The 139,333-nt window shown below is 30.2% G+C and overlaps 5 protein-coding genes and 1 long non-coding RNA gene across 7 annotated transcripts; 3 read left to right on the top strand and 3 right to left on the bottom strand.

The window, feature by feature from the left end:
* Window positions 1-5,884: 5,884 nt before the first annotated feature.
* Window positions 5,885-11,677, bottom strand: LOC132936705 (uncharacterized). Its single transcript, XM_061003466.1, has 2 exons — window positions 11,518-11,677; window positions 5,885-6,718 (listed from the first exon to the last, which is right to left on the bottom strand). The coding sequence occupies exons 1-2, from the start codon at window positions 11,578-11,580 to the stop codon at window positions 6,182-6,184; spliced, it is 600 nt and encodes a 199-aa protein (XP_060859449.1). The 5' UTR covers window positions 11,581-11,677; the 3' UTR covers window positions 5,885-6,181.
* Window positions 11,678-12,335: 658 nt separating this feature from the next.
* LOC132936119 (sporozoite surface protein 2-like) lies at window positions 12,336-24,525 on the top strand. The gene is made up of 3 exons (XM_061002806.1): window positions 12,336-13,037; window positions 18,761-19,766; window positions 21,082-24,525. Exons 1-3 carry the CDS (start codon window positions 12,954-12,956, stop codon window positions 21,645-21,647), a joined length of 1,656 nt encoding a protein of 551 aa, XP_060858789.1. The 5' UTR covers window positions 12,336-12,953; the 3' UTR covers window positions 21,648-24,525.
* An 8-nt stretch (window positions 24,526-24,533) lies between these two features.
* On the bottom strand, window positions 24,534-29,301 carry LOC132936118 (neurochondrin homolog). Its single transcript, XM_061002804.1, has 2 exons — window positions 27,553-29,301; window positions 24,534-26,397 (listed from the first exon to the last, which is right to left on the bottom strand). Exons 1-2 carry the CDS (start codon window positions 28,495-28,497, stop codon window positions 25,114-25,116), a joined length of 2,229 nt encoding a protein of 742 aa, XP_060858787.1. The 5' UTR covers window positions 28,498-29,301; the 3' UTR covers window positions 24,534-25,113.
* An 11,751-nt stretch (window positions 29,302-41,052) lies between these two features.
* On the top strand, window positions 41,053-51,793 carry LOC132936120 (probable tubulin polyglutamylase ttll-15). The gene is made up of 9 exons (XM_061002807.1): window positions 41,053-42,073; window positions 42,999-43,166; window positions 44,983-45,102; window positions 45,804-46,033; window positions 49,448-49,611; window positions 49,690-49,865; window positions 49,936-50,045; window positions 51,057-51,261; window positions 51,522-51,793. The coding sequence occupies exons 1-9, from the start codon at window positions 41,714-41,716 to the stop codon at window positions 51,630-51,632; spliced, it is 1,644 nt and encodes a 547-aa protein (XP_060858790.1). The 5' UTR covers window positions 41,053-41,713; the 3' UTR covers window positions 51,633-51,793.
* Window positions 48,165-128,719, bottom strand: LOC132936117 (lutropin-choriogonadotropic hormone receptor-like). 2 transcript variants are annotated; one of them, XM_061002803.1, is made up of 16 exons: window positions 127,957-128,717; window positions 106,355-106,567; window positions 103,087-103,161; window positions 102,928-103,002; window positions 102,781-102,858; window positions 99,980-100,054; window positions 99,836-99,901; window positions 96,515-96,583; window positions 96,320-96,391; window positions 95,641-95,758; window positions 94,854-94,946; window positions 93,929-94,122; window positions 92,529-92,824; window positions 90,294-90,519; window positions 83,509-83,892; window positions 48,165-48,763 (listed from the first exon to the last, which is right to left on the bottom strand). In XM_061002803.1, exons 1-16 carry the CDS (start codon window positions 128,082-128,084, stop codon window positions 48,742-48,744), a joined length of 2,184 nt encoding a protein of 727 aa, XP_060858786.1. In that variant the 5' UTR covers window positions 128,085-128,717; the 3' UTR covers window positions 48,165-48,741. The 2 variants fall into 2 exon arrangements, with proteins under 2 accessions (XP_060858786.1, XP_060858785.1); XM_061002802.1 differs by lacking the exon at window positions 48,165-48,763 and adding an exon at window positions 54,055-54,582 and having other exon boundaries at window positions 127,957-128,719.
* Window positions 53,956-55,102, top strand: LOC132936121 (uncharacterized). Its single transcript, XR_009663399.1, has 3 exons — window positions 53,956-54,064; window positions 54,180-54,298; window positions 54,463-55,102. It is a non-coding gene; the product is annotated as an uncharacterized LOC132936121 (long non-coding RNA).
* Window positions 128,720-139,333: the final 10,614 nt, after the last annotated feature.

Below are 139,333 nucleotides of genomic sequence, written 5' to 3'. Positions count from 1 at the left end.
TACGTTGCTGCAACGTTATGTGATCACTATTGTCTCAGTTGTCCGGATTTGGGCATGATTCATTGTTGCCGGTAGAATTATATAAATATCAGTTTTTTGACACACACGCGCTTCGAAGTTATTTTCGTTTCGGGTTAGCTACGCGAGTTACATAATATATATTTATATTTTCCATCAATTATGTTCTCACTATTAGTGTACAATGGGTACATAAAAACACACGATAACTTTGACGAGGCGCGTGTCAGTAACAATAATATTATATTATTACCGTCGGCAAATAAAATATTATATTTTGTTCTTCACAATAATAATAATAAGGCGCCAAAAATTGAGTTTTGCAGTATTATTACGTAACTTTATAATATACCTATAGGAACTCGAGAAATTTCGTATTTGTCGACATTTTACTCTGCACACCCTTCACCCTGCACCGCTCTTGATTTTCTGATTGGTAAATTATTATATATTTATACCACTATTACCAGTATTAAATATTTATTTGCAGGTAAGTGGTACGTATTTCGTGCACTTAATGTTCTATAAATATTTTGGCATTTGAATTTATAGAACGTCATAATTTATGCGTTTACTGCAGTTAAGAATCAGTCGTCTCATTATTATGTATAAAATAATATACAATTCGACTTGCAAGATAAATATGTTATTATACTGCCTATATATGCATTATTATCATAGATAATATAAGAATGGATAGGACATAAAAACTTATCACATGAAATTTTAGTGTTACTATTTTTAAGGTTATATGGGGCAAAAATTGATATGATAATTGATAAATAATAATAAATATTTTAAATATTTAACAAAGTTTAGAGTAATTTTCCAGGCACAAGTGGCACAACAATCAAAATACAAACTGACAAATATCTAAATATAACTGACTATCGTGTTATCATTATTATTTAATAAAATAGTTTTGCACATAACCTTAAAAAGCCCCATATCGTCTTTCTCTCTTTACGTTCTCTCTTCCCCAAAAAAGCACACGGCCCCATATGGAACTGGTATAGGCATGTCCTATCCATTCTTATATTATCTATGATTATTATACACCCAATATTTCTACCCTGAACAGTGTAACTTATATGCAGCCCGAAATTTATTAACATAGTAGAAAATATAATGTATTATGGTTTAGTTTATTTTATAAATATATTTGTAAAATAAAAATGTTATGCCATAATTCGTATTTTAAAGAGGTGATCAAATCTTGAGATTCGCGTTGGAAATCGGAAAATTTTTTTCCGTTTTGTTCATAAACGGTTGCTATCGGTTACCCGGGTAGATCAGGTACAAGCATGCATCAAATCGTCACGCTTATAATATGGTATCCACATAAAGAAACTATATCGTCTTAAAATCAAATGTACATGACCTGTGTAGCACTAGTATTGTACTAGTGTTACGCTCAAAAACCACTATTGATTGAATTTGACGACAATTTCATAGATTGTTTTTAGACATATCAGAAAAGTTTAAAAAGTGAGTAGTATAACGTCGTTGAAAAATATACCCGCAAGTAGGGCTTAAATTTAAAATAAATATATCGTTTTTACGTTTTCGGATATTTAAACGGTATGCAATTTTAATGTTTATCGTTATTGTACTTTCAAACGTTATTTGATTTTTTCCGTTTATATAATTATTATATTTTTAAACGTTATTTTAATTTTTTGTTTTCTGTATTAAACAAAAACGTTGAATGTTTAATTTTTTTTTTATAAATTATAATTATATTTTCGGTATAGATAGGTAACCACAATTTGATGTAAAAACTATCAAATTAGTAGAATTTGTTGTCCAGGACCAGTTATTTTCAATCATCCTAGATTTTTTTGTAAGTAGCTATAACTGACAAGTTAGTGTTAGTTTAGGTGTCAAATATTGCTTAAATATTATGGTATGAATGAAAGATGAAATAATAATAGATATTATTAAAAAATAATAATATTTATAACAATGATACAACTTTAATTGGCATAATAATGTTAACGTCATATAATAGTACACACCTAACTACGCCGTTTTGTATCTTGTTAAAATTTGAATTATAGAAATAAACTAATATTCCACTAAGTTCAGTATATTTTATCAATCAAACAGGGATATAGTATTTCAAAAATATAAGCTACTGTTAACATTGGACTGTTTATAGTTATACCTTATAAGTTTCAAACTTACATAGACCACACGATTTAAAAACAATAGTAATGTTAAGTTCAATGTAAAAAAAAAAGCACAAACGTTATTTGCAATTTTTTCTGTTGCATATACCTACGTTTATTGTTATTTGTTTTTAACGATATCAGATTATTTTCGTTTATTGACTATAACGCTATAACCTTATAAATAATACGTTTTGAAGCACTGCCTGGATGTGCTAAATCCAATCCGCGGTCACCCTTCTAGATCGAGTTACTTCACTCGGCAGGTACACTGGCGCCGATTTGTCCGTGAACTGAGATAGGTACACTAAAACTGAGATACGCCTATATATTATAGCGTGTTTAAGTATAATATAGGTACTATAATATTATATAGTGATAGGATTTGTCACAAACCAAAAACTGCACATACGACTGGAGCTGGGATATTCAGCTAGTATTTTATTAAATACAAACATAAAGTTATACGAAAACGTGTCCAAAACCAATCACTAAAAAATTATAGAAAAATTTCATCTGGAAACAATAATACACGTTGTTTGATGGCACATGTTTGATAATATTATAACTAAGATATATGTTACTATACAAATTTAGTTCCAATCAGTGGCGTGTTCAGTGAGTAGGTTAAGGGTTATACCAACCCCCCCCACCGTCCAATTTTTTCATAAATCTCCTTATTTGCGTATTTGGCACTAACACAACAATTCATTTAAATGTATTTATTATTTATTAGTTTATTACCAATATACTTATAAGTTATAACATTCCTCCCCATTCCTGGACACACCACTGATTGCGATTTATATATAGGGAATAGATAATATTATTACGTGGAGAAAAACTGTCCGTGGTACGAAAAAACTCTGCGCATTAAAATCAAATGTTCCAAATTAATAACTTTTGTATTTAGTCGAAGGGTATGACATTTTTTCGATATAGCATAAGCATTTTAATCGTACAATCTCGCCGTCGCTTCTTCCCTCTAAAAGCCGTATAATACTACAATGTCATTTTGGGATCACCGTCTTGTGAGGCGCTAAATATTTATTATTTTTATTTTTTTCATATACTTGTTTGAATAAAAGTCTCTGCTCTTACGTCAAGTTGATATTATTGTCCATCTTTCATAGGTCTGTTAATGACGCGGTTGCGAGTGACGAAACGAGAGGATACAATATTCGAATCGATTCAATACGGACGAAGATGTTTGCAAAGCTGTTTCGCGAACATTTGGTGCATTGTTTACGAGGATCAATGTTTTCGTCGATGTTCTGAACCCAAGTGCATTTTTGGGTTAGATTAGAAAATATGATCAATACTCAATATCGGCGTTCATATTCGGAGGACCTGCACGCCGTGTTTTATCAAGATAATTTATATTTAGCAGACATAAACTATGACTATCATAAAAAATCGTAATCGCTTAATGTTCGCGTATAGAGAAATACCTAATACCTAAATAGTGCCGTTGTGCAGTAACCGTCAGCAGACCTTAAGGTGGTGTAATTTTATAATAATATATATATATTCATATAGACGACTGACGACATGTGCGTAGTGCGTGTAACAAAACAATAATAATAATAATAATATGTTATTACTATGAAATATATTCTGTGCGCTGAAATAGAGTAGTCGTCTATCGCATTGTACTATTATAATATTAACCTACTCGTAGCAAACGTCAATAATTATTGTTTTACCACGTCGTTTTTTTTTTTTTTTAATTTTAAATTGTTTTTTTTTTCCGCACATACGCGTATTTGACTTCGACTGCGCGGATACGTACAACAATGATATACACAGTCGTTATTACCACAATATTCGACGTGTCAATAATAATATGATATTATTAACACACGGCCGCGTCATTATCGACATGTGTTCGCCACTCCTGTAAACAGACGGTCACGACAACAGTTTAGGTGCCTACCAAACATAACCGGCGACGACCTACGTAGGTGATGTATTAAAATGAGCGTTCGTCGATCGAAATACCGATGAACGTGCCCACCTGTGGAATATTATGAATGTTACACATTACGAGTTTACATGTTTGAAACGCTAGTATATATATTATATTGTATTGTACGTACCTTTATACATAATATAATAATATATTTATATTATGTTTCACATAACATTACGACATACATATTGTCATATAATATTGATATGGGCGTATCTATCGCATAATATTTCGCACCCCTAGAACATGATACACTGGCACAACTCAAAATTTATAGCGTTGAGAAAAAGCGATCGGAAGTTTGAATCTAAGACAACTCGTGAAGTGTTATGTTCCCTGTCCGTGCGTTTGGAACTATAAAAAATTAAACACTTGCAAACATATTATTATGCCTGACAATTGTATGACTTTTTCGAATATTGTGAAACACTCTCATAAACCCAAAATGTTAAGGCATTTGACAGTTTTTTTCAAGTAAACGTGACAGTGCCATATTTCGAGACGTGGCAGTAAAACATTTCTATTTATAAATACAAGACGGTCGTATTTCGTACTGTTGTTGCAAAAATATTATTGTAAAATGCAATGCCGCCACAACTCTATAAATATTGCTTTTTTGCGCACTTAACATTATAACTGGACAATTAGTTTTTATATTTAGCGCTAGAACGCCACAAATCGAAGTGAGGCAGTCTTGAATTTGGACTTCAGTGATTAGTTTAATAATTTAAAATACGTAGGGATACTGCTTTAAAGTAAATATATAGCTCTCTTGCTCGAAAAATTAGCTATACAATTTGAATAATTCAATGCTGACACATCTATTGTACAGTGGCTATAAATGAAAAATGGTATTGAATGTCGCCGCGGTCTTCCGTTATATAGACCTATTTTTTTTTTACTAGTAGCCATAACTTAAAATCGATGAATTTTCGAGTTGTGGTAGTCTCGCAGTTCTAGAGTTGCGATTTGTATTTCGTATTCTTACGCGGTTTAGAAATGTACGCAAAATAAGACCTCTCCAATTTGATATCATCGGCACATCGTCTGAACGGTATTTTATGGCCAGCACCATTGACCGTGATAGGTTCTATTATTTTTTTTTACATCGATTTAACGGCGTACGTCACGCTAAGTACATACTATAGGCTGCACCTATATAGTGGTTCACTTACACAATATATACGCATTTCGACTTACGACGATATTTTTGTGGACGACTTAAACAATAATGCCGAAAAAGAATGTAATACAATTATATTTTCTAATCGATATACAATGCAGCACTGTTCTACGAACATTCAAAATATTCTAAATCATCGACCAAGTGCGTCTTCCGGTCTTGAGATCGAAACAATAATCGCAGATCGTAATACTATAGTGGTTGTTATTGTACCTAGTTGAAACTCAAGACCACCACAGTCAGTGGCAAATTCCGACGAGGTCCGCCTAATATAGGAAAGTAGTTAATTTTTTACCACAAAAAACAAATACATTTTATATTGCAAACAGCAATATCATTGAACACTGCCGTTAGGTAAGGCCGATAAAAACGAAAATACCATTACATTTTTCCATGTTCTTTATTCGAACACTTAAATCCTTTTCATGACCACAGCGAAAGGGTTCGTTTGTGATAAACGATATATAAACGCACAACAAATCATTTGTCCGCTTGTCTAACCAAACAAAATACCCAATTTATAATATAACTATGAAGATATCTGTGTGTGTAACTATCATATGGGTTATAACGAGAAACTCAGTCGTCCCATGTTTTATTGTCTTACAATATTATTCGTATTACAGTCGTGTGATATCATGGGTATTATGTACAGTAATAATAGTTACAAATAACCGATCAAAAATGATTCACAATATTATTGTTTGTTTTATGAATGAAAAACGTTTGAAAAAATAATTTTTATTTTTAATTTTACTTTTATGCAAAGTCTTGTTTTATTATTATAATTTTTTTTTTTTATCTATAAGCTTGTGTTGTCACGGACACATTGCAATATTATTGCTGGCGGTTTCTGAAATTCGAACGACTCTTCGGGGCTGCTGGTTTGGAAAATAAGGCACCCGCAGCTTTGAACATTATGTTCTTGCGGAAGTTGATCACCTTGGACAGATTTTTGATCACCGATTCAAATGTCGAGTCGAATTGGGGGTTATTCAACAATAATACTAAGTTGTCTATTAGCGTGTCCGTTATCTGTCTGGTGACCGCGATGTTATCGAAACACATGTTGACGCCCTTCATGTTCTCGTGCCAGACGACACGGAATTTGGGGTCTTTCATGATCTTCCTGGCCCAGTAGAATATGTTTCCCAGGGACTGCGAGACATTGGTGTCGGTCGTCACGTCCATGACACCGTCCAACAGGGCAACGATGGCGTTGTGGGCCTTCGGGTCCAAGCAGATGTCTTTGATGTTCTGTCGCAATTCGTTGAGTAATTCCACGCCTGCGCTGTTGGTGAGCATCGAAGCCAAGTTTTCGTGCAAGTTATACTTAATGTCACAAGTGTCTTGTCCGATGAACGAGTCTTGTGCCTGAAAATCGACAAACACAATAATGAACGAAGGGGAAAAATAACGTGTGGAGTCAATCATCGATTCATCGTCACAAAAGACCTACTCAGTCCGCTGCGGTGCAAGATCATCAACTGGTTGAGCGCCATGTGGGTTTTTACAGTTTTTTTCCGATGCTGCCGTGAGACCCAAATTTGGTTCTCGGTGAATTTTTTTACACTGCCATGAGAACCACATTTGGGTCTCACTAATATTATTACTTTTATCAAATGATACCTACCTAATATTGGTTTTCGTTTGATATCGGTTTCTTATCATTCAATTTATACATTTCAGATTCTGCACTATATTTTGATATAAATAGCGAAAACTTAATTGTATAATATTGTATTTATAAGACATATTTAAATATAACCGCAAAATATCAAAAATATATTTCAATTTTGTATACTGTGGCATATACATCTAGTTGAAATCCAAAATTGGGTCTCATGGCACTCAACCTGTTTTTGATAGGCCCGGTCTTGCAAAAGATATTTTTAAAAGTATTCAAGTACAGATACAGATACTTATTTTGAAAAGTATTTAATAAATACGCATTTGAATGTTTAGCAAAAAAAAGTACTCAAGTATAAATACAAATACTTTTAATTTTTATAAAATATTTTTTCTTTCTTACAAATCGACTGAACCGATTTTTAAGTTTTATATTTGGTACCTCTAATTGTATATAGCATATATTTTGCATAATTTGGCGAAACTTTAAAATGGGTACTCAACTGTTTTCGATGTCGAAGTATTTGATTTTTGGCTGAGGTAATAAAATAGGTATATAAAAAATATACTTTTACATATATCCTCAATTTGTATTTTTTTCTTACGTAATCAAAATTAAAATAAAAATACATAAACTAAAAAGAATTATTAAACTATTTGCAAAATTACTAATTAGTATTTCATTTTAAATTCAGACAATACGAGAAAATGTTTGGTGATGTAATTTTTTCCTAAAGCATTAAAAATACGTATTTGTGTACTTAAAAAGTATTGGGATACCTACTTTTGCTCAAGTACTTTACAACACTGTAATGATAGCATGCATATAATTATCGACAAAACCCAACAATGAGAAAAAATAGTTGAAAATAATGACGGAATACTTTAGCCGTCGACTTAACGTTATAAATATCGGTTGTTTTGAAAAAATATAATTGTGACAACAATTTATTTATAATAGAATATAATATAATGACGTAATAAAATTGCCAGATATTTATTGAGTAATGTTTTTTTTTTTTTTATTTCTTATATAAATAATTAAAAAAATCTCGGTTATAACATAATTTATATCTACGTCCTACACATAGATAGTTATTCCTTTTACTCGCAATTATTTACTTATTCTAAATTCAGCAATATCGAGGCGGTATGACAAAGTAGTCATATTATTATAGTCATATTATAATATAGAGTCTAAACTATTCTTTAGTTTACAATTTGTCTATGACAAATACATAGCAGGTGCTGTCATGACACAATGCATACGTCACATAGTCACGCGCATTGATCAAAACAAGTATAAATATAAAATAATATTATATAGATGACATTCGAAAGGTAAATAAGCCTGCCAAAATGTATTTGTGATTCCAAACCTGTATATGTTATTATGAAATCGATGACAGATTATCAATGAATTTTTTTTTATTGTGATCCGATTTTAACCGTTAGACATGATATAATGATATAATAACAGTATAGTCAGATAACTTCTGTAATAAATCTTAAACTTTTTTTCTTTGCACCAATACATTAATACTTAAGTACAGATTACATATAGATACCTATGTCAGAATGCAAATTAAAATAATATTCAAGACAACCAGATGAACCAGAGCAGTCGAATTGCTTGACAAGTTGAGCAGCGCCATGTGGGTTTTGTAATTTTTCCCAATGTTGCCGTGAGACCCAAATTTGGTTCTCAGTGAATTTTTTTACATTGCCGTGAGAACCACGTTTGGGTCTCACTAATATTATACTTTTATTAAATGATACCTAACCAATATTGGTTTTATTTTTATCGGTTTCTCCTCATTCAATTTATTATTTTCAGATTCTGCACTATATTTTGATATGAAAAGCGACAAATTAATTGTATTATTATTATTATTTCAGCTAGTACAATATATTTAAATATCACCAAAAAATATATTATTTCATTTTTATATACCATGACAATAAAAAACAAAATTTTAAAAACATTGTTTGCAGACTCCAAAATCTAGTTCCAAAACTGGGTCTCATGGCGCTCAACTTGTTAATCAAAAACAATGTCGATTATATATTGGCTAAATTTCTCGAAATAAAATAGTTTTTTTTTTTTAGAAACAAACTAATAATACGCTTTAGACTCCCGTATGCCATAACACAAAATGTTGAGTATTAGATCATCTAATATTATTCAATGCAATATGTAAAAAAAGTGCGACAATATTATAACAATTTCTCTGATCATTGACACCGCTGACTTCATAAAGATAAAAAAAAAAAAAAACAGAAAACTAAATATTATAGTTTATTTACCATATTTGTTAATGTGATTTACCGTTTTTATTTTTCATTATAACGGTTAGGTATACAAACTGTTCAAAGAAATATGTGTATTTTTTTAACTTCGTGATAAAGCATAATGTAGGTATGGGGCCCATTCAGGGCTACATCAAGGCCAATAATATTATAATTAATTATAATATTGTGCCATCGTTCCAAACAACCGTGCAAAGGTCTAACTCAATTTAATTATTACTTCAAAAATATTTGTTCAATATTTATAAATTATAACACAACGACTACAGTATCACAGTGCAAAGCCTTTTGATATTAAATCGGAAGAGAGATGATTGTTGCAGGTCCGACGAAAAATGATTTTATTTTCTTTTGTCAATGAATAACATTCATAAAATGAACAAATAATGTAACTTGCAATAAAATTTCTTTATCTATAATAATTACTATAATAACGATTGAATTTTGTAAACGTAATCATAACGGAAAGCGATAGTCAAAAATAATTAAATACCGCAAAACAAAACATAACGATTAACAAAATGTATTATATAATATTATCATTAAACAAAACATAAATCAAAACGTAACTTATAGAATATCATTAAACGAATAATATCGCAAAACGTAATTTATAGAATTTCAATGACGGAAAAATAACGCAAAACGAAATAAATTAAAATCCATTTATTTAAAAGTTATATTGGTTTCGTAGAAATATTTATTTCATGCATAGGTACAGACATTATTTTATTTTCCGTATCCGGGCCATTACCTGCCCTCGTATTAGTTATTAATACATATTTTATTAGGTATTAACACTATTCCAAATAACGATAAACGCAAAACTTGGATAACGTTGTAATTCTTAATAACGATAAACTCAAAAGTTGTGTAACATCTTAATTGTAAATAACATAAAACGGATTTTTTTTTTTTTTCAAATACAAGCCCTAATAATAAGTCAATACCGTGACGTACCGTATGAATAGGTTCGTGGTATAAATAGTTTAAAATTAATCTAAATATTTTTCAAATATCATTGTGTAAAGAAAATTCTAAATAATAATATACTTAGATATTATGTAGGTAATGGTGAAAAGTCCCTACGAATAATATTTTTGGAATTATAACAAAATAACCAACTCATTATTTTTCATTTGAATATGCAATTCTGTCGACATTTTAGTTTTAAAAGCCTACAAAAATAGAAATAAATGTACAATTTGTATTTTTGAAACTTTTTAGATCGCTGTGAGAACAACTTATGATAAACCTTATATTCAATTACCAAGCCTCAGGTTTTCAAAATGTAATGCATTTTTAACTACAAAATGATTTGCACGTTTTCTCAATTTTGATGAATTTTGAAAACATTTTAACTTTAACATAATATTTAATTGCAGTGTGAATAGACCTTATGGAGAACCTTTTGAATAACATTTTCAAGCATTTTAGCTAAAAGCAAAAATATTATCTTATACATAATATTAATAAAATATTTTTTTTAAATTTAAATTTTCTTAGTAGCACGAAACGAACCAAAATATTTTCTTAATGATTTCAAAGTCTAGAAAATGCTAACATAAATATTTCATGAGAAGTCTCGACAACAGTTATTATTTTTTGAATTACCTACAGCAAAAAAACAATACCATAATCGGTTTTTAACTATTTTTTGTAAAAATTCCCCTTTTACCTTGATTTTTTTTTTAAATTTTTTAAATTATTTTGAAAAGTACCGGGAACATACTTTTGAACCCCCAACTGTTCAAACAAGATCCAATTCCCCAGAAGAAATCACTGTCAGAGTTGTTTTCAGCAAATTGGTTTAAAAAAAAAAAAACAACACATCATTATACCTATAATAGGTATAACCAATGTAATATTATTATTAATTTTATTCGCTCCACTAAAAAATCTAAAAAAATTAAATGAGTCTACGGTAGTCTGCACAAATGCACTAATTTTTAATGTACACAGTATTATTAATACGTTTCAACTTTACAACTAATTTGACAAATATTATGATCGTTCTTGCCTATATTTATATGAGTTTTACGATTCAACATTTTGTCATTCATGGACAAACAATGATTTAAATGTATAATCGCGGGACATTTACATAATATTATCGAAATGATTAAAACGTTAATGGCTTGTGTCGGCGGTAAAAATGCATATTATACCTTCAAAGGCTGCACGGTATAGGTAGGCACCTACTCTTTTCATACGCATAATAATAATATACTCACAGACGTGTTGGCCGCGAAAAAGGCCAAAACAAATGACACGGCGATTGCGGAAAAGCTCTTCATTTTCTCGAAAGTCGAATACAATATACGACGTAAATATCTATATATTTTTTTTGGAAAAAATTCAATGATTTCAGAAAGCGACTAAAATGCCTGGGCGATTTAGTAATTTATACTCGACGTGCGCCCCTGTTGCGACGGCAATTGTAAAGAATGATTATTTTAATGACGGGTTGTTACAATGGAAACAAAACGTTCATAAAAAAGAAAATTACCTTTTAAAAATGCCGATGCGGCAAAAATAGAAAAACTAGGCATAATTATTATAATTGGGTGGCGCGGCAAGTGGCGTTTACATTATATTGTCTTTTTTTTCCCGACAAAGTTCGGAAAAACGTCGACGGTTGTTTATACGTGTATAGGTACCTATACAACAATATTGTGTCGTAGTATAGGTATTTTCGTGTATTTATTTATTCATTATTTTACCACAACATATTACATATTATATTATAAACTTATATGTACCGTATAATATTATCGGCGAAATTATGAACAAGCCGGTAACCGCGCACCGCTCGCCGGTATACGTGACACCTGTCAAATTTCCATCGTCATAATAATAATAATAATAATAATAATAATAATGGCAAGTACAACGATTGCTATACACTCGGTCGGTGTGTGTACTTAGCGTCAACACACACAGCCCGCGACACAACTTCGGACGGGCAAATCGAGTTGTGTTTATTTTTGCCAACAGGTTGCACACGACCGACACTATTATATTATGTGTCAACCGACAGTCGTCCGCGGAATCGTCGAACGAAACGAAAAAAAAATCATCTCTCTCGGCTCTATCTCTGTCTCTCTCTCTCTCTCTCTCTGTGTGTCCGTCTCGTCTCCGGACAGTCATCGACCGTCTCGTCCCCATCTGCAGACGTGCGATTGAGACGTTATGATATAATATGATAGTGTGTAAATTACTCGCGACAACGATCCGGTCTCGAGTCTGAGTATAATATTATACGTATCATCAAATGGAATAATATTTTTTTTATAATTCGTTCGGATCCCACACGCGTCATATGATATAACGACGTCGCGAATCGTGCACGATATTATATTATTATCGTCATTGTTTTTTGTGTCGTTAACAAAAAAAAAAAACACCTAGCAAACACGCGCCCCTCGGCCTGTCACATCTGTTCGGCGAACACAAAAGATCCGATCCAACAAAACATCGTATACACACGTCATATATCACCGACGACCAAAGCTCGCGCACCTATATAAAAACGATATACACCGAGTCGCCGACAATACGTGTCGCGATAATATTGATATCATTTGCTAGCCTGTCATTTCGGTTCCGGGTCATTTTTTTCTATTCTACTTCCGTCTGATCGCGTCATCTTATCACCGCACGACGACCAATGGCCGTCGACGGGAAAAACGCTTCCGGCCGGCTCGCCGCCGCGACCGTCCTCTGGCTGCTCGTCGCGATCTTCGCTAACCAGGTCGGTATAATAACGCGAACCACGTTGTGTGTTTCGTGTATATGGTGCGAGGGCGAGCTGTGTATGATGGTCACATCTGGTAGCCGTGTAATGGTTTAAAAGTCGAGCCGAAGTCGATATTCTCGGTATACTCGGCGGTTGCCACTAGGTCATCAGTCCAGGGCTAGGATTTATAAACAATAGACTGTTTTAAAATACCTATTAAAAATTTAAATAAATATTAAAATTTTTTTTACGTTAAAACATTTATTATTTTTATTTTTACATAATATTTAATATATATTTTACATAAAAATCAGAAACTTATTGAAATAGAAACTAGGTATACTGATTAATAATTATTAATTATAATAGTTGTTAACATCGAATATTGCTATACCCAAGGCTGGGCATTAACGAGTTAAAAAGTTAATTTAATTTAAACTTTTTAACTTAACTAGTTACTTTTGGCTTTTCATTAACTTAACTGTTAACTTACTAAATTTCTTTCCTAATTAAGTTGAAATTAACGAGTTAATTTTTCGTTTTAAGAAGTAAGTTAAGTTAATTTATTTTGTTTTGAATTTCATTATATTTCACTATTTCAGTCTATTTCGTTTTCATTTCAAAAAAATTAATGTATCGTAAATTGTTTAAAGTTAAAAATTAAAATCATTCGAATCTAACTTATATGCAAGTACTGTATGAAGTATAAACACTATATCCTATAATTTAGTTTTGGGTTGCAAAAAATTGAGTACGCTAGCGTTTTATAAACAAATAAATTTTTCTTTAACTTAATAAAAAGGTAACAAAAAGTGTGTATTAACTTTTAACTTAACTGAGTTAACCTATAGTTAAATTAACTTTTAACTTTTAACTTTTTGTTATTGGTGCATATTAACTTAACTTAACTGAGTTAAAAAAATCATTAACTTGCCCAGCCTTGGCTGTACCTAATGATAATAATATCATGTTCTTTCAAATTTTTAAACGCAAATGACTGGTGTGATAGGAACGAAGAATCGATTTATATATCGATTAAAACTTGTCGTACTATTGAAAAACAAATGTAATGTATAGGTCATCGTATTATTAGATATTTAGATGATAAATTTACGACAATTTGACAGATAACTCAATAATTATGTAATGATGTTTCCGTCTGATCGCGTCATTATCACCACACGACGACGACAATGGCCGTCGACGGGAAAAACGCTTCCGGCCGACGGGAAAAACGCTTCCGGCCGACGGGAAAAACGCTTCCGGCCGACTCGCCGCCGCGACCGTCCTCTGGCTGCTCGTCGCGATCTTCGCTAACCAGGTCATCGGTATAATAACACGGGCCACGTCGTGTGTTTCGTGTATAGTGCGAGGGCGAGCGATAACTGTATGGTGGTCACATCTGGTAACAGTATTGGTTCAAGTGTTGAGCAGTAGTCGATATTCTCGGTATACTCGGTTGCCACTCAGTCATTAGTCGGGCGTCATGAATTTGGGCGAATTACCTTTTTAGTTTTTACCCACATAATAAAAGTATAATGTGTTTGGGCGAGTTTCTTATAATTTGTTTGAGCGAGTATGATACAATATAAAAGTTAAAATTGTAAGTTTGGAAAGATTAAGATAAAAATATTATATAAAATCTATAGGGAATTTTATATCAATGTAAATATTATAGCACATAATTTTAATTTTTAATTACACACACTTATACTTAACTTACATATTATTATTTTTATTTTAATAATATTTTAACTTGATTTTCAATATTTAATCACACACACACACACAAAAAAACAGTCCACTTTTAATAATACCCGTGGAATTCGTGGACAACCCAAGTCTGTCAAAATGAGAGAGAAAATGGGTTATAAAATACAGCATCCCAGAATATTAAAAAATATCGCTCAAACACATTACAATGTTTTAAGATCTCTCGCCCAAACAAATCATGCAAAATTACCCAAACAAATTACATTTTTTAAAAATTCGCCAAACCGCCTCATTAGTTTAGGGCTAGGATTTATAATCAATAGACTGTTTTAAAATATGCATTTTATTTACCAAAACACGCGAAAACAATTTTTTTTTCTACATAACATTTGATATGTATTTTACGTCGAATATTGCTGCACCTAATGATAATAATATTATGTTCTTTAAAATTTTTAAACACAAATGACTGGCGTGATAAGAACGAAGAATCGATTTATATATTGACTAAAACTTGTCGTACTATTGAACACCAAAAGTAATGTATAGGAGGTCATCATAAGATTAGATATTTAGATGATAAATTTACGACAGTTTGACAGATAACTCAATAGTTATGTAATAATATTTTCAAAAATCGAGCTATACAATTATATAGTAATATGCATTATGGACAGTAACAAAATTCAAAAATATACAAAAAAAATTTGTTTTATCTAAACGAGAATAATCGAAATCGTGGACATATCAGACAACCGATCAATTTGGGCTCGAGGAAAAAAACACTCAAATAATGCCTAGCCTCATAGTTATTAGCCATGATATATACCAAAATTGTAACGTCCAATCACAATGCGATTTGATCGACACGACAGGACACGACGTAGCTGTGAATGCGCTTTTATACTCATCGCTGCACGACAATAACAATAATATCGTTTTATCATTGTTTATTATCATTAGGTACTGTTCGTATTATTATAATCATTGTTGTCGTTGTTATTGTTGTTGTTGTATTTCCACCGCGGCTGCCAATAGCTCCTCCAGCGGGCACGTCTCATTTATGCACAGGTACCTCCTGGGAATACACTATGATGGGCCCCATATATTATTATATAATAAAACATTGGATATCTATTCGACCTCATGACGAGCAAATTTTCGAAATCAATGTCCAGCTCTAGATAATAGAATATTATTCAGTAGTTCTCACAAAGAAGACCCCGACCGTGATATATAGTGCTGATGTATAATAGGCTTGGTTTTACGAGTTAAAAATTTAAATTAAGAGGAGCGCACCATTTGTTTTCTCTCTCTGACCCACGCGCAACATAGACAAAACGCATTTGCGCAGAATCTGTTTTTAAGTAATCTTAGAGTAAAATCGCCCATTACAAAAAAAGAAAGAGAATAATATATTTTAGAGGGAATGGCACGTTTAGCTAAATAGCTAAATTATTAGTAACCGACAGACAGTGAATGCATGCGTTTTTCCAAAGATACGATTGCAATAGTTAAGACAAAAATATCCGCAGTTTGGAAAACTATGGCTTCCTATAGTGTTTGTATTCTAAAAAACGATCAGCTTTCGACAGTCTTATTTGCAATATCATAAAATATAATAATATCATCGTGAAATATACTTGATAATGTGATATATTATTAATACAATATAGGCTGACCGCCGACGGACTAAATGCGCTCAGAATCTTTTTTTCGTATACAACTGATATGCAATGGATAAATAACTTAATTCTAAATTTAACACATCCATTACAGTGAACCACTCGACAACTTAATGTACAGCAGAGCGGTACCCACTTTCACACTTTTTTTTTTTAATAATTTATTTGAGAACATGCAATTTATACATTTACAAGTAAATAGGTTGTATAAAAAATATATTGTGAATCGGCGCGGCGCAGTGGCTGAAATCAATCACGCGACGTGATTAAGAGTAAGCAAGGGCCGCTGCCACTAGTTCTCGGATGGGTGACCATCCGGTTTCGTTGTGCGCAAAAACCTTGTCACACATACACGTGTTCTTAACCGACCGTACCAACAGTCCCAACCCTACTGCACCAACCCTACCAACCTTACAGGCTAATGACCTCAGTCGTCAAAGCCTTAAAATCTAATAAAAAAAAAAAAAATATTTTTTTTGTATTCCTGTTTTTTGACTACTGTCAGCCCCCCCCCCCCCCCTCAATCATATTTTGGGCCCTGTACGGCTGTTCTAAAAGTTATTGCGGGCTCTATACAAAAGTCCCAATAAAATACAACCCAATACAAGCGATACGGGTGACCCATACACGACTATTAGGTAATCAATGGTTAAGCCACAATTTAATATCACAAAATTCCTTAAATAATATATTATATTATTCATTTATATCATAAAATAAGTATACCTACCAAAATTCCAAAAATTTCAAATTCATTATTAAAATGGGCCTCTAAAATAGCCTGTACGCCAGGTCTGACCACCCCCTTCCACCATTGGGGGCCCTGACTAGGTACTGTTGAATTCGATTTGTTTTTAGGAACGTTAACGTTCTCGTTCACCAAGGGAATTTATTAAATATTAAAAATAGTTTAGGGATAATATACAATTGTTCGTACCTATATTTTGTTCTCTGCAGTACACGTCCATTATGGTGTTTTACAATAATAATAATAATAATAATAATAATATTAAATATTTCACTGTACAACGTTTCAAAATAAAAATTTTACGCTATATTCATCACATGTAAGTCAATGTGCCGATGATATTAACTCAAGGGAAATACAATAATTGTTTAATTCCCGTGGCTCCTTGAAGTTGTACATCGCACGATCGCCGCCATTTAATACTTTGTTCCGTTTTTAAAAATTATTTAAAAACGCATTTTTAAATTTAGATTTATTACAAAACGAATATCGTAAACCACCAATGGGCTTATTTACGGTTATTTTTAAATTATTTTGAAGACTTTTCTGGACTATTTCAGGTTTCACTCGTTTCAGCAACGCTTGCTGTAAAAGTCTGACCACACCTATGGGGTGAAAGCTTCGTAACGTATTTACAAATAATGTAATGCAATCATTATTTATTGAAGTGATAATTCTTTACGGAGAGTACAACGCTGAGCAATTTGTATTAAAATTGTGTTCGTGACACGAAATAACAGTAATAACACAACAATAATTAACAAATTCTTAAATAATATAAATTAAATAAAAACAATAGTACAAATTATTAAATATATATATTTTTAATCTAAAAAATGCGAAAAACAGTAGAAATAATTATAAAATACAAAATTAATATTAAATAAAGTATAAATAATATCTAACTTGTCTAGTGTGTATATTAGGCATTAGCTTAATGATTACTTGAATTGTTGTTTCCAGAAGATATCAAAATACTAAGGGGGTCATTTAACATGTGTCTGAGAAAAATGCAGAGTGTAAAATAAATTAATATTGCGAAAGTTATGAGTATTCGTTTTAAAATTAATCTGTTCAAGTAAAAATAAATCTCGAATCTCGTCATTATTTAATTTAATAAGAAAAGTGCTATTACTGCATATATTAGTAACATTTCTGTGTGTTTTTAGAGATTCTAATTTTAAAATTTTAAACTAAAAGTATATTTTATAATAATGTTATCTTATAATAATAAATTATTACTATTTTATATTGCTTAGTTATTACATGTACTAGGTTTTTACAGTTATTATATTTTATTGGATATTTGGATGGTAGGTACCAAAATGTGTTGCTCGACATTAAGAAGCAGCATACCTGGGAAGATTTACACAATACTACAAATCTCGTAAATCATTTAAAATATAAAATTGGAAGAATTGCGTAAAACAATAAAAATAAAATCATTTCTGTCATGAAAACAGACAAAAAAAAAACTACTAATTTCAATTCTGTCCATGTTTATGAAACACGACCTATATTTACCTACATAATCGAAATGAAATATTTTAATTCGAAATTGTTTTAGTAACATAATTAATGTTATATTTTAGGATTATGTTTACTGTGAAGGAGAACAACAACAACAATTTCAACCTTCACGACAACAACAGCAGCAAACACCATCAACACAACTTTCACAACAACTACCACCGCAACCACAGCCACTACCACCATCACAACTGCCACCACCACCACAGCCACAACAACCATCAAATCAGCAAGTAGACCTATCACAACCACTTGGAATATTAGGTCCACTAATGAATAATAATGGAAATGATATGCAACCAAACATAAATCGATTTCCTGGACAATCAATTAATCCTGATTTCGGATCCATACCAATAACACAACTACAACAAACACCAAGCAATGTCGGAGGTCCATCGGATATGCTGGGTGGTGTGCAAATACCGTCGTTTTCTGGTGGTCCATCCATGGTTCCCGTTACCCAGGCTGGTGGTGGTCCATCACTGGCGCCGAGCTTCGATGAAAATAACTTATCTCAAGGAATAAACCAACAGTTTCCCTTAAACTCGCCATTTGAGTCGAACCCTAACCAAAACCCTAACCCTAACCTTAACCCTAACCTTAACCCTAACCCTAACCTTAACCCTAACCCTAACCCTAACCCTAACCCTAACCCTAACCATAACCCTAACCTTAACACTAACCTTAACCCTAACCTTAACCCTAACCATAACCCTAACCCGCAACCAGACCAAAATCAATGGAGGCCACTGCCCATACATGTTAACGAACCGACGAATAACGCGCAAGGCCCTATGGTTAACCTTCAACAAAAATACCCGGAACAAAATTTACAACAGAGACCAAATATGATGTCGGTTCCGTCACATATACAATATCCACAGAATCGTTACCCTGGGTCACCCCATGGGCCACAAATGGGCCAACAGATCCAGTCACAGATCCCGAGACCATATCAGCCTCAATATTATTTCAATAGAAATGCTGACAATATGTACGAAGTTCCAGTGTCAACCAATCCACCTGCAGGTTATCCAGGACAGTCGCTCTCAAACATGAACTTTGGTAGGTACCAACAATAGTTTTTTCAATAATCTAGACCACAGAATTTCAGTGACGTACAAGGAACAACACTATTATAATATTCTGTGCAGTAATTCGTCGACAAAGGTCAATCCTGATTTCCGAATAAAGTAGACCAACATTCCTATAGGGCCGTTCTTAGGATTTGTGAGAAAAATAAAATAAAATAATCATTGTGAAGCCAAACATATAGGTACAACTTTATTAACAAGAGCCTTTAAAAAAAACATAAATTGTTACTATTATAGTTATTACAATATGAATTCTAGTGTTCATCTTGATTTAAAATTAATGAAATTCAGAAGAATAAACTGTCCATCTTTCAGTAGAATCAGAAAAAATGGTGTAAGTATAGATAGTGTTCGAATTACACCAAAACATTCATAGCAGTTTGGACGAAATCACATATTTCTAAGAAGCAAATTAAAACTATGATCATGGAAGAAAAAAAGGTCTCCATAATCGTCCCCACCCTTGGCTAAACTTTGGATCCAGGAATCCGTTCCTTTTGGACGAGTTCACTCTCTACATTGGCCATTTGCCACTGAAACAGTAAAGTAGAATTTCCATTATGTATAAATTATACAGTTTAATATGTTTTGTTGAATAAGAGCATTATTATTGGATACGTTTTGTTGTATTAGTATCATGGAAAATTATTAATTTAAATATTGAATGATTCCTACATAAAAATAAGGTATTCAAATGCTCGAGATGTGAAAATATGGTGGGCTAATAATATACTAGGAAAGCTCAATGAATTTTTTTTTTGATACGTATATATACGTATACTGTGCAAAATAATGTTCCAGTTGCGTAAAAATAACGTTCCCAAAAATCATTGACACGTTCCTTTAGTACTTACGTAGAAGTTCCAAAAACATCACACTGTCAGGAACGCCTTATGCCGTGTTGCTTGAAACATTTTATAAGACATTATGTACCTGTTATCAGATATTATATTATATTACATGAATAGTTTTTTAGAAACATTACAGTAATAACTCTGCTAACGCACCTCTCCCCTCAACGAAGCCCTAAAGTCAGCCATGATCGACGTGGGTCGTTCCCTGCAGTCAACGCGTACGACCGAAAATATTGTATTTACTTATTTAAATGGACTGCGGAGCCCAATGACATATCACATTCGTGATTATTATATTATTTTAACATAATAGCTTTAGTCTGTATTCTGTATAACTATTGTTCTATACCAAACAAGACAGGATACAATGAAAAAAGAGGAAGGTCTAGCGAAAGATATAATATTATCATACTACACATTCGTCGTTTACAGGAGACCTGATGCATCCCGCGCAGTTGTTCACTAATATGATGCCGGAAACCCCGATGGACTTAATGCAGAAGCCGATCGGCATGATTCTCAACTCGGTCGACAAGCTGGGTAAGTACGGCGAGGGTGTAAAGGAGGGCTTAACCAACGCGTTGAGGGAAGTGGTCACCAAAATATTCAACCAAGGCCAGTCGGGAGCGAATAAAGTGTTTGATATTGGCTTGAAAGGAACCAATGCCGCCATAGACTTCGGCCGAAGGATTTTGATTCCGGATTCCAGGAATCCGCAGGTGGGCGATCCCGGTGCCAGGTATAACACGCCGCAGCTGAGCATGCCGCCGGGCTACAGCTTCAACCCTAATCAGTTGCCATCCGCCCACATGGGCTATGGTATGCAGCCTCACGAAGGGTCAGGGCAGTTCGCGGGTGGCAACGGTAACGGCCAAATGCCCTCCGCACAGGGCACCGTTCCGCAAAATGAGTACCCGCCACAGAGGTCAGGGCCGAACTATGGCGTGAATAACCCCACCAGCAGCCCACAGCCGATCGTCCACTACGTCCAGGGCTAAGGGCACTCACGTGGTGCCGAGTGTTCCCAAGCCACCGTTATCCTCAGCCTTTTAAAATATTATCCTCTCCGCATATTCTCACTCGCCTTCACGTCACTATACTTTATAATATAAGACGTATACTTGCATTATTATTTATTACCAGGAGGGCTGGGATTTTAATTTCCTAAACAAAACGCAAAAATATTAACTTGGAACTATATATTTGAAAAATGAATTTCTTATAGCTTAGGAACTAAAAAACAAAATAAATTAAATAAGTATTTTTAAAAAAAAATTATTAGTACAAAGGTACTGCATATAGATAGGTTGGATGGCAGTACAATAAGTGTAGTATTTTGCCTATTTCGTACCATATTTTGTAGACATGAGAACGGCGGTCGACTAGTGTTGCATAATAATATGTACCTATAGGTATCTGTAGCTAAGTACCGATATTATGGCTTATAATACAACGATAAATTGTATAATTATTTGTGAAAAATTAATTACATACATCAAAGATTCCCTTAAGTTTTTAATTCCGTCAAATTTGTCAAACAATGCAAAATAAAAATTTAAGAAAACAACCAGAATCACATAAAACACATTTTCCACTTGTGGAGCTGTTTTACAGCACCAGATACAAGAAAATTACATATAATTTATTATATCAAAATCTCAGCCCTAATAATTACTTACCATAAACTTCACCTCGCCGTTATAGAATATTCAATTTGGCACCTGTTCTTTATAGCGTAGTTTCAATTATTGTTATTATTATTATTATTATTATATTTTAGAACATGCACAAGTTGATACTATATGTACATATAATTGTGTCCGAAATAAAATTAAAACATTGTAGAAATGTAAAAAGACAAAAGGCACATTATGATAACAATGCTACAGACTAATAAACTAGCTTATGGCTCTATAGTATTTTTTGTTCCAAAACTATTAATGTTCATTTAAATAGGTACCACAATTTTTACAGTGTTTTTTTCAATCGTTAGTAAAAAGCAATTATTTTTCCTTCATTAAATTATGAAATAAAAGAACCCTTTTTATGAATTAGCTGCACGTTCAGCTTGAGTTAATTTTAATCATGAACACAATAATGATGTGGGTACCATGTGCCTAAGTATTATTACTTTTATTAGTGTTTATAATATGATACACAAAATATGTAACTATAAGTATAAAGTATAGATGGTATGGTGTGTATTAAATATATTTATTCATAGTAAATAATAATTACAATTTTTAATTTGAAAACATAATAGAACTTTGGGAGCACATTTTAATTGCACTGTGATTAATTAGATTTTAGAAGGGAGTAGCAGAGACGCAGAGTATAATAATAATAATAATTGTTAATCTGGCAACCATAAAATATACAATTTATATTACAGTTTAGTGTATACTGTACCTACCTGGTCAACTTCATACACCAATTCCTGTGCAATATTATAGGTCGTGTTGAGTGCAGTCATGTTCACCGACAGTGTAAGGTCTTAGAAAAACAAAATGCAAATAAACCGAATAAAAATATAAAAATATTTTATATTTTGATTTTTCTGACTGTTTTTCCATGTCTACGCAATGCTTTAAAATTAGCTATCAAGCTTGTGAATTCAAAAGTTGGTTTATTCTTTTTTAAACTAACTACAACTAACTGCCTAACCCAGATTGATTTAGTTAAATCAAAAAATGTAGTACATTTACATTTTTTAAATAGATATTTTGTGGTAGTTTAGAAATATACTAGTGGAATTTGGAAATATACAAATGGAAATCAGTCATATAAATGATATACCTACTTTATTACTTTGAAGTACCTACTTACTAAGTAAATAAAATTTCCAATTAATATTTATAAGTTTCCTTAAAATTGTAGAAGTATGAGCAGCTCCTTTTATAAGGAAATGCAAGAAAAAATAAGTACAAAAGAAAAATAACACGTTATGAAACTATAAACATTCCACAATTCAAATACCTAATGAATTTTGAGTTTCAGTTATTTTTCAAAATATATTTTTAAAAAAACCATATACTTGCACATTATAAATATAACGTTTAACTTATCACAAGACTCGTGCACTTAAATGAGATATACGCTTAATACCTTTGTTTATAAAGATTACACAATACATAATATTATATTATTATATGTGCCTTTACGTTGATATTAATAAAGGCAATAAAAAAAATAGTTAAAAAAATGAATAAATAATAAATAATTGATACACCAATTTATGAACTGTGAATTTTGTGAATTTGAGATGTGTATATTTCATATTTGTATACTTAACTGTCTTAAACCTAACAAAATTATGTGCAAAATAATAAGCGATTAAAAAGAAACAGTATTGTCTTGACTTGCTATACCTTGATTTAGATTGTTTGTGTATCAAGTTGTTTTTAATTCAAAAAAAATAAAATATTTTATATAACATGTGTAAGCATAATATATTATAAGGTTCAAAATAAATGTATATTTCTCAAAATAAGTTGCTAAGAAACAGTGTATTAATGTATAAAAAAAAAAAAAAACGAAAATATGTCAATTACCAAATAGTGTGAATAAAATTGTTAATATTATAATACTTTGTTATTAAATATATGATAATATCATTATGTATCTGTGTAACAGTCGTTTTGATGCGATAAAAATTGTAATACATTTATTATGTTTAATGACCATTCAATCCATTGTTCACTAATCACTATAAATGGTAACGCTATAAATAAAATTGATTTATGATTGCATTGTTTTATACTTTATAAACTTATGTCACAAGTACACGGAGTCATCAATGCTACGCATGTATCTATAATATTATACCCAATTAGTAATTACATATTTATAATATTGTATTAAATAAATAAAAAATAAGCCACATATAATATTGTGTATGGGTTTAATTGAAAATTGGTAAGAATACTATAAATGACTAGATTTAATACAGAAATTCAGTTATTTTGTATGTACAGCTTTATCAATTTGCTGATAACACAGTATGTACTAACATAAAAATACAATTTGGTTTTATATAATTGTGCCCAATCGAATGAAGTAACAAAAACAGAATATCAGTCATTAATCATTACAAACGTTTTAACCAAAAAAATAATATTATAAACTAAATATTATATACTAAATATTTTCATCAAGAAACTTGATTTTTTTTTTTTAAATAAAAATTAATTTAAGATTATTTTGTTTGAAGTGATATTTAGGCCATATATTATGACATTAATTTAATACACACAAATAAAAAATAATTGCTATTTCATAATATTTCATAAAATTAAAAATGTATTTTCAAATATTTGTCCCTTAACTATAATATTAGTCCTTAATTTAATATACTTTTTGATTCAAATACTACAATATATAATTGTTTTTCGTACACAATAAAATGAAAATGTTTATAAGTATAAATGCTATAGAAAATAAAATACAAATGGTATGGTAATAAAATTATTCTCCAAATAATTTTTTACCCAATTCCATGAATTTATGACCCCGGCATGCTGTAATAGCGTCTTTTTTCTTGAGTGTGGCTATCAAATCACTGTTTGCATCAATAAGGCGACACAGTAAATCTTCATAAGCATATTTTACATTGGTTGGAAGTGAGCCTGGTTTAATTTTCACCAACATGTCTATAATGCCTTCTGCCCAACCACTTTCGATTGCAAATTCTGATATCCACGGAACAAGGGTTAAGATGCCACTAAGGTTTTGCATGCCCAAAAACCATAACTCTTGCAACTCAATCCACGATTCTTTATAAGTCATAGTCACAACCAACTGACCTAATGCAAATCGTGAATTGTTGCTATTCTCATCAACTGTATACGCATCCCACAAAAATCGAATGGTTGCCTGTATGTAACGGCAAATTGAGAAGTCGTTTTTCTTAATGTAGGCAGTCTTTAATTTCAGCAGCAATAAACCTAAAACAGCCATGTTGCCATACACAACAAGGTTTTCATGATTGTTTTTTAATTCGGGTAGATTATCAAACACAAATTTCATAAGGGTAAAAAACAATGGACTGTCTTTCACATGATCTACTTCTAGTACACAGATATTCATGAATGTATTACATATACTAATAATTGCCCCTCTAGAGTCAGCCATTTTTCTTAGACGTTCGGCTGGTATTTCGGGTTCTGGTCCTCTGGGTTTACTTCTTTCAGATTTTGGTATCAATGGTTTTTTATAATGTGCAATTGACCAATGAAATGCCAAACATTCTTGTAATACCTCTTCTTGTTTAATTTTTAATAGTACAGCACGACCCTTGTCATCCACTGTTATGTGACATAAAGCTGGTAAAAATGCTCTCAATACGTCCACAGAACTCAAAGGGTCATATGTTACTGGCTTATCTTCAGATTTGACATTTTCTGATATATAACGTGCACGATATGCAAAGAATGATTCATTGGCAATCTGTAAGGCAAATGGCAAAATATTGTTCACGGCAGGTTTCATTGCAGATGTTTCTTGTGTTAACCACGCAGAGAGTGACATGAGCATCAAACATACAAAACATTTCTCTTTGGTTTCTAAGGGTTTCTTAGATACAGACAATGTTTTTAATACGTTTAATACAGCAGAAAATGCTCCTTTTAGTGCTGTATATGTTTGTTGTTTTTCTTTTTGTTCTAAATCTAAAGTGTCTGCTGATATAAACGCAATTGATATTTCTAGAATTGTGAAACATGAACCAAGTAAATTTTCTGCAACCAATACCTAGAAAAAAAACCAAAATTAATTAATTAAAATATTTTGTAAGTTTCCCCCTATTCATTTATTATTAATTACAATTAATTGGATATACAACAAACAAATCTCAATTTATATAGTTGAAACTTTAAATATGATAGGCACCTATCTAAAATATTGCATTTTTAAATAGCGAGTAAACAGTGTTTAAAATCTATAACAATCTATCAATAAAAATGATATAGTATTATGGTATAGTCCATGGATGACGGTTACTACTTAAAAACATGTTAAACACTTAGAAGATCTAATAAAATGAATTCACAAAATCTTATATTAAATTGCAGGCCATACTGAACTTTACCCAAACTTCAGTTTTTTTATAATTTTATAAATAAGGCAGGAACAGACAAAAAATATTAATATAGGTAAGTATAAATTATTTTATAGGTAATAGAAATTGCAAACCAAATAATATTTGAGTATGGTTGAAAATGTATTGATAAATTATTATTTTTATTTATAGGTACCTAGTTAAGATAAACAATTAATGCATACACAATTATTAGGTAAGCTTAATAAATAAGACAAATTAACAAAAATTATTTAATTTATGATTCGCACAATAAATTAATATTTTCCGAGATGTTTTCCTTTAAACTATACTTTATACCTAATTAATAATTATCAATATTTTTTTTTCAATAATTGTTGAGAAAAAATAATATTTTACACTACATCAATACTTTATTGGAATAGATCCAACAAAAAATTTTAAGCGATCATAGTGGGTTTCTAGTAATTCTAACTAAAAAACACTTAGCGTAACACTTTGGAGTTATTTTACAGAAAATCTCTATCATTTGTTATAATTAGACTCATAATATTAGGTATGTTATTAAATAATTCAATATAATTAATTTTATAATTAATAAATAATTCATATTAAGATACCTATCATCAATTAGTTGGAGAATTTCAATTGATTAAAATATTATTGTACATAAATAAGTAGGTAGTGTACCCACAATATTTACAAGCATTTCATACATTTTAGAAACCAAATTAACTTTTTTTAAACTAAAATGTAATAATTATGAATGCAATTATGTACCTACCTAACAATTCATAGTTAAAATGTAAATAAAAATATACATAAAATAGGTAATGGGTAGTAAGTACCTGTTCAAATTTTTTATCTTCCAAATGCATACGTATTTCAATTGAAGCCAAATGTATTAACATCAAGAAAAATGCTTTTGGTTTCGCTTCATCTTGTAGTGACCATTCGGCACCAAATGTAGTAAGCATTTGCGATGCTAACTTGATTGCTGGATCTCGTTGTGCTTTAACAAGCTTACTAGTCAATATGTCTCGCAGTCCTAAGAATAATTTTGTTGGCCATATTTCATTATCGCAAGTATTTTGTACAATTTCTACTGGGCAATTGCCTAATAAAGGTGAAAGTATTGAACATAATTTAAATTTTCTGTCACTGTGATCGGTTTCAAAATCTACTGCTAAGATGTTCATCAGTGTGTTAAAGTTTTGGACATTATTTTCCCAGGACGGTGGACCAAACTTCTCAACAATGGTCACAAGCAGCGATAATGCTTCGTCTGTCTGAAAACTTTTTTGTGAATATACCTTACACATTTTTCCTACTGTGTCGACATCAAATAGTGCTTTTAAGCCCTGTTCAAACGTGACAATAAAATTCAAACACTTGTAAGCTTCGTTGACCAGCATGAGATTATCCTCGTCCGCTTCGTCTTCGTCTTCATCACCTTCGCTGAGCACGATATCTAGGAACACGTCAACGTTCTGTAATATTTCTTGATGCGTGGCAACCTCTCGGACGTTGCACAGCGCTGTGAGTATGCTCATCGCCACGGACTTGTAGACGAACGGTGGACAGCCGGCCGGCACGTCGTCGCTGAGCAACAGACGTTTGATGAATTTGAACTCGATGGCTTCGAACAGGGCGAGTTTGGAGCGAGGGTTGCATTTCTCGGCCTTCACTGTCTTGGTGACCATGAACAGCGCTGCGAATTTCTCCGTGTCCGTCTTCGCGCCTTTTATGACGCCCACGCATTTCTTAACCGAGTCCAGCACTTCGTCGCTCATCTTCTTTCGAAGAGAATGAAATTCAAACGAACAAACGAACAAATTGTACACAATATTATTACTTAGGTATTAAATCGAAGGCACTCTAAAACGCACGCACACACACACATACACGGGAGACGGCGACGATTGTATTGAATTTCCGAAGCGGGCGAACGATGAGTCTTCTGTGCGGCGCTCCGTTCAGTCGACTTCTATATTTAGCGCTTAGGAAGTTTACCACCGCTCGACGACGGCACTGCAGAGCTATGCCACTGGGACTCGTGCCAGTTGTCGGAGAATATTACACAACAGCTAATAATAATATTGTAAGACGGCGGCGGCGGCGGCGGCTGTTTCTCTCGGATCCGATCGGGGGGGGGGCGCGGCGGTTTTAAGACGGAACGGGGGAAAAAAAAAATTTAACGACAGTAAAAAAAAATAAATGTGCTGCGGATCTCACGACGAAATGGCCGGCGGCCAAACGACCGAACACTTGTGAATCGCGCGAGAACTACGGCCGGCACGTGCAATACGCGTCGTTATTATTATCGCCGTCATTATACGGAGCCGTACTTGAGCTCCGGCCAACGACGTTGTTGATCGTCGTCGGTGTCTCGGGTGCCGGGCGTCTTGCAACCGAGACCGACCGAATATTACAATATTTATTTATTATTTTCACGGAAAACGCGTCTGGTCCAGGACACCGTCTGCAGGCCGCTGCCGGACGTGCACCTGTAATAATAATATTATTATGATATTGTTGTGATGCACGGCGGAGACCGGCATGCGGCACGTGCGTCCGTATCGTCCGCGACACAAAACACTGATAACAACGCCGTTATCACTTATCAGCGAGTTATCACCGCTCGGCTGTTATCTCGAGCGGCGCGCCGGCGGCGGACGTACTGTAATACCGAACCGAGATCCGACGACGTACCCCCGTGATACCAGCGCTCACCCAACTATAGATTATAGATAGGTAAGAACGGTAAAGATTTATAATATTGAAATGTGAGTTAGGTATATTATTATTCTTATAACGTTAGGCCTAACTTACCTGTATAAACGAAACTCCGGCCAGCCTCGACTAGAGCATAAACCCGATTTTAATTTTTTTCCTCAGAGGAGGAGGTTCGACAAATGTTTGGCAACAAACACTCTTTATTTAGAATAACTGTATGGACTCGAGGCTTAACAATTTTTTACTTCTTACAAGATTTTTACGCCGCATTTTATCGATAGGTTTGTGGGTAGGTAATTTTAAACAATAATTTAAAATTAAAAAAAAATATTTATACTTGTATGAGTATAATACTATAATATTACAATATCACGAATCCAACATTATTTTTATCACGGTTCACTACTATTTTATTTAAAAATTAGAACTCTAATGATACATTTTTTTTAGATTAATTACAAAATAGGTTCATAACGACTATTATAATTTATAAGTACCTACCTATACTTAGTAATTAGGTACTAATTAGTAATGCCCGGTAGGCGGTAATGGTATAATGTAAAATGCTATACGTTATACCTAAATAAATTGTATAGCTGTATGCCTGTATAGCCGTATAGGTATAACAATATACCGATCAATGGTTATTGATATTGCATATTATTAATGCTATATAATATCATTATACATTAAAAATACAAAATGTCAAAATGTAAAAGTATTATACGCCATATAAGGAGAATGGCGAGGTACAACGGCCGTATTTTAATACGATTGAAGTTCTACCTTTTAATTCCAGGGATCTTAAATAGGTAATATTGTTGATTATTATTTATTAGTTTATTACCTACCCACCTATCGAAAACTATGCGAATCAAAAATAAATTTAACTGATTTTTGATTTTTCCCGATTATCCCTAGCCCCTAGGTTCGGTCATAAATAAATTATTTTTAATAAGTAATTGCGTTAATTTAAATAAATGTTAGAATAACAACTGACACCAGCAGAACAATCTATTGTGTTGTTAATTGTTAGCAGGTTAGCTAATAGCGTTAACCTTTAATTTTATAATGAATTTATCATTATTGTCAAACTTAAAGTTGAGCATATTATTTGTGTTTATACGTTGGCGGTTGGCCTTTTTACGATATTTTTATTTTTATGCAATTTAATGACCGTTTTTAACTTTTAATATTTTACCTATAGGTCCTCATTATTTGCGTACGAATTGTTATGGCCAACGTATATAAACGTAGATTATCTATATTCCGAACTCTAAGTTTAGTAATAGGTCGATAATCACGATTCACCTACCTAGCTAACATTTACTCTAATATTAAATGTTAAAAACGCAAGCGATGTTATTCTGTTGAACGCCATTTTCCCATGTTACGAGTGATTCAGAGAGAGAAAATAAAACAATATAATGCTATATAGTGCGCTGAATCAATATAGCTACAATAAATTCAATCATAATATTATACATTTTTAACGATGACAGAATGACAGATACATATCATACAGATAACCACAATATGTTTCACAACAGCTAGTTGATGTTGCAGTTGGTTGGGTTTTAGACTTTTAGGCAATGGTCTCCACAAATACAAATTATTCTTATAAATTAAAAAAAACATTGTATGATTAACGATTGTACCATTTATACGTATAGGTATATATGGTTTGAAAACGTTCTTAAAATTCGTTGTTAAATGAGTGTAATATGTCTTAACTTTTAATATAACATTTTAAATGATGATATTCCTATCAAAAATTGAATTTAAATTGCGTGTATTGTATATGTAAAGGATATATGTTATAAACTGATAATATTATATATAATTATTAAAATATACATAGTTCTAAAAGTAACTACTTACTTTTTTTTTAGATTGTTGAAAACAATAAATTCAAATTTATTATTTCTGTAAAGTTTAGTTAAATATATTTTATTTACAAAAAAAAGTTGGTGGCTTTTAATATTTAGTAAATACATTTTATACAGATCTAATAAATCTGAGTGATGAATTTAATTTTTTGTTTAATAGGTAGGTGGAATTTGTTTTAATTTAAAACTGCAAGGGCCAGGCCATAAATCCCTTATTGAATCATAATATCAATCTTATATTCTCATCCAAAAACTTAGGTTGAATTTATAATATAATAGGTAGGTTAGGACGTTAGGTTAGGTAGGGTATGTACCTACCTATCATTGATATATTTATATAACATAGGTATTTATGTAACATAGGTACTTATTCTACCTAATTTACTTGTATTTATATTATTAAAAATAATTACCATGTGTGTTTCTTTTAAATGTATAACGCTTAGCTTAAAAGTTTATTCGATTATTCGTTGTCGAAGTAGATTATTCCTATATGATATATACAAGTGCCTATTCGGTAGTATTAAAAATTATAACTGATTATTAGGTACATTTTCGTTATCATACGAGTAAAACTGAATTGAATTTAGTATAATTTAAGAGGATGCTATTCATGTGTTTGTTGTCTCCGTCTTGCAAACGTACGATATAGCAAATTTTCGTTCACTATAGTTTCAACAATGTGCTGTTAATTTTGATATTAGAGTGAATTAGGGAGATATGAGCATTTGTGATTTGTGATACTTATACCCATATATTGCTTGAAAATTAAAATATCAAAAAAAATCGACGACGCTGAAGCACAGTTAATGTTCTTACCTAAAAGTTTGATAATTGGTAAATAACAGCGCACACTATTGAAACTATAGTGAACAAAAATTGTACATGTTGTACGTGTGTATAAGACAAAAAATGCATGGCTATCGTCTCTCTTAGCGTCCTCTTAATTATTAAAATTAAAAATGTCAATGTATTATTTATAGCTATAGTTGCACACTTACGCTGTATAAAAATAAAAATTGAATGTTATAATATTGTTATAACACAGGTGCCTAATAAACTTATATTATTAAAGTTAATTAATATTCAGATTATAGTTACTATCCAATATTAAAACAAATGTAATCAAAAATAACTAAGTTCATTAGGAGTATCTATACCAGACTGTACGAAGTATATTATTATAATTTGTGTGAGTGTGTGTGACACATATTGTGGTGATGCACATCAAAAGACCTTACACGGCGGTCGGCGGAGATGAGAAGAGCTGGACATTATAATATTTTAGCGTAAACCCGCAAAAACGGGACAAGGTTTCTTTGACGATTACGAGGTCCATTTAATGGAAACATAAATAAATCTAAAAATACAGCAAATGTTGTCTTGACGAAATTACTACTATCGTTTTAACTCTTTAATCATTATTTCGCCCACAAAAAAAAAAATAATAATACACTTATGACGTATAAATTTGAAATTGAAACAATTTAATATTATTATAATATTGTGTATGTAGATACCTTACTTGTATATTATAATAAAATATTATGTACATAGTATGTACGGGTGTGTCGTGTGTGTGTGTGTGTGTGTGTGTGTGCGTGTGTGTGTATATAAAAAACAACTCCCCAACCCTGTAGGTACAGCGTACGAGTATCCAAGTATATATTGTGTAATATGTGACACGTGAACGCAAGTTATAATTAAATTCAAAAGTTATAAATAATTTTAATGTCGCAAAGTGCTATACACATTTACCGAACAAAATAAAAAAAATAAATATTATTCACAAGCTAAAAAAATAAATAACGAAACGATATTCCAACGGTGTCATCCATTATTTCTATCATTATTTTATAAAAAAAATAAGTAATTGATGGAATTGTACTCTAAAACCAAATTCCATTTACTTATTATTTCCAATTCTAATTAACTAAGGTAATGAATTATATTATTTTATACGTTAACATATTATTATGCTGATTAATTTATTGTTTAGCCTTTTTTAATAAATTATTATCGGTTAAGGTTTACAACAGGTAACTGACATCTGTTTAAATACTTTAATACATTTTCTTATTGCAACTTCTATTGTAATAATTTGTATTTATTTATAAAATAACTAATAATTTCATTAACTGAATAATAATTATAGTTTAATCCTACAAATCTGATAATATATAGGTAATAAAATTGTTTTCATACAATTACGAAAGCTCAAGTATTATTTATGTTTTGATAGACAATATGTATATTCTATTGTTTTAATATAGTTAAAATATAATTGTTTGAACAATAATATCATCTAACAACACTAATATTATTATTTGTGTGAAAGAATCTCTACAAAACCTGATAAAATTGCGTTTAGTATCACACTACTACGGTCCACGGGCCAGAAAACATTGGACGAAGTCATAACCACATAATTATAATAATAATATACACCAAGAATAGACCTATAATAAAATAACTACCTATACGATGTGAGTGTGGACATTTTTAAAACTATAGTTAATATCATCGAATGTTGTATGGAATTTTTGAAACTTTACCTGAACAAAGTTGTAACAACCAACTTGTACTGTTATTATTAGGGTTCTGAATTTGAAATATTTCAAAATTGAAAATTTCACTGTTCTTGAAATATTTCAATGAAATTATGAAAAATATTTTTCTTTTTTTAAACGTGTTCAGTTATAGATGATTAGAAACAATATATTGATTACACACTTAGAAATAAAGAAAAGTTTATTATTTTTGTTGATTTATTATATCATATTTGTATATTCTATATTATGTAGTGCTGAAAAATATTCCTGACATTATTTTGAGAGTAAAAAGATTTTTTACACAAGTTTTAAAATATTGTTGCATGACCGTCAGCGATCCAAAAGATAATGGTTTGAAATAAAGTTGAAATCAATTCCAACAGTGAATGAAATAATGGTGTATTTTCAGTAATTATAAAATGTAGAAAAGGCGTATAATATGTGTGTGGATCTGGCTGAGTGATGTGAAGGTGCTCTGGACTCATTATTTACTAATTAGATCATATAATTTGTTATAAGTATTATAGATTTGTTAAACAACTTATAAATAATATGTAAATATGTTACATATTTTCTTAGTTTCATACAATAAACCAACTTTTAAAAATGTTCACTTAGAAGTTGACGACTATAAACATTAAACTTTTAGAAATAATGAACATTTTATTTTCATTGTTCATCAAAATGAAATATTTCAAGAAAAAAAATAGCCTTCGAACCCGTGATCGACTGAAATCGTTTGAAAATTATTTTGACGATACTAACAGGTAAAATGTATAAATTTATATTGTTAAGACAAAATGCTTAAAAAATTATGAAAAAAAAAATATGAAAACGAAACTTATAATATAGTAACACTTGCATTGTTTATCAGAATCTTCTTTGAGTTTAGATGATTGATCGTAATAAATATGTTAAAAATCTATAAATCACGATCTATTGACACAAGTGAAATTAACCTTTTTAATTCCTAAAGTTTGATGAAGATTCCAGTGACAAATACAAATTTTTGAGACAGACTTCTTATTTTACAAAACAATATTTTCATTTTTTTGCTTGTATTCTTTAGTTCAATTTATTGATAGGGTTTGTCATTACAATAATTACACTATTATATTCAATGATTGACTAACCGAGACAGTCCGCACACGAGTCCGGTCGATACCATTAATCTAGCACATTCTTTTAGACACTTCAAGTAAAATGTATACATTTAACGACTCAGTTTAGTGACACTTTTTATATATGGTAGGTACCTACTTAAAATAATACACATTACACTGCCTTTATAGTATTAATATAATATTATATGCCCATTTAGTATTTTATACATCAAATACGAAATGTAATTGGTGCGTATACAGGATGATTCATTAAGCGTAAAACACTATTATTATCTCAAAAAGTATCAATGTTTTTATTAAAAAATTATATTTTTAAATATTTTTTATCCTTATAAATTTTTAAGTTTTTTACTCTTTTGAATGATAGCATAGGGTTTTAATTCTATATTCCAAAGCAGAATATTTTTCTAAGTATTTTGATTCATAAAAATCGAATTTAGGGCGAGTTGTTTATGAGTGTTATAAGTATTTAAAGCTTAGATGGACGGAGTGGAGTGGTATGTGGTTACCCCGCAAAATGTTTGTCCATTACTCCGCTTGTCTAAGCTTTAAATACTTTTAACTCATAAATTACTCGTCCTAAATTCGATTTTTATGTATCAAAATACTTAGAAAAATATTCTGCTTTGGAATATGAAATTAAAACTCTTTGTTTTTATTTCGAAAAAGTAAAAAACTTAAAAAATATAAGGATAAAAAATATTTAAAAATATGATTTGTTAATAAAAGCATTGTTTTTTTTTAACAACTTGTAACTATGTAAAAAAAATATTTCCAAAAACATTAATACTTTTTGAGATAATAAGTGTTATACGCTTAATGAATCACTCTGTATAATACATTTATACATCGTGGTTCTCAATAGTATATGTACCTACGTGGCTAGATATGTAGAACATAATACCTATATAACATTTCGTGACAAGAACACAAACACGTGAATATTGGAACGGAGTGTAGGAGGAGATGATTCGTGTCTGATAATTTTTTTCCCCCGAGCCCCAAGGTATTTACTTATGCAATATGCGCATCGTCGTCAAACGTCCTCTCCTATTGGCTATTATATGATCCTCGTATTTATGCCACATGAAACTATTTTACAGCTAGTTTTAGCCGGTATACCTATGCAATACATAACGAAAACACCGAAAATTGTTTATGGAAAAATTCAGACGGCGAGTGCCGCAACAACGAACCCCCACTCATATCATCGCGACCAACCAGCGCGTATCATTTTATTTATACACATAGATAATTTAATTCGACACTGAATAATATAATATTATTAAGGACCGGATTTTTATGCAAATGCATATTCTTCTACTGTAGTTCACCTAGAATGATTTTGATTTGAAATGTTGACGTTTTGTAATGTATGAATACTAGACATATGGTTAAATTTTGTTTGGCATCTTTTCGCATATTTCAGTAAAAATCACTATAAATCACATATTTCTACATGATTGAATAAAAGTTGCATTTTTTTTTATAAATAGTTAATGATTTTTTTTTGATTTTTTGCTCTGATTCACAAAATGTATTTTTTTAAATTTAATTTCCCACCCCGATCATCGACGAGGCAAGGCGAAGTGCTATCTTTCCTGAAATATGCTACACTACAATCGCAGACATTTCCAATTTGAAAATATGAAATCACATTTTGTATCTTCATGTTGGTACTCGTAAGCGTTTTCCATTTTGCATTTATTTAATTGAACAGTAGTTTGTACACATTTGTAAGCAGAAGAACTACTGATATTTCAATTGTGTTTTTTTTGGCACATAATATATTTTGTATTTTTTTTTTAATGTCTAGTTTTATGTAATACACAACAAAGGATATTTTTGAATTTTTGAGTGCATAAATATGTGCATATCTTAACAAACTATTTTGCATTAAGATCCGAGCCCTAAATCGACACAATACGTATTTTATCATTAGGTATAAAAGCGTATGTATAAAATATCTGATTTATTAAAATGCATTCAGTCTTTGTGTTCCTAATTTACAGCGTGAAATATAAGATGCATTTTTGAACGTATAAAGGCACACCGACCTATTATATTATTGTACCACACCGCCGCATTTGTCACATAGTTAGCAGTTATTGTTAATATATATAGTTATTGCCAGGTCGCCGATACCTACTGCAGGCGATTAGAAAGCCCCCGAAGTCTCGATGTTCGAAAAGTCGAAAGCAGAATAGTTTTTGTCAAATGAAAAATATATGTTAGACCAAAGTATTAATTGAAAAATATTAAACGGTCATATAATATTATGTGGCCGGCATATATTATAATAATATTAAGCAGTAGGAGGTACCTACACTATGTGCTGGGTTCGGAAACCGTAAATAATACGAATCACGAGTGAATACACTGAACTATATATAATGCGGAATTATTATAACTTACAGCGGTAGGTGTACACACTCAACCGATGTGTAAAATACGTTTTAAATAATTTGCACATTTAATAATTTGCATATTTTCCGTGTTAATTATACGCAGCACGCACATAATACAATATTATCTACCTATGGAGTTCCATTGCTGGAGAGTTGTACATTCGGAATATACCAAACCGATAATGATTATTAACGACCGCGGTACGTTCGATGATTAACGTACTATATATTATACATCGTAATCGTAAATTCGTTTTCGTCACACCGCGCCCATCACTAGAATATTAGAATGCACAATATTCGTAATATAATAATATAATATACTCTTACGATAATTTATCACGAACAGTAGTATACATTTGTATGTTCTGAGCACCTTTGGCTACAGGGAGATTCCTTAAATTTAAGCGGGCATTTCTACATGCTCCGCCGTGTAAGAAATAATCTCAAAAAGTGTAATATAATATGTTCCGAGCACCTTTTTTACAGGGAGATTTCATCAGTTTAAGCGGGCATTTCTACATGCTCCGCCGTGTAACACGAAATTTTAAAAATTATGATTTTTAAACAGTTTATGCGATCGTGTAACACATAACAGAACTGTGTTACACAAACAGCATAACAATATATTTTTTATTTTTAGTATAAGAGGCAACATGTGTGAGTATAATATATTGATGACAAATCAACACTTTTTGAGATTTTGTGTTACACGGTGGAGCATGTAGAAATGCCCGCTTGAATTTAAGGCATCTCCCTGTAAAAAAGGTGCTCAGAACATACAAATGTATACTACTATATGAATGCAATATGACTAGATACCTATGACTTATAAATATTATAATAAATTGTATTATAATATTAAGATTTAAGAACTATTTCAATATTTGGCTTGTGTAAATGCTTGCAGCATTTTTTTCTCTAAAGTTTTTAACCTGAAATATTTTAAGTGTTCATGTGTAGGTACATTTAAAAAAAAAAACCGTTTGTCATTTCTGTTACCCGGCGGAGTAACGATGTAATGGAATACGTTCGAAATAAATATAATGTTAATATAATATGTGTAAACAACTACCGACTGCGTATTATGGTCACTGCAAGTGTACAGCGGCGTGTAACAGGCTAACTCAAGTCGAACATATTTTCTAAAATAAAACAATATGTTACTCACTATAAAGCGCAGCGTCGGGACCATTATATTATAAACATTTAAATATAATATACGAGCATAAAGAGCATATTATTATATGTTGTGCCGTGGCCCGAGAAACCGAAATCAGTATCGTTATACTTGGCAGAGGTACATATTATATTATAGTATTATAAACACTTAATGAAACATTAATTTCATTTTTATTTTTAAAATCTCAAAACTGTTATGAAAAAATAATTACGATTAGTTACTATATGTACGAATACTGGCAATACTCATAATCGAGTAGTAGTTTACGTCTTGTTGAACATTGCACGTGTATCGCATTGACGGTAACAATATGTCACGCTAGTGTATTGTCGACTTTCGATTTTCGTATAGTATATTCATTTGCACAACTATAGAGAAGTGTTTATAGGAATGAGTTTGCCCATTGTTCGATTTTGGCACTCTTCCCAAATGATAAATATTAGAAAAATTTGTTGTTTTTTTCATCTATTTATATTGTTATTATTCCTTTGATAAACTGATTATAATTAAAATACTAACTAAACTATATGTATATGAAAAACAGGCGATTTTAACACTTACGTTTCACCAGCCTCTCCATACTCCATGTCGGAATCGGCGATTTCCATACTTGCCGATAATCAGCATGCTTTTTTTTCGTTCGGAACTTGCAAGAACCACGGAGGTCGGGCAAATCTACCATCTACCACTGTGAGTCGTTGCGAGGCCCTGCTGTTATGTTTCTCGACAGGAATTGTGCCTATTATTATGCCTATAATGGTTACTCAGGGCCCGTGCCAATGTATGCACGATTAAAATCATCTGTATATGCGTTCAGGCAGTGGCGTGGGACTTGCACGACTATAGATATTATTTAGTTATTCATGACTTCGGGCAGGACTTCCCACCTACTGGAGTGTCTACGACGTCGTAAATATTATAACTATTACACATTTGGTATAATATCTACCCACAATACGATAGTTGTATTCGTTGTAGTACATAATATGCATATAACACGATATAAACGGGTGTCGACCAGTTACCCTCGGCGACTGTTTTTGGAATTTAAAACATTTACAAGTTGCCCTTAACCGAATGTACCAGTTGCCCACACATATTATAGTATACACGATTACAATACCATCCCGTAAAACAGGGGAGGTAAATATTAAAATATGTATATAATAAATAATATATATTATGGACAAATTGCACGTCATAAAGATTAAATATAATATCTATAATTACAAATGGCATATAATGTAATTTGTTAAAAAATAGCATAAAATGATAGCAGGCGGAGTAAAAAATGTAAACATTTTAATATGTAATTGCAAAAACCTATCAAAAAAATAAATATTTTTTACTATTTTTTGACAAATTATACATTGTATGCCGATTATAATTATATATTATATTATATTAGGTATATTTATCCTTTTATTTTACTATTTACCTCCCTTATTTGACGGGTTGGTATTGTAATCAAGTATATAATATTATGTGAGGGAAATTAGTACATTTGGTTGTGGGCCACTGGTGCTTTTTTTCTCTAGGTAGTTGGGGGGGGGGGGGCAGAGGGATTTTTCTGGTACATAAAAAGGTACTTTTGAGGATAACTGGTACACTCCTGATGTAATATAATATATTGGTATTAGGTGTATGTATATATAGGTACATATTATATGAAATATGCAGGGCTTGTAAACGTTATAATAACGTTATATTTGACAAAAAAACGATTGAAATTTGTAAACGTAATCATAAAAGTCAAAAATAATTAAATACCGCAAAACAAAACGTCATAACGATTAACAAAGTATATTATACAAAATAGAAATATGTATACCGTTAAACAAAACATAACTCAAAACGTAATTTATAGAGTACCTATCATTAAACGAAAAATATCGCAACACTACGTAATTTATAGAATTTCGTTGAACGAAAAATAACGCGAAACGAAATAATTTAAAATCCATTTCTTCAAAAGTTATATTGGTTTCGTAGAAATGTTTATTTCATGCATACGGACATTAATAATTGATTATAATAATATTATATTATATCCCGTATTCGGGCCATTACCTAATCGCATTAGTTAATATTAATACATTTAATAGGCATTAACACTATTCTAAACAACGATAAACGCAAAACTTGGACAACGTTATAACTCTCAATAACGATAAACGCAAACATTGCGTGTAACGTTTTAATATTGTAAATAACGTAAAACGAAATTTTTTTTCAAATGCAAGCCCCGGGAACACGTCATAATATCGTATAATCAATTAATAATATATATTATACCGCCGCGTCATTATCGCCACATCTAACTCGGTGGGCTTTGTCTCGCTCAATTTTTGAACCTGATAATAGCTTGTCCTTGGGGGCTATGATATAATGTTGTAGGTATATACAATGGCGTTTATAAATTTTAACTAATCTGTTTCTACATTACAGTGCAGCTCAGACACGCACGGACAAGACTAAAAGTTAATTGACGAAAGAATAATATGATAATATGCACGAAACACCGTTTCGAGGGAGTCAATATTATAATATAATTATTGGACGCTGTTTAAATTTTTATTGAACGTCGTAAAAAAAAAAAAAAAACGACTGCCGTGGAAATTCACACGCGCGCGCGATGAACCGACGACGGATGTGTCCCCGCCGCCGCGGCCTGGCAATATCGAAACACGTTTACAATTTTCGGGTTTTGGGTTTCGTGCCCGAAAAACGGTTTCACGCCGCACGTTCCGACTCCCACCGCCTCACGGCTACCAGGACGTATCCACCCAACGTACATCTAATACCCAGGTATATGTTCGAGACCGGACGTCGTTGCAATGATAATGATAATATATTTATTATATGGAACGCCGCGGCGGTGTGCTGCACTCGGGATACGAATAGCTACGACTCTTCAAAACACACACGCGGATAATTTAATATAATTTAATATTTTTCAACTCGTCGACGAGAGTGAAAGGATGAGCGCGGCGTCGGGTCATCGGACGGCCTACTTTCTCCGGTCCACGTGGATCGCTCCGCTCGACCTAAACACGGTTACACGGGCATAGGTGTGGATACCTATAACCCGAACCACCGTGCAGACGTACCTATAATATGCTATATCCGATACGCAGTGCACGGTCGCCGGACGTCGACAGCGGACGGGCTTTTAGATTTTTTTACGCGTTCCCGGCCGAACCCGCCCCTTTGCCGCTACAGTATCGCGGCTGCGGTGGGGGTCGCCGCAGGATGAGACTCCGATGGTTTTCCATGCCGCTGGTCGTCGGCTTCATGCTCTTCCTGTGCGTCGTCCTGTTGGCCGTTAACTTTTTCGAACTCAACTGGATCCAGTACGAGCACAACAAGTTCCATCACGAACAAGAGCCGTACGGCAGGCCGCCGCCGTCGCCGTTGTCGTCTCAAAGGCACGTGGAGGCTGCGAAAAGGCCCTCGTACATTGTCCTGGCGAAACACGTGAGACATTTCGCGCCAAAATACAATAATATGCCCATATAGCATACATATACAAATCAACGATAAAATAAAATGCAGCGAGGTTTGGATTTCGACACGCTTTGAGGGCTGCCTACCCATATTTTTTTTGTTTCTGAATTAAAATTTTTTTATACAACTTATTCGATTTCCCATACTCAACTCAAAAAAATTCCGGTGGCAGTAGGTATGACATATTATTTATGTTTTTCTAACCTCCGTCCTTACGACTATACTGCAGCCGTGACTTCCTGCAGCTGCTTCTGAAAAATTTTACGAATCTCAAAGTCTGAGCGAGCGTATAATATAGTTATAATGAGACAATTTAATCGGGTACGCGATGGATCGAAATTCAGCAATGCACATTGCAGGTATACTGCAATGGAAATCAGTACTCGAATTTCTCCATCTTCTTTGGAACATGAAAGTCACCGCAGCACCACTAATTTAAGTCGCGCAAAGAATAAAAATTACTGGGAAAAGGAGACGAGCGCGCTTGTTAAATCAAATTACAGGTTGAGTATATTTTGTTATCGTGAACCAATAATATAAAGTGCTATTAAAAAGTAGAAAATGTCTTCTTAAGAGATACATAAGGTAGTATATGCGTATACGATTTTATATTTTAAACATAGGTACGTATTATAGTAACCGTTTTTGCTATTTTTGTTATTATAATTGTTAGTTAACAATTATTTGTCTTAACATTCTTCCACGACTACTATATCCACATGTATAATGTGCCTTTTAATTTCTAATATATTTTTTTCTGGTTCACGATATTAGAATCATCCTGTATATAGTGTATATATTTATGCATAAAATTGTAATATTATATTATGATCATCGTTCGTTATACGAAATATCCGTAGCTATATCAGACGTGTAATCCGGCGATCGTTTTCAGGCCGATGCTGGACACTTGGTGCACGTTTTCGACGTGTTCAACGTTTACGGGTACACGAGAAGACCGTTCGACAAAAAAGTGGAATGGGACGTTATATGGGCTCACGAATATCCGTTCAAAGTGTACGCTGACCAAATCATGTTTTCCGATTTGAAACCTCATCAAAAAGTGAGATATTCAAATTTTATCATATTACCTAGCTACCTACTCGTATTGTACAATCTCTCTCGTTAATATACAAATGACTCGAAGTGTATATACATTCAAACTTTCTACACACCGTGCTAACGTTTAATAACGTCAACAAACAGTTTATGCAGATATATCATCAAGGCCGGGCAAGTTAACTATTTTTTTAACTCGTTAAATTAAGTTAATATATAAAAATGTAAGTTAAGTTTAAAATTAAAAGTTAACTTAATTTTTTTTTTAACTTGTAAGAGTTATAAGTTAATTAGAAAATAAAAATAACTTAATTTAGTTGAAAATAAGTTACTTTTTTTTTAAAGCTAACATAAAATATAATAATAAGTAATAATATTAATAATGATTAGGTATAGCAGGTTAGGTTATAATATGTCGTGTATGGGATATAGGTACCTACTGAGTAAATTGTTATATTTTTCTTTTATCAACGACGCGGTTACCCCTATAACATTTCCGTCTATAATATAATTATATAGTATTTTCTGTGAATATGCAATATAATAACTTACTATTATTATAAATTATTATACTTAAATATATTTAATATTTCGGGTTTTTTTTTATATAATTAATTTTAAATATGTGGGCTGGGAAAAAATTAACTTAACGTGTCAATAAAATTAATTAACAATTTCAGTTATTTTGTTGTAATTTAAAAATATTATTTATGTGTATTTGAGACTTTTAAAGTACATTATTATATTGTATACAATATAATATACACTCAATGCCATTTTAAAATGCAATTTTTTTGGCAAAAATGTATTTAACCCACTGTATTACTATAATGTCTAATAGCAGTCTTGTAAAGTATTTGAGTAAATGTATTTAAATACTTTTATAGTATTTAGAATACTTTTTAAATACTTTTTGGTTTAAGTATTTGGAAAGTATTTTAAATACTGTCTTGGACGTATTTGTATTTGAAAATCAAATACTTTTGAAAATTCAAACAAATTATTCGTCGGTCGTCACTTTTTTTTTGAAAATTATTATACTATTTTATTTATAAATTATAAAAATATTTTTCTTTCATAATTGTTGAGAACTCCTGTCCCCTAGCTCTGTATATCCACATCATTTATATTTCATTAAGAACTGTTTTATTAGGTACCTATTATTAAAGAATTTCTATAGTATAACAAGTTTTATTTATTTTTATTTTTCAGTATACAATTGAAAGTGGTACAAAAAGTTCTAGTAATTTTAAATTAGTAATTACAAAATTAATTTAGCAAACTAACTTGTGGAAAAGTAAAATAAAAAAAAGTATTTTAAATGTATTTTAAATACTTTCTGAATGGATGTATTTGTATCTGTATTTAAATACAATTTTAAAAGTATCTTTTACAAGACTGCCTAATAGTAAAAAAATTATTTTAATCACAATAATATCATAACATTTACTTACCTCGTAATATTATACTATTAAAGGATGACAGACCTGTTCGATCTCAGTTCGATCGTTTTTCGTATACAATGACTATTGGATTAAAATTAAACACATCCATTAGAGTGACTCTCTTGCAGACCACTTTACCGATTTTTATAATGTAATATTTGAAGGTTTTATATGGTCATACTTTTGATATTTTTGAGAATATTTCCATTTATATATTTGTTTTAGTTTTGAAGGTATTATAAACGTCATAAATAATAGCGTTTATTATATAATAATTCTTCAAAAAATATATTTACGTCTTAAATAATATATGTCAATTACCAATTTACTTGCAGTGTAATATGTATCTAAAATGTTTGTTTGTTATTTTTAAAGGTCAACCATTTTCCTGGTGTAGGTTTTATAACGAACAAAATTGATTTGGCAACATCGAACATAAAATATGTACCTCCAGCTTTTCACATGCCGAAAGAAAAATCAAAATTTTTCACGTTTGTAAGTTATATTTTAGATGTTCCATTTAATTTATTTTATGCACTATATAATATTACAATATTTCGATAGGTAGTAACTTTTGAAATGTATGGTTTACAACTAAACCTTTTTTAATATTTTTATAATTGAAATTAACTTTTAAGAACTTATTAATAATTATTGTTGATATGAATGTTTTGTTTTACATAGTTGGATACATTTACAAAAAAATAGTTATTCAACTTACAGCAAACAAAATAAAATATAAAATATAATAAAAAAAAGTTCAAACATCAAACATTATAGAGGTATATTAATACAATAGTTTACTGAATTGTTTTCTCAATTTTTTTTAAACTCTGCCAGCACAATATATTATGATTTTATTATTGCGTAAAATATCTATATTTTGTGTGCACGCAATGGACGAATAATTATATACATAAGTCAATATAACTTTAACGTTTAGTTACCAGTTTCACAAGTTACAAGTAAAATACTAATATATTATATTTATTTGGACGAAGCGATCAATCAAAAAGCAGCGTAGGTACTTACCCGCAGAGTTTACAGTGTTCACTTAAATTTATGTTAAATTATATGATAACGTATTATAATTGTATTTATTTTATTCGTTTAACAGCCGTTGTCTTAAACACTTGAGTCCGACCGTTGACAGATTATTGTAACGCTTTTGGTATATATAATTATTATTGTTCCAGGCCAAACAGTATCCTCATAAACTGTTCGTTCAAAAGCAGAACAACCACCGTGGCATTAAAATTAAATCAATCAAAGAATTGGACTTCAATTCGAACGGTACATTTATTCAGGAGTATATTGATAATCCTCTGTTGATTGATGGATATAAATTTGATATTGGAGTGTATACAATCATTACGTCCATAGATCCTCTCAGGGTTTATATATACAACGGCGACATTTTATTCAGGTACACATTATTACTATAGTTTCAGTTTGTTTTATTTATAACTATAATAATGGACAATATTATTTGAACCGACTTTTATTGTATATTATAATATTATTATGTGCCGCGTATGTATTGTTATCAATACGTAAGCGTCGGATTGAATTCGTAAAATGATTGTGTTTTTTTTTTTTTTACTTTACAATCACTTAAAATGCTTACATCGTAATTGGCACCCATATTAATATACATACTCGTCATACTTACTCAACCTTTTTTTTTTTTGATTGGGCCCTAATAACCACTATTGTGCAGACTAGGTGGGATATGGGGGGGGGGGAGGCATACATGTCCTCACACAGTGATTCAGAAAACATACAAAAAAAAATCAAACAATCGAATAAAGACCTACAACTTGTTGTTTACCTGATAAATAAATATCACCTGTGCGTATACATTTTAAATCGGCTTAAATTTTCTTTTGGCAACATAAAAACCGCTTGTCGGGCCACAGTTTGAACATAACTGTCATACTATGGTACCTATAGTATAGCGTTACGAGTTGTTTTTCGATTAATAAAATCAACAAAGTTTTTTTAATAGATTATAATAAAATTACTGGAAAAACATCGCCTTATCCACAAAAATATAAAAAATTTTGTTCATTTTATAATCTAATGCATAATCATGCATAATCTAATGATTAATGAGAAACTAAATAACTTTGTTATACGATCAAGTGATCACGCTGTTAGCACGTACAATATTAAAAATAAAAATAAAAACATTCTTATGAAACATTTGTAACTTATAAATTATAATAGTATAATATAACATGTACCCAAGGTTGGGCAAGTTAATGATTTTTTTTAACTCAGTTAAGTTAAGTAAATATGCACCAATAACAAAAAGTTAAAAGTTAAAAGTTCATTTAACTATAGGTTAACTCAGTAAAGTTAAAAGTTAATACACACTTTTTGTTAACTTTTTATTGAGTTAAAGAAAAGTTAATTTGTTTATAAAACGCTAGCGTACTTAATTTTTTCCAACCCAAAACTAAATCATAGAATATAGTGTTTATACTACAAACAGTATTTCCATATAAGTTAGATTCGAATGATTTTAATTTTTAACTTTAAACAATTTACGATACATTTTTTTGACATGAAAACGAAATAGACTGAAATAGTGAAATATAAGAAAATTCAAAACAAAATAAATTAACTTAACTTACTTCTTAAAATGAAAAATGAACTCGTTAATTTCAATTTAATTAGGAAAGAAATTTAGTAAGTTAACAGTTAAGTTAATGAAAAGTCTAAAGTAACTAGTTAAGTTAAAAAGTTAAAATAAAATTAACTTTTTAACTTAACTTCAACTTTTTAACTCGTTAATGCCCAGCCTGGCATATTGTACCTATATTGGCTATTATCAAGGATTGACATTAACGAGTAAAAATGTTAAAGTTTAGTTTTTTTTGACTAAGTTACATAACGAGTTAAAATTTTTTCGAAAAAAACACAGATTTAAAATGTATTCTAAAATATTATAATTTATAAGTAAACAATTAATAGTTTATAGGTTATAATATTGCATATTCACATAATATTTTATGTATATTGTAAACAGAAAACATATAAGGATAATCGCGTCATTGAAATAAGTAAAATATAACTATTTCCTTAGTATCCCATACACGTTTATACACAGGTAATAGTTATTGCTTAGGTATTATTATATTTTTATTCATTCATAAAATTACACTGAATTGAATAATATTTGGTATAATAATATGTGTAAGTAATTAACATTATATTTTGATAATGAATTTTGGTATTATAATTCACCAAAGTTGTGGAGTATTTTAGGAAAATAAATAAATACAAATAATTTAATTATTTTGTTGGATTTCTTCATTGATTTAAGTATTAAAGTATGTTTATAAGTACTTACAGCAAATAATTGTAACACATATACATTTATTTAAAACTGTGATACATCTATTATATTATAATGTTATTACTTTTTTCTAGTTTTAAATAAAAGGTATAATTATTAATTTTGTATGAAAAAAAGTAACTTTTAACTTTAAACTAAACTTTTTTTTTTTTTTTACTGTTTGAATTGAGAACCGGAGGAGGGACTGCGTGAGCATTACTTATTCTCCGGTACTTTAAACTGAACTTACACCTTTCTATATTAACTTGACGAGTAAAAAAAAAATAGTTAACATGCTTTGCCTTGCCTATCTATTTTAATATATATTTTATTTATGATCAAATTATGTTCAACCAATATGATGTTATATTTCCATTGGCAATTACGTATATCGTTTTAGAATTAAATTGTTCATATTGTATGTAACATAATAACACATTCATAATTTTAATAAATTATATTTATTTATTTATTTATTTTAATCCAATGAGTAATTTCTAAATAGATTCGACTACAATAAGATTTTAAAGCTTCAAATAAAAAAAAAATAACATTTACTGTGTATATGTAACTAAATGATATACTTAGACTAAAAACTACGTAAAACTTTGTAAACAAAAAATAAACTATAGGTAATATATTTTAAACTGTTAAACAAACATCAATATAACTTATAATAAATTATTGTAGTAACATAATTAAATGTATAAACATAATAGTAGGGCATTCGACCGGTCAGCATTTCCTGTCCAAAATACAATCTCTGATTTGAACTGATGCTCAATAACATTCTATACATATTCAGCTGTTACCCTAGAGTTACAATATAAAGCAATGTTATAAAATATATGGCCAATATGATTAAAATAAAATCCATCAAATGAACTATATAAACTTTGTCTAACATAAACTATATTATATAGGTAAATATTATAGTTATCAGTTATCATTAATCACGCAACAAAGTAGAATAATTCCAATTAATAGAACAATTTGTTCTTTACGGCGAAATTGTGGGTTTAACTATTCAAAATGTATTGAAAAAGTGACAGTAATAGTTCCTTAATATCATAATACGTAACACACGTAAGAAACACTTTTTATTTTATCTATTTATATGTCGGTTTTAAAAATAAATGTGATCATAAATTATTTAATTTTGCACCATAATTATTAAGATCAATTTACCGTTCACAATTTATACTTTTATCCGTACGGCTTAAATGTACAGGCGTACACCTATTTCGGTACTTTTATGTCATTTATTCGGGCGTATTCTGCAATATTTTTGGTGAACTACGGCATTTGAAGCTAAGTATGATGCCTAGAACAATATACGGATCACGTGTGTTTTGCGAGGTTGGTTTTTATTTTAATTGTAATAGGCAAATTAAAAAATGTGTACGAAGAAACTATCTACTATATGGAATAATATGTAATTTGTAATAAGCGATTTGGATTTCGTTGCGAAATTTACGTTTAAAAATGTATTTCTAGGTTTTGCCCGGAAAAATATCATCCGTTCGATCCCGACAACATAGACAAATATGTAATTGGAGATGACTATTTACCAACGTGGAATGTTCCGTCTCTAAAAAAATATTACGTTGATCAAGGAGCTTCGATGAAAGTCTCCGTCGAATCTCATCTGAAAGCTCAAGGTGATCATCGGCATTCCGGAGAACTGTGTCCATAGTCGGACTGACTTTTATTGAAATATCGCTGTTTCTTGTTTAAAGGAAGGGATGCCACAAAAATATGGGACCAATTGGAAGACGCCATACGAGTCGTATGTTTGGAAAAAGAATCGATGATAAGAAACCTAATGCGAAATTATAAGTCGAAGACGAATTTTTTCGAAATGGCACGTTTTGATTTTGTTGTCGATAACGATCTAAAGGTGTATATAATGGAGGTGAGTTCTAATGACATTTTTTGAGGTTCAATTGATTGTATTTATTTTTAATTGTTAAATTTGTTTTTAGGTCAACATGTCGCCAAATTTGTCATCGGCTCATTACAAACCAAATCGTTTACTTTACGAACAAGTGTTATTCAATTTATTTGCTATTGTTGGCCTGACTCATTTTGAACGGTAATATTGGACGTGTTTTGTCTCCGTTATTATATTATTGATACTCATTAATAATTGTTTATAATACTAGAAGGTTATTGGAACAGTGACATTTTAAAATTTTGTATTAAAGTATATAATTGTTACAGTGATTTGGAACAACATTAGAACTAAACATTGGTAGCAATGTGAGCAAGTCTGTTTTAGAGCAAAGTTTAATAAGGCATTTATTAAACATGTTTAAATATTTAAATAAAATATAAAATAAAATAGACTTTGTAATAGTAAAATATGATACATTATATTATTAGAATAGAATTAAGTGGACTTGCACATTGACAATGTACCTATAAATGACGTCTTAACTCTTAATTTTCACGAGTCGCGGCTATTATAATATTATAGTTTAAATCAGAGGAGCCGATATTAGAGACAGACAAGATTAATGTGTTTTTAAAATACGTTGTTTATATACTGGTTTCGACGTGTTAAATCATTAGGTAATAAATGGGTTCATTCCTAGGAAATATTATGTTGAATAAGTAACTAAAAATTGGTATCATTTTTAAATAATAAAAAATAAATTTTCGATGAATGATGAAATTCTTCATTATTATTATTATTATTATTGTTGTTGTTGTATTCTGTATAATTTAATGACACGGTGTGTTACGGCTTATCATTCATATTTAAATTGGAATAATAATAATAATATATAAATACTACTTATACTGTTGTAGATAATATTATACATTGAGCACCTTTGGGTGATGTAAGTAGGTATAACGAGGAGAGTAAAATCAATTCCTATTCGTATTGTAGAAAACCTATTCAATATTAGAGAGCATTATGTCATATATTTTTCGGAGTTGTCGCCGTCGAGTGTGGCTTTTGAATTTTCGACTACTGCAATAATATGTTTACAATACTATTATTGAAATTGTTATTTTTTTCATCGGCTTCAAGTTTCAGTTTTCTCAGACCTCTTTGATAATAATAATAATATATTGTGTGCACGAATGGTATGTTTAGCAAAGGAGACAGTATGGCGGTGTCCACGAAAAACATCGTCGCATACCCGGAAAAGTGCGCCAGACTGAATTGTGACCAGTGCGATTCGGAAGACTGCCTACTGTGCAAACCTTGCATGGACTGGGACACAAAAGTCCAATTTACAAATGCCTATCGGGAATACATCGATCGGCACGACTGCAAAAGAGTTTTCCCGCCAAAATTTGTAAGTTATCAGACATGATTATTGAATAATGAACTATGACGGAATTGTATTTTATTTTTTTTGACGTTTTGACGTTTTGCATCGCCTACCTACGACTATTTATTTATATAACGGTATATTGTATTTTACACTAAACGGGGCGAGCTGGGATTACGGTAACTACCCGTCGAAATCAAGTCTCAAACATACGTATTTTGAAATAATATACCTTAGGTTATGCAGTGAATCCCGATTGATTTATTTATTTCATTTTGTTCCAGAATCCGAACTTTTTGAACAACTCCGAAGACCTTAGCAGCTATAGTCTGAAAACGCGTTTGATGTATAAATGGTTCAAAGGAAAATGCATCGCGGACACGGAATGGTGTTGATAATTCAAAAAACTGTGTTTCGCTAGAAACCGTGAAAAGAGGCAAGTCACTTCTACTTTTAATCAAAACGAAAGCCATATTTAGTTTTTTTTTTTTTTTTATTGTTTTTATATTATTATGTAATGTTTTAATTAAAAAATTACAATAAGTTAATTTATTTACGTAACCTTGTTATTTTTACCAAGTAAAATCGAGTTCCTCAAATCCAGTCTGTTGCTATAGTATAAGTATAATGTAATATGCGTGTGCGATCAAAAAATATTTCGAATATGTTACGTGACAATAATATTTATAAGCTTTAAAACTGTATACCTATATAATATTATAACATGAAGATATATATGGGTAGCTGACCAAAGTGGCTAAGTATAATAATATTCGAAGCTATAGTTCTAATAATTTTCAAGCATCTATTTCGATAAGATATTTATCACTAGCAATACCTATGTATTATGTTTACGCGTGTGATCCACATTTAATTCGTACAACAATCTGTTGTGATCATCAAATACTAACTCTACATTATTATTATTTGTCATATCAATAGTTTGAATAATAGATCTAAAAAGTCTAAGACTCTAATAGTCGCTAATAATAATATTATTAATGAAATTAAATATAATAGTAATGTCTTATATTATTATAAACGCGTCAAAGATCGAGTTCGTCGGATAAATTATTTTCATTAACGGCCCCGCTGAAATTTTTCAAAGAAAAAATATGTGTGTTTTGAATTTTCAGTTTATTTCATCACCCGCCTTTCGTTGTTTCGTGCGGACAACGAACTGTTTTTGAAATCAATAAATATAACATTATCTCTAGCCACCGCGATTATATTATATAGTAGTCAATAACCTAACCACGGCGAGCAAGGAAAAGGTTTGTAATTTATTTTAATTAACATTTTTATGGTATTCATTTAATAGTTATAATTATACATTTCTGTCGTCTGACGGCCTGCGCGGGTAATGGATTTAACGGGGTCGATATTTCGTCGATCAAAAAGTTTTGCGACTAGAATAATAATTATATTACCAAGAACGAAAATCTTAAGTGAAGTGCAACATTTTTTCGTGTCCGACTAGGATGTTGCGTTACAGATCATTATTAATTTAATATTTTGATATAATATTATTAGCTCTGATGGCTCAACACGTGTGTTGTATTATATTATGATATCGCGTTGCCCTATCAGTGGCGTGTTTGGACAGGACCTGTTGGCCCGTAAATTTTTTTTTTTACGATTAATTAAAACTGTCGGTAACGGCCTTGAGCGTTGACTCACGACTCAACAATTTGTCGAATCGGATCCGTTATAGGTGGCGCCGGCGATGGAGATAATTTGAACTATACGTAACTTTTAATAATTATTTATAATATTATAATAATTGCGTGCTTGCAGTATATCGGTCACTCATTAGCGCCCTCTAAATCTGCACACGACGTATGGAATGTTAGTGTATATAGGCAGATCTGGTCCATATGAGTATTATGAAAAGTTTATTACAAATTTAAAGGTCCATCACGCAAAAGTTGTAAAATATCTTTTTTTTTTTTTTGTGGGGGGAGCGGCACTTTTGATGTAAGATCCTAATAATACGCCACTGGTTATAAAGTATACAATGTGTGCGCGCGAAAAAATATAATTTTTGTAAGGGCGTAAGGCATATTGTACGCGCCGCAATTGCGTGTTTTCGATTCGTTTTAAATTGATGTTTAGGCGATCGATTTTGGAGATCGGCGTTCGCGAATTATTCGCGTTGATATCTCGTGAAGTTTACGATTGTTGTTTAATCTCAATTAAATTTAAAAAAAAAAAGTAGAAAAACAGCGTCTCGGTGAGTGGTTGACGACGACGTCGGCAAACGTGTCAGCGGTGCACTATTATTTTAATAGTAAAATTAATATAATATAAACGATAATAACGATAGTTGTAGTAATAAGAAGAATATACGATCTTGGTATAGCTCCGCAGTAAATAATACCTGGTAGTAACAGGTATATACCGACAATCGGTTGTGAATATTTTATGAGAATTATTATATATTATATAGCCGATATCTTACGAATTTTCCGTTTTATTTTTTCAAACCCAGGCATGATAAGTTCCGAGCATGAGTAAAACAACGGGCACGGATAATGATATTATTTGTTGTGCACCGAGAGAAAAATAATTCAGAGTCATAGACCGAGTGTGCGGGGCAGCATATATATTATAGCCATTGAATTAGAGAGTGGGTGCAGGTAAAATGTTTCTGTATGTAATTGTATCGCCGATAGAAAATTGTAAAATTGATGCGAGCAATCGACGACGATAATATTATGATAATAATGCGCATAGTGATGGGTCGAGTGATGGGTCGAGTGATGGGTCGAGTGCGGAAAGCAGCCACCGGATAACGGAAAGTTCTGAATACTCGGGAAAAAGTTAGGTAATATTATTATAGCTATAATATATATGCGGCAAAACTGGTAGTCTAATTAATATCTGTATTGCATATAGTACTGATAAATATATTTATAATATTATATTATTATGTTTACAAGAGATTTTAAACGGTTCAGATTACGAGTTTCAAGCAGGTGGTTATTATCGTAGACTGTTCCCCGGAGATGACCCTGCGATCGAAAGTCGCCCGTCGGTCGACTGTGTGAAATCGCCGATGGTCAGTATAGTAATAATAAGCTATATAATAATAATATGATATTATGAGAACTGTAAATAATAATAATAATAATAATAGTAATGATAATAATAAAAAAAAATGAATAATTATTATACGATGAAAATAATAATAATAGTAGATTTTGTCGAATGTTTTTCATTCAGGGCTGTGGCAACGTCAACGACAAAGTGTGTCTGTGCACCGGTGTTAAGCGTTGGGTGTTGTTGGTTTGCGTTGAATAAATCACTTTGTACTCTTTCTCATTCTCCAAACAAAGACCGAACCTGTAGCGGAGTAAAAAAAAAAAAAAAACAAAAACAAAACAGAACAAAGGTATAATAAATATCAACACAATACTTGTATAACGTGCAATTCTTACATATCTAAATATGTTTAATTATACACATGGTAGGTATATACATTATTATGGTTTTATATAGCTAAGAGGCTGAAGCAGTACCCAATACAATCTAACGTTGTAAATGTTTCACCAACAATTTCACAGAGAAGAATAAAAAAAAAAGTCATGCAATATTCACGTGCGTAGGTGGATAATAAACAGAGTAATGGTGAATTTATTATATTGTTGTAATAGTACACATTCAGCATTGGCATTTGCTCGGCGACCGTAAACAGTCTTTTTTATAATTTTACATTTTTATTTCATTTGATCTCTATGCTCTAGTTATTTTAAAATATCAAAAAAAGCGCCGCCGCAATATATTACTGCAGGTTGATTTGCCAACCATGCTTACCACTATTTTCACCTTTAATGATGAATTCGTTCAAATCCTGATTTTTGGAGTTTTCAAATATATACCTACTCAAAGACAATTTTTTCAAATTCTTGAGTTTTTTGTATTTTTGTATTATTCAAGACGTGTCCTGTGGTGATACAAACTTCTGTTTTTCAAATAACATCCACACTCACTTTTATAGTCTTTGGTTGTAAATTATGAAGTAAATAATTTATTTTAAAATGTTAATGTACCAAATTCAAATTTTGAATGATTAGTTCCTCAGTTACTAATAGGTTTGTTCTAAGGATAATTAATAGTCCTTAAAAATGGTTTTACAAAAATATAAAATGGACGTAATATTGAAACTTTAGTATTCATCATACTCGGGCCATTTTTACAAATTAATAATATTGATGATTAAAATGCTTGAATCACAATAACCCACATATTATCTTTTAAACCCATTACCATGGACGTTTTCTCCTTGGAACACAAAGTTAAATAACTCAATAACTACTCGTAGTAATATTCTGGTACGTCGAATTTTTCAGAAAATTTATCCACTGAATAATTTGCAGTTGAAAACGAGGGTTCTCATTTGAAGCATAGAAGTTTGTATTTCCACAGGACACTCCTTTAGTAGTACTTAAAACATATCAAGAATTTGAAAATGTGGTCTTTGAGGCTTGAATAGTTTATTTAAAAAATCTAAAAAATATGTGATTTTGAATAGCTGCATTATTGAAGAAGAAAAAAAGGGGGTGAGCATGCTTGGTGAATCATCCTGTATGAGAGCTGTAAGTACGCCGACGATGTGTACACAGGAACTACAGGAACTATTATAATTATGTAATTTAATATTCTTATCATAATGTGACGTATAATAGGCGGTTGATTATAATTATTCGTCTTGGGTTCAGGACGGAACTTTGTGTTGTCGTGGAAATTTATCCACTGTATAATTTACAGTTGAAAAGGAGGATTCTCATTTGAAAAAAAGAAGTTTGTATCCACTATCCACTCAGGACACTCTTTTAGTAGTTCTTAAAAAAATCTCAAGAATATGATAATGTGGTATCTAAGGCTTTGATGGAATATTTCAAAAAATCTAAAAATATGTGATATTGAATAACTGCATTATTTAAGAAGAAAAAAGAGGGTGAGCATGCTTGGTGAATCATCCTGTGTGTGAGCCGTAAGCACATCAACGAATGTGTACACAGGAACTACATGAACTATTATAATTATGTAATTTAATGTTCAAATCATAATGTGACGTATAATAGGCGGTCGATTATAATTATTCGTATAAGGTTCAGGACGGAACTTTGTGTTGTAGAGGAAAAATTATCCACTGAATAATTTAAAGTTGAAAAGGAGAATTCTCATTTGAAAAAAAGAAGTTTGTATCTACACAGGACACTCTTTTAGTATATAGTACTTAAAAAAATCTAAAAATATGTGATTTTGAATAACTGCATTATTGAAGAAGAAAAAAGGGAGGTGAGCATGATTGGTAAATCATCTTGTAAGTGAGCTGTAAGTACGCTGACGAATGTGTACACAGGAACTATAGGAACTATTATTATTATGTAATTTAATGTTCTAATCATAATGCGTGACGTATAATAGGCGGACGATTATAATTATTCGTCTTGGGTTCAGGACGGAACTTTGTATTGCTGTGGGATGCCTTCGTACGAAGATTTGGCGTCTCCTGTCAGAACAGTTGGTTGGATTTTCACGTCAAAAGCAAGCGTTTATTGGTAGACAAGGTTACGTCAGTAGAAATAATTGTTCAAGGCTGTATAGTTTTTAAGACTATGACGGTTAACGGGGTACGGTTTACATATAGACAAACCACGACTCGAACGGGTTACCGTCGGTAGTTTGTGGTGAGATATCGAAATAGCTCTCATAATATCATTACCAAGCAATAAAAACAACTCATCGGACTCGCGAGGGGATGTTTTTAAAATTAAAACGCATTCAATGCAAAATTCCTATGTACTTTTCGATCCTCGTACGTTATAATAATATTATGTACAATGAAGATAATATTTAAAAACAATTCATACGCGTATAGCCATTATTATAATATAACCTACCTATCTATGCATTGTAGACATTGTTTCGCGACCGTATAGCTATGAGATAAAGAATAGAAAGAAAAATCGATATTACATTATTATTCGAATATAGTGTACGCGGTACCCCCGGATCGATTCCACGTGTAATTTATCCAGAAACTTAGGACAGTCCATCTCGAGTAATCCGATAGTTATATACACAATACATATTACGATATTATTACATATTATGCACTATATACCAGCTCCTATATTAGGTATCTATAATACCGATGCGATTTAGGTTTCTGTCCGCGTGGATATGACGTGCCCATTCGAGTTTATCGGTCACACACATTAAAAACTGTTTGGATCAATTATGTTACCCAATATTATATAGTATACATCATGAGAGACGATACGGTTTTAACTCGTCGGCAGAGAATATAATAATATAATATTGGAATTCTATAGACCACTCGCGTGTTCATTTGAGCGTTTATTATGTGTGCATCGTTTAATATAATATTATCGTGAGACACCATAGGTACGCTAAAAATAATAATATGCAATAAAAACCACTTTATACAGATTGATTCGCCAAGCACGCTCATACCCCTTTTTTCTTTGCCAATGCAGTTATTATTCAAAATATGATTTTCGGAATTTGTACCGCATAAGAAGCGTCCTGTGGTGATAAAAAACTTCAATTTTTCAAATGAGTACCCCACTTTTTTACCGTACATCATTAGTAAATATTTTTTTCGTAAGTTTTGATATACTCGATTCAAAATTTAAACTAGTAGTTTCTCAGTTATCAACATGTTTATTCCAAAGATAATAGTCCTTAAAAGTGGTTTCACAACAATTTAAAACAGATGTAACTATAGTGCATCTAGTATTTATTATACTTGGACTATTTTTACAAATTATTGATGTTTATAAACTAATAATAATCACCAACATATTTTAAATAACCTTAGACCTCATATCTTTCAAACCCATTATCATGGTCTTATTAGTACATAAAAAAAAAAAAAAAACTACTTGTTTGAATTTTTATTCATATAATATATCAAAATGTTCAGAACAATTATCTGGTAAATAAATTACATTCGCAAAAGGGAGGTTTTCATTTGAAATACAGAAATTTGAGTCGCCACCAGACAGACCTTAAGTATTACAAAAAAAATTCAAGAATTAAAAAAAATGGTCTTTCAGTAAATTTAAAAATTCAAAAATCAGAATTTTAAAAATGTCATTATTAAAGGAAAAAATGGGGGGGGAGAAGGGGTGAGCATGCCTAGTGAATCATCCTGTATAATATGGGAATGCACGAAAAATAATCCACTGACAAAGTATAATATATGAACTAGTAAAATCGGTCTGAGCGTATAAATGTGGTTTAAGTCGATCATTTCGAGAATTGAAACAATGTGCTACAACTCGTGACGATAATACCTACGAAGAGAAAAGTAGATGAGAACTAATATACGTCTGACAAGAGCGTCTTTGGTGGTGTGTAGGGGTGTGGTACTTCCTGTACATATTATTCGTTGATTAAGTTTTGCGTGTTGTAAATTAGAATTTAACTTGTTTCTCAGTATGACTGGCAGAGTTGAGTATTGAAATTCGAATGAGTTTGTAGACTGCATTATAATTTATTGTAATTTTCTATATTATTTTAACGATGTGCATGTGTTTTAAAAATGCGAAATGTCTTTACCCACCTCAATCAAAACCCATAGCTAATATACATAGCAATTTTCGCAACAAATGCAAAACGTGGTCTCGATAAAAATCATTGTAACAAAAACAATAATATCAAAGAGGGGTTACGAGCAGGCGCGTCGTGAAAATTATCGCAATTTTATATTTTGCTAAACAGATTAATATTGTACCGTATTCGGTGCTAACTCGAATTAATTAACTTACTTACGTAGTGAAATGCGTTATGAAATGAAATTACGTTTTGGTCAATATAAATATAATATAGTGTACGCCTACCTGTATGAAAAACCGATATACCAGGTAATTATTTCATCATCGAACACTCATTATTTCAAAAAGTAAAAATGTTTTTTTTTAAAAAAATGTTCATGGTTTCTAGTCAAAGCAACATTTTTAAAATATATATAATTATTATACTTTTGAATATTTTTTATCCTTAACTTTTTACTTTTTTGAACGATAGTGTACATTTTTCATTTCATATTCCAAAGCAGAATATTTTTCTAAGTACCTATTTCGATACATATAAATTGAATTTAGGACGAGTGGTTTATTAGCAGCTATAAGTATTTAAAGTTTTGATGGTCAGTGTGGAGTGGTTACCCCGCAAAATGTTGGTCCACTACTCCACTCACGGATAATTTAAATACATACTTATAACTCTTGAACTACCCGTCCTGAATTCGAAATTCACGTATCGAAATACTCGAAAAAATATACTGCTTTCAAAAAATGCAATTACAACTGTACGCTGTAATATAGAAAAGTAAAAACTTAAAAAATATAATGATTTTAAAAAATTTAAAAATATAATTGTAATAATAACGTTGTTTTTTATGTATCCATGTAAACCATGTAACAAAAGTATTTTCAAAAACATTATTACTTTTTGAATAATGAGTGTAAGACGTTAAATCAATCTTCCGGTATACACCTGCGGCTGTATATGGAACAGTGGCGTGACAAACATATTTTTACCCATAAGGGCAATCACTGAAGCTACCCACCCTTTCACACATAAACCTAAAACCTTCTCTTGTATAATTTTTTTTTATTATAAAATAAATATTGATGTTATTTTACAATATCGATTAGGCACCGTATTAATGTAACCTATATAACTTCCAATTATAAACACCCTATACCCATACAATATAGTATTACCTCCCCAGTTCCCCTTTATTACATAATATACATTACACAACAATACAAAATATTAACTAGGTATATTATGTGCTGACTCCTAGAGTAAAACATGACTGTTGTTATACCTATTTATGATGCTAATTCATCGCACTGAATTAAAATCGACGTCTTATACTCATTAGATAATGACGGTCAATTGACATAAAAATATGTTTACACCCTAACCAAATCACCCAGCCGTTTACAATATCATTGTTTGGAGCACGAAGGCTCGGAAGGTTAAAAACGAATAGCGAATAAGATATCACTTTGTGGAAGTTATTTACTTTTCATGATCTACAAGCGTATATTATAACACAATACTGACGGGGAAATGAGAGGAAATTTTAAATAGAAAATAATAATATGTTATTATGTTATTATAATCCGAAATATTTTAAGCGCGAACTGCACGACATTATAACTAAATGTGTTTCACTGGTCAGCAGTGTTCAAGTCACAGGTACCCGATGTGGGCTATAGATTTCCAAGTACAATACTGTACAACGTCATCAAAGTGTTGTGCAGTAGGTTATTGACTCGTGACCGGTGTTTTGTTATCCAACGGTGCTTTATAAAATGCAATTAATATGCGTGTCTCGACAGTTCAGTGGAAATTAATTATTATGAACAAAAAAAAAATAAATAAAAATAATTGTCAAATGCAATATTATCGTGTTTTGCGAAATTATTGATTTAAATATAATTTGTTTTTGAACAAATGTAAAAATTGGTACCTATAATATTATGATATAATATTGTTATACATTTCGTTGTTATAACAATATCATAATTATACTCCTGCGAAGTCATCACGCGAGTACAGCAAAGCCATTGAAATGTTCTACGTTAAAATATCCAACTAAATACTAATATTATATTATATTTTCGATATTTGTTCAATATAGGTCGGACATCGATATTAATGAACGAATAGTGTAGATGTCGAATTGAGCGCGTTGGACGGAATATTTTAGTGTTTCTCGAAAAGAGAAAACCCAAGTCGGAAAAAAACCATAAGGTTACAACTATAATATTATTACATGGGCTACCGCGAAATTCAAGTTCTGTGACATTATACTGACAAAGTGATATCTCATATTTTGTTTGAATCGAGTGGCACCCGTAATAATTGTTTTGTCGACTAGCGTTAAAATGGACGAGGATTAAAAAAGAGAAATAGAACTTTCAAAACGCCGTTTCGTACGTCTCCGTCGTAGCTGTTCAATATCGTGCGATGTTATTTTAAAGTACTCGGCAGCGCTCCACTCAACAATATTAGATTTTATTATATTCGGATTTATCACTCGACTGCGTTTTAATGTGCACTGTAATTCGATACGCGATCGTTCGGAATTCAGATTGTTGCACCTAATGTTTTTATTAGGTATTTTTTCGCAGAACTCGGAGAAAACGCGCACGTGCGTGAGACATATCAAAAACAATAAAAACGGGTAATATTATATTTAACATATAACGATATGTACAGTATTTCGACATAATAGGTATATTATTGTGCAAGCATACATAATGAGGAGATGTGCATAGGTACAACAGGTGAGATCTTCTGCCGCAGGTTGTCTGGCGGGGATTTTAATGGAAGTTTGATGACGCTATATGTTAAGATGTATTTAGAAAATGTTCGTAGGACTCGCTGTTGTACAGATGTGGTATATACATCATACGGAATTATAATAATATACTGTTCAAGTAGTCGTTATTATTATTTTTTTTTTTTGCGAATATAGTTTTTCCTGTAGCACTGTAAAGAACCGATTGATCTATATCTGAAATGTTTTACTATACGTTTAACACGGACAAATCGGCAGTGCAGGTGGTTTTTGATTTTTGAAGCGATTAGGTTTGTTTTTTTAAATACGAAACCGATCTGCACTGGATAACACAATATAATTTTTTGAAATGTTAAGTAAATATTATTATTAAGATTCAGTACCGAAAACATAATTTGAAAGTATCGTATAATACCTCTTATAGACCTAGTCAGCTAGGTCGCTTAGCCGTAGGTACTCTTCAAGTTTACTCCACTCCACTCGTCTTAAAACGTAATACATTTCTTTTCTATTTAAATATGCTCAAAAAATAACTTCTACTTCAGAGTAAAAACCTTATGATCGCCAACTATAAAAAAATTATTTTGTTCCAAAAATATAAGCTTTTCGTAATGACGACAACAGTGATTTTTCGAAAATTGTAACTAATAAACTCCTCCAAAAAATAATAATATATATATTTTCGAAAATATGTTAGTGGCTATTATTGTCTCGCGGATGATAATAATATGATATATATATTATATCAAATCATTTATAATATATCCCGTCTGACCCTGACGCAGCGGACGACTATATAACGTCATAGCGCAGTGTAATTACACAAGAGGTGGATACAATACTATAATGGCCGAATATTATAACGTAGACACAATTATACGATAGGCGTACTTGGACAAAGCACCAGCTGTCGATCAGGCGTGCGGTCTTCCAGGGCCGGGGAATGCGATTTCGCGGCATTTGCGCGCTAGGTATTTATTTGCTATTAATCGCGGTCGTCTGGCCGCCCGTATTTGACGATGTTGTATTAATTATGTAAAGATCAGCGGGCAATATATATATATCGTAGATGGAATGGTAGCCATTCCAGTAGTAATCGTTCGGACAGTTCGGTGGTCTGGTGTATTCCGCACGTCGCACTCGATGTCGAGGATCCGATTTTTACGCGACGACCCGGTCGCGCACACTCACTGCTACGTCAATGCGTATTTTAAGAGTTCTACGGTGGGTCTGAAAATTCGCGGTTAAGATTTCACGCGGTCTTACACTTTACTTGTAAAGGTATATATAAATGTAAACCGAATAAATAATATTATTAGCCATACTTGGTCTTTTAGATTATATACAATGATTTACAATGATTTTTTGCAGGACTTGATATTTGATACCGATTTTAAATATCGGTTAAAACCGTTAAAAACTGAAATCGATACCGATATCGATAAAAAACAATACCGGCAATCAAAACCGAAATCAAAATCGGAAAAATTCAAAACCAGTATTCAAAACCAAAAACGAAATCAGAAAAAATAAATGCCAATATCCGAAACCGAAATCAAAATCGGGAAATATATTTTCGGTTTCAAGCTCTGGTCATTATAATAATATAATAATAATGCAGGACTTGAAACCGATATTGGATACCGATTTTGAATACCGGTTTAAACCGTTAAAACCCGCAATCGACACCGAAACCGAAAACAAAGTCAAAAAAAATCAATACCGATAACCGAAACCGAAATCGAAAAAAATATGTACGGTTTCAATCCCTGGATTCATGTGTGGTGTGTGTGTGTGTGGAAAATTTGCTTAAACCGTCAATATGAGATTACAGGTGGTTTCCGGTAGACAATTTTTATCTAATACTCTGGGCGATCAATAGTGGGAAATGCTCATCAATTTTCTCATTATAATTATTGGGAAAAGCTACGGGGAAAAACAGCGGGAGAGCGAAAATATTTACTCCCGTAGGAGATTTTGACAAAGTTGATTTTGATTTTTGGTGGTAATTCTCGGAAAGGAATAACCGAACATTTTCACGAAATATTTATTTTGTCGTCAATAAATATAATATTATTCAAAAAATATTTCGACTATCTTTAGTTATTCGTTGGCATTTTAAATTAACACTTTTTAAAATAATATGTTAATCGTACGACGATTTGACAAAAAGAAATTTTGAAAAAAATTTCGAGTTCAAAAAATATAAAAATAAACAAGTTATAATAGCTATATATTATTAATTATAATCTTATGGCCTTTTGCGATTCTTCAACGATTAGTGGATTCACAATATTTTGAGTTAAATACTTAGGCTGGAAAAAAATTTTTGGCACGCCTCAGGTTGAGTATGGTCGTATAATGATCGACGGCCGAGCAGTAAGTAGGACTGAGTGCAATGAGAACAGTTAACACACAGAGGTGCCGAACGATAATGCACAACACGTAGAACGCACAGATGTGTATTTATAGAGAGGGAGTCATACGTAGTCCAAGCGATTTAACGACCTCTCAGATTTTTTTTTCTTTTAGTTTTAATTTGACGAAATAAACATTATTGCTATCACACGGCGTTATGAATAGGCAATATAGGTACATGACGGTCGCGGGTGATGTTTTTCCGGTATTTTATATTTAAACGTACGATTTTATCAGAAAATAAAAATAACAATCTATGCGCAGAGCCACGATTTGATTGTTATAAGTCGATGTTCATTAGTATTATATAAATATTATAACGACCAAATGATCGAGAATGGAATTACTGGCAACACTTTTAGCTTTTTAACACGAAACTGTAATTTAAATTTTAAATTGATAAACAATTAAGAGTGTTATATAAAATGCATACTGCACGTCAAAACTTAAACCGTAATAAGTAATAGTTCCACGTAACAGGTATTATATACAAACCAATTACCGTGGTTTGGGTTTTTGATCGAGTGTAGGTACATAATTAATACTATGCAAACTAATTATACCGTAGCTAACCTAACCTGTTTTCGGTGCACAGTGAGTTATAATACCTACGAATTGTCATGAATATTATTTTAATGTTATTTCCACTCGTTTGGAAAAAAAAAAAAAAAAAACAGAGGAATTTTCTAAACATCGTCTCGACCTACATTATTATTGCATCCGACAACCTATAACCGTAGACGTTGATGGCAGGACTATAACGAAATAATACACAGGACGTTTTAGAAACGGATGGATACGCGTGATTGACGTACAGAGCACATCAAACAAAACCCGATCGCCCAAATGTCCTCGTTCGACGACGACGGCATACAAGTCGTTTTGTCCGCGACCACAAAAAATAATACGCACCCGATGCCTAAGTCCTACACGACCGAAAACGAGCGTGCGCATCACTACTATACCCATTATATAAATTGCTTATAACATTATATTATTATTTCGAGTGTGCAGGGCGGCGAACGAGCTGCGCCCACTTATTTCTCGGCCGGAATTGGCTCCTTTCGCGGAAACGTTCAGCCGTTCGACGTGCATATTATCATATAATCGAGTCCACAGTCCGTTGACCAAAGCGTATTTCGCATATTTTGCCCTGCAATGCCATTTAACTTCAAGTGTGCCATCAACCCCCGAAAATAGCTGTTGCCGGGACTTTGGGCACTGTTATTGTTGTTTAAATCCGTCTTGCGGCTGCACATATTATTATTGTAATGATTATTATTTTTGTTATTGTTATTGTTATTATTGTTGTTGTTGTTTCTATCGTCGTCGCCGATCCCACTCACTACCCAACGGCTGACAAATGTATACCAACAGTCAAACAGTTGTTCAAACAGTCAAAGCAGCAATGTTATAATATCATGTCTTCAACAGTGTTCTATGAGACAATACGAGAAACAAAAAATTGTATATCTCCAAAAGCCCGTAAAAGTAAATCATAACACAAAGCGATCCGTCAAAATTTCATTAATTTTACACAATCTGATGTCATTGCAAAATAACATTTTCAACGTTTTTGGAAAAAAAAAATTATATTTTTTAAATTTTTATCGTTTTTTTTTTTTAAATTTCTTACTTTTTCGAGTGATAATATTGATAACACCGACAAATACATTTTTACAATATTTTTCGAATGACATTATTGATTTTATATTTCAAACTAAAATATTTTTTTGTGTACCTACTTCTTTGATTTTATATAAAAATCGAATATCAAACAAATAGTTAATTAGTGATAAGTACTTTAAGTATAGATGAGTGGAGAAGTTATGGGACAACATTTGGCCGGGTACACCTGTTGACTATACAGCTAATTAGAACTTTAAATACCTACTTGCAATTAATTAAAAACCCGTGCTAAAGTTCGTTTTAATGTATTTAAATTTTAAATACGTAGTAAACTATTTTGCTTCGGGATATGATATTAAAAATTTAAAGTATGTTGTCAATCAAAAAAGAAAACAAAAATGATAACGTTAAAAAATTGTCCAACATAAAATTATGAAAAGTAAAAGAGGGTATTTTCTTGCGAAGACGGAAGAATACATGTTTAAAAGTATTAATAATAATCAATAATTTTATGTTATTGTTATTAGTTATAATTATTAGTCCATTTATGCATATTATGTCTGTAAAGCTAAAAAACTTGATTCCCCAATAAACCTCATTACAATATGTCAGTATTGCATAATATATCCATAGTAATATATGATTAATTAATTATCATAACTTTTATTAATATTAAACTATTCAGTATTGTACATGTATACTGTCCACAAACTACTATTTTAGATTTAAAATTAATATAATTTTGTTTATGTTATAACTAAATAAATAAATAGAAATGTAATTACAATATATGATTGCAAAAACATTCAAAATAATGATAGACCTTATTTCGTTCTGGTTGTCTATAGCTATATGTTTTTTTAATTAAAATATGGAGTTAATAAAACGTAAATAATATTATGAAAATAGGAATAATATTATTTTTTTCCTAAAAAAAAAAAACCTTATTTTTTATTTTAACTATACTATATTATGTATATATAGAGTATTATATTAAATGTTTTTGGAATATATAAATCCATCTCAATGGTGTTTTTAAAAATATTTACTTCAACGGTTAATTAAGCTCAATCCAACTGAGTGGACGATGACCTATGCCAATGGAAAACAGTTTTCGTTTAATTAATGTCTACATCGTAGTAAAATTTCCTTGAATTTCCTTGAAATAATAATGCACAGAGTCGATTGCAGAAATGCCATAAATGATATAAAAGGTGTTTTTTTTGCAAATAAGTTGGAAAGCGCTTGAGATTCAAATGCTTTTCCGCTGTCGTGGTTGGAAATTGGTCCTGTTGAATCTTAAGAAACAAGTCTACGTGTACACAGTAATAATATAATTTATGTGATGGTAGTAATAAATTATGTTATACCATCAATCAGCTATTGACCTATCCTGTTATCGTTATCGTTCGAATACGGGCGATGATGGAATGGTAAAAACTAGAAAAGTGGGATTGAAAATTTTTTTGTTTCATTGAAATTTCCTTAAAATGTTCAACTTTCTTTGAAAATCAGATTTTTAACATTATTAGTTTTTGAGGTTGTACGGTGGGCATGTTAGTTAAATGTTTTTTATTTAATTAGGAACTAAACGACTGTGAATATGCACTCGAAATAAGGTAAGAGGTACCTACATGATGACAAAATACGTTTATCAATTGTAAATAGTTCTGACTTATTGACTTATTTTAAAACTAGGTACAGTATAATTTGCAAAACTAATAACTAATCATAAAAACGGAAAAATCAACAAATGTAGGAAAACTCGTTTATACATTCGACTGAGTAAAAATACAATTTTTTTAATCGTAGATAAAAATTCATATTTATTCTTGAGATAAATTTTTTGGATTTTGGATTTCCTATATAATATTATGTTTAATAAAATAATATTGAAATGGGTAAATGGTAATACAAGTAAACATCTTTAAATATAATTATGTTGGTTAAATGTATATGATAACATCTAACGATTCATTTGATAGAAAATTATTATAAGAAACTATAACATCGCATTTTCGTAATTTTCAACTTTTTAGTAACAACCTTTGAGGATTACTTCAATAAAAATTATATTATTATTATCACATGAGTCGTTAATCTAATTCGTGGAGACGTGGAGTAGTATTAAAATTATATTAATAATTAATTATGCCGTGCAGTATTACAGGGGAAATTTTTTTTTAATACTAGACACTTATTAGGTAGTTAATTATTTTAGAAAATATAAATATACTACGGTACATCAATCAAGAACTACGATGGAGTGTTGTAATTTTCTCGGTTAAACACAATAAACATATGTAAATAATTTATTATTTATAAGTTTATATAACATACTCGTATATCCCACAAATTTTAAACTTTTTTTTTTTTATAATTTCATTTTTGTAGCTCACGCATAGTTGATTATTTTATTTATCTTCTCGTACATCTAAGATTGGCATGTTCCCGCCTTAAAATCGCACCGTAATTAATTATGGCTCATAGAATATTTACCTAAATATATTATAAATCATTCATAGTTATAACTGTGCGAAATTACAGAAGAATCAACATAACTACCAATTCCTAATGAACAATTATTCGGGATCGACGGTGCAGTATAACGATACAGAGTGATTCACCAAGCTTGCTCACCTTCAATTTTTCCTTCAATATTGAATTTGTTTTTAGATTTCAGGAGTTCTTATAAATATTATACTCAAACACATTTTTTCAAATTCTTGAATTTGTTTCTACTGCTTCAGGAGTAGTGTCTTGTTCCGATATAAGCTTCTGTTTTTTTTTTCAAATCAGAACACCCGTTTTTCACTCTAAATTATTTAGAGTCGATGGATTAATATAATGTTCAAAATGTTCACTATAGCTCCCGTTTTTTATAAGCCCATTACCGTGGAACTTTTATCCTTAGAAAACAAAGTTATATAACTCAAAAACTAATCGTACGAATTTTGATTCTAATACGTCAATATTTTCGGAAAAGTTATCCACAGAATAATTTACAGTTGAAAAGGAGGATCCTCATTTGAAAAAGAGAAGTTTTTATCTACACAGGACACTTATTTAGTAGTACCAAAAAAAAAACTCAAGAATTTGAAAATATGGTCTTTTGGTATATAGGTATTTAAAAATTCCAAAAATCAAATTTTGAAAAACTCCATTATTTAAGAAGAAAAAAGGGGGTGAGCATGCTTGGTGAATGACCCTGTATGTGAACTGTAAGCACGTCAACGAATGTGTACACAGCCACACAGGAACTGCAGGAACTATATTATGATGTAGGTAATTTAATGTTCTAATCATAATGCCATCGTCGGTCGATTATAATTATTCGTCTTGAGTACAGAACGAAACTTGTGTTGTCGTGGGATGATTACCTTCGTGCGTACACGAAGGATTTGGAATCTTCTGTCAGAACAGTTGGTTGGATATTGAACGTAATTTTACGTCAAAAGCAAGAGTTTATTGGTAGACAGCCGACTGGGTTACGTCAGAAAAAGAAGAATATTTCAAGGCTGTATAGTTGTCAAGAATATGATGGTTAACGGTATACGGTTCACATAGACAAGTTTATGCCTCGAACGAGTTACTGTCGCTAATTTATGGTAAACTATCGAAATTGCTCTCATAGTATAATATTATTATTGATTAATAATAACAACACATTGGACTCGTGAGATGACATTTTTAAAATTAAAAGCCTTGTACATAATATTAACAGAATTTTCTGTTCAAATCTTAAGTTATATCAAATAAAATAATTGATTAAGTCTTCTGTTTTTTTTTTTTTTTTAGGTATTACTAAGTAATATTTTTGTATGCCGTTCGATGTAATTGTATAATTATTGTTGTGAATTAATCTATAGGTATCATAGAAATAAATATTTTGTATTATATACTTAATATAAAAAAAAATGTAATTTGGAATTATATTTTCGTTAATAAAGATTATTATTATTATTATTATTATTATTATATGTACAATAAACATGATATTTAAAACAGGGCTTGCAAACGTTATAGTAACGTTATGATTATAACGTTATATTTGAAAAAAAAAACGATTGGAATTTATAAACGTAACTGTAACGGAAAGCGATAGTCAAAAATAGTTAAATATTGCAAAACAAAACATAACGATTAACAAATTGTATCATTAAACAAAACGTAATTTAAAGACGTATAATACCATTAAACAAATAACGTCGCAAAACGTTAATTTATAGAATTTCATCGAACAAAAAATAACGTGAAACGAAATAATTTAAAATCCATTTGTTTAAAAGTTATATCGGTTTCGTAGAAATATTAATTTAGGCACATTAGAATTCATTATATTATTATATTCTGTATCCGGGCCATACCCGCATTAGTTATTATTAATACTATAATGGGTATTGACAATATTCTAAATAACGATAAACGTAAAACGTTTTAATATTCTAAATAATGACAAACGCAAAACTTGCATAACGTTTTGGTTCTGAATAACGATAAACGCAAGACTTGGATAACGTAATAATTCTTGATAACGATGAACGCGAAAATTGTGTATCGTTTTAATTATTGTAATTAATAACATTAAACGGAATTTGATTTTCAAATACAAGCCACGATTTAAAAACAATGCGTACGCGTTGAATACGCTATGAATAGTCCTTAAAAATGGTTTTACAAAAATATAAAATATGAGTAATACTGGAACTAGAATTTATTTTTACAGATTATAAATGTCGATAGATTGATATAATAATATGAATGTCTAAAATTTTAAAATCACCATTGTCTCCATATTTTATAAGGCTATTACTGTGGACCTTTTATCCTCCGAACACAAAGCTGAATAATTCAAAAACTACCGTCACGAATTTCGATTATTATACGTCAAGTTCTTCAGAAAAATTATCCGGCCTATAATGGCCTATATTGGCCTTGAAGTGTATTTAAAAATTCTAACATTTTTGAATAACTGCTTTTTGTACTGTCGAAGAAAAAAAGGGGGTGAACCGGCTTGGTGAATTGCTCTGTATAATGAAATGCGCGGCCTAAACTGTTTCAGGCTACACAGGTTTGGAGCACAAGCTCACCCCCTACACACATTATAAGCTCAATCGGATTATAATAATACTCATAGTATTAATCGTAGTTCTGTTTAACCTGTGCCCGGGAGTATTTATTTGATTTAAAACATCAATAATAATACCTAGCTTTAATAAAATACAATAAAACCGTGTCAAACCGTATTGAATTCATTATTTATGTTATTTTATTTATACTGGGATCACAAAACTGAATCGCATCAAAAACAAAATTGTTTATAATAAAATAATGAGAAAATACGTTTATATAACCGTAGGTACCTATTACTACACATTCTAAACATTGTCCGCCTAATCCAATGACGATTATTTTCACCAAAACGTAGACAGATTTGCGTTTTGTACACGGACGATGAAAACAATAATAAGGTTAGATTTCGCGTGTATGAGAATCATTACTGTTATGATATATACGTATTAAGTACATATTTATACAACGTCGGCTATTTGCCCGAATCGTATTTGCCTACAACTACTATGGAGGTTAGTACCTAGCTACCTACAGTGTACACAGAGTCTAAGAGTCAGCAATTGTGACGAATAAAAATAAAAGACGATGATTAAGTCGTATGCGCGGCCAATGACCACAGTAGATACGTCCCATATCTATATCATGCATTTATAATAGGTATAGTGTTAGAAATGTATGACTCCTTCGTATACAGGTGGCCGACCAATTGTTGCGTAGACGTGGTATATTATCGCGGTAATACATTGTTACCATAGAGTTCCGCGGTACAGAATTAATATTAATGTGTTCTCGGTCAATAGTTTGCGAGCTAGTTTGCTGTAAGTTCGCAGCTGTGATATAACGCTCGGTGGTTGGTCTTAGTGTTGTTTGAAAACGCGTTTGGTACGGAAAAATTAACTATTGTTATACTTACATTATATTTGTATACATTATAATAACACTATAGAAATACCGTTGTGTAATAATATCGAGTAGTCACGTGAAAACTACTAAACAAGTTTGAAGGAAACAAAATACACGTTGATCTGAACGCTTTCATCGCAACTTTTTTTTAATTTGATATACCTATATATTTTTTATACACAATTCAAACAGCACAATTAGATTTCTTTTAAAGCAAGCTAATTTTAAAGTTTTCCTGATGAAAGTCAAATATAAAAAAACCCAGCTGCTGCAATAGTGAGTAATATTCCGCTACTTTTCTTAAAAAACTAATAATTTTCCAAAATCGTTAAAAATACAATCGTTAATTTTGTTTTTTTTCCAATCATCTCATAAATCATTCGATTAATTAAATATAATATACAATAGTATATAACATAATATGAAACACTCCAACCCTGTCAACGCAGTATCATACAAAAGTGAGTGATTTCCGTTAATTGAAAAAATGTAGGTTGCTATAGGTCAATATCAAAGCTGAACATTAATTGAGTTTTATGACGACTGATACTTTTTACGAAAAAAGAACATTGGCAGCTTGGGCACATTAAAAAGAAACACATTCGAAGGCTAAACCTCGATAAAATATTAAATTTATTTTTGCGAAATTATTAGACCAGGAATTCAAAAGAAATATTTTCGTTGGTAGCTTTATTTACTGACTCAGCGACGCTGTGTGTGTGTTGTCGATTTTCTTATATTGTTTGTTTTTTTTGCGTAATGCGAGTGAAAAACTTTCCAAAGAAATAGAATGGAGAAAAGTAGTTACGAAAATAAACAAAAGACATGAATTATTATGTCATCCAATGAAAGAAAAAAATATGCCGCGCATGGAAAAACCGCCTGAAACCAAAGTCCCGTTTTGTGTAATAGTTAATGTGTATAACTGCAGTCGGGTTATTGTCTTGCACAAATTTAATAGAATCTTTCTGACTTTTTAAGTAAAAACCAAACAACAAAATATGTGATTCCTATATAGGTAAGACTCGCCTATTTCGAACTTACCGCGTATGCGTATGCCTTAAAGTAATAGCGAAACGTATCGAGACAGAAAATATATAATATTATTCGCACGGTGTAAGTAGAATAAATAAAATTGCTGGTGGATAACAGTGAATAGACATAATAATATTATTATGAGCATTCGTCTTGCTTCGCTATCGTTTTGGTGGAGGACATGGTGATGTATATTCATTATTATGATTTGTGATAAATTGGTATGCATAATGCATATTGCATAATATTATTGTGTACGATCGCAATCGAAAAAACCGCAATCGATTTACTTTAATATAGTATGTTTTATAGGTCAATCGTTTTTAAATTAGGTACCTATAATAGTACCCATCTACTCGTAATAGAAGTTGGCGTTCTAAGATTGTGATATATTTTACCGAATATGTTTATACATCGTTACTAAATACCTACTAATAATTGTTATTATTACAATTTCAAAGAATCTCGAGTAACAAGAAATATTCGTTCGAAAGAAATGTAAAAGAATAACGTGCACTTAAAACGATTGTCACGTGTATATTTAAACTTCGAATCCCTGAACAATACATCGGTTGACTTATGATATTTGAGTAAGTATTTTGATTCAATATCGTTATTATGCATCAAAATATTCAACTTCATAAAAATTCTGAATTCATAATTAAATCACGTACTTATAGGTCGTGAATCTGCCTAGGAATCATAAGAGATTCGAATCGCACATAATTCAAAATCAAATGTATAGGATGACTATTATAATTATAATTTATTAATTACTTATTGACGATTTTTATCCGTAATATTGCTATCTATTATTTATTAGATCGATTATGTTGTAATTATTTTATGTTAAACACTTTATACAATATTCGATAAAATGTATAATGTTATTGGAGGAAGAAACGCAGTATCCTACTATAGATATACATTTTTTTTTCGACAAAGAAAATTGAGGAATCAAATATATATATATATTATTGTTGATTTGCGTTTCTAATGTGATGAACAAAGCGTTACCCGAAATCTGTCAGAAAACAAAACGCTTTATCCTGCCAAAAAACCAATCTATGTTAAAATTAAACGTTGGTATATTATTTTTTTAATACCCTGTATTTCTGTACTAATATCAATATCTTTTTTTTTCTAGTGCATGTCCATAAAATAATAATTATTATAACCAAGGTTGTAAATTTAAGCACAAAAAAAAAAACTCTGAAACATGTTTGCACTTGTATACACTCAAAAAATAGGAAAATATATACCGACAATAATAAAACTTTCAAAATAAACTTGGTAAGTAAAATAAATTCTCAATTACGTTCTCGTGGATTAAAATACACCAATAAGAAATATGCATAAGATATTACAAATTTAAATTTCATTTTTACCTTCATCAATATTACAAGATATTTGCATTCGTTCAAAAAATTGTTTTTAAAAAATATATGAACAATGAAATACCAAATTCATAATGTTTTACTTTAAATATACAGAAAACGCGTTTAAAATAAACAGCGATACCTATGCATTTATGTGCAATTTAAGATTTCGTATTTTAAAGTACTTAGCGCAACGTCTTCAACAAAATGTGAATCTCGTTTTGAATTCAAACGAAAGTCATAAAAATGCAAAATGCAACATTTTGCATGCAAAATCAGTAAATTATGCCTCTCTGTATGTAAATATAAGTAAAACAAATCTCTTGATTACTATGATCACAATAATGGATGGTTTAAATACTCCGACGGCGTCTATCTATGACAGAGGGAATTAATTGAAAAACGATGTCTGCGGAATTCATTGCAGCGCGTTACCTATACCATTGCACAACCATGGCCGGATTTAGAACAAGCGCCGCCCTAGGCCCTTATAAATATACCACCCCTACCCCTAAAATGTTGTGATTATTTCTAATAAATTTATTTCATTTTAAAGAAATTTGGTCAATAGTCATTATAAACAAAAAAACCAATAATTATAAATTCTAATTAGGCATTAGCAGTATACATTTTTGGTCTTATACCTATGTTATCTATAACATTTTACGACGAACTTTTTTAGACTCGAAATCGTCGATTATATCATCGTAATTTATACTTCGAAGCATCTCAGATTCTATGTGTAGTATTGATGTCGCGTTTAATCTATCTGACTCCAGAGTTGAACGAAGATGCGATTTTACTCTTTTCAATGCCTTGAACGACCGCTCTGCCGTACAATTTGTTGCAAACGTGCACAAATACATACGCAACGCTGTTGTGACGTTTGGGTAAATATCTATTAAATCATTTGTATACAACATCTTACAAAGTTCTTGGGCGTTTCTTTTTTTGCCAGATTTAAAAAAAATATCAATGTTGGAAATTTGTTTCAAAGAAAATATTTGTTACGTTTAGCGTTATAAATCTAGTTTAGCGGCCACCCATGTAAAATTAATGGCTGGAAATCATTAATTTTTATGATGTTGTCTTACGAAGTTCACGATTTTCGGTGTTTTGTGCTAACGAATTTTCTTTTTTTTTTTTTTTTTGATACCTAAGTAAATGAACGTTATAAAAATTATGGTGCAAAAATAATTCTGACACCCTCCCACGGTGGTTTCACATAACAATATGAGGGACGTTTTCGATAAACGTATAACTTAAGAACTAATGATTTTCGGAAATTAATTTTTGCAACATCGTTCTTATTAACTCGTTGTAATTCATAGGTTTCCGAAAAAATATTTGTAAAATAAGCGTGGGTATTCGCAATAGGCATATATATATAGGACACGGCCGCATCATGCACGGTAATGTCCTGCAGGGCTAGGATTTATATGCAACATCATGTTTTTTTGCGACTTTTGTTTATTGATTTTGTCAGTAATGTCCAAGAATCACCTCATGATGAGATAAATTGTGGTATTTTTATTTTGCATGTTTTTGCATATTTTGGATGAAATGCATATTATTGCATATATTGAATAAAATGAATATCATTGCATATTTCGATTATGAGAATGCGAAAAATGCATGTTTTATAGAATATTTCATAAAACTTGTTTTTTTTTTTGTCAAACATAAATTTTATTTCTATGGATACAATCCTATGGTACAATAGGTATGCGATAAAACATTGAATAGTTTGACATTAATTTTTGAAAATTTGAAAAAATATGTGGTCGTAGCATGTAACACACGTAGTGAATGTGAATTATAAGTTTTATTTCTAAATTAAATTTTTTTTTCTCTCAATTATATATTATATTAAGACAAACAGCCAATCACTGATGTATTTCAACAAATAAATATTTTTTTTGTAACTATCTTTTTGTGTTTATCTTATAAATATTTAAATGCATATTTTTGCATCTTTTGGTCAATAAAATGCATATTTTACCATTTTTTATTGCATCCTAGCCCTGGTAATAACCGATCAAAATTATTTTTTTCACGGTTCCAACTTGTAGATGATTATTAAAATAATATGTAACGTGCGACAATCAACGATAACACAGAATGCCGATTTTCAAAAAATTAAGGCATACGGTCGTGCGGGTGACACGTCAAAATATCTCGAAACCAAAATATGCCCGCAAAAAATATTCCATGACTATAAATATCCCGCGTAAATATTAATTCGAAACGTTAACCTTTTTTTTCTAAAAGTTGCATACGCATTAGTAAAATGTTTTATCGTGCGTATACTATTTTTACGGGGCGTACACCTACGCTAATTTTTCGAACCGCAGTGAATGGGTATTACCCCCGGATATACCCTCCAAAACACCACTGGTCATGATATTATTATACACCGACATTTAGTCTTAACACCCGGTTACACGTCCGTCGTTCAATAACGCCATTAGTTTTTTTTCTTCTTCAAATACCTATAGTACAAAATATATGCGATTGCTGCATGACGCGATTGTCGCACCCCACGCGAGTAACCAGAGACGAACGGCTAAACCGCGTTTTATGTACCCGCAAAACGGTATGTTATTTTGAAGAATCGTTTCACGAACAATGGAGAACGTCGCGAAATCGAATACGTTTTTGAAATATAGTACTCACTCGTACGCTTAAATCATATTTTGTTCGAACCCAGTCACAGCTAGGCAGGTAGGTAGGTATATATGCGCGCGTATTATATCACCGTCGTTTTTCCGAACATTTCGCTGAGCTCGCGCACGTCATTAAAATATTCGAACGAAGACCTAACGGAGGGGGGTCATATCAATATAGACCACATAGGTATGATATAATATAGGTACAAGCCGGCCGTAAAAATATGCGAAAGCGTTTAGGTACTGCAGTGTTTGATTTCGGTCGAAATCTTCGACAATCATCGTAAAACGTACATAATATATAACGGCGGCGGCGGCGGCGGCGGCGTTAATCGTATTTTCGTTTATTTTTGGCCACGGCGGCGTCGGCGTTTCGGTCGTGACGGGTATATCGTATCGGTGCGAAATGAAAATAGATTAAAAAAAAATTGAAACCGTTCGAAACGACTCGGCGGCGGAAGCAACGAATAGGATGGTCGTGTTATATAGGTGCTTGCAAATGTGTAACGTATTTCATTAGTGATTATTTAGGGCCCGGAACTTGATGACATAAAAATCTTTAAAAAATTCACGCAAAAAAAAATGTTAAAATTACTTACATACACCAAAAATATCACATACAAATTACCTCAAAAAAAAAAAATGTTAAAATTACTTATATACACCAAAAATATTACTTAAAAAATTACCTCAAAAATACTAAAACTTACATTATAAACACTTAAATTTTTTTAAAAAATTACGTTTTATACAATTACTCATGTATCATAAACTGTAATTGTTATAGGTGCTAGCTCATTAAAAATATTTAATCTCAAAAATATTTGTTTGCAGTTCGAAATAATTTGATTGACTTTTGGGAAATTTTTTTGATTGACCGGGCCTAGAAAGGTGTCTGCCAACAGTTTTTAAATAATCGCATAGATTGCGACAACAAACGATATAAAGTTAATGAACGTCGATAATCGAAAAGCTAATGGTAACTGAATGTGTTACAATAAAATGTAACTTTCAACAAGAAAAATTGAAATACATTTTAAAAAATGTACAAAATTGAATAAAATGCATCAAAGATACTAAAAAATTACCGTAAAGCAATAAATTCCTTAAAAATGCAAAAAATGCAAAATAAAATTTGTACCGTGAAATTCTATATTCCATAAATTGAATTTCTGTTAAGACGAGCCTCGAATGTAAGCTTTATGAAATAAAATTCAAATGCATCAAAAGTTCCGGGCCATGGAGATTGATTTAGGAGAACTAATCAGAAATTAAAAATTTTTATTTTATTGTGATCCGCGGTGTACCTATTCTCACTGCTCCGGACGTACTATTCTATCAGCGACGATAGATTTCATGTTATGGGGAAAAAAATTCTGGTGTTAGACGCGCCTACTTAAAAAAAAATGTTTAGCTACTCTCGAATAGTGCATTATTATAATCACGAAATACTGCCTTTAGATATTAAATACCACCAATGACTGATCACTTATTATCACCCAACCACCCACCCACCAACCCACCTGACCCACCCATAAATAGTTCTGAAGAATTTTCCCCAGTTGATACTCGTGTGCGGCGCTAATGTAATTCTATTGTACGTTCTTGTATTTTATAATAATATCACTTGCAGCCGGCAATCGTACAATTTTAGGGAACCCCGGCTCGCGTTATTTTACAATTTAAAAATCAAATCATATAGATCTCAAAATAAAAAAATTTATTAAACACAGGTTGCAGAGCAGAAAATATAGTGTAGCAGTGAAAAGGTTAACAACTCGGGTTGTTTTTCCCACCAACTAAACTGGGAATAATAATATATTATAATAATTACTCCGTCGACGGTTTTCATATCAGAGATGAATTATTAAATGGATATACTTACGTCATTAGGAATTTTTTTTTACAATCTCATATCTATTCGTAATAATAATATTTCAAACGAAATCGATGACATGATATGTGTATGAAGAAAAACACGGTTCGCAGAATCCACCCGTTGAGCAACTCGACTTTACAGAAAATTTAATTTTTTGTCTTTCAACGTTTGACGGTTTCGATAAAAATTATTCCGCGTAGTGTATCGAGTCACTATAACGACTCGTTTGTATTTTGCGTGAATGATTGGCCGACGAACTTACGGTGGTCGGAATTTGATTGAGGAATATATATATATATGTGTGTGTCCTTAGAATAAAATTCCCGTAGGAATATCGCATATACCTATACGCACCGCCGACATTTGGATCAAAAGACTTTTTCGTACGTGACGCGTAGGTGGGACATAGAGATTTAAAAATTTTTTCATTTCAAGGTCGCGGGGCTCTAGACGTCGGCGGTGGCGGTAGTTCAATAAATTTTTTACATTTTCCTACCGCCAAGTTATTTTTGGCAATTCCACTGTTATGAAATAATATAGGTACTATCGCCGTGCTAGTCGCACTTTGAAAAGCAAAAAATCAATTTGAATATATTACATTTTTTTTTTTTCAACGACAAAATTATTGCAAACCGTCCAAACCATCCGACCTCATAGTTTGTTTACTCTCGACAAAATTGTCTACATATACCTACCTACGTAGGTACTAACCACCCGAGGGAGGACGATGAACCGCGTTTGCGTTCGTGTGCAAATGATAGGTGTGTAGTGATTGCGACGAGACGACTGGCGACCATTCATCTATTTCTGAGGCATACAGCCTTCATATCGTATACAAATTCATTCATTTTGTATTTTCTCTTTGTGCGATTAGCCGCCAGGGGCTAAAAGGAGAAAAGTTACGCGAATGTACACATAATGATACGTATAAAATATGTATAAAATATTATACATACACGAGTATAGGTACTGCGCACTATACTACTCGAATTTGTTTGTAAAATCATTATTTAAATGCGAATTCCTACACCTATGTAGGTACGACAGTCGTACAGACCGATCATTTTTAATCGTGCTCATTGCTCATCTTGTGGTTTTGCTCAAATTATACAAATTCTGATTTTTGGAATTTTTAAATACACTAAAAGTCCATACTTTTGAATTCTTGAGTATTTTTTATGTATCACTTAGGGTTGATACTGTGGCAATATAAACTTATGTTTTTTTCAAATTGCAACCCTCAATTTTCACTCTTATTAATACAGTTGGTATTTTTTTTGAGAATTTTTGTGAATCCAAATTTAAATATTACAATGTGTACTCAGGAGTCAGGATAATACAATTATGTCTATGGTAATGGACTAAGTAGATATGAGGGTTTGGACGATTTGAAAAAGTTAGTACCTGATTACAATGGATCTTTCAAAATAAATAATTCTTAAAAAATATTCTAGTAGAATAAATGCTACATAGAGCTGATATTTTTGTATAAAACCATTTTTAAGGATAATTATCCTAAGTATAAACATTTTAATAACTCAGAAACTACTCATTATAATATTTTGGTTTAAATAAACAATTATAAGAAAAACATCCATTAAATATTTTGCAGTGAAAAGAAAGGGGAGGGAGATGATCTCATTTGAAAAACAGAAGTTTGTATCGCCACAGGACACTCCTTAAACAGTACAAATATGGTCTTTATAGGTACCTAGGTATACTTGAAAATTCTAAAAATCAGAATTTGAATAATTAACGTACTGTTAAAAGGAAAAATGGGCACGAGCATGCTCAAACAATCACCCTGTACAATATCGAGTTTACCAGCTTTGGTCTTGCCAAAGGTACGACGAGAATTTCGGACGGATCACGACAAAATCAAATACCTACCGTTTGATGTTCGGACAAATTCCGATTGTATATTATATTTTGATCGAGTACAATATTATGTTCTATACGTAAGTCGCATTATATTCGTACCTATAGGGAGGAAAAAAAATTACTCTCAGCGCAAACACACTACACTTTTGCACAAAACGCACTGCAGGAAGAAATACGTCGTTCGACGAACGTACACAATTAAACGGTCTCGTCGAGAGTTGATACAAAAAAATGGTTTTTGTCCGCTTTGTCCGTTCACGAAAGACGACAAATAACGGAGCGAAATAATAACCGATTTTCGACTATATACCACCTATCTATATATATTATGTAATATGTACATGTACGCGATTTTCATTGTTGATGTCTATTTTTATAATTCTTTTTGTTTGGCTTCATATTTACAAATCCCCAAACGGAGCACCCGACAGCGTAACGCGTCCGTTGTCCGGTGGTTGTACAATATTGCCAAATTTCCAGAAGCGAGAAAATGTTTTATTCTATTACAAAATGCATTAATTATTCACAAACCGATTTGATTTTTCATTAAAAAAAAAAAAAAAAACTAAACGTTTTCTATTTTTAACATTAGCTGTAACGTTTGATGGCTGCAGTAGATAAGTGATAACTATAACGATGATGATTTACTAACACTATCGTTCATCTTGTAGATAGGTAGTTGTTATAAAATTAAAAATATAATATAAGTATGATAAGTTTTTTTAAGTATAAGTACCTACCAAATTATTATTATTATTTTATAGTAAAAGTCCTGAAAATCATATATAAGAATCACAAGCGAACGAAAAATTATAAGGAATTGTCAGGAGTGGGAGGAAACGTCGGGATAAAGGATGGTGAGGGTGAGTGGCAATAATATTAATTTCCATTGTACGTGAAAATCTCGATTACGCCCCCGAGAACGTGAGAGTATGGTACAAATAGTGTGGGAGGACTGACGAGGACTTGTCAAAACGGTATATAAGCAATAAGCTATAGCTATAATAACTAACGAGCAGTGGCGTCATTTGGATTATGGCTTTTAAATTAGAACCTAACTATCCACGTTTTTCTTAAGCTCCTGAAACGTTACCACATTAACTGGCGTATTTACGATTAATTTTCGAACAGAAAATATGGTCTGCGTGGCATGAACACTATCAAAATTACATCTAACGTCGTTGTTACCTATGCTCAGTGCTTACCTGTGCTTAATATATTTCTGATCGTTTAATATACAAGTACAATGTGTCATTTGTGTATTCGTTATTAAAAGTTTAATAATTAAACTGGAAATAATATTTTGATTTTTTACATGTTTTCGTGCTTAGATATATTATGTGAGCGTATAAAAATGCAACTTTAAAACAATTATTCATGTTTTTTTAAACTTATATTACTTTTTTGTGCTCATAATATAAAAATAATAAAATGCTACAACCCTAAAAATCTTGTCTTCTGGCGTCGTGTATACATTTGTATTTGCCTGCGAGTGACCTTTTACTGTTTTGAATGATAAGATTCATTTTTTTTCTTATATTATACCGAAGCAGAATATTATTCGGAGTATTTCCGGTCTATAAAAATCAAATTTCGGACAAGTAGTTTATTAGCTATAATGAATAATATTATTCAAAGTTTTGATGAGCGTGGAGTATAATATAGTGCTCCAACTTTTTGTGGGGAACCCCTGTATACCACTCCATCCCGCACATCCATACTTATAAAGTTAGTCCAAAATTCGATTTATATGTATAATAATATGACGTGCTCTATAAAATATTTTGCTTTGAAATAAGAAATTGAAAATGCATGCTGTCATAACAAGTTTTTTAAAAAAAATTATAACGAAAAAAATAATTGAATATAATTTTTCAGAAAATTGTTGTTTATAACAACTTAAAATAATGTACAAAAATATTTTTCAAAAACGTTGATGGACCTTGAACGTAGAAATAAAATATATGTCTTACACTAAATGCATTACCGTTATAAACAATAAAAGAATTGGTTGTTATTTTTTTTTTTTTTTTGTGAAACAACCTTAAAGTGATTATACAGAATTGACGCCACTGCTAACTAGCAGATTTGTAAGAAATACTTGAATATTTATGAAAAATAGTATTTCAAATAAGCAGGATAATATATAAAATACTTTTAAGCGCTTTGGTTTTTTGGACAATTTTAAATTATGGTCAGTGTTAAAATATATAAAGTATTTGTATAAAAGTGTTAGTTTATGATGTTTTACTTATCAAATATATTAAAATAAAAATTTAATTTTAATACTTTAAAAGTATACTTCGAAATACTATCAAAAATATTCAGAACACAGCATTAGAAGCTTTTGGCCAGTTTTGGGAAACATTGTTCCAAAAGTATTCCAAAAACTACTCACAAGTCGAATATATAATACCGGGTGGTTCATCTAACGCAGAACACTCTTCAAAAAGTAATAATGTTTTAAAAATATTTTTATATGGTCTGATGTCATAACGAATAACAACGTTTTTACTAAAAAATTATATTTTTAAATATTTTATATCCATATTATATAATATTTTGAGTTTTTCAATTTTTTGAAATATGAAATCAAAACAACTGAATGTTGTCATTCAAAAAAGTAAGGAAAACTTAAAAACATGTCAGGGATAAACATTATAATATTGAAAAATGTCTATATTATTTGTAATGATGTTTGTTTTTGAACGACTGACACTCGGGTAAAATTTTAAAACATTTATGCTTTTTGCCACGACGAGCGGTTCCGTGATAAAACTTTCACCCGGTATACAATTTTAATACTATGTGGTATAATATTATCATGATCAGTGGTGTAAAAAGTTTACGGGTACACGCCTCAAGATCTTCGTAAAAAATGACTTTGGGGGGGGGAGGGGCTACGCCTAACACGCGTGCCACGATTTTCGTTGGGGATACACGCATAGACATCAAATTATAGGAGGTGGGCGGGGGGTACGGGGGGTGCATACACCACTGATTCGTAATATATGCGTATTATGTTGTGCAAATGACTGCGGTGCTCACTTGGCGACGGTTGAGAAGGCTTCGCGTCTGAAACTGGCCGTGAGTATGGTGTAGAGGAACGGGTTGGCGCACGAGTTGATGGGGTAGAAGAAGACGAGCAGAATTTTGGACTTGGTGACGTCGATGAGCGGGTAGCCGAGCAGTGCGGTGAAACCGAAGAAGATGACCGGAGCCGTGCACGCGAAGTTTGTGCCGATCAGCACGGATATCTTGCGGGCCACGGACGCCTCCCCCTTGGCCGCGTGTCGGGTCTCGTAGCTCAGCGACATGTAAATCTGAACGTAGCAGAATAGCATCAAAACGAACGCCGCCGCGCCGAACGCCAACAGAGTGAACACGTAGCACATGCCGCTCGCGCGTGCCGTGTCCATTGGCAGGCAGATGCTGTGGGAAAACGACATCGTTGACGTATTGTTAATAATAGTAATGACAACAACAACAACAACAACCGTGACGATACGTCGTTGTTATGCTATAACAGGCACCTGTTATACCTGTTTGAAATTTTATTGAGATGCCCGCCTTTTATCGTGGCAGAACACTCGGTTATTTCAAAAAGGAAAAAAGGTTTTCGAAAGAACAAATTTTACTTGGCTTCTATAATATCGTTAAAAACAACAGGTTGTAAAAACGATTAATTTTTTCATCCCCAACCATTTTTTTAATTTTCACGTTTTTTTTTTAATGACGACTTGAATTCATACTTCAGAGCAGCGTATTTTTCTAAGAATATTTTGATACATCAAAATCGGATTCGAGTACGAGTAGTTTTTGAGTTATGAGTATTCAAACTTTAAAGTTAAGATGAACCGAGTGGAAGAGTGTTACGAGGTTACATAGTAAAATATTGGTCCACTATTCCACTCATGTAAACTTTTAATAGTTACTCATAAACTACTTATACCTATATTAAATTCTACTTGTATGTATCGAAATACTCGGAAAAATATTCCGCTATCGAAAATGAAATTAAAACTGTGTATGGTGTCATTCAAAAACGTAAAAAACTTAAAAAGTTATAAATATAAAAAAATATTTAAAAATATAATTTAAAAAAAAAAAACGTTGTCTTGTATCGATTTGAAACCATATCATAAGAAAAATATATTTTCAAAAACATTAATACTTTTTGAATAATGAGTATCTTACGTTAAAAAATGTTAAATGAATCATACGAGTGTGCCTATGGAGACAAAAAAAAAATGTCACCTCAAACAAATTATCAGCGGACATAAGCCTCACACACACCCACCCATCATCGATAATATTGTTCTGATTTTCGTCACACTGCTTCGTATGCACAATGCTGATGATTCGTAAGATGCTTTAAAAATGCCATTTGAACACGATAGTGTTATAGTGTTTCGTATGCAGTGTTGAGTTTATCTAGATAAATATTCTTTTATCTTTTATCTTATCTAGATAAATAGAGATCAATAATTTACACAGTTATCTAAGATAAAAATCACCGTTATCTAGATGAATTTAATTTATTAAACGGCTTTTATTTATTATGATTTATAGGTAGACAATTAAGTAGTTTATTAAGTAGGTAGTATTTTCCAGGCAGCAATTTTTTGATTAATAATATTATTATAACATTGTAATAACGAATAATAATAGTATAACATTATTATAATACTATTATAATATTATCATTTCAAAATGATGCCTGGGTTACTAATAAGTAATAACTATCGACATTTTCGATAACATACTATTAAGTTATTCTATATTGCTACGAGCTTGCGGAGAGTGCCATAAACCAATATAAAAAAAATTATCAGATAATTTATCTAGATAAAAAAAAATTTTTTTCATCTTTATCTAGATAAATAAATAATTCAGTTATCTTTATCTTTATCTAGATAACATTATTTTAATTTATATTTGTCTTTATCATCTAGATAAAATTATATTTATCTCGGCTCAACACTGTTCGTACGCACAATGCTGATGATTCGTAAGATGTTTTTAAAATGCTATTTGAACACGATGGTAATAAATTGGACGTGTATCGTGTGTTGTATGTGTAACGCATATTAGGGATTGTGACACGTCCCTGTCTACGATTATTATTCAGCATCTATATAATAAGATGATATTGAATTGAGCCCCAGACAATGGCGTAGTCAGGATTTTGTTTTTATTTTCGGGGATAACTGACGATTCACTGTATAGCTGGGGAGGCTTTACTATGATCCGCGATAAGACGTTATATAGGCCTGATTACGCCGTGGATGTATTATTACAACATTTAAGACTTTTGCCGTAACCTCCATACAAATTATAGTTTTAATATTATATAATACGGTTGAGTCTTACGTCGTATGTTCACAGAACGCATTATTACATTTTCCCAAAATTTAGGAGTGGGCTGGCCTATTACCACCCTCTTGGCCACAGACGCTGAAAAGCCGTCCGGTGTATAATATCCTCTATCGTATAAAATATGTATGATTTGGCCCCGAGGTAAGATAACATTTTAATGTGAGTTGTGTGTAAGTATATCGATCGGTGTCGACCTTGAATACGGCGTTCAATACCAACGCCGCTGAGATAAGGTATTTTCGTCAAGGCAATGGAGTGGACACCAATGGTGATAAATATGTAGGCTCGGTCGCGAATACGTCAAAGTTGTGTCAAATATCTCGCGGACACTGGACGAGAGTGAAATCCAGAAGTACCTGTTATATACCCGTATTGTGTCGAGTGGAAAACAAAATTTTATGGAGAAAAAAATGTTTTTAAATTTCAGTTTCATAAGTACCGTTGAAAGACGAACTTCAACGCGATGGACATGCAGTTGCCCCGCGCGTGACCTCGTGTAAGTTTTTTTATTTTAATTTTCCCCAAGTTATGTGTGATGTTAGAAAATTGTAACTATTAATTGACCATGAAAAGTGGGTGATGAAAAAGTGGTTAGTCGACAGTCAATTTGTAACTGCGTACCTATACTGTATCGGATGAAAATGAACCCACATAGATTCCACCGCAAAAGGTGGTAGTGAACTATATCAGCGCTTGTATAAAAATATTTTGACCGTAAATTGTTTTTTGATTGAATAAAAAAATATAGAAATGACCAGGATGACTACGGATAAAAAATATGATAGGTGACTGAATCACGATAGGTTGTTTTGAAACAGTATGTATATAACTGACGTAATCGGGCGAGACCAAAACTGACATTTCTCTTCTCATCCCCAAACATTTTAAAACTGTCTTCGCACAAGAATGATATGGAATCCATTGCACGTCATTGGCGGAATCGATGCGTCCCATCCTCTCGCGTTCATATTGTAGCGATATGATAATTAACACCCTTGCAGCAACAACAACAACAACATCGACAACAATAATATATATATTAATATATTATATTACTATAGTGAGTGTACTATATATTATAAATGAACGACAGTTATAAACACAAGCACCAAGTATACCGCAGACGCTCTCGAATTGACCGCAAACGCGTTTGACCGCCGCCGCGGCTTTCACTGGAAAACTAGTCGTTTTCCATCCCTCGCCCCCTCCACCACAAACAGCTCTGAAAACCCCTCCGATCGACCAGCAAAAGTCATTCTCGTCGAATCCCACCGACTACACTTTCACGGAGTACCTACAGATATATTATAATACATTATTTATGCGATATATTATGTAGTGTTGTACACTCATGCTCGTGCTTAGCTGTGTGTGTATACATATATATATATATTATATTATATAATTATGTAAGTACAGAGGTACTCGACGGTGTATTGTTGTTTCATCGTTCTAACTACGACCTATAGCTGTGCATAATACAATATTGTTACATCGCACGGCACATTATTATTGTTGTTGACGATGTTATTGTTGATGTTACGCATGCGATCGACGACGGATTTTGGGCTTAAAGTGTGTATAATATAATATAATGTTATGGTCGGTACTGATGAGCTGTAGTACACTATACACTTATACATAGTGTTTATACTGCAGGGTGTAACGGGAAGACCTGAAAAATTAAATAACTTTGGTTCTAATTAATATATTTAAATTGTTTTTAAATAATTATTTATTTACTCTTGCGCTACAAGAATTATATAACATTTTTTATTTTTATTTTTCTAAGAAGTACTTACTGAAAATAAAAATATTTTAATTTGACTTAAATTTTTTTTTTAAATAGATAATTTGTAAACCTAGTTTTTGGAAGGATTTTCATAATAAAAACATTTATTTAATTCATGTTGTTTGTTTTTTATGATTTTTTTAAATGTTTACATTTTTTAAGTTAGAACCATTCCTCTGAAGAGTAATAACTTTTAAAAAAAATATTTAGAATTTAACAGGTACTTTTTCAATTCAATCATTGTCTTAAAATATTTAAAAAAAAGGACTTAATTCTTTTTGAGTTTAAAATATTGTTTATATCAGAATTTAATTTTTTTTATTTTCGGTATTAAAAAATAAAAAATGTTATACTACACGACTATCGCAAGAGATAAAAAAAAATTTAAATATCGATTACAATAAAAGTAATTTTGTTTGTCAGGTCTTCCTGTTGCATCCTGTATATAGTAAGTACCTATGAACTTATGACGTAGATTCCACGAAATTTTTACTAAAACCGTTATAGTTATACCATGTGTATTTGCATAAAACCGAATTCTAACAATATAGGTAAGTAGTATATACTGCCATTTTCCCCTCAGATATTATATGGGACACGTATCGTGAGAATACCAACAGGTATGCACAGTGCACATGGTCATGGACGAGTACAATATGCAAAAACACTTCGGTCATGGGAGTGATGTCCTTTTACCAATTTTTTTTATTTTTTTATCTAATACGCGACACAATTTGTGATTTTCGATTTTACATCCAAACATTTATTTGAACATAATATTATAATAATACACCAATATCGATTAGGTGACGGAAATAACTATTATGTAACTATAACAGTTTATTACAACGCTTTTTATTGTACCTACGACCTACCTTAAGTTTGTATTCAAGTATTTCAAAATAAATTAACGTTTTGTCATATCTCACAGATGTTTAATCGACATTTCGAACGCGTTAGTTTTTTTTTTTTATTACGATTTTAACTCCGGTTGGTCATACGAACTTGATAAATAATTTTTATTCGTTTCCTCTTCTGAGTTTAATATTGAGGTGCAATTTTTCTTCAACTTTTTATTATTATTATTATGAATACATTTTTTTACAGTAGGTACCTACTCTCAAAAACGATGTATGTACTTATATGTTTTGAAAAATTCAATTCTGTTACAGATTCTACAACTGTATATATATAAACGTAAAATAAATGATAATTACTTTGAAATTTAATAAATGATTTGATACTTTGTTCTGTGAGTGGTCCAAAAAATTGGCATATCGCCGGTGCAAAAAAATGATCACTTTTAGAACATTTGATATTTTTTGATTTATTGCAGGACATTGCCATATTGGTGGGGTCAGCAAACAATTAAAATTCGAATTTTACTTAAATATTTGACCTTAATATCTACACACATATTATACTTTTTCGTTCAATAACAACTGCAAAGTCAAAAACAAAATGCATACTTTATTTTTTCTAATCATACTTTTTATTTTTAATGTTGATTCACATGAACCATTTCAGAAGGATAAAACTACAAACAAATTGAATAGTTATCACTCGTTACATAAGGTGTAAGGAATACCTAACATTTTAATTGGTTCGTTCGTTATTAAATACATCTGTCCATAAACAATTAAGGAAATACTAAATGTTTGATACCACTACCGCGCGCCATTACACACATTAGATTGTATATATTATTACAATATGGTCTAACAAAAAAATTTAACAAACTTTTAAGATTATGTTAAACTATAACATGAACGCAAGAGTTGCTTTCGACGTCAAACCCATTGGCACAAATCATAATTTTCATATTCAAATCACGTTTTGAAAATTACGAACTAAAATTAATTTTGAATAAATTATAACAATATAATCCTAATGAAAATTGAAAACAAGCCGATTTTAAATATGAACGACTTTAATTCAGGTATTTTGAGTCGTTTTGTCAGTTATTTGATATTTATATACTATAACATTATATGACTTTCACGACTTAGGATCGTAACATAATATTATTATTAGCATGTTTAAAAGACGTATAGCGTTACTAAAACTGTTTGCATTTACTTATAATATATATTTTGGAGAGTAGATAACTTTACGGGAAATGCTGTTATAATTTTTAAAACGATGTCTATTGTGACACGATCGATTATGGCGTTTCGTTTCTATATACTAATATCGCTCGCTCGCTCGATATATTAATATCTTATAAGTAGGTATAACCTAACCTATACCACCATATATCAGCGGTTCCCAAAGTTTTTTTAGTTCAAGCCACCCTAAAAATAAAAACAATTTTTGCGACTCTCTTGAATGAATAAATAACAAAATATGTATAGTATTTAAATATACAAATATTTCGGTAGACGCGATAATATTGGGTTATCGATAGCGCTATAATGCTAGATGTAGCGACTTTCTTTAAAATCCCCAAGTTAAGGAAAATCTTACAATGTAACTGTATGCGAAATTATTGTTGATTTAAAAAAAAAACCCTTGGGAAGCGCGCCGGGCCGAGAACCACTGCCATTTTTTTTATGAATTTCGCATTTTATTTTTTTTTTAAATCCTTTAACGTGTTTACACACCTACTTAGTATAGAGTATCTAATTATTTAAAATTAATACGATTTCGACAGAGTGTTTACCTGGTAGTAGAATAACTTGATATGCCCAGTAACGGCATGGTAGCCATCGCAATTGAATACACCCAACCAAAGGCCATTATTCTCACGGTTGAAGCGAACGTCATTTTGTTTGTGTACAGTGCCCTGCGAATTGAGTACCACCGTTCAATCGTTAACAAGCATAATGCGAAAACTGATAGTTGAGACGAGAAAACTGTCAGGAAACCTCCGATTTTACACCCGACGCCTGTGGAAAAATATCGTGACATTTTATGGATGTTGTAAATTTAGCATCGGTAAATAACAGATATATAATGTATATATATTATGTATTATGATTATATTGAAAAATGCACAATAATAATATTATTATTATGTGTACATTACACTATATTATACGAAATAATAGTTTTATTGCCGTTGAAATAATATATTATGTAATTATTATAATATGAAATAATAGCTTTAATTGTTTTTGTTATTATCATTTTTTCTTTTAAATTAATAATAACCCAATATGTTTTTCAGTCCAATTGTATAATATTATTTATCGCACATAATAGTGCTTGAAATTACTCAAAAATATTCAAATTTTAGTAGATATTCATATAATATACATATATATATATCATAATATAATACGTGTGACAAGACCAATTATTATAATTATTATAGTACGCAAAAACATTAAACATTGTCCGCATATTATAGTCATATACCTACGGTTTTTATCAATGTGAACACAATATGTCTATAATGATTTATTTTATTGCAGTTGACCCAATAAAGATTGAAATAGGTTGGTATATTATTACAGGTCTTTTAAGTGGGTCGAATTAAGTACTATAATTATTATAGCATCTACATCTAAGCTTAGTGTATTGTTGCATACGACTATCAGTAAAAAAAAATATACACCTATACTATAGGTCCTATAGGTATCCACATGAATTACAATACAGATACGCATCATGATAGTGTCTTTAAAAATAACTATTAGATAGGTACATAGGTAGTGTTTATAATGTATGTAACAAACTAAAATAACGTATGTAGTAAAAGCTGATAAAAATTGGAAAAAAAAAATACTATTTATTAAAAGTGTAATTATTTTCACGTGAATAATTCAATAACATTAATATTGCTTTATTCTTCAATAATTTTATACTCATCAAACTCTACAACGTGACATAATTCGTCTAGACATATTCAGTCGATCAAGGATATAGGAAGCAGATAAAATCGTAATAATGAGATGTAGGTAGGTAGGACATCAACATATTATTTTATGAAGTATCTATTGATTGAAAATTGTTTATTATTGTCCACAGTTGTTTAAATATATTATTAAATAGAATTATAACATGAAAACTAGAAACTCATAAAAGGTATGATTGAAAATTCATAACAATATTTTAGTGCGTTCGGGTTAAAATACTAATAATTATTCGGTCCAACGCAGAAATAATTTTATTTGGAATAAGACAGAAATAATCAGAATGCATACCCATAGTAGTTGATTTACTTCACAAAATGACAATTGCAATCATTCTATGAAACATTTGAATAACGCCATTATTATTTAAATCATGAAAAGTATTATGGGTAATAGCCAATATAGGTACCTACTAACTGCATGAATACATTATTTTTAGATTTAATCTGTATTATGAGGAATATTATGACTTGATACTTGGATGTAAGACCGATGCGGGTAGTGTTATTCTCGATAAAAATTTCAAAATCCTAAATCAAAATTTCTATTTATAAGCACTTTGAAAAATAACTTAAACATCATAAAGAAAACTGCTGGAAATCTGTTAAAAAAAAAAAAATCACTAACAAATTTAATATCAAAACACATTCTCCTTTGTGGCAGTGGAATATCTGTAAAACGAAGAGATTATTTTTTCATAAATGTAAACGAAGGGACTACACCCAGACAGAACTGTGTAAATATATGACGTTCGCAATAAATTGAGGCTGTATACGCTACTTCTCAGTGGCGTAAAAATGGTATTAATTAATTTCTTGTGAGATGTATTTTTTTGGTCAATAATTACCTGCCCCTCCCCCCCCTAAATTCAGTCTAAGTGCGCTTACTTCTACAATACTTCTTCTAATATAAATTATTAGCCACAACAGGTAGGTACTGATAAGCCGATAAATCCGCCATCGCGGCGGACGTAATATCATATAATATCTACGTGTGATCATGGTTAAAGAAGTAGTATTTGACGCGCAATATATTATTACCATTTTGCCACGAATAAGCGTAGTTGAAATATTTTTCACTCGACTCCAAATCCTTGTAAGCCAATAGCAACAAATAGATCGCCGTGCAAAAGTCGGCGAAAGCCAAATTACACATCAGGAATCTAGGCACGGAGTGGTTAAAATTTTTACGGAAAACCACCGTCATCACGACCAAATTTGCCAGCAACGCTGCGATTCCCACCAGCCAAACGCACACTCTAAGCCAATAGAAACCCATTATGTCTTCGCACGGGTTGAAGGCGTCCGGTTGTGGCCAACACTGGACGTCGGCTCTCCTAGAACAAATGACGCATAATTATTCCGGTCGGTTTTGAGGTCGGCAAAGTCGGATTTTTGTCCGACACAATATTATATCTGGGCAGGTATATGTCCTGCAATTATTACGTCAATATATATTATAGCGAGAACAACATGTCACTAAAATTATGGTACAGTTCATGGCGTCCATGAGTGATTTGTTGTTGCCGTTTTAATTATTATTAAAAAACAAATTCAAGCTCGAGAGCATATTTTATGAAGAACAAGGGTGTTTTTTTTTTTTTACCGACAACGACAAATTTGAAACTGGTATTCAAAATTGCTTGAGGAAATATTTTATTTGTAAAGGTAAGAGTATTACTTAACTGTACGTAAATATCACTGTTTGAAAATACGGTTTAAATCGGATCGGGTGCAAAGTGAATTTGTCGGTTGTCGAGAACGATTTATTTCGGGTTTACAACCTAACCTTACCACAACAATGGACTTGTACAACTTTAATTTAAGATGCAAATAACATAATAATGTCATGACAATAAAAACAACAGGTACCATTATTGTAATCGGCTATAACGTCCAAACGTCCCTGCAGACACAATTGTACCTACGCGTATCCATCCTGTCGAAACTCTTATCTCAATTTCATTGAAACGCTGCAAATACCATGTGACCTATAAAATAATAAACCTCTTTTTTTTTGTTCAAGCTTTATTTCTTATCGGAGAACTATTACGTAAATAATAATTGTGCACCGGTCGTAAACTTAAAACTTTTATAGAATATTAGCGTAATTATAATAATAATATTTAATGATTGTTTCAGTTTGAATTTCGTACTGCTGTGCTATAACACAGCCGAGGCGTTAATTATTTTTACATAGCAATTATTATAAAAACTATACAAAATATAATACATGCGTCTTGAGATCATGGTAATACATCAATAATTATTAAATTGTGTTCATGACGCGTTTGGGACGTAAATGTGATATTATAATATTGACGTCACAACTCGATAAACTATATTATGGTTATTAAAAACACATTTCAGTTAAACATACTGTTCTATATAGTGGCTATTTAGGTGGAGAAACTATGAGGATACTGTACGGCGTTACTTACGTGTTTTGCGGAGTAATATTGCCACACATAACATCCAAGGTACTATTTGTAATGGCCGGTTCGTTAAAAAATTCTTCTTCACTGTCGTTTGCGTAATCGATATAACCGTTTTCCATCAAATCGGTGGACACCACATTTATATGAACGTCGTCTTTTTTCGCTTGAACGCATTCGCTCGGAGTTTGTAGGCCTTCCTATGATAATATGCGAATAAGAGGAACAAAATGTAACGAAAACGTTTTACAAGGAAAAACGATAAAATACGATAAAAATTAATAATAAACGGACGAGTAAACCAACTATTACCAGCTTATATATACGTACTTCAAACATCAAACGCACGAATTAAATTGATATTATTTATAACCCGACGGTTTTATTTTATTTAATGAACTATTAAAGTGTGTGTTTTATTTGAAAATGTCTACAAAGTATAGTAAGTAGTTGACATAGAGAAGCTAAACAATGCGAAAAAGAAAACTCGTGCATCAACACATAATTTGGTATAACGTAATTGAACTATAAAATATACCTATACTAATAAATATTTATTTATAATTGTAAGTTCACGAACATTTTTTTTTTTTTTTTTTGAAAATACCTATAGAGAACTAATCTGTTATTGACAAAATGCTATTGCCTATTATAATAGTATATTATCAAAGTCTACAAAAAATTATGTTTCGGGTACCTACATGTATAAACGATTTTGGGTTTTAATGAATAAATAAATATATATAAATATATATGAAAGTATAAATGTAAATATTTATGAAATAAATAAATTAACACGATTTAGGCCGCGGACAGTGACAAAACGAAAATATTATCAAAAAATGTTGTCGACTAGATTTCTGTAGGTTACTATTTTTAAAACGTCTGATCAAAAAAGTTTTTTTGGCATGATGAATTAATTGACACCTACTTTATGAAAGTCGTACGTAGTGTAATCATGTTTAGCCGGAAACTGAAAACTACAACAATGGAATGAGTACGTGAGATGAGCTTCTTTTAAATTCTGAAAACACAAAAAAATTTGCATTTATTATTACGCAACAACAATAAATTAACCCGTAAGCGTGCGCACGTGTGGAGGCAGGGAAAGCAGCTGTCTCCCCTACGAGACTTTTCGCCCCCCGAGATCATCCGTCAAAGTACTTAAAATTGTTTTAAAAATATTTTCAATATGCATTATATGCTAACATAGTACAAAAACAATATCGTTCTATTATATTTATATAGATACTTTATCTAATGGAAACACGGTTTCAGCTGTGCAGTTATTGGACAAATGAGATTACCTGCTGCGCATACATTGTCGAACACGCATACCGCAACCTCAAACATGGTACCTAATGGCTAAATATTTAAACAACAGAACATTGTTGTTATTAAATATTTTGTTGTTACCTATTTTTAAAAAGGACACATTGAAAACTGTTGTAATATTTTTATATTCTTCCTAATCGTATTGATCGATCAATGCAATATGGTTTAATACGACCACGTCCATGATTTTGAGTGAGAAATAATTTTAAAGATCGTCTTATCGTCCCAAAAATGAATCTGGTAAAAAGTTCTGTGGGTGGGAGGGGGGTGTCCAGGTCCCAGGATCCCCAAGCTACAGCCTTGCCTCCCCTGACAAGTGGTTCCGCGTACGCTTATGGTTATAAACTCTAAAGTATAAAATAATATTGTGGGTGACTACATACACTAAATAAATAAACTGAAGGAATCACAGTCATTAGAGGAGCATTTTCGATGCGAAGTATCTCTAAGCTTTGCAACCCCGATGTCGGTAATAATTTCACCGAGGAATGTGACAAGTCTCTAAAATACAATAATTTATAATACAAAACCCAAATGAATACAAGTCATAATAATAATTGCACTAAATAATAATTAAATAATTAAGCAATAAAAATGTACATAATATAATGTCTAAATAATAATCAGTTCTAAAAATACACATCATATACTGATTATAAAAATTAGAAATTAAGAACGCTTAAATGTCAATAGATAAAAAAACAACGAAAATTACAAGTGCAGATAAAATTAATTTGCTAATTATCGATTATTTATAAATTATAAAAACAAATAACAGTTTCATATTATGAAACTCTGGGCACATTAATTTTAAAATGATTTATTTTTTAGAGCTGTAAACATTTTGAATGTTCTATCTGTCTGTGCTATACAGCATTTCTATTGTTTATTGACTTAACACAAATGGTATTTTACTAAATCGGAAAAACAAAGTAAAATGTTTGTGAAATCTTACACCTTTTAGAGTTAAATGTAGAGAAATTGTTTATTATTTAAAAAAATGTATGATGATAATTTTACTAATTTATTTGCACGAGTAATTTATGTTATTAAATAACTTACAGTGTCCGCAAGTTTAAAATTCCATCAAAACTGTGTTCGGACAAAAAATCTAAATAATTTCCTCTCAAACTCCTGCAATAAAATGAATAAATTATGAAGATGATTAAAATAATATAATTAATTGTATAGAAAATCAGCAGCTTGTAATAGTATAGAATAAAATCCATTACCTATACGTCATGTCAATTTACTTACAGTTTTGATATTTCAGAACCATTGAACGCCCAATTTTCTACTACGTGTATTTTATTATATTCCAATAATCTAAAAATATATTTTGAAACAAAAGAGTAAACATTATTTAAAAAAAAAAAAATTTAATTATAAAAATTATTTTTAGAAATATCATGTTATAAGCATAAGTACTGTGTAATAGACGTATATACTCGTATATAAGAAATATTATGTCAAAAATGAATTAAATTTCAGGTAAGTACATATATACAAAGAAAACTTTTTAGTTTTACTGTTTTTAAACCATCATTTATATGTAAGTTTAATTTACTTAACAAGTTCAATGCTAAACGAAATTCTATTTTCTGTTATTTAAGACAAAGAACAGAGAACAGAATTGAAATAAAAATATTTACAAAATGTCTACAAAAACCATCATTTGTAGAAAACACAATAGAAAACTTAGAAATCAATAACGAATTTAATTTACTGTTTACTATAATCTTAATACTGTTTGTTATAATTGTTTTGGATTGAACGAGTAGGTAGGTACTCCAAACATTCTGCATTGTTTGAGTGCCTAGCTTATTTTTTTGTTTATACATTAAGCCCGAAAGGTACTTAACATAACACTTTTTTGCCATTGTTTAGTAGCTTTATGAAAACTAACGAAAATCCGATGGTACAAATAAAACATTTATTTATGTCGAAGCCATGTTTACAAATCTATTTTGATTATGAGGATGTAATTAAAAACTAATTTATTTTGACAAAATGTGTTATTTTGAGTTGTAGGACTTGACGTTTAGCTTAAAATGTTGGAAAATATTAATTGAATTAAATCCCACCTCGACTATCCAAAATATCTTATTAAAAGTCCTTATCAGTATTATTTAGAATATTTATCAAGTGTAAAATGTGATAAACTCAATCTATTATTTATATTTTATGATTAATTTAATTCAAATACCTAAATGTTGATAACATTAATTGTAGTTTTGAGCATTATGTATAGCTTAACAAATAAATACAAAGTTGAGTGCTTACATGGCTACATAATATACCTTATACATAATTGAATATAGACTGTATGAAAAAGTGGTAAAATGGCAATTATTTTAAAATCGTCTAATGAATATAATTATAATGTACAAATAATATTGTAATCTTTCATTTATGAATAAACGATATATCCCTTACAATAGAAAAAATTAATTGAATAAAAGTAACTGTGTACTTTATAATAATTTAGGTCAATTAAATGTACGACAACAGCTCACTAACTATGAATTATTATGATATAATATGTAACCATATATAATTTTGTATGATAATGTATTATTAATTAATTGGTTTTTAATTTGATGATCAAAGACATTAATGTCATAATATGTTGATTTTATTATCATTGTATACCATAAGAGGAATTTTTTTTTCGGAGGGGGGGGGGGGAGCAGAGCTTTATTATAATATTCTGCTGTACTACTGTACTAGAGCCTCTCACAATTATTAATTTTTTGGACTTGATTATAAAATGTGTATAGCTAAACTTTAAGCACTCAATGCGATATGCGGTGAAAAACAAAAATACTTAAAATTCGTCGATTGTGGTGACTACCTATCAATTTTGGAGGTATTGACAGTAAATACCTTCATAAATCAAAATTGGCAAAAAAAAAATAATAATAAATAATAGCATAATTTGCGTAATTTGCGTAATTTTATCGGAACCGAGACGATGCGTGACGAGACGGAGATGATTGTTCAAACAACCAATGTCGGTTGTTAATTATTATTAATATCACATTAATTATGATTGTTCCAAGTTATGATGGTAAGTTTGAAAAACAGTACAAATTTAATTTTTAACACAAAATATTTTTTTGTAATGCGTTTTAATTTAATAGTTATTGAAAATGAACTTTACAGTTATAATTTATAAAAATTGTTGTACATTCATGCACTTTATAATGTTTAGGGCCAGGGGGCTAAGACTAAATAATGAAGGAAATAAACGATCGTCACATCAATATTAAAGCCATTTAAGAGACTACAAATTTCTTAAAGTGGTCCGTCATCATTGATTTGATCCAGTAACAATGTAACTTCGTCAAAATATCAATCATCTAAATCCTTTTCAACATAACTAGACTTATACTACAGCACCCAACAAAATATTATAAAAATTATAAAGTAAAATACGCACAACGAAATTATGACAATACGCTCGTTTAATACGTATAACTATAGTATACATAGTACCTAACTATTGTTTTTCCTCGAAAATTATAAAAGTTGTTTCATAATTACTTTTTTTACCATCATACGTCCTTACTATATAGTTGGATTAAAATGTAAAATATTATTTTAAAAAACAATCACTGGGAAAAGCAATGCAGTTGAAACAGTTTATAGGCAAATTATAGGCAAATGTAATATGTATAGACTACATTAACCTACCTACTAAAATCGACTATATTAAAATGTTTTAAATTTAAGACCTTAGTATTATTCCGTTGTACTATTTTAGATTATAATATTTAAAAATATTTATTGCAAAAGGGTCTTTAGCACCCCAAGTTCAAATCTTACATCCCTTGTATTTTTAGGTCTACGTCTAACTATTATTATCATAGTGAAATACCACTAATGTTTATGTTTTTAATTATAAGAAAATTAAAACGAAAAAAAAAAAATTAAAAAAATGTTGGTCATAAGTTATGACTCATAACTATGGTATAAATCATAATATTAATTCATTAAAAATTTTACATATTCCTATAAAATTGACTGACCATTAGCATTAAGATACACATGACGGAGGAACGGGTTTATTACGAGAAATTTTTAGCCAATGCATGGGTCACATCAAAAAGCAGAATGAATGCTGTGGTGGTCTGTAAATTACTATTTACTGGCAAACCTTTATGAGTTCAAATCTTTAAGAAAAAAAGTATGATTTTTAAAAAAAGTAGGTGTATAGGTTTTTCATATTTATCATCAATATTGTGTAGTGTGTCAAAATGTGTGTAAAAAGTTTTCAAATATCAATTATTGTAAATTTATCATTTATAACTTATAAAATTGTAGTAGTAGTTGTTGTGGGGGGGGGGGGGGGGTCAAATCCGTGGAGGGCTCTGTGAGACATTTACAATTATAGCACCCCACGTTTTAGAGGTCTAGTTATCCTTATAACTGCAGAAGCACTCGGGGTATAAATATATTATTAAATAAATAAAATTAAGAACATTTTTTAGAAAACACAGTAATAGATTTAGACTGAAATATAAAAAAAAATATTGAATTTAATTATATGATTTTTGCTTAATTACTAGTACTCACAACTGGTCTGCTCGAGTTCTAATTCCATTCGTTCGCAATGTCTCCAACTGATTTCCTTCAAATTCGCTAAAAATAAATTTAATGTAAAGATGTCGTTGACTGTTATAATATTTTACTTTAAAAATGTCAATAGTTTTATATTACATTGTGTGCATCGCAGTTAAAGTTCCGAGGTCTGAAAGATCAGGAATGCCCTTTAGATTCGCTTTACTTACACGACTATAAAGGAAACATCATAAATATTAAATTTCCCTTTCTCGGAATAATAAAACCATTAAATAATTTTGGTTTAATGGATAATGTTCAAAATGTAGTAAAAGAAAACCAATTTAATATAATTATTAGTGTTTCTATAATACAACACAATTTATTAATAATACATTTACTAAAACTAAATATTTCATAAATAAAATAACATATTTAATCGTTTTGAAAACTGCAAATAAATTAAGTTATCATTGAAAACTACATATTTCATTATATTATCACTAAATACAGTTAGGCACAATATATATAAAGAAAAAAGACACGATTGTAAATAAAAAAAATTAAGCAAAAAGACTTGAACAAAATATCAGCTGCACAATAGTGTTAACAAAATTAAAGATTTAAACATTAATTATATAATGTACAACTGAGATAATAAATAATTCATAGCACTGTTAAATGGTAAAACAAAAATGCGTACGATAAGTAATTATCAGCTAATACATTTATTTTAAATGTTAAATTATTGTAGCTATGGCTGTATGAAATGATTAGATGAAAATCCGATGTGATAAAAAAATATTACTTTAAGAGATATTAAGAAATGTAAAATAGTCGAGTGACGTCAATGAGCCCGGCTCATCGTAATTGCCTTATACGGGTAAACACACCAATTTACCAAAATTTAATACAATTTAATACGATTTTATTTTTGAAATTTAATTACTGTATAAATGTGTGATTTTATGTGTTTAAGACGATAAAAGTATCAGAATTTCAATATAACGTTTAGTTTTTTAAATATAAAAAATCTTAAAAGTGATATTTTGTTAAACAGCGCGTCATGGTGATTAAATATAAAATAAAAATTCAAAAATATTATATAAGATGTTTAATATTTAAAAAACTAAACGTTATATTGTCCCACATAGGGTACCTTAGTTGGGAACGGGCGTGACAAACCCACGGACCCCAGTCACAGCGTATGGAAAGTGGCGCTTCTAAAAATTGAAACTGAACCTATAAATATTGCTTTGATGTACACTTATGCACCAACGGAATCAGCTGACGAGGATAGTAAGGACGCCTCTATGAGGACCTGATCCAAGCATATGACAAATTACCAGGGAATGCTATTTATATAGTGTTGGATGACTTAAATGATAAATGTGGAAGAGATATGCAGTTTTCCCCTTCGTTAGGAAAGAAAGTCTGCGTGAGACAAGCAATGGGAATGGCTTTGACTTATATCATTCACGACAGGAAAAATATGATAATAATAAGCACAACGTTTCCACATAAGAAAATCTATAAAGGTAAATTTATTATTTAATAAACAACACATTCCGACAGAAGCATTTGAAGTAAAGACAGGTCTGAAACAGGGAACAGGGAACATGCACTGTCTCCAATGTTATTTAATTTAGTGGTGGAGAAAACAATTAGAGAAATTCAGAAGGAACCAGAAGGTTAGGGAAGTGAAAAATTCAGGTGCTTGGGTTTGTGGATGATTTAAACATTTTAGGAAGCTTGTTACACCAAAAGTCTTGGAACAAGCAGCCTGTAAAGTAGGATTGAAAATTAACAAGGAAAAAACGAAGATAACGAAATTACTAGAGAATGAAGAGAATACGAACGAAGATGATGAAGACGTAGTCTTTGAAAAAGTTAACTAGTTTCAGTACTTAGGAGCCATGCTGAGTGTCGAGAATGATTGATCCAGAGAGATTGGAATAAGAATAACAAAGGCTGAACGGCAGCAGTCGCACTGAGTAAGTTCCTGAAATCAAAATTTTTTTGAAAGAAAACAAAAATAAGGTTGTACACGACGATAATAAGACCGACGTTAACCTATGGATGCGAAACCTGGACAACTACTAGTAATACAGAAAGGAGATTAAGGACGTTTCAGAACAAAATATGGAGAATAATTTGCGGTCCTGTCTATGATAACGAAACAAGTACGTAGAGAATACAATTTGATTGGGAACTACAGGATGAGCTGGGATTGGCACCAGTTAGCAGCTTCAGAAGTGGCCAGCGGATACAATGGCTTTGTCACGTAATGCGCAGAAATGAGGAAGAGACGGTTAGAGCGGTGCTGGAATGTTGGCCTACGGGGAAGAGGCCTCGCGTACGGCCTAGAAAAAGATGGATGGATACAGTGGAAGAAGATCTCAAGAAAACAGGATTACGAGAGTGGGGAACAATATAGTTATATAATATTTAATATATAAGATAAGAAGAGGCAGATCGTGATGGCGGCGAAAACTCTTAAAGAGTAATACATTTCAGCAGAAGAAGAAACGTTATATTGAAATTCCGATACTTGTATCGTCTTAAATACATAAAACCAAACATAATATATACGTAAATTAAATTTAAAAAATAAAATTGTTTGGTTGGTAAATCGTTGTGTGAAGCGAGAAACTTTTACACTTATAAGATAGGCAATAAATTACAATGAGCCGGGCCCAATAACGTCACGCGACTTTTTTCAATTACTCATAACTTATTGACTAATGGGAGTAAAAACGTAAAACCTATACCATTATTATGAGAATTGATCATTCTTTCAAATTAAAAAACTAATTTTTGTGTTTTGTGCTCCTCTAGTAGTTATAATGTTATATATATAATGTATAAATTGCTATAAATACATTACAATTATTAATTAGATCTTTTACTACATATTGTCCATTGTTATTTATTTGAGTTTATCTGTTTCATAAACTCACAGTACTAAAAGCGTTTTTGATAGACCAAGAAATATATCGTAGGGTAGTTCAGTCAAAGCACTAGCTCTAATTATATACCTAGAAATGTAATTAAGACATCAAACATGATATTAAAATATAATTTGTTAATGTTATTGAAAAACGTACAATGACTTCAATTTATTTAAGTTTTTGAAAGTTGACGAATCCAAATTTTCTAGATTTGTCATGTTGTTTAATACTCTATAAAACAAAATTGTATTTATTTATAATATTAAGAGATTAAATGTCTAATATTTAGGTACTCATTAGTATTGTTTGACTTACATATCAGTAAGATTATTATATCGACTAATCGATTTTTCTGATAATTCTTTAATACCGGCTGAATTGTCTATAGTTCTAAAATCAAAAATATCAAGATAATTAATATTAAGCAATACAATGTTTATGATATGCTTGTTATGTTTGTATTATAGTATTATACTCGTGTATTTACATATCATAGGCTAAAAGTATTAAATACCTACTCATTATAATCACTTAAATAGTAAATGTTAAAATAGCACCTATAAGGCAGGTACACAATGTATAATGTTTTAAGGTGCAAAACAGCATTATAATTTATTTTGACCACGGTCAAGCACTTTTGGGGGTTTCATCGATTAAAAAAGGGTTAAACGAGTACTGTACCACTGTACCAGAATTTAAACTGATTTTTTTTTTTAATATTTATGAATAATAAAATAGTATAGTACCTGTGTACTAGCATAATAATAGTACATACCTAAAGAATGTTTTGTATTATTTGTATTATTTACATTTTTAGATTCACATTTTGTTTGTCCGACATCTCTAAAAATAAATCCATAAAGTATTTGCAATAAATTTTTATTTTAGTATAACGATGAATGTATTGATTTTATACATGTGTGTTTTTTAATTTAAGTGTCTGAAGACACTTTTTCTAATAGGTATAGAAGATCCTCTGATCATCAACTTTTAAGAATCATGGTAATTTAAAATATGTAATACAAATTTAAAATTTGTATATATATTTGTAAAATTTAAAATTTGTATATATACTCTTAAAATTTTTCAAAACTATTAGGTAAATATAAAATAAGTATTATGCATGTTAAACAACAAAAAAACACTGTTGAACCAGAATAATTATGTTTGTTTTGTTGACTACCGGTACCTAACATGAATGGTTTTAAGTTTAGAGAAAGTTTTTACTAAATTGTTATTGCACCCCCAATATTGTTACAAATTTAGGTAAGTACCTAGCCACATGCTGTAACGATCACGAGATGATCGTCATGAAGTGTACTGCTTTTGTGGACCAAACTTTTAATGTTAAGCATACAAAGTACTAATTGACAATATTCAATAATGACAGTTGAATGTATATATGAATCATACAATTACTATATGATTGTATGTTTTATTTGTTTGTATAATGTACTCAACAATATATTTACAACAATTATTTAATTAATAATTTGCAATTATTATAATACCCAATATTAGTTATAATTCTAGGTATTCCTATCGTATAGTTAATTTTTTGAGTACATAAATAATACAACATTAATACATTGTATGTGCATTGTAGTACATTATAGTACATTCATTGTGGCTTTAGAATGTTATGAAATATGGATGACTCGTGTGGTTGAAAAATTAACGAATTGAAACTTTTATTATTAAACGTACTTATAAATATATATATATGCGATGATAATAATGATTTTAAATAAATTACAAGATACATAAATAAAAATGATGTAGTAACAAAAATTTTGTTTTTTACATAGTTTAATGTACCTAAGTAAGTACATACTAGTAAGTACCTATGGCCTAAAGTTGATTTTTTCGTTTCAATGAAGCTTTGTATTCCTATTAACTAGTGTCTAGTACCTATACCCACTGTTAGTTTAATACACATACAATTTGTATTAAAGCTTTACGGAACACGATAAAGGCTATTCTACAATAAATAATATATTTGGTAGGTTGGTACAACATAATTTTATTTCTGGTAATTCTATTTTGTATTTTATAATATATAATGTACCTAACTATAATAACCACTGTTCGGTGTTCAGTAAGCTGCTGGTTTCACACGATGATAGTAAAACGCGAATGTTTTAAATCGTGACAGCTAATATCTTATATTGATATATTAGTACCTATATATAACAGCATATACCTACCTATGCGTGACTATACTTTTAAATTTAGGGGGAGGCTTGACTTTTAGGTACCTAAAATTATTATTTTGTACATTAATGAAATTTTTTTTCAAAGCATTTTAAAGCATATTCTTTATACACAGGTTAGTTTTTCCACCAACCTTCCACGAGCATTACATTAAAATAAATATACACACCACTGAACACAATTATTGAATATCGAGCAAATATATTAGTATGTAACTGAAAATATGGTACTCAAAACTTATATTCATTTATTATAGTTAAAAACTATTTTTTTTTTCAAATAAAGAAGATATACCTATCGTTTGAATTTTTTTTACACGAATTAATAATTGAATGCGTGGGGTTTAGTTATAGTTTGACGAAAAAGTTGTATTAAAATGTTATTACGAGTGGGCGTATTCATTTTTATGGGATTTATGGAAAAGTTTCCCTATATATGACGACAAAACTGCCTTTACCTACGACCTATCCCATTCACTTATATCACTCACCTCATAGATTGTTGTGGTGAATGGCAGTATAGTTGTACCGTAATGTCTGTACCTACGTATTATTCGTGTAATATTATACAGTTTTAGTTGAATGAATGAATTATTATCATCGTGTATGCCGATTTTCAGTTAATTTATAAATATTGCAATTTTTTCGTTCAAGGGTAAGCTTATAAACAATCTTAGTTAATAGAGCAAACTAATTGCTTGTATTTTCTAAGTTAAAAATATTTATTTTTATCATTGAGCCCAGCGAATATGGCCATCAGCTGCTGCGGGGGTTATGAACTGTGGTTGGTAAGGTTGGAACACATACAAGGTTTTAACTACTACGAACCCGGGTGGTCACCCATCCTAGAACTAGTAGCTACAGGCGTTACTTACTCTCAGTCTCATGGGGTGACTGGGAGCAGCCAACACGCCACGCCAAGCCACTAAAAAAATTTAATACACGGACAAATACTCTATGAAACCAACAGCCTCAATAGTTCTATTCGAGTTTAAAAGTATAAGACTTTTCGAACTGATAATTAGAGCTGTTAATAATAATAATACATTTAATGAATAATTGCAATCGAACTTGTACGCTAGAAAAGTTTGTTATTTTGAGGGGTTGTTGTTTATTTGTGGTAAGGTATACAACCTACGTCAGGTATTTGTCCGGGACAAGAAGTCTATTTTATTTTAATTGAAAAAACAATTTTTGCAACTTGACTCCTTCATAAATGTAGGTATATTAGCAAATACATATTTTAAAAACATCGAAGATTTTTATTCGTGTTTAAAAAAAAAAACGTAAGTACTGGAAAATATATTATTCCTTTTTATAAGAGAATAAAAATAAAACCCTATGAAATGGGTGTACATATTTTTACTCACAGCACGTGTATCATCTCGTCAACAATCGGTATGATTTGGATCTCCGAACAGTACAACTGAATCTTGTCTTTCCAAGAGTGAGTATGGTTGCGAACACAGCAATTGTTAATAGTTGTGCACGGCGTGTTCATAACTGCACCTTTTGCCGATAGTTCTACAATGCAAATGCACAAAACCATCAAAACATCGAAAACCGACCACATCGACAACCAACTGTAACATAAGAATTAATTAAATTCAGGAACGGCGTTAAGAAAAAATATGACCGTTCACAAAGTGTCCAAAGCACATTATTGGATATTAATATATAATAATGTTTTTTTTTTTTTTTTTTGGTCTTAAGCTCGGTAACTGAGGCCATTAGCTGTAGGATGGTACTGTAGGGTTTTCGGTACGGTCGGAGGAACACGTTTTTGTGTTTGGCAGCATTTTTAAGTGGGCACCCGTAGGTATCTGCCATGTCCGGGTGGGGAATGGCGGCCTCTCTCTCCGGACACCGTGACTGCCCGAAGAAAAATGCCGCCCGTGGCCGGGTTTGAACCGGCGTCAGTGCGCGTCGCAACCGACGCCTCAGTCCGTTCGGCCACTCCGTCCCCCCCCCCCCCATTTATAATAATTTATCATATTAATTATATCGTATTAGACATTAATGGGTTTAAAAGTGGTACCTTAAAATATTATGAGAATAGACCTAAAAATAGCGCACTCAAAACAGTAAATGTGAATAAAATGCTCAGTTGACAAGGCAGCGTGAAACAAATATAATAATAATCTTTATTGCGGATATCAACTCCATTTACAAAAATAATATTTACAATAACAGTGTATAATATTTAACATTTAACAATTAACATAATATTATGCCACAACAAATTAAAAATAACATTAAAAATTATCGATTTTGAATTTTTATTACTTTTATCTTTAAGCACGGTTTGAATAAATATATGTATATTATCGTAATTAAAGAAATCGATTTCAGCCGTATTACCTGCCATTAATATGTTTATAGGAGAAGATTCGAGTATTTTTTTCCTTTATATTTTTCACGTAGGTAGTACAAATCTTTAATTCGCGTATCGTTTATAGGCACTTTAAACTTTAAACGCTGTAGAAGGAATGGACAATGTTATCAACAATAAGTTCAAATAAATATACTTAATGTTAGACATTTCTTTTATGTTGTAGAGGACCCATATTATGAAAAATCCTGAAACTCCATTATACCCCGAATGGGGTTCGCTTTCGATAATATGGCATTTAAAGGATAAATATCTTAAAAAAATATTTTGAATTGACTCTGTATCACGAGCATGAATGAGTATCAGTAAAGATTTATTGAACCAACCAAGTGAATATAAATCAATAATATAGTTTTGTAATATTTACATGTTAGGCATATTATGCAAATATAATAAAACGATAAATTCCTATTATATAATATAGCTGGTATGTACAGGGTAATTCACCAAGCTCGTTCAGCCCAATTTTCGATTCATTTTTTAATAATCAATTTATTTAGCATTCTGAATTTTAAATATATGCTCCATATTTTCAAATTCTTGAGATTGTTTAAAAAAAATTTGATTTAGGCACCTAATTTAAAATTTGAACAAGGAGTTTCTCAGTTGTTAAAATGTTTATGCCAAAGATAACAGTCCTTAAAAATGGTCGTTGAATTAATTTTTACCTAATACATTGCATTTGAAATTTGTATTTAGATCATATATTATTGTTATTAACTTTCAAGAAAATACCATAAATTACCATATCAAGGTGTGAATAGATTCAAGGTATAAATAGGATATAGTTTAAAATTATTAATCTTAATATTATGAAAATGTTTTTGTGCCTTATATAAAATATATTAATACTCCTGCGTAGATGTTTGGTTTTGTATAAAGATTTACGTTTTTCCAAAATTGTATTTTGTTTTCCCAATTATTAAGAGTGGTGCCTCAAAATCTCACTGTCCATATAGATATTTAAGTTGCAAATCTAAGCATTTTTATTTTTAAGTAAAATTATCTAAAGAATGGTGGGCCCAACTGAAAACACTTATTTTTAACTACCAAAAGGTGTTGGTAGACACAAAAAAAACAATAACAAAACACGTGCATCGTTTTAAAATCACTCCACTCAGTATCTAAAATATATTATATTATTGAATGTATTAACACGTTGTATTTAAAATGTTGCCATCCCTATAAAAAACACCTAAGGCATTGTAATGACTGTAACTAATGGCCTTAGATGCTGGGTTATTTTTAAGATCAATAAAAAAATTTTGTCAAACTAGTACAAAATATGTATTAATGTGATGCCACACAGCCGCATGTGTCATCTCCATCTTACAAACGTACAACATATTATCACATTGTACGTTAATAATTAATAATAATCCATTTTACTCTGCAATTTTTAAAATTAGAGTGAATTTTCATTATACAATTTATAGATAAGATTATTATCTAAGGCGTCTCAGAGAACTGTATTGATCCTCATATTATTATTTTGAAGTAAGTTATGATCATTTTAAAATATACAAAAAATATGCAGTTTCAAAGAAGTCATAAATTGCTTCTGAATAAAAATATCAATAAAAGCCTCCGATATGATCTAGATAGTAATATTATACCGTTAAATTGTATAACAGGTCAATTCACTCTTATTTTAGAATTTACAGAGTAAAATGTATTATTGTAAACGTAAAATTTACCGTGTTGTACGTTTTTAAGGCGGAGACAACACGTAATGAAATGTATGAAAGTTATAATAACAATTTTAAATATTTTATATTCCAAGCGATGTAAAAAGTTATTATACTTAAATAAATATTTCGTTAAGAAATTCAGCAATAACATAATTTTGTGATATTTGTTTAGGTACCTAGTAGACTATTATTTTTCCATTGTGTATGTGCTAATATAGGTTAACATGCGTAGATTTTTAATTTTATCGCGTTTGAACTTAAACTCCTCATTTATAGGAATCGAGTCATGTAATTGTTTACCTGTTACTCTCGTACAGGGAATTACTATTGTCCATATAATATACTCAAGAGTGTCTAAAATAGGAGGCAGTCACCCAGTCAATACCCAGTCAATTATCGTAATATAGATGTGAATTAATTTTAAAACAATAATTTCATAGTAACATCTAGTAAGCTATGGTATCTACCTACTTAAGTGTATGTGTTTAGTTAGTTTGAAAACTAAGAGTTTTTGCAATACTTGAGAATTAAAATTTGTTAATATTCGTTTTTATAGATTTTTATAACGTAGGTACTTCCAAATTATCAATGTCCGTGATGTCCGATATGTAATAAGGCTATCAACCCAAGACAATATTTTATTTTGCTACATTATGAGCTATGATCAAATATTATATAGGTACCTACTTATAAGATAATATGTAGGTATTTATCAAGGTTGTAGATTAATGGCTTAAACTTTAAAGTATGTTTACTATAGTAACTCATATAATATATGCCAAGGATTAAAGTTTTCGTCAAACAATATATTAAATTTCTTGGGATCTGAATTAAAATTAAGACACATCTTAGATTTAGGAAACCAGTACCTATGTAATATATAAATAGCAATAAAAAAAATAATGATTACATTTAGCACCTAGGTAAACAACTTTAAAATTGGGGTATCAAATAATATAATTATTGAAGCCGTCAATAAAATATCAAATATGATTTTAAGTTTAAAATAATATTACGAAATAAGAGTCTAATTTAATGATTTAAACATTTGAGTAACGTTCACTTAATCTAATGGGAGATTCAAATACAAAAACCTGGGAAACTTTCATGTACCACGTCATTAATAAGAAATCTCACTCAAATCTAAATATTCAATATTATCAAAGTAAGGCTTTAGCTACGCTCCAAAATTACAATCTTTATATTTTCCATCTGATAATCTAATATATTATTATGAATATTATAATATACCTAATAATAATAAGAGACAATAGTTAGTTCTTAAACTGTTTTAATTTATATTTAAATATTTATAGATACTATTGTACCTAAAAATATTGTACATAAAACAAATCCTAAAATCCTTAGTCATGCATAAAATATTTAATTTAAACCAAACAATTTTGTATTTCGTTTAAATAATACATTAATAATAATATCACATATCCAAAGTTACCGATCAATTTAAAAAATCTGGGTGAGTGGATGCCGCTTTGCTGTACAGTATGTTACAAGTGGGTAACTGCAATAACATGAATAATGTACGGTATTCAATTTGAAATAAATGATATAATATCATTGTACGCGAAAAACGATTCTCAGAAAAGACAGTTTGTCAGTATTAGTATATTTAATTATATAATATTTGATTATTGTTGTTACTAAAAGGTATTTGTCAATAATATTCATCAATGTTAAACTCAGAAGAGGAAACGAATGAAAATCATTTATTAAATCCAGCCGGAGATAAAACCGTAATAAAAAAGGTGGGCATGCGGGTGCCACTCTGCTGTACAGTAGGTTACAAGTGGGTCACTGTAATGGATAGTATTAAATTTGAATTAAATGTTATAATATCATTGCATAAGAAAAACGATTCTGAGCGAAGACGGACAGACAGCCTATGATATTAGGTACTAAGCATATATGATGATATTATTGTGAATAAAGTAAATTATATTTTATAATATATTTACGTGGAACCTTGGTTTAAATTTTCAATCCTTAACTATAAAAGTTGAAAATTTTATAAATTTTTAACTACAAAAAAAATTTTTATATTTTAAATTTGATACATTTTGTCAAAATTTGAACTTTTAATTCTTATAAAATAAAATTATGCCCATGTATTTTTAATATTTTTATATTTCTATTGTAAAAATTTATCAGGAGCCTTGTATTAAATTTTATTTATAGAAATATAAATAAAAACTAAAATCTAGTATCTACGGTCATTTGTTATAGAGTTACACGAAAAACCAAAATCGATTTAGTCAAAAACCGATTTAGCGTAAAATGTACCGTTTTTCCTTATTTTTTATTTTATTTTCCCTGCGCTTTTGAAAACTATTAGGAATTTTAAATTTTGTTCTGCTGAATGCACCAACTAGATTCACTTTCCCATCGAACAAGTTACTGTTGAAGAAAATTGAAGCAGTTTTACTGCGCCAAACGGTGATCAGATATATAAAAATTTTTTTAAAAAAAACACACATCATTGTAAAATCAATACATTCATCGCTTTGCTCAAAAACTAATATACTTGGAATGTATTCAAATACTTTTTAAATATTACTTTATTTGATTTTGTACGTCATGACGTCAAGTATGTAGGTGACAAAATTAAATTTTATGAGCTTCTGAACTCCGAAGCTTAAAATTTAACGAAATTGGATATTCGCGCGTAAAAAACCGTTTTCTTATTTTGTTGTAATTCAAAACGATTAGTCGTACAAAAGAGAAAACAATTGTTGGTATTCCATATTCATACATAAGATTTGAAAATTGAATACAAGATTTCTCATAAGAAGTTAATTTGAACTGTAACCAAAAAATCTAAAATATATATCTTCTTTTTTTAGACATAGTAAGTTTAAATTTGATCTTATTTTTTATAATTATTATTTAAAATAAGACATTCATAGGAGTGGCGTAGACATGATTTCTGAAAGGGGGGAGGGATAAAAAAAAAACGACATAGCTAAATGGAAGGGAAACTTGAAAATCCCCACCCTCTCAAAACTTTTTACTAAGATAATAAAAAGCCAATAGTGGGGGGACTGACCCCCGCGTCCCTCCCTTGTTACTCCACTGATTCATAGCTTTTGGCTATCTTTATCTATGGATAATACAGAATAATAAGTATGTGACTTTATAAACAAGATGATTATATATAAAAAAAACTACAGACGTGCTTAGGCCATTTATCTAAATATTTAATTAATAATTATATACAAAATGTATACGTACTTACATAAAAAAATATATAAAAAAATAAATAATATATAAAAATAATTTAATGTATAAAAATATATTTTTTTTTTAACATATTAAGGATTTAAAGATACAAATTAACTAATTGGGTCGTGTGGGTAACTGATCAAACTTGAACTAAATTATATATATTTAAACGATGAATAACAATTTAATGTTATTTTGTTATAATTTTAAAATAAGATTTGTGGGTACTTGAAACCTATTAACGTATATAAAATTTTAATATATAATTATAATATGCTGTATATACACAAAGATATTTCAACGCAATGTTTTCGGCCAAATCTAGTTCAACCTACCGTATTACTATTTACTATATAATAGTAAAATGAATGAAGTCTTAATAGCAATATAAAATATATATTATCATAAAATATGCTTAGTAATAATATAGGTTGATCTTTAATTCAGAATCGTTTTTCATATACTATGCGATTTATCATTGAATTGCAAATTAAACATATACATTTCTGTGACGTCTTCAATTACTGTGTACACTCGACACATACTGTACACCAGAGTGGTTCTATGCCTTTCCCCCCTTTTTTTTTAATAAAGACAAAAATGCTTTGAATTATAACTATAAAACATACATATTTATTTTATTTTATTAATATTGGGTTTGTTCGACATAAGTATTATTATTTACCTAATTATCTGGGAGAGTCGACCGGATCGCGCCGGCTTCCTGCAGTGGTGATTGCAGGAAGCGTCGTAGACGGGTCCGGTATAGTGCTTGTAGTTGCTACTATTCATTGTTGGGTAAATTACTTTTAAAAAGTAATGAAATTACGTTACTAGTTACTTCAAAAAATGTTTATTTAAATGACATTTGCGTTCCTTAAAATTAATTTTATCACATTACATTACTTTTTCAATAATAAAGTTTAGTGCGTTACAAATAACGTTACTTTTTTTTAATCATCGATATAAATTATCATTTTTTTTAACCATACTCAATCATAGACTTATTAATATAGATTTATCTATAGGTCCATGTATTCAATTCATATGATTCAATTGGTGTGTGTATATATTTTACAATCATAGACCTAGTGATAATATACCTATAATGTACAAATGTACAATAATTTCACCTATATGACTAGTTATAGTCATAACTCAAAAGTCATAAATCATAATTCATTTTAATTAAATTTTATTTTTAAACCGATGTCTTTTCTTTCTCCTAATAAAGTGATAAGATAACATAAGCTCCTGGAATGTTTAATAATATTGTTGACTATTATCGGAAAATAAATATAATTGATTTTTAATTTTTCTGAAATATTATATTAGCAGCGTTTTTGTAATACATTCAAAACTCTTATTTTAATAACGTGGAAAATAATGCGTTACTTCGTAGAAAAGTAAGTTTGTTACAATTGCGTTACTTTAAGTAAAATGTAATGGAATTACTGCTGTGTTATTGAAAAAGTAATTGCGTTACAGTAATATGTAATTTGCGTTACGTTACTACCCGACACTAATAAGAAAACGTGCTAAAGGATAAATTTTAGAAAATAAGATATTTAAAATGGACCTGTGTATCGATGAATATGGGCCCGCAGGTACCTTAATAGACCACATAAGTTACATAGCTATATCTGGCCATGGAAATAAATATAAATGAAATATACACAGCTTGAAACAAGTGATAAACTATAAACATAATATAAAGCATTGATGGTACTGTTGATGATACACTAAGTATTACATCACCTTTTTGTAGATTAACTAACTAATATCACCGATAATATAAACGAATAAACGAGATAGAATATTTGAAAAGTAACCAATAGGAGCCAGTGGACTTCAACCCTCATCATATACCCTCTTCCCCAATTTAATCCAGCCCTGACTTGATTGGGTATTACTATCACCACGAAAGTCACTTGGGATCCTTATATTTTAACTATATCCAACAACACTGGCGAACTAAATTTATACACATCTTTCCGTTATTGCCGTCTTGGCTTCAATTCATATGAAACGGTAAATGTGAATTTCTAAAATGGGATGTCACACATGTTCACTAACGTGCACTTAAATCTTGTCAACATACAATGAAGAACATTGGGTGAAGTAAATTGGTGAAAGTAATAATTTTTTTTTTTTTTTTGTTAGGCTGAATTTGATCTCAATAACTCTGGCGATGTGTTATTTTATTACATCTATGAAAAACTTGCAAGCATAAAAAACTTATACAATAACATTGGTAGGAACCTATAAATTATATTAATATAATATTTAATAACTATGCACTCTAATAGCAATTATTAAAATGCCAAAATTTCGTCCTAAATAAAAAATAATTCAATTCACGTGTTAGCGGTTATATACACCCTACATAAATGATTGTTTTCATTAATAGTTAAGATATGTATCTTATAAGAATTCAAGGAGACCGCTTAGGGGTATAATATGAGAAGAAAATAAAAAATACATAACTCTATATAGGTACGACAGAGATATAACTACTTACGTTGGAAATCGCGCAGATTTATGTCGAAATACTATGAATATTATGCATATTATCATCTAATAAGAAGATAATATAATTGCGCTAAAAATAGACGTCAAAATTTTGTTACATTTAAGAATAAATTTTCAACATTTTAGAACTTCCCTGTACAGCATTATTAACATTGACCATTTTAAAATCACAATAATTTCCAGTTCTCAGATTTACTTTTCATTATTCATCAAAATGTTGCATTTCATTTTGCTATTAGATGTTTAAGGAATCTCTGTACAATAATGTATATTTTCTATTGTTTAATTTTATTCTATAAATATGATTTATAATTTATAAAAAGCATCGTCATTTACACAATTAAATTGAATATAAACTAATAAATTCCACTTAATTATTTCCAATGCTCAAAGTTAATATAGGTATTATGTAAACATTTTATTCAAATAAAAGGATTTCAATGTTTTGCTAATTTAATCGCTGCCAAATATCAGAAAATAATACAATAAAATGTATATGTCATGTATGAAAACGTTATATATTATATAAGGCTTTACTCAAAATATTTTAATAATATTTGTTGACTTTGGAAACGATATTTTTTTTTCAACAAAATATTTTTAGATTTATTGATCTATTTCAGACCACGTGCGTTAAAAAAATATTGTTTTCAATTTAAACTAGAAGTCTAGAATCTAAAAAGAAGACTGGAATATTAAAAAGAGAAATAAACTAAGAAAATAAAACAATATTGTGTTAGATATTATATTTAGTTAAATGTTGTTTCTATTATCAAAAAATAACGAATTACAAATTTAAATTTTCAATACGACTTTTGAAGGTATACTTGACATCTTTTCAATGCTTGCATATACCAGATACCTACATAAGGATTTAGCATACAAATTGTTCTATTAATTTTATTGTCGTGTGTGGGTATCAATAATTTGATCGTTTATATTTTATACTTCGAAATAGAAAAGTATAATTATGAATAAACCATTTTAAATAAGAAAAGTGTGATTTGAAGTGTATTAAAAATTGGTATAAAATTATCAGTATGTAGTTGTAGTTATAATAATGAGTAAGTAGTACAAAATGTAAGACAATTAAATTAGCAAATATTACAAGAATGTATAATATTTCTACTTATTCACTGGAACTTGGAAGAATATGTCAATACTCACTTTATTCATTATCCTAAGAAAAATTAACTCATTTAATTATAATTTGTAAATTAATATTTTTCTAGCCAAAATGTAATATTATGAAGTATCTACGTGTAACGAAAGCCACGTTATATTTTTTAGAACAAAAATGACATTTATGCGGAACACATAAAGAATGACTGCGTTTTTTCTAATTTCCTAAATTGTAATGAACAATTTAATTGAACTTTTACTATTATGTACAGTGTATACAACTTGCTATTTTACCGTACATTATTATTAAATATTTATACTAAATACACATCTCAATTAACAATTTAACAAATATTAATTTTTTATATCACATAGCAATATTTAAAGTCATGTACCACTATGCCTATCTAATGGTTAGGTTAGGTTAATCTAACCACTATGCCTATCTAAAATTATTTCATCAAGAAAAATCACTGAAATGTTTAATATATTATTAAAGTATTGGATTAGGTATTTTTGTTTTATAAAACCATAAAAGCGAAAAATGTTGAAAAATGTTTAATTTTATAGATTACTTTGAAATAAACTGAGAAAAACTAAGTTACTCTAACTGTCAATTAAAACAGTTTTAATTCATAAGTTAATAGAAAATAGTTCATAGAAAATCAACCAACTAGCTAAGTTAAAAAGTTTAAAAAAATTACTTTTTATAACTTAACTTTAACTTTTTAACTTTAGTTAACGCCAACCTTTGCTATATGTATATTATTATGATAAATACATTCTTTTTAAGTATGTATTTTCTCATTAAATATTTAAACAATTTAATGTTAAAATGATAAAAGATTCGTTGATAGCTGTCAAGCTGTCATAGCTGCTAAAAGTTTCTGCATATTTTTAATTTTATATCAATATTGAACTTTTATCTTATGCGTAGGTACTTCTAACTTAGTTTACTTAATTTTCAAGCTTATAGATACCTACCTATTTTTATTTATATAAGGCTCCCCCTCCAAACTCTTATATAAACTCACATAAATATAGTTAATTCTGATTTGAGTACGTAATAAGCCTTTTAAAATATTTTCACTTTTCAATAACAATTTATCTGTGAGCCATCTATGTAAATTTGTTGTTTATTTTTATAGTTTAAGTTTTTAATTACTCTTTAGATTTTTTCTTTTTATACAATATATTTTTGATAAAATCAAAAAGTTGAATAATTTAACAAATTATTTTACCATAATACTCTGAAATTTTTTTCGCCATTAAAAATCTTTTTGTTTACACTTTAAGTATACTTATATTAATACACAATTTAGTAGGTATTTAACAATCGACTAGGTATGTTTTATTATTTATAATTATTTCATTCAGGTTTTAAAACCGGAAAAGACGATAATCTGAGAACCGAAACCGATAACCGCTTTTATGTTAGTGCTAGATGGAAGTGCTTATTGGTTACCGGTAATCAAGATAATTATCTAAGTATTAACATCAAAGCGGTTACCTTTTATTTTCAAAACCTGTTTTATCCCAAAACCTATTCCTGACCAAAATAATTAACAGTTTTTGGTACCTGTATTTAATATTTGAAATATATAATATATTATTTATTTAAGTTTTAATTAATTAATAATTTTCCAATTGTTTTACGTAAAATTATAGCCAAGTTAATAGTAGCTCTCGGTACCTCTGTGAAAATGCATTTTATATTTAGCGATATTTAAAATAATATTATAATTTATAGAGCATAATATTTGTGAAATTTTAAATTCTATAAAATCCCAATCATGGTAATAAATATAGGGACTCAAATAGATGAAATTTACCGTCTGTGTTACATGAAAAATTATAACTTTCTAAAACCGGTTTTAACCGGTAACCGATTCCCAAAAATACTAACTAACGGTATTCCATATAGTGTTTAAGATATTTTTGAAGAAACGATTACCGGTCACCAATGTTATCATAATATCAATATAAGGCGATAACCGGTCACGGGTTTCAAAAATATTCGGCTCTTATCAGAGCGGTTTTTTTTTTTTGGAAGTGGTTTAAAGCCTGGACTATCATCTCGTTACAAACGATTTTGGTTTTTTAATATATTTTCTCAAAATTATTTTTAGCTTTTATTGACTGGATGGATTCTTTTTTCAAGCCTCCAACCCATCAACTCCCACAGCGTTGGTACTTATTGTAAAAAAAAATTTACAGGTTGTATAAATAAAAAATAAAAAAAAAATGGTGGACACTAATATTCTGTTTTATAAGTTATTAGCTGATCCCGTGCACTTCGTTGCCCGTTAAATGTATCAACTCTATATGACTCGAACTTTGTTCAATTTGTTATTTAATATTCGATGTATGGTGTTCAAAATTTCTCTTAATCTTTCTGTTGCCCGGAATAAAAATTTTGATTCACAACAGTATATTATCAGGTAGGCAATCTACCTGCGGTAGATCGCGGACCCCGCCGTGCTGTACGTAAGTGTATGATTTAACTCTAAAATATCAAAGTTATACCAAGTTTGTCGTTTTTACTTAATTCCGCCTACGATGGATTAATATAATCAATTTATACAAAATCTTATCCTAACCTAACCATACTAAAATCCGATATTTAAAAAAAAACAAATTTAACCCTTTGTAAATTAACCCATCTTCTTCCCAGAGGTCTAATCTACCCACAAACATTAATTTATATATATACATCTAACTATATAAATACAGAGACTATAACTATATAGACTAAACTCTAGTACTACTTATCAGATGTTCTTGTATATTATATTATATATATATTATGTATATTGACAAAAAATAATAATACGAATCAACAAACATGCCCGATTAACCAACAGCAACCTAAAATTTTCTTCTATATAAACCTTCTCCGTGAAATCCGTGAAGATCTGATAAGTAGTTCCAGAGTTCAGCCTGTACAGAGATTTTCATTTCACGTTTTTATAGTTTGATATTATATTATAATTTATATTTAAAAAGTAAAGCAAATAGTTTTTTTTTATTATTATTATTACTGCTATTAAAAACCCATGGCAACCATTTATAAACAAACATTTTCATCTGAAATCTCAAAATTCCCGTTTTAGCACCTCCCGGGGTTGATCCTCTCCCTTTTAAACCTATCTTTTAAGTTCGGCCAAATTACACACATTGTAAAAATTTCATCAAGATCGGTCCAGTAGTTTCGGAGTTTATTCTGGACAAAGACGTGACACGGGATTTTTATATATAAGATTTGCAGTACAAAATGTAACATAACATATATATCAATTATTATTGTTGCTTAGATAATACTTATCTAGAAATAGTGAAATAGTAAATACTATAAATCGCTAAATAAATAAAAAAAAAGTTAACTTTATAAAAAGGATATCTCAATAATTAAATAAGTAGGCATCTTTCAAGTCCTTATTAGTTTAAATATAGTGAAAATCGAGTATGAAATTTCAAAATGTTTAATATTTGATAGATACATAAAATATTAGAATTCCATTAGAATTTAGTTAATGACAAATTATAAATGTATTATTAAGCACTCTTATTTTAAAATGCCATGTCATCATTAGTCCAATGCATTAACCTATTTACCTACTTATAAAAATTTAATTGACGTTGTATGATATATATATATATATACAATCAGTAGTCAGTCGATCATTTATAGGTAGAGCGTTTTAATTTTGGAATAGAACTATATGTCTGACTCTAACTGCGTTTTGTCCTCGTGTCATTATTTTTTGGCAATAATAAAACAAAAGATGAACATTTTAAATAGTAGGACCATTAAAAAAAAATTAAAAATTCAAATAATATAATAACTTATTGTACCTACGCATACTGCAAATATTAGCAATATTGCCAAACAACCAATTGTATTTTTTTGACACGACAATGACGTTTAAAATAATTTAGATTTTTAAAATATTATTTTTTCAAAACTTTATTTTAAATTTGAATTAAGTGTTCATTGACTTTTGGAACAAAGTGTCCTATCATATCGAATGACACGAAGAATAAATTATATAAGTTTAATGAATCGAAATTACAGGACACCAAGAGCGTTGCAGCATGTGGCGTACCTAAATGCATTATGCATAATATCATATGTTATAAGTAAACTTGTAAATTTGAATGTATATCAATGACGCAATTTCAAATTATTACGCACCTACTTAGTAGTATATTAGTTTATTACGTACGTGTAGTCTAGACAGTAAGTTGTAAGTACTAACATCACAAATATTTTCCCGTACCTACTCCTGCAACCTTATTTCGGTCATCTGAACTCAAATTTCCATATTTGTACAAACACATTTTCTAGTTATATTTTATATATTGTAATGTATAGTGATCTACACCTTTGCTATAATATTTTATTTTGTTATTTATTGTAAATATACATTATTGAAAATATAATAAGCTCTGAACTCACTCATGAAATATTATTATTTAACTAAACCTATATTGCTTTAATCGGAACTAAAATATTGCTGAAGTTTTAAATATTAGACCAAAAATTTCCAAAATTGAATCGCTTTTATATTGCTTTATTAAAAAAATTGTTGTCGAAAACTGTTGGAAAAATGAAAACCATAGATACTTTAAATTGTGAGAAAACGTTTAAATTAGCACATACTTGACATGATATAATTTTTAAAAAAATTTAAGCTCTTTTGAGCTATTTTTAGGTATTGAAGTCCTTGACTATTGTTTATGTTTTTGTCGATGCGTGTTAATAAAAATTGTTAAAATCGATCGCAGAAAGTTATGCAAGTCAACGGTTGAAAATGTAATTCAAGTTTCGTCATAAGTTGTACCTACTTATTGTAATTTAAAAATATCAAAAATACATATTCAAGTTTTTTTATAAGCTTTGAAGCTTAAAGCTTCACAAAATAACGAAAATTTTAATTTATAAGACGTATATCATAAGTATACCACAAACGACAGACTTATTCATACCGTTCAACGGTAAGTGGTATATTGAATTTTAAGTTAATAAGTATGCAACAATAATTATTTATATAATGTAATATGTGATATTTTGACAAAAAAGTATTCAACATATACCTATTATCGTAATACTTATTGAAAAATGAATTGCTAATAGTAACATAAATAAATTATAAATACACTTATAAACGGAAAATGACAGTCACCGCTCAAAATCGTTTTTCGTACTTACACAATGATACGTCGTGAAATTAGTTACTGTATATTATTATATTTTGTTTGTTCTTTTTCTTTGATAACTATTATTATGTATTTGTAATTAATTATTAATTTTTAATTATATATTCTCAGCTAGATTTAAACTCACCATCTCCTACCACAGGCAACGTTATTTGGGAGGTATTAGTTGATAATTTTAATATGTTGTAGGTTGTTACATCAACAAATAAATAAATAATATTAATAATTAAAATTAAAAACATTCATTAAATAGTGACCTACTTAAGTACAAAGTACACACTCGACACCTACCATACAGCAGAACGACTTCCCTGGTTTTTTACTATTAGAACCTAGAAACCCATAGGTAAAGCTATTCACACCAATTTAATGACCCAGTAAATCAAACTGACGGGATAACAAAACCTATCTCTGTATAATATTATTATCGTGAATTTTATCACATTTATATTGTAGTTATTGTAAAATTACTGCTTCTTGACGTATTAAGTTGATTTCAAGTAATTAAATTATTATGTACACGAATTATTATGAAACTTATTAATCTCTTATACGAAAAAAAAATGAAATATTTGAAACCATCTTTAGTCTCTACGTAAACATTAAACAAACATTAGATTCGCTTCAGTAAATTTGATAATATGTTATGATATTTTAATTATAACCTTTTAATCATAATATGCAAAGTTTATGGAAAGCAATTTTAGTATATTTTCGATATAATGTAAAATGTATACGTCTTCATCATGTGCACGAGACAAAGTTAAAATGTAGTTGATGGTATGAAATTGCCTGTACCTATCGAGTTTAAAAAAGACAAAAATTGTTTTCAAACTATAATACGATTTAAAATTGTAATTAATTATTTATAACGCATAACACACATGTAATAATGGTACCTATCCATAATAATGTTTTTCACTTCACATGTTTGCTATTTTTATAACTTTATATTATTATAACCTCATAGCTCAAATAGTCAAATACCTGCCTAAATCATTAATATAGGTAATGTAGGTACCGCACCTACAGTTTTTTTCACATTATATAAATGTAATAATATTGTTATCTTCAAGTCAGTAAGGTTGGAAGTAATGCTCAATTTGAATAATTTAACTACAAACTAAAACAATAACAACCAACAAATAGTTAAATATGAAAAAAAAGTTAAATAGTAATTATATTGATTTATATTTACTGTTTAATTTCTAGTGTAGGTAGTGATATAGTTTCCGAGTAAATGTTTTATACATCATTTAACACAAAAAAAAATTCATATCAACCGAATTATTGAAAAATTATAAAGCATTATTTTTATTTATTAGCTTACCTAACCAACATGTCTAATACCTACCTACCGATTGGAACACTTAAGCTCATACAGTAAAAGGATTTGTCAATTATCTGTAAAATATGTTATTAAACTTTTTAAACTTATACATAGTACAAAATACATATTTTATTTTAGTTTCGTATCTACAGAAAATAGATTATATACACAATGTTAAACAAAAATAAACTGAATAATATTTTATTAGTATGATATGTTTGATTATATTCAAGTATAATATCAATAATTAATTAATAAGAGATTTAATTATTAAATAATTTTTTTGATATAATTTATGTTTTACTATACCTATCTATATAAAGTCATGTTTGATTAAATATAATTTACATCTTACGAATAATTATAATAATAGTTATGATTTAGAAATCTCAATTCCGAATGATAAAGTTTCAACAAAATAATAGTTTATAAGCTACTACAATGTAACACATTTTAAATTACACATCTTATTATTAAAATACTGCCCCTTTTTTAATAAGTTCAAGTATATTATACAACAGCTGAATTTAAAATGTCTAAATGAAATACACCTATTTAAATAACCTATATAATATATTATTATATATTGAAAATATTAACTAATAAGGTTTAATTATTCAAATTAGGTACCTTCTAGTAATTATTACTTTTATTATAATGTTAACATTACTATTTTATAATTTTTATAAAAACCCAACTTTAAAAATAAATACAATTTAAAATGACTTCTTTTTATACGAACTTGAGGTCTACTTTGAAAAGGTCTTTCTGACAATATGATTTACAATGTATGAAATTAATATTATATGTTTAAATAGCTCCAAGTACCTATTCATAAAATCATAAATGCTGTTATTCAATTGGACGAACATAAATTGAAGTTTGTAGGTTTATTACATAATACATTATAATATTATATTTAAATACATCTTCAGTAACTTATCTACGATATAAAACCCTAAGTTGACTACATTATTTATTATCAACCCCATAATTTTAGTTTAATTATATATTTAGATCAAACAAGTTGTAAGAAGGCGGAAAATTCTAAAAAGAGTATAGATACCTACATAATTTAGACTCGTATTGTTAGATCAAAAAGCAAAAATTCTAAAAATTAAATTTTTAAGTAGATTATCTGATAATTGAATATTGATGTAATATTTACCTTGATTCTTGTGTGAAACTAAATAAAGCAAATCAAATTCAAAATATTCACATACCTACTTGAATATTACACACGCACAATTCAATACAATATACTAAAATGAACGATACAAAATTGATTTTGCTTGTATTATATTTTATAATTATATAAGTCTACAATATACAACTGTAACCTTTTATAGTAAGAAATTAATTTGAAAAACTTTTAACAAAAATAGTACAATTTTAATTTTTTGGGGCTAAAATTATGAAAATCCCAACAAAATTAAAACAATTTTTAACAAGTGAATTTTGGCTAAGTACCTAACCTACCTATGTGACAACAGTACAATATATAGTGATCTCATGCAAAACCGTGTATTTAAATTATTATTTATAATAAAAAATATATACCTTATTGAAAATGACTATAAACTACCTACATACGTTCTAAATCTTAATAAGAGGTATATCGGTGCCACCATACTACGGAGTATATAATATAGTACTATAGTATGCGTATGACGTTCATATACTTTTTGAATACAAACAATACTTTTGTACATAGGCAAGGCCTCACACCTGAATGACCCAGAACCCGTAAAACCCTTCAAAAATAAAAAACTCGAAACCCATATTACTCAAATAATTTTATGTTCAAAACACCCGAACTAACTAAAAACCGAATGTTATTCTGGTTAACCAGAATAATTTTTTATTTTACAATCTTCGTGTGATATATCATTTTGTATATAATTTTATTTGTTTAACAATAACAATAATATGGACATTTTGCTAAACATTTAAAAATTTAAAAAAAATATATCATAGAAATAACTATAAAAATTATGTTTTTTTCTGAACTACTAAATACCCGTATTAACCAATATTAACCCAAATAATAACAGTTATTAACGCACAAACATTTGTTTAAAATTTATACTCTGGTGTTTGAACACCCGAACACATGCAGCACCCTGCAAAACCATTAACCAGTATAAATCACTCTGGTGCAAAGCCCTGGTTGAATCATTCTGGTGTAAAGCCCTGGCTATAGGTAATGTGAATCATAATAAATCCATTTAATTTAATATTCCTTCTTTTTTTATAGTTTTTGTTACGTTGTTACGATTAAATATAACAGGCCTATTTCCATAAAATCCCACTGTCATTCATATTTTATTGGTTTAACATTGAACGATTGATTATAATTATATTGGTTAATTTATACCTAAGTTATAGAGCTCGGGTAAATATGACAATAAAATCTTGCTTTCTTTCCCATATGTAATACGCTAATACCATTAAACATTTTATAGACACGTATATGGTTGACATTTTTAGCGTTACGAGTTGGGCTTCTTGTATACGGTATATATAAGATTGCGGCACTTCAGTCTCCCGTTTTTCCCAGTTTTGTATTGCAAGTCTTTAAGTAGATATCGGTGGTAGCCAGGTGCTAAATATCCACAATAATAAAAACATAGGTAAAGTGATTTTTTTTTTATGAGTCCACCGTAACGAAATAATAGCTAAGTTTTATTTTTATAGAAGTTTATTTTAGATAAGATTATGGATGCCTAGTTGATATGAGGACGAAGCAAAATTATGAATTATAAGTAGTATCTTGAGGAATGTTAAAAAAACACGGTCAAAGATATTGGTTCAGTTCCTAGTTTTCGGTAAAGACGTGACAGGAAATCGTTTCACAAATTCAAATAATGAAATATTTTATCAACAAATAATAATATGAATAAATGAATTTAATACATATTACATGTGCCTATCTGCTGAGCAACAATAAATGTATACATTTAGCACGGTATTCGTTAGTGTGGTAAGAGGTTTAGACGTATGTAAAACCATTTCGATTTTGATAAATACTTTTGGAGTAAAATTTGCATCGTATTGGTTTTATTTAAAACGACAAGTGCCAAGTAAACATAAAACATATTGAAATCGGTTAAAAAGTGGCTTAGAAAAAAAACATATTATAACATATCAACAATATAATATAATTGGTACGATGAACGAAACCAATGCGAAAAGTCGGATTGTAGAAAACTCAAAAGATAAATTCGTGGTATGTTAACAAAACAGTACTTACTACGTAACCTTTTGTATACATACCACAAAAGTTTTTCTAAATAAATTGCCCTGAGGAGTATTTAGATACCAATAGGTAGCGTAAAGAAAAAACATTCAAACAAGATAATATTTATAAAATACTGTGGAATAAGCGGTTTATGTATATTAATATTATTGTATCTGTGAATACAAAAAGGTATACACATTGATGTCTTAAGAAAATTGCAATTGTATCATTCAAATATATGGCACGTGCTAGTTTGGTTTCATCGAGTCTTACGAGTGTTATTTTATCCGCATTTTTGGCGAGTATTTTGTGGATTTTATTCGTTTGCTAAGCAATCGCTCGGTGACGTGTGTCCATACATATCAATTATACTTTAAAATCAATGTGTGTAAGTCTATGATTCTGATCTGTATTTTAATATATATACCTAAACCAAGGATTTTAAGCCGGTGGGTCACTGCCCAATTTTAGAAATTTTACGTCACAATACCCACCTTAAATAATTTTAAACAATTTTAAATCTGAATAGTATAAAATATAATATTATAAAATGAAAATGCAAAAATATCTGTAATATTTAAACCATATATAATAATGTTACATTTTTGTTTATTCAATTTTAATCCAATCTATAGTCATAATGTAAAATAAATTATTTTAAAGGTAATTGAACACAAATAAAACAGTGTTATAGTTCTAAGTTATCATACCTACTAAATTGTTGTTTATTTTTCACTCGAGCGATCACTACCAAGTCCGAGATAGGTCACAACTAAAAATGTTTAAAAAATTCATAAACCACTGCAGTAGGTACAAAATACCACAATCGTTACGACTCACGAAAAATTAAGATGACCCAAAATAAGATCTTAATAATTTCAACGCGGAAAATAGTGCGCCAAAGAAGTTACGCATATATAGGTAGGTACAAATTAATCGGTAATTAATAAATTTTAATCCACGTCACACAGTCCCGCGCTGTATAATATTCTATAAAGATATTCGTAATAAATATTATAATTATAGATCGGATTTAATTGATATTGCAACTCTATTTGTAGACAAGATAAATCAAATATAGTATGTTCGAATTATACTATGTTTGAAATAATATACATGTTTTATTTTAAATTACAATTTTTAGCAACTATGTGTGTCTTATATTATGTGTTTGAACGAAAATAATATTTTACTTTCCTTATTTTATAACATAAAAACACTATTATTGTACGTAATAATCGTTCGATAAGAGCAGATAATCTGTGGTCGTACCATAAAGCTATTGTTATTAAGATGACATTTATTCTTATATCATTCCACAAATCGGTAGGCGTATTTATCGTAAATCGTTCATACAACATAATTGTCCCTTGTAGCATTTTATAACATATTTTAAAACGTTTACTGGAAAGTCTAACCAGGGAAAGAAAATGTTAATTTTGATATAATGCCCAACTTATTGAATTGTTTTAAATTTAAGCACCAATACAACTGGTGTAGACGTAGAACATCGTTTTTCTTTGTATACCTATATATTAAGTACCTGTTCCTAGTGTACCTATCTAATAGAAGATATTATAATTTTAAACGACTTAATTTAAAAATGTATTTAATCATATATTTTTTTTTTTTTAATTACAACATTGATGTTTATCTTGTACTATGTAATTTTATTATAATATTATAATATCTTTTTGTATAACTTTTGCAGTTTTGCATTTTTATACTGCAATATATATATATATTTTGAAATGTTTACCTACTTATTTTTTGGCGCAATCATACAATATTATTTTACTAATGAATTTCGTGAGTTTTTAATGCAGCTTTTAGTTATATAATGTACCTATACCAACCGATCTATAACTATCTCCGGCTGTGCCATTATACTGCTATAATATAATGATATTATTACAACTTGTATAATATATTACGCAGCCTATTAGTTAATTCGCGTTATTTTATTAATCGAACAGAGTACATATAGGTACACATTAAATCACGTCTCGGCGCGTGCCCACATTGTAATGGTATATTATAATATATACAAAAATTTTTTATATAATATTCTATTATACTGTCATAATATTACGTACATAATATTATAACCACCGTTTCTTCGATGACGTTTAATATTATTATATATTATAACCGTGACTGTGGTATGCACTATATGATATATTATTATTATTTTGTATAGGTACCTGTTGGACGAGGGACGGTGTCGACGCAATTTGACGACGACGGATTTTCGTCTGTCGTTGCCGGCAACCAATAGGACGGTCACGTCGTCCGTCCGCGGAGAATCGCCGCGGCTTACCGTGCGCGACATGGCGTGCTATGCGACAAATACGGCGCGAGCAACGCGTCCGGTGCGTTTAAATAGATGAGTGTGGACCTCCTCCGCGACGCGCCGTCAGTCATCGCCGCCGACGACGATGGCGTTCGTCGTCGGCGGCGGCGGCGGCGGCGCGATGCCAGCTTGGTGGGCGGGGGACCGGGGAGCGGCAGCGGCGGCGGCGGCGGCGTTTAGGTCCCACGACGGTGCGCGACGGGCGAAACGGACCGAACGACATATTATTATTATTATTATTATTATTATTATTATACGCAACGTTTGCACAGATCACGCGCGCGCGGGAATATTATTTTGTTTATTTTAATAATTTTCGATATTGTACGTGTTGTAATATTATATTATCACTGTTGTTGTTATCGCGGATAGGTGATGGTGTGACGTTATAAGCACGGCGAAGAGGAATTCTGTGATTTTCGCACCCCCAAACCAACCGTGCCTATATATGCGATGATGATATTATTATGACAACGTGTCGCGGTCCGGGCGGCGGCGACGGCAGGACCGGTACGCGCCGATACGATTCACATAAATAATTATTATTATAATATTGACAATAATATAACAATATTTATTACGATACTTAGATAATAATATCATACCTGTGTAGTAAGCCGATGTGAGTATAATAATAATAATAATAATAATAATAATAATAATAGGTAGGTAATAATAATATTGTTGCGGCGTGCGAAACGGGTTGAAGACTGCAGCGGCGTACGCGGAACCGTCGTCGCCGCCGTCTTCTCGAGTATCTACGACACAATAATATTTTTATCTGGTTAATGCTACTTGTGTGTACTATTGTTTTTTCCTACCTTGGTACATAACACACATAGAATATGTATGATGGGCATAGGAACGCGTTACCCTACCTATATTTTTATACCTATATACCTGTGTTATCCTAGGCTCACGTGTCGCGTGTTTGTTCGTACTTAATCCGAGATAAACATTCGGCGTAATATTTTCCGTTATTATTATTATTATTATTATTCAGCTGCTATTAATAATATTATACTATACGTCTATTATATAATATTATATCCAAGGCTGGGCGAGTTGACAATTTTTTTCAACACGTTGAGTTAAGTTCGTAGGTATATGAACAAAATATGTATGTTAAGTTTGAAGCTATAAAAGTCACAATTTAAATAGAAAAAAAGTGGACAAGCGGATACCGCTTTGCTGTACATATTAGGACTAGGTGCCGTGTGGGTTACTGTAATTTGTGTGTTAAATTTGAATTCAATTATATAAAATAATTGTATAGGTATACAAAAAACGATTCTGAGCAAATTATATTATTGACATAAAAGTACTTTATTTTACTATTACCTAGTAATGCAGTTGGTTGAATCAGTTTTAGGCGAAAAAAATGTTATTAACGTGCCAAAAACAGTCAAATTATTTTGAAAATTGTTTCTTATATAGAAAATGATAAAATAAACATTTGGTCAACATGGCATGTATCTATCTATGCGGTTATTCTTTTTTGAATTACAACAAAATAAGAAAATCATTCGATGAGAAATTTTTAGTTTACAGTCATAAGAATGGAATTTGACTTTCCAGGTTAACTTTTTTTTGTGTAAGGTAGAAAACTTATAAGGAATCTTGTATTCAATTTTCAAGATTTTACCAAGCAAAAAATTATTTATCGACATAAATTGAAATCAAATTGAATAAAATAAAAAAATTCTTATGACTATAAACAGCTCAAAAAGAGTCAAAATATTTTGAAAATGTCATCATGTATGGAAAATTGTCATGTAAACATTTGGTGAACATTCAAAGTACTTACAGTTATTAGTTCTTGAGTTACACCAAAAAACTAAACCGATTTTGTCGTAAACTGGTTTTGAGCAAAATCCCCGTTTATCCTTAATTTTTTTAAGATTTTCCCACATCATTTGAAAATTACTAGGATTTTTTACTTCTGACCCTCCCAATCCAACCATCAAATATATTCACTTTCCTACCAGAAAAGATGCTGAATTGGAAAATCAAAGAAGTTTCAATAGCCGAAAAGGTGATGACAGACACACAACATTAAATTACACATAATTGTAAAATAAATCATTCTGGTGCAAAGCACTGGTAAAATCAATACATTCATCGCTCCGCTCAGAATTTAAAAAAAGTTACTTAATTTCGTAAAAAATTCATTTTTTGAATGGAATATTTACTATCCATGCCAATAAATAAATTCCCTAACAGCACAGACCTTTCCGGGTACCGTCTATATAGCTCTCAATATTGATGCTCAACCGGAACTTCCTGATGGGGTGCATTTCGACCTCTCTGGAACCGTCCGTGCAGTAGTTCTCAGTTGATACCTATCTGGAACTTCCTGATGGGATGAATTATAATCGTCCCAAGACCTACCCAGTAATTTGAGTTAAATTGTAACTATTGACGTATAATATAATGTTTTATACATATAATTTAATTGTATTAATAAAATGATGTAATCCTTGTAGGTATATAATGTTATATACTTCTGAATTTTTCAACAAATATGTTTACTGTCGAAGTTTGTATATGATACGAGCGGCTCAATACTTTTTACTTATTAATTTATTTTTGATTTCTATGCGACTATAGTATCAATCACTCTATTGCAATCCACTCACTATAATATTATAATGATTTAAGAAAAATATAAGTAAGTAGTTACACAGATACAAAAATATTATATTATAGTAAAAATTATACATATACGATTAATCAACAAAAAAAAATAACAGAAAGAGAGCCAACCCAAATGGCCATGCAAACAGAAGTTTTAATTATTTAAGTTAATTTATTAAGAGATTGCCAACGTATCTTTCAACGTCGAGCTGAGAGTTATCAGTAATCATCTAGCAGTGCTGTTGTTGAAAGATTTGAAATTAATGTGCTGATTGTGTTTGGACAAGTATGTAATTTTCTATGGATAATTATATAAAGTTAAATTGTATGTAAGTTAATTGAATCCCTATTGAAATCCAAAAATAATAAATTCACCACTTTTACAGACAGTTTAATATTTAGTATTTACATTACATATTATATAAAAACTATAAATTATATTTACGATTATTTTTATATACCTATTATATAATATATACATATAATTATTGTGTCTTTTACAAAATAGATATATTTTTAATTTTTGGGCTCGTATATTAATTAGCTATTACGAAAAAAATTAACGTAACAATACAATAATAATTAACTGTGTATCATATGCTTCAAATGTTTACACGTTAAGTTAGAAGTCCCTTTTAAAAAAAGTAATACGTAACTCAACTAAGCTAAAAGCAACTCAATAATAATTTTTTAATTCGTTGATGCCCAGCCTTGATTACATTATGGTAGGTACCACCCTTTCGATTATAAAATAAATAATAATCATAGTTATAACATAAGACAACTATATAGATGGTCGACTCGGTGAGTATATTGAAGTCGGCAGCCACATACTAAGGGTTGTAAAGTACGATTGATTAATCCATGACATTTATGACTATGCCATGCAATATAATATAATAAATTAATAACAACAAGTCAAGATCTATAAAGAAGATTATCGATCTTCATAGACCTTGACAACAAGTAACAGCATGGGTGTTTATCGGGTTTCCGAGAATTGTGGATTTGAACAGTGATGTTATCATAATATAATTCATGGCGTAATTAAATATTTCATGGATTAATCAATTGTATTTCGCCATCTTGACATATGGCTGCCAGACTTCGTGGGACTTATGAGACTTTACCACAGAGTCGGCTGTCTAGTTGTTTTATATAATATCTACGATAATAGAATACAAAGGGCGCAAAGTTAATATTATTATCATAATCATAGTCTTATGTGAACTGCAGATGACATATTTATGTGACCGCATTCGCAGAATCTACCAGATTACTATGGTTGTATACACATATACACGCTGTATTTGAGAGGACCGGGTGGTGAACCTATGGCATGACGTTGGTCGAATTTTAATGGCACACAAAATATTTTTATTTCATCGTTAAATCTCACGTTATGTGAAAAATAATTGGGAAAAAAAATATTTATTATTTATAAATAATATAGTTCCTAATAAATTATAAAATTCAAAAACATTTGGAACTCATCACATCTATATAGAATGGTAGGTGATATGAAAACGTTATGTTTATAAATTGTTTAACAAATCTCAGTCTCACAATAGTGTCGCAACTTTGTCTGATCGACCCGAAAAAAAAGCTTGTAAGTACTAACATATAACTGGCACTTCAATTTTTTTTTTAAATTGTGATTCCATGGCACTTGTCCTAAAAATTCTGTCCCACCCTTACTAAATACAAAGTATCCACAATAAAATATATAATATTCCTATATGTATACATAGGTAGGAGGTACTAACTATGATCGTTAGGTACTTAATCGTTACTTATCGTTATGTTTTTAAGTACCTATATACTTATTATCATGACGATTCAATACACTGCGCTGCACTAATAACCGAACTTGAGATTCTATTTCTTTAAATCCTTTTTACTAATTTTATCATTATTTCGTATTTTTGAATTTTAACAAAAAGATTCCACTATGTAAAATTCTTCTAGTTTTAAGTTATTATCGGTTCATTTTAAAAATCTATGATAGGTAGAGAGGGGGACATCCACGGATTAGTTTCATAGTTTCCTGTTACTTAATAATAACTAGAAATAAATTGTAAGACTGAAAGTTGACTGGGAGGGTTATTTCACATATTTTAGGGAAATGATTCTAAAGCCCACATGTAAATTATCTTAAGATTGCACTTATATCTAATAAACTGTACCACATGAAATAACTCTGTACAGTTGTACGTAGGTGCAATTTGGTTGGACCTGAAGGGGCTAAGCCCCCTCCCCCCCCAGAAAAATTGCCCCAGTTGAGCATAGGTTGTATAGACTCGCATCATACGCCATACTGCATACCTATAATACGACGATACGTGTTATTTATTATTATGCATAGGTAGGTATATAGATATTATAAGAACTAATACAAATTCAGTAGTTAATTGTTACCTATACAACGCGTTCAACAAACTTAAATTCGAGACCTAAAGTTCTATTAAAAAATCTCTTACAATATACAATAATATTCTAATTTCTTACAATTAGTTATTCGTTTTAATTTAAAAAATATCTAGAAAATAGCTATATGCAGACAGATCATTAATTTACCACTCATAATAGTACATACAACTAAATATTATGCAGCGATTAAATTAAAATTTGAATTACCATATAATTTTAACTCCGTGGGTTAATACACTTATATTCCTAAGTTTATATGCGTACATGTATAATACTATTATGTAGGTACCTATGTTGGTATACATATTTTTTTGAATTTAGCACAATGCCTTCCCTTCATAGATAATAATAAATTATACATACCAATATATTATTATGAGTTAATTAAAACCACTTTGATCTTTACACATTTTGTAGGTACCTATACAGATAATATATTACTATGCGACAACGTTTATTTAAAATATATCCAAAATTGCAAAATCACGTTCAAATATATCATACCAGTCCTAAAAAACGTCATGAAAGCTTAAATTAATTATAAATACCTATATTTATTTTTATAGCCCATATTATTATAATTTATATCAGCGAAGTAATGGCATTATACTATACACACATAACTATGTGTCTATTATATTCCATATATTATATTATTTGGTACATATGAATTAGTCTAAAATTGAAATAATTACACTATGGGTTTACTTACCTATTAAGATATTATTGCAATAATTAGTCGTGTTACCTCAACACTCAACGAATTATACAGATTATATACACATATTTCATATTAATTAATTCAAATCCGTATAATTCATAACTTCCCTGCTATTTAATGAATTTGACATATTTTTAAGACAGGTACTTTGCAATATTATATTATAATCATATGAAGGTAGGCTATATTTCATGTAAAAACAATAGGTATTATATTATGCGTTTATATCTAAAACAGTTCTTATGGTCAATAGTTAAAAAATGTAAATAGACAATCATAAATATGTAACCTATAGTCTATACGATATAAAAAGTGTCCAAACTAAGGTTTGAAGTACCTACCAGGGTAAACAAAATAATTTAAAATATTTTAAAACGAACATTACAAAATTATGATTTTCGATTTCGTAATAAAGGAACCAATTATTTTCACCACGATTCATAATAAGTTGTACTGAATCTCTACTTAGGTATTGAATTGTCGAGGTAGTTAGTCAAAAAATGTATGAATTTCCTTATAGATAAACAAACAAAATATAATGAACAACCTGTAGATAATTAGCGTTTAATATATTTTGTTTATTTTAAACAGTAATGATATTCATGTTGTTACAACATTATATTAAGTTATAACTACCTATCAAAGTTATTTTTGAATTTGGTAGACAAAAGCTTCTTATAGTAAAATAAAATATAATAATATTATACTTTATTCAAAAGAAATTAATCCTGGGTATAATAGGAGACGAGAGCTTACCTTTTGTGAAGTTGTACCTATACAATATATTTAATTATTAAACAAATGCAACAGTATTTATCCTTAAAATATCTCGTAAAATTAAAATTTGTTTTGTTGTTTTCTTTTTCTATTCATACTAATATAAAAGCAACTAGGTAACATATAGTAATGCACAGTGGATTTTTTCTTTTATTATATTAAGTAGATACTGACAAAACAATTTGTATTGACAGTTTAAAAGGTTTTTCATCAGTCAATAATTTAGTTTAAAAATGTATACTTAATCTCATCAATGCATAAACTATTAAGGGTATAGGTACATTTTAAAATTATAATATTAAATTAATAACATTCGTATTTTATTAAATCCTTAATTGGTATTATTATTAATATATTCTAAGATTACCTGATTACGTACACATCATAATAAAATATAAAACTATTTCATTAGACAAATTAATAGTTTGAGAATTTTTCGTTAGTATTTACTTGGGATGTATTTTATCAAATTTTGAGCTTCAAACGCTTGTGAAAATAACTGACTATGAATGTGACTAAGTGTCTTGTGTCTTTGTATATATGTATATAGTATATTTGATATTTTTTGATTGGTATATGAATATCATGCTCAGTAATAAAAACTTACAAGGAACTTTGTATTGAATTTTTAAAACGTACCTATGTATTAAAATTGTTTATACATTTTTAACCATAAAATAATTTGACGACTTCGTCAGTATTCTAATTTTAAACTCTCGTACAAAAATATTGTGAATATTCGCTTTCGATAACTTTCAAAGAAAGAATAAGATACCTTGTAGTAAATTGTCAAGTTTTTAACCAAGCAAAGAAGTTAAAGGAAAACAATTTTAAATTACTATAAATTGCTCAAAAAAAGAGTAAAAATAATTTTAAACCTTACCGTGTATAGAAATTACAAATACCTATAAAGATTTGATGAAAATCGCAAGTATCTACGATTATTCATTTTTGAGTTTTACTAAAAAAATAAAATCGATTTTGTGGAAAATTGTACAGCTACAAAAAAAAATGTTAAATCAATAAATTCGTGGTTCCGCTTAGAATCTAAAAAAATGTAGTTCCTATACCTATTTGAAATCTAATATTATTTTATTTATTTTTAAGTGATAAACTTAAACTATAAACTTTGAAAAAAATATAACCAGACATGATACATTTTGTCTAGCCATATTCATTTGTGAATAGAGTATTGTATAATATTATAAGTTTAAAATCAATTTAATAATTAGATAAGTATCTGCTTGTAATATGTATTATGCACCACTGAAAACGGATGGATGAAAAACCTCCATTAAGTAATAACTTATAAAAAAAGTTGTAAGTATAAATTTCAAATTTGCCAAAAAATTGCATTTCATATTTGAAAATACTTTTAAGATATACCAAGTTGCTATATACGGTGCCTATAATTAATATTATGGTTGTTCCCAACTTACGACATTTTGATAAAGGACTAACGATACTGGACATCATACAAGTAATGATAGTAATTAGTAATTAGTGATAGCTAGGAGATAGAAAGTTACTATTTTCGTGCATGTAACTTTAGACTTAGAGATGCCACTGAATGTTGAATACATGTTTAATTTATCATTATACTGTAATATTATTTTAAAGTAATGAAATATGTATCCATCTAAATTATATGTTTGATTGTTTCTTAAAAGAAAATCATTATAATAGAATGTTTTATAAATGTGAAAATAATGTTTAACGATTAAACGTAAATGTAATTAAAATACCTTTGTATGACACATCAATCTAAAATTCTCAAGCATATTATAGGTAAATAATAGTTTATTTTGTAAAAAACGATTTAAAAAACATTTATTGTTTAATTACTAGTAGGCAGTGGTAAATTAGGTCTGTCTGAATCATAGCCCACCCGTACGTATCTGGTAGCGATACTAAACATTAAAAAACAGTAATATCCATGGTGTCCACTTTTAAAAAATAATATAGGCCAGACAAAAACAAAAAATCAAAATCAATACCAAAACATTTACGTACGCCATAGACTAGACACCATGCCTGCACGCTAGGTCAGTGATTCTTAACATTTTTTAGAAATCACGCACCCCTTACCAATTTTTTTCGAATACTTTTTTTTACATAACATCTGATGTTATTATAGCCAAAATTATAATAACTATTTTATATTACAAATTACATAAGTTGACATGACAAAACATACACATTTATAATTATTTTTTATTACACTTCATTTTTTATAAAAATGTTATATAAAACTATAATAATTGAGTACGATCGATCAACTGCACTAAGTGGCAGTAATTATACGACTGCCGAGACTCCAGTGCCCTGCATAAGCTTAAATAGTGTCTGCAATTTGGGGGGGGGCTGTAGCTCAGGTCTATACTTGATACTCTGTGATGTTTTTAAATTATAGTAATGAAATCATTAGTTTTTGAGGGGCTATAAAAATTCTAGGGGGGCTTAGCCCCCAGCCCCCCATTTATTTGCGACTATGGTACCCTGTACATTTCGTATGAACAAGAAAAACTGATAAATAAATATTAATAATAAAATTATTTGGTGTAGAATCTACACGTAATATTAACACTGTAAATACTTAATTCATAATTGTATCGAATTCAATTATATCTCGTCATCGGAGTGATAAAGTTAAAATAGTTGACATCTCTTATATAATAAGATATAATATTATATATGAAAAAAATAAAATAATAATGCACTCATGTCACTTATTGCCTTAGGTTATGTGTTAAGGGCGTTAAGGCTGCCGCGGACCCCCGCCATGAGTATCACGGACCACAGGTTAAGAACCGCTGCGCTAGGTAATAATATTTATACACCTAATACCATTGATTATGAATACTAGTATTCATAACCAATAATAATATACTCGTGAGATATGAGTTTATGTGGTGAAAAGGTTAATATCCTATTATAGTACTAATTTTACAACAACCCGGAGAACAATAAATTCACTAGACCCGTAGCCCGTAGTTTTACTATACATAATATGTAAAACCGGAGTATCCAGGTGAAACCCGGAGTAATATTAGGCCTAGTGGTACTACAACAGTAATATTAGTCGAATGCAATGACTCGTTACCAATATGCTGCAGCTGGCAAATATAATATGGTCATTTCAACATAAACATGTTTTTGGGGCTGGATACACGTTTTTTGTTCCTGAACGATTTTTTTTTTTTGGGTTTTCATCGTCATATGGGTACTTGTTAACAAAAACATATTTATGATTCATAGATTTTACTTGTACAGGAAAAATATCGAGTAACGTATGGCATGGTATAGTACCTATGGTTTTTTTAAATAAGTTGAAATGGCTGTTTTTCTCTCAGTTCATTTATTTTTAAGTTTATTCCTTCGTCGTATTACAGACTGCGTATACGTGTATCGACGGATCGTTTATATTTAATGAGTAATAATTAAAACATTCTCGTGGTATTTTTACCGGCCGAATTCGCACCCTTATCCAATTAGTACCATTTGTCACTATTGTCAGCAAAAATAATATAGCAACTCTATACCATATGCGATTTATATGACTGTCTATATACGAAGCGCTGATAATGTTCAATAATACTTAGTATTTTATAAGTCAAGTGACTGTTTAGAGGAACCAATGTATAAAATATCTGTACTTAGATGTTTATAATTTTATTTTTCGTATTTCCCAATTTGTAATGCATTCTTAGCGCATATTTTATATTAAACCACTAAAAAGTGAACTTTAGTACTTATAATTAGGTGCTATAACAATACTGTGATATAATAGCTTGGGAATTGTAATTTTTAGAATCTGAATAATCAACGGGTTTCAACCTTTTAAATTTGATGGATCCTTTTTACAAATAGTTTAGATACCATCAATCCCTCTTTTAGACTTTTAGCTGAAAATTAGTACCTACCTTAATTTCATAACTAAAATTAAAACCAAGGTAGTCGCTAACTCTTTCTATTACTTATGGTAGGTTTTGAGTACTTCATCATTGATAATACCTAGGTGAATCAAATGGATCTGATAAATTTGAATTCAATGATAAATCATTGCATACCAAAAAACAATTATTCTGAGCTGAAATGGTGTGTCACTACCTATTTTCAGGAAATTAAATTTACCTATTTTATGTATTAAAAATATCTTAACATTATATTTAAAAAATACTATATATTGTATACTAGTTGAATTTAAAAATGCATATTTTAGTAAAATTTAAAAATGTCATAATGAATTTGTAACTGTTTATTTCTTATACTAATTCTATAAACCGTGGGAATATTTTTGAGAGCATGCAAAGCATGATGTTTTTTACATACAATCGATTCGGTATATCATGTGAGAGACAATAATAGTGGGGAAATTACAAGAACAGCAGTAAACGAAAATCTAATTATTTCAAATCACAAATCAGACATTAAAATTATTCATTAAAATAAAGAAAGAAATCGATTGTATGTAAACAAATTTTTAATATAGATTATATATAGTCAAATAAATGTATTTTTTTTATTGCTTGTCATGTTTTAAAGTAAAATATCTAGGTAAATAAAAAATATTATTAAGTTAAATTTGGATTTAAAAAAAAAACAGTGACACGTTGTGTGGTAAAGTGAATAAGTAACTATTAAGCTCATAATATATATAGGT

The sequence above is a fragment of the Metopolophium dirhodum genome, chromosome 1 (genome assembly GCF_019925205.1).
Source record: "Metopolophium dirhodum isolate CAU chromosome 1, ASM1992520v1, whole genome shotgun sequence".
Classification (NCBI taxonomy): domain Eukaryota; kingdom Metazoa; phylum Arthropoda; class Insecta; order Hemiptera; family Aphididae; genus Metopolophium; species Metopolophium dirhodum.
The sequence above is the reverse complement of the archived record's forward strand: the minus strand, read 5'-3'. Positions and strand labels throughout refer to the sequence as shown.

Excerpts from the sequence above, each read along its gene's own strand:
- LOC132936705 (XM_061003466.1), bottom strand. The coding sequence starts at position 11,580 with ATGAAGAGCTTTTCCGCAATCGCCGTGTCATTTGTTTTGGCCTTTTTC. Across the intron at positions 6,719-11,517 it reads TTTTCGCGGCCAACACGTCT|GCACAAGACTCGTTCATCGG; the intron begins GTGAGTATATTA and ends GTCGATTTTCAG.
- LOC132936119 (XM_061002806.1), top strand. The coding sequence starts at position 12,954 with ATGGCCGTCGACGGGAAAAACGCTTCCGGCCGGCTCGCCGCCGCGACC. Across the intron at positions 13,038-18,760 it reads TCGCGATCTTCGCTAACCAG|GATTATGTTTACTGTGAAGG; the intron begins GTCGGTATAATA and ends GTTATATTTTAG. Across the intron at positions 19,767-21,081 it reads GCTCTCAAACATGAACTTTG|GAGACCTGATGCATCCCGCG; the intron begins GTAGGTACCAAC and ends CGTCGTTTACAG.
- LOC132936118 (XM_061002804.1), bottom strand. The coding sequence starts at position 28,497 with ATGAGCGACGAAGTGCTGGACTCGGTTAAGAAATGCGTGGGCGTCATA. Across the intron at positions 26,398-27,552 it reads AAGATAAAAAATTTGAACAG|GTATTGGTTGCAGAAAATTT; the intron begins GTACTTACTACC and ends TTTTTTTTCTAG.
- LOC132936120 (XM_061002807.1), top strand. The coding sequence starts at position 41,714 with ATGCTATATCCGATACGCAGTGCACGGTCGCCGGACGTCGACAGCGGA. Across the intron at positions 46,034-49,447 it reads AACGGCGACATTTTATTCAG|GTTTTGCCCGGAAAAATATC; the intron begins GTACACATTATT and ends ATGTATTTCTAG. Across the intron at positions 49,866-49,935 it reads TAAAGGTGTATATAATGGAG|GTCAACATGTCGCCAAATTT; the intron begins GTGAGTTCTAAT and ends ATTTGTTTTTAG.
- LOC132936117 (XM_061002802.1), bottom strand. The coding sequence starts at position 128,084 with ATGTCGCGCACGGTAAGCCGCGGCGATTCTCCGCGGACGGACGACGTG. Across the intron at positions 106,568-127,956 it reads CACCGTCCCTCGTCCAACAG|TTGGTTGTCGATGTGGTCGG; the intron begins GTACCTATACAA and ends CTTATGTTACAG. Across the intron at positions 95,759-96,319 it reads ATTTTAAACTTGCGGACACT|AGACTTGTCACATTCCTCGG; the intron begins GTAAGTTATTTA and ends ATTGTATTTTAG.